This window comes from Notechis scutatus, chromosome 1 (assembly GCF_049901735.1).
Source record: "Notechis scutatus isolate UNSWTSFEM ecotype Mainland chromosome 1, rNotScu1.2, whole genome shotgun sequence".
Lineage (NCBI taxonomy): Eukaryota > Metazoa > Chordata > Lepidosauria > Squamata > Elapidae > Notechis > Notechis scutatus.
In genome coordinates this window covers 186759000-186903178 of record NC_142009.1, presented here as the reverse complement: position 1 = coordinate 186903178, position 144179 = coordinate 186759000, and the positions used below count along the sequence as shown (strand labels likewise).

Genomic DNA, 144179 nt, shown 5'->3' with positions numbered 1-144179 from the left:
TGTGCTGGAAGTGGCATGCAGAGCCATTTCTGCCAGCATGCAAGAGGTCACCCGGAAGGGCCCAACTGTGCATACACACGCGCCCCCCACCAGCCAACTGATTGTTGGGTATCTGCTGCGCATGTGCAGGGGGAAATGCACGTGTGGGAGATGCGCATGCATGCACATGGGTGGGGCATGGGGGGGTTGCTTGCACATGTGCAGAGGGGCGCAGGGGGTCACGCATGCATGCGCAGGGGCAGGGGGTCACACAGGACTACTTATAATAATCACAGAAACAGAATTCCACCGCTCTTCAACCTACTACTAGCCATGAGTTCAAGATCTTACCCACTGATTTTCATTTGCTTCTTTGAAAAGCTGTCCAAGGGGTTGACTGGATCAGAGTTAAGTCTAATATCCTTTGGGTCCAAGGAAAGTGCTGCCTTCTGGTGCCTGAGCATCATCCAGAGTGGCAGAGGCACTGGAGATGCCATCTTCCTGATCTTCACCATTCTGGATAACCCACATTTTTTCCCTGGCACAACGTGAATGCTTTAGGATTGTGCCCTGAGCCCAGTGAGCCACACAAGAAAGCTTCAATGAGCATTTTAGTAAGCAAGATGCTTAATTGGTGAAGAGGTAATGGAAGGTGAGGGCTTTCGCCATCCCTAACTATAATTGATCTGGGGCGGATCTAAAATCATACTATGCTGATTGTTGAACAAAAGATAAGTCGGATTTCTTCAGCTTTTTCACTGGGCTGGGATTCTTATTCCTCAGCCTGATCATCCAAGGGGAATGAAGGTGTGCAAGTAATTAACTTTCAAGTCCCCCTTTTCCCCCCTGAAAGACAGACTTTCCAAATTTGTGGCCCAGATAAATGGTTTGTGCTATATGGAAGGTCAAAGAATTAGGATCCTTTCTGCCTTAAAAGGCGATGGGCTTTTTGTGTGACTATTACAAACCAGAGAAATTTAACAGTCACAAATTAAAGGATGTTGAAGGGAAACATCGTAGTAATTTTATTTGTGTCTTTTATCTCTAATAGCTGTAAAGGCCTGGAATGAAGTCTAAAAAAAGGAGTTCAATTATATGAACTCATCAAGCATTAGATTTCTTATCTGGTTTCTAAAGTGCTTCATACATCGTTCTTTATTGCGCTGCAAATTGGCACTCTTAAATTATATTTGGGTTTCTCTGCACTGTTGATGCAAATTTTAACTCCTGTCTTGAAGTAGGGACATCCTTGTAAAGTTGGAAAAGAACAAGGAAACAATTAATATTTTTTGTGTGTCATGACTGGGAATTAGAATGAGAACTCTTTTTGTACTGAGTATTTGGAAATTGATCGGCCCCACCCATTGAATTCCTAGAGGTGTGTCTACTGGGAGCTTTGCCTGAGATTGGCCAGCTCCAATTTCATAGGCAAAACTTTTGGCTGTTCTGGAAGGAGCAGAACTAATATATGAATGTAAAACCTCAGAAATAAGCACCGATTCCGTTCAGTTACTAGTTTGCTGCATATACTGTATACTGACACCACTAAAATCTGCAAATTACTATTTAGACAAATTAAATTGCGTGTCCAATCTTGGCAACTTGACTGGTCAATTTTGAGTATTTGTTTCATGACGAGCCCAGTCACACAGAAAACTATATTCAGAAGAGTATTTTCTTGTTGCAATGAAAATGTGGTGCCAGTTGACTTCACTGGATTAATCATATCTTTTTCTTTTCTTTCTTTCTTTTTATCCCTTTAGTCCCTGCAGTTTTCTTGGCAAGATTTCAGAAATGGTTTCCCATTGCCTAATTTCTTACCTTTTATTTATCCTTATCCTTTATTTCACATTTTAGTGTTGTGTACTTTCCTGGATGGATTGTGACACATTAATTTCATGTTCATGTTTTGTTGTTTTGGATTCTTGACTATCTTTTTATCATATTGCAAATTCAATTCCTCTAAAAAAATCTGATGTGACAAAAAATATACCAAAATCAAATTTTCATGTGCATTGGTATGCATATTTTCCATCGTAGGTCAATTTTTGTTTGGTTTGTACCTTTCCTAGAGCGGTCTAAAGCAAGCACTTTTGTCTTGGTGCATTGTTCCCCCAAATATATGCAATTTTGTGCAGCTTTCTTAATTTGTGCAAGTTTATTATTTTCAGCTGTTCACCAAATTTCAAAATCCTGTAAGATACAAATATATTGCTGTCCACCACAAGGTGGACAATTTCATTGCTTTCTTATTCTCAAGCCCATAAGCAGAAAGAGGATGATTATGAAACTTGGTCTGAGGTTCTGTTGACAATCATGATTTTTTACTATAAAGCAGTGCTTACAAAAAGAGAAGACTCTTGTCCTGTTTGAATGGCAAGGCTCTTAAAATAAGACATATTTATTTACTAAGCCAAAAGAGTTAATAATTAAGTGGCTCATCATAAACCTAACAACCCCATAAATAGCCTGTAGAGAAAAAAAATTACAACTGCTATATTTTTCTTATATAAAGATCTTATTATAAACAAGGGATTCTTAAGAAAAATATACGATGAGATTAAGCAGACACAGGGTTGATGTAACCCTGATGAAAACAAATACATCACACACTCAAGTTATTATCTCTATTGAGACGAAAAATTCCTTTAATATTAATAATCTTACATTGCTTATTAATATTCATTCTTTTTAACCATTTTAGTCATCTATTTCAGCCCAATCAGCCAGGTGTAATTCGGTGATCAGAGAAAATTGTCTTCTGTCTTGTGAAATAAGCTAAGCGTCAATGAGCAACTGTTCACATCAGCAGACAAACAATCTATTTCCCTTAATAAGAAATCTGCACTTCGGAGTTTCTCTTCCTGTATGACTTCAGTGGCTTAATGGTGATTCAATCTATTAGGAGCTGGAAGCTACTTCTCTAAACAGCAGATTTGAATGAAAAATGGGCAGCCCACACTGCCAAATCTCTTGTGGCAAAATGATGCCATTTTAATCAGTGTTATTGTTTATATCTAGACAGAGGCTTTTAATCTGTGGTTCTATCTTCTAATTATAATGAAAGGATAAGGAATGATGGACAGAGAGGGAGTATAACTGCTGAGTCAGTTTTTCTCCAGTATCTATCTATCCAACTGAACAAGCCAAAGAGCCAGCAACAATAATTTCAGCCCCCAAATTTACTCAGATTTTCCACAAGGCTTCTCTTATGGAAACAAAGCAAACTCTGTTCCAGAATTCTAAAGAAAAATTTTACTTCCTTGTTGTGTCTATGTAGATATATGTGTTATCCTCCTGATTATGTTAGCTTCATAATTATTCTGACTTTAGGACAGATTAAACTTTTTAAAGATCAAAAATTACACATTACTCAACCTGTTATTATGAAACTTCAACTTCAGAATCATGTATACACTCCTATATATTGGCCTCTGAATTTTTGGGTACTTAACATGCATCAAAAGTATTATTTTATCATTCATTGTTGCAAAAAAAAAATCATAATATAATTAGAGAGTAATCGTACAGCTACCAGAAGGAATGGGTCTGTGGAAGAGGAAACCCTATTTTCTAAGTCTCTAGGATTTCCCACCTTGTAGTCTTCAACTTGTATTTTTGAAAAATTGTTTTTCTATTGCTAAGGTTTTTCTTTCTTGCAAAGCAGGCAGCCAATGATTGTTGCAATAAAGGTGGTTCTTTCTCCTCAGAATTATGTTTCTTTCTTAGTGGTACCCACTACAGGGAAACTTTCTATCACCTCAGTGAGGAAGTTACCAGAGAGTGATGCCTTTATTTTCTACTTAATTACATTAAGTAATTAAACAATATTTATTTATTTACAGAATGTCTATAATGTCCCAATCTAATTATTCTGGGTGGTACAGAGAAAATCTCAACCCTGAAATCCAAAGTGTCATAAAAAAAGGTATCTAAAAGCCAGGTAAGTAGAACCAAATGTATTTGCAGGGCAGAGCATTCCTATTTTCCACCATATAAGGGCTTGTATGGAGAAAGTCTGACTTCTGTCAATTTCTGTCACTTCAGGTGGGGACAGGACCTTATTCATGTTATCACTTTATGAACTGATTGGACAAAGTGATTCTATATAATTCAGTACGAGTAGCGTTTTACAGGTAAAAACTAGCACTTGAATTGGGCAACCAGATATTACTCTGTAATGATATATTTATTAAAGTCACTAACCAGCTTTTATTTATATATATTTTATTTACATATATATGTTTGTGTAGTATATATATAATCACACACACACACACACACACATATAATATTTTATCAACAAGAATAAAATGCAAAACAAAGGAAACAGAAAAACATATATTCAACAGTAACAAAAACAAAAAATATGTACAAACCAGGGAAAAAAGTAGCCCAAACATCAAATAAATCTAATATTAAAAATAATATCCATCCGGGCTGGATGCTGGAAAAAAATCCAATAAATTATTTTCCCCTTACCTAATGGGTCTATATATAATTATTAACTTCCTCATCCTTATTTAATGAGAAAAATATACAAATAAATGCAACCAGCTTTTTATATTATTTTTGTGAAAAGGAACACTTAAGTGCTCAACTTCAGATATGCAAACATTTTGGCCCTTTACTTCTTTTGAGAATTCCTGTCCAAAAGATCCCACATCTCGTCCTTTCTAAGCTTACTGTAAAGGGATTTCCTGAAATATAATATGCATGTGATGTTCCAATTTCCCTTTTTGTGGTGCAAAACCATGAATTCAGGATGAGATGATCCCTTCCTCCCCTTCTCCAAGTTGCCACTGCTTTTATCTTTTCACCCAACTTTTCACTATTGGTTAGAATCAGATGCAGGAGAGACAAACGCCAAGTCTGTTCTCCAGGCTTCCAGACATTGAAAACAGTCAGCAAATCCACTGAGATTGTGTCACTATCTCAGCCAAATTAGTTTCTCAACAGATTCAGAAGTCTGAAATGTAATCCAGTAACTAAATTCTCCCAGTAACTAAATTCTCCCATGTTCTTCCTACCTAAAAGTTTTATGATTTAGTCCAAGAAAGCGTTATCTAAGTCTTCTCCTGGCTTAGCACCTCCACAGCAATATCTTTGTTATTCTTCCTTGCCTCTGTTCTTGCCCAAATGCTTTTAACTGAATCCTTGAAGCAACGGTGGGCTGCAAATTTTTTTAAGAACCGGTTCTCTGCCCTAATGACTGGCTGGCTGGGCGTGGCTGGGTGGTCATGTGACTGAGTAGGTGTGGCCAACTCAATGTCACTCGCCGCATCTGGCCTCGTCTCCCAGCCTCAACAAGATACAATCTCTATTTATTTACTGCTACTGAACATCACTTAAGGGTGGCAAGGAAAACCACAAAACAGAGCAAAACCCACTTAAATCTTGCTTAGCAATAGAAATTTTGGCTCAGTTGTGGCTCAGAATGTAAGATAAGGAGCCTACTTTGCCCACATCTTTGGGATGACTTTCAAAGATGTTTCAAGAAACATTTCGAGATGAAAGATTTTAGGCACGGGTGGAATCTGAACGAGGGTAGCGCTCCCGGCGAGAAGGCCCTTCGGTCGCTTCTCATGCATGGAGTTGGATGCTACCCAGCTGCCTTGAGAGCGAGGGGGAATAAAGAGGCCACCCAGCGGGCCGAATGCTCACTCAGTCGTTTGCTTTGCTGTCCTGCCTCTGCTCTTGCAAGCTGCCTTTTCTCTTCCCAGCTCCCACCAAAGGAAAAGAGCTCAACTCTCCCAGTTCCAGTCACTCGGCAAGCTGAAGCCGGGTGACGGAGGGGAGACCTTAAAGGGACAGCAGCTGCCTTGCGAGCAGATTCACTGCGAAAAAGGGAGGCAGGAAAAGTTCAGCCAAGTCTTCTCCTTCTAGGCTTTAAATGTACACACAGAGCAAACACTCATAGACTTCACAGCGCCGGAGGGACTAGTCCATGAGCTTCTTTCAATTCTTGGGCAAGTTTTGGATTCACTGTCCCAGCAGGCCATAAAGACCTCAGACAAATAACTCCATGATCCCACCTGCTTGTAAGCCTCATCCCTTGCTGTTGCCCTCCTCGGCCAGCTGGGGAGAGGCCGTGTCTTCCGGGAGCAGGGAAGGCAGCGCTCTGGCAGGCTGGAGAACTACAGGGAGGGAGCAGGGCAGCCGACAGCATTCAGAAAATTGTACACACCCTGAGGCAGCCCTTCAGCCGAGTGCCTTACCTTTGTGGGCAGCCGCTGGGCTGTGTGGCCGGCGTGGTAGGCTGTGGTGAAGGCACAAGTGGGTGAGGCATGGAGATCAGCTGGGCTGTGGGGAATGTGTGGTTTGGGCAAGTGAAGCGAGTGAAGGAGCCAGAAAGCAGCTAGGCTGCAGGCATGACTCTAGCCATCGGCCAAGGCAGGCGAGGCAAAAATAAGGAGTGACTGGGAGGGGAGGGTCCAGCCAGTGGTGGCATTTTCCAGATCTCCAAACTCTGCATAATCTTAACTACCTGAACTGGCAACAGCCCACCTCTGCCTTGTAGTCAGACCCTAGACCTCAATACATGTTCCATTTCCTTCACATGTAATGCCACTTATCTCCACCTTGGTATGATACATTCCCTTTTAATGTCATATCCTTCCAGTCTTAAAGATAAAGTTATCTGATGTCTCTTTTTCTAGTAGGTAGGTATCATATAGGACCGTGATAGCAAACCTATGGCACGCATGCTGGAAGTGGCACACAGAGCCATTTTTCCAGGCACGCCAGCTGTCGCCCGTTGCTCTTCCGGTTTCTGACGCACATGCACGCACAAAGACCAGCTGGCCGGCAAGTGTATGTGTGTTAAAAACCAGCCAGCCACTTGATCTTCCAGTTTATAACACACATGCATGCGTGAAGACCAGCTGGCCGGCGTATGCATGTGCATTAGAAACCGGCTGGCCGACTGGTCTTTGCGCAAACATGTGTGTTAGAAACCAGAAGACCAGGTGGCCAGCGTGCATGTGAGCACAGGGAGCTGCTCTTCTAGTTTCCAGGTATGCACATGCGCGTGCACACACGTTTCGGCACTAGGTGCCAAAAAGGTTAAACACCACTGATATTATAGGAATACAGGCAGGAATGATGAATATAAACATACGGAGAAATTCATCTGATATCAATGACAGGTTTTAGAAGAGAAGGGTAGGGAAAATGAGAAAATGCAAGACAATGCTCAACCCTATTAATAAACATGGCACGTGTCAAATGAAAGAAAGTGCATAGGTTTCTTTTAATATAGTATACAAAAAATTAAAACATATCAATCAACTAAACATATAAAATCTAGCTGCTGCAAAGTTGGTGATACTCACAGAGGTGGGATTCTACCAGTTCGCACCTATTCGCTAGAACCGGTTGTTAACATTCTAAGCAGTTCGGAGAACTAGTTGTTAGAAGAAATTACTGGCCTAATCCTGTAAGGAAGGCAGAAAGGAAACATTCTGGTGTTGCTTACAGAAACTGCCTCTCCGTTAACCCTTATTACATTCTTGGCAGAACTAGACTTCCTGTCTCAGGAACGTCTGTGGAGTTTTTTCCCCCTCCTTTGCTGGTACTTTGCTTATGTGGAGTGACCATTCAAAGTTACAATGGCACTGAAAAAAGTGACATGACCATTTTTTACACTTATGACTGTTGCAGCATCCCCACAGTCATGAGAGGCCAGGCGAGGAGATGCGTGCCTCGATGTGAGTGATATTGAGTTGGCCACGCCCGGCCAATAACATGACCACCAAGCCATGTCCACCCAATCACATGACCACCAAGCCACACCCACCACCTAAGCCACACCCACAGAGCCGGTTGTTAAAAATTTGAATCCCACCCCTAGATATACATCACTAATCTTGCATGCTCCATCTGTTTTTTTCAAAAGGGAGAGGGATGGAGGGGAAAGGAGGAGGGAAAAGATATATTAGAACTGCAACAGATACATGTGTTTTCCTTCCCTATGTACCTTTGAGAAGTTAGTAGGTGAGCCCTTTTCAATCTGAAATGTGCAAGTTATGTTAAGAACAAGAAAGGCACTTCATGGTGACTAAAAACACACACAAAGAGGATGGGGGAAAGATGATAGTGGATAGAGAGAAGGGAGGAATGCATAATTCTGTGTTTTTTCTCCTTTTCTTCCTTTATTCTTTTCTTCTTACTTCCTATTTTTTGTTCATTTTATTGTATTGGGAGGAGAGAGAAAGATCCAGACGTCTGCATTTCTTTACTTCCAGACACAATAACATTGGCAACAAGGCAGCTTAGGTAAATATGAACTCTATCATGGAATCATGTCAGTTGCTCAATAATTCTATGCTTAATCATTAGCACACCCTATAATGTCACTGGAACCCTTCTCCAGTCAAAGTGGGGTGGATTAGCATCCTAACAGATGAGAGGACAATGCCAGGTCAGGCCAGAGCTCCGAGGTCATATTGGATTTAAGGAGGAGTTGTTTGGCAATGAAAGTGCAGTGATCTCAAGAGAGCAGCCTTCAACGGGAAATGAAATTTTCCCCTGTTTATAAATATGCATTGCTTGACTCCCCACCACTAGCCTCAAAGTTATTATGTTTTGACAGCGGTCTTGGCTCCCAGGAGTCACTGGAGTTATTTAAAAAGACAGATTTCCTCTTGAAAATGTCTGCAGTAGCGTGGTTTTTCCGCTTTTTGTAACATTTACAATTAAAAATTAAAACCTCAACTTTTCATGGGGATGATTTAAATATTTAATTCTAAGCTATCAAAGCTCTCAAATTACTGGTTGTTGTTTTTTTAACAAATATAATAATAATATTGCTGGATAATTGGGTGCTAATTGAAAGGAGGCAGCCAATTTTCTTTTCAACGGGGTTGACAACTTGCATCTTCAGAATAAAGCAAAATTGCTGGTTGCTCCAGAATTTCTTTTGAAGTCCTTCTTTCCCTTTTGAAGTTAATATTTCTGGATTTCAAAAATCAGGATTGGTTGGAAATATGCAAGTGAGCTGAAACATGAAAATGGAAACAGATGCTGTCTGGGGAAACTGTGGTCTTTAGCTAAATTCTACAAAGAAAAAATACTGATGTACCAGTCTATTGGCTTTTTCATAATCTTTACAAGAGAGGTAAAAAAAAAGTCACGGATTATGGATCATCTTTAGACCCTTAGAACATACAAGTGAGGCTAACTAACAGTCCACCCCTTCCTGAGAAATCTCAAAGAGTCTGCCCATCAATTATCTGTAGGCTACAGGGAAGAACCACTGAGGAAAATCACCAGGAGGTATAGTAAACAAGTCTAAGAAGGACATTATTATAGGTCTCAGAGGCTTGTGCAGCAGCGTTCAGATATGAGGTACCAACATGGAGAACTTGAAGTTCCAATATGAGGTGACACTAATGGCATTGTTATATTACTGAAACCCATTGAGATTGTAATGATTAAAATACAGTACATATCTGACAAAAGTAAAAGAGGTACATTATACATAAAGAATGACTACCGCTTTGTAGAAAATGCTGATGACAGTGTCCACTAGATTAAGGAAAAAAGAAATAATAATGACACTATTATCTTGCATACCATAAAGCATTTAACTATGCAGAAGATACAGTATTGATGGCCAACTTATCCAGAAATCATACACTATCATTTCAAATACCTTATAGTTACCTGGGAGTCACAACGTTTATTAATTAATAAACTTCATATCAATTAATAGGAACTCTTGAGTTTCATTTTAGTACGATACCTGAATGTTGTTGCCCAATCTTCTTTCTGATGTAGTTCTCAAACATTTCATAGCTCTCATCACTGAAATATTTTATTTCTGTCAGCGAGTATCAACTGTACTGACAAATCTCATTTATCAACTATAGTGAAACCAAGTGAAGCCTAAAGATTTTTTCAAGAATTGGGAGCATGGTTTTAATAAGAAAAAAGAGACTCTATTAGACCCACCACCACCATCATCACCACCTTAAAATTAAATCAATACAGCCTAACAATGTCATTTCCCAATGAGTAATAATATAAAAGTGCTAAACCACATGTCCTTGAGATATGGTTTTGCAACATGATCAAGACAAGTGTATAGGATTCGTTTTCTCCAGATAATAATGTGTATTTAAGACAGCCACTAAGAGATGTCAATGCTAATTTAGTATATCTGATCCATTACATGCAATTAACTTTTCCTTCTTGACAACCTCGTCTATTATGTTTGCAGCATTTGTTCAAAATCTGATTTGCAAACATTTTTAACTCCTTTCTGATATAATATTAAAAATTAAATTGCATCCAAGATAGCTGATGTTTTAGATGTATGTTATACAAACACATGTGTGTATACAGACACGTATACCTTTACATATCCTATGGTTTAATAATAAATATTTCAGGGATTCCTGAGCGATACAATTTCTCCTGAAAATAAATTCCAGGTAAGAATAAGAATCAACTTACTTCCTACAATGCAAGACTTTTGCAGAGTTAAGTCCTATGCATGAATTCTTGGATGGAAGAATCAGCTTATTTCTGGTTTAAATTAATTTTCCATGTATCTACCCATAACTACATATTATTGTATTAATGTGACTTTTTTTAAAAAAATTACACATTTGGGTGTAAATAATGCTTTAAATATAATTCCTGTTGCACCATCCCTTATAGTCAGCAACGACTAGAGGAGTAAATTCCACAGGGCCTCCTTTACCTTTGCCCAAGTATACTTTTAAAATATATTTATTGGAATGCTCTTCCCCTAGCATTCTTGCACTGACAAAAATGACAGCTTTTCTCTAGCTACCAATCACAACAACATCAACATGGTTGCTTTAGAATATTTTTTAACGTAAGAGGCAGTAAAACAAATATTGAAATGCTGTGATCAGTTAAAGGGGACTTTGCAATGAACAACTGTCATTGCTATCTGTCATTTTCTCCTTTAAAACGTTTGATTAGAATGAGGTGTGTTATACAAAAAAGGCAGCTGGGTATATTGTTAAGGCATCAGGCTGAATACCAGGAGTCCATGAATTCTAGTTCCGCCTTAGGTCAACGCCAACTAGTGATCTCGAGCCAGTCACTTTCTCTCAGTCCTAGGAAAAAGACAATGGCAAACCACTTCTGAAAAATATTATCAAGAAAACTGCAGGAGCTAATCCAGACAGTCGTCAAGTGTCGTAACTGACTTGAAGGAATCCACAAAATATATACATATACAGTATACAAAATTCAGTGCATTGAAGAGAAGACTAAACTTAAATCACATTTAAATAAAAAAATCAATAAGACAAGTTGTGTGAACCTTGTCTAGGAACAAAAATCATATTAGGGCTATGCTTTTGCACTGAAAAAAATGAGGGAAAGTCAAACATTAGTGGAATCAGATTAAACTGCTCTGACTATTACTAGTCATCTCCCTAGTCATCTTGGGATTGTCTTTTCAGGCAAAAGATTAGCTGTCATTTACTTCATGAAAACAGATCTACTAAATCAGATTGACCTCATCCTAATCCGGCATCTTGTTTTTCACAAATAATATGCCTTTGGGATGCTCACAAATTAGAGATGTTGACATACTTCTCTCCTGCTGTGATTTTCCCTACACCTTGTATTTAAAGAAGTGCTACTCTGCCCCACCAAAAAACCTGATCAGAATTCAGAGAAGATGTTGTTCTGTTATTCTGCTAACAGATAACAAAAACTCTTCACCTGCTCACAACTGACTTGCTGAAAACATGATGAGACTTGACTAATTAATTATGAGTTGCATATCTTTACACACAAACATCTTGGAGTCCACAATTCAAAGGAAGGCTACGTCAAAAGAAATTCTAATTATAGTATGATTGGTTAACTACCTACAGATATCACGCTGAATTAAATATGCTGCCTTAGGAAAGTGTGACGTTTTTGCTTTGTTTTATTCATTTTAATCCCTGAATTTCAACTGTGGACTCATTACAATGTGAATTTCAGATTGTTCAGCAAATAATTGATCTTATAGCCATAAAATCCTGAACCAATGTATATATTATCCATCCTATAAGGTTCTACTGATGTGTCTAGGCTTCAAAAACCAGGGCACAGAACAATAAGAAAATAATTAAAAAAGAAAACAAACTTTACCACAATTTTGGCATACTGAGAATGAAATTAATTTTGCACAAAAGAAGCCCAATTATTGACCCTTGTAACATTGCTGCCCTGCAAGATGCATTGGCTGCCATTCTGTTTACGAGTGCAATTCAAGGTGTTGGCGTTTGTATTGGAATACATTGTTGGAATGTATGTTATGGAACAACTACAGCAGTATTCAGCCAGTAGATGGCAGTGTTTGTAAATTTGTGTCTATCTGTTCTGAGGAGAGTTTCCTGTTATCAGTTAAGCAAAAAAGGCAAATGGTGATTGTGCACATATAACATATAGTTTTTAATCTTTAATTGTTGTAAGCTTACCTTGAGGTACGATAAACGCCCTATACATTTTTATAAATAAATTGTAAAGAAAAAAATGCTGTTCTTTGAAGAAGACAAAAATGGGTCAACTAAAAGCAGATCAATAATAGATCAGTAAAAGAACCCACTGAACCTAATTGCCATCTTGGGGATTTTATCTTGGGGATTTTACCAGGAAAGTAATTGTGGGTTTTTTTTCTCTGCCAGGATAGTGGCTCTGTGGCAATTCTGTGTCCTGTGATCCACAGCTAGGTCAGCCTTCTCCAAACTGATACGCTTCAGATATATTAGATTACAGCATTAGACGGCCGGGAATTATAGAAGCTGTCATCCACCATTTCCTGAGTACATTTTATAGAAGGCTTTTTAAGGGATAGTTAAGGAATCATGTGCTGATTATGTCTGCCTTCTATGGTTCCTGAACTAGGCTTCTGAATTATCTTTTCTGCACAGGGAGACTACATGAGATGAAGCTAATGTTATCTGAATTTCCATATAATGGCAGGCTTGTCATTCCACAATCTGAAGTTCACACTCCCAAGAAAAAGAAAAGTTAACTTTCTAATTCCTATGGAATTCTGTCCAGTACAAGCCAGATAAAAGGGAGTAGAGATCTGAAACTAAATTACCACACATTTTTACTAGATGTCATGTCTAGAGAAAGGAAAGCCCATTTCTGATCAAAAAGGAACATATGTATAGGATATAAAATGGGAGTGTAGGAGGCATTTTGGACAGTTGTTGTCATTCACCAAGAACTATTACAGATTCAATTGCATGCACTCTTATCTCCATGATTGGTAATGAGTCTTAAATCAACTTTGCTCTGAATTCTATTTAATGCAAATATAAAACCTAAAGTGGTTTGCATGTTCATATTTCTTCTGAACTCTCTCCTGTATTAACCAAAATTATCATGCCAAAAGCACAAATGAATTAAGTATACTTTGTAGCATCCATTTCTATGATTACTCAGATATAACTGCCCAGACTTCAAATATACATTGTAAAATTCCCATATAGCACATTCCTGTACTTATCTGTATATAAGTAGGTCTTTGTTTAATGGGCATTAAAACCCTTTTCTAAAGTCTCTTCACAACAGAAGTTGGCAGGAGGATCTGGAAACAGTGGGATTTGTAGGGGTGAAAATTACTCATATTTTTTTAAGTACCTAAAAAGAATTTGTCTAGAACAGGGGTGTCTAGAACTCGTGTTGTCACGGTGGCGTTACATGACATATCAGGATTTTTTTCTCCTTTGCTAAACTGGGCATGGGTGTGGCCAGCGCGTGACACATCCAGCCCACAGGCTGCAAGTTTGACAGTCCTGGTCTAGAAGAAACAGTAGAACAATTGATACTAAAGCCAAATAATTTTATTGTCAGTATTATTTTAAACTGAAAAAAGAAGATATGAGTCAATACATATTTTGAGTATTTTCTAAGCAATAAGCAAATCTTTAACATTCTTCAGATCAATTGTTCTATGACAATAAATTGAAGGGTTATTCCATCAGTGCATTCTTTATTTCAGAAGTGGCTAATGATCTACATATTCCAACTCTGAGTTCTAACAAGGGTAACATTTTTGGTTCACAATTCTGCATAGTCTTGAAATCAATAAAAATTAAGGAGGCTTCATGATGTATTGGATTGCATCTTTTATCCTATTAAAAAAGAGGTGAGAATCTTCCATTTACCCATTGGTTCTAGATCAAAGCTGCTGTGTATTGAATTGTTATTGTTGCTGGTTGCTTACGTTTGCCTATGATCTAGTATTGCGGCTCGATTATCAAGGGCTACTTGAATATGTTGCAATTCTTACTGATTCACTGGAGTGACTTTTAAAAGTTGCTCTAAAACACAGGTATCAAACTCTATCACGTCACTTGCCTTTGCGGAGCCGGGGTGGGTGTGGCCTGCGTATGATGTATCTAGCCCATGGGCCACCAGTTTGACAGGCCTGCTCTAAAGTGAGCAATAGAAAAATCTATTCCCGGTGTCTTTTGTTTGATTAGTAGCAAAGATACAGCCAAAGCCCTTATTGTGTCATCTATACATACCAAAAAAATATTTCATATCATTATGATTCTATAAGGCAACAGGATAGAAGGGGAGCTTCCTCACAGGCAGTTCCTCAGGCATAAAGCAGTATGAGCAGAATTCAATCACATTATAAATCTAAACAGTTATAATGGTCACATTCTGTAGTATTTCCTGCCCCTGGTGACAAACTTTTATTACTTAAAAGTTACAGATATCCACAACAGGGTGAAAATCTCTCTGTTTTAGAAGTCTTGTCTCTATCCCAGGTAGATGTGATTTGAGTCCTTTGTGGAGAATGTATATTTTCTGGCTCCTATGAAATAAATGTACAGCTAAATGAGGAGGAGAGATTTTAACCTATGTTCAGAGTATTGCAGCAAATTCAGTGCCAAAAAAGTAAACACAGATGGCTGAAGCTCCATTTAACTTCTTTATAAACACATGAAGTAAATTTTACAATACCAGTTGTAGATTTCTCCAACATGGAGCAAACTCAAAAAGAAACAGACATGTTACAGGTTCAGAGCAGAACAGCAACTCAGGAGCTCAGAAACAGACATCGGTTTCACTTTAGTTCAGCAGGCAAGCAAGCAAGCTAGTTTCTCTTTCACTTTAGAGCCGAGCACAGAACAGAGATAAACCACTCCCAGATTTCCTCTAAGTTTTAGCCCTCAATTCAGCTCTCATTGGCTGACCTTGTTACTAAACTCTATTCCAGTTCATGAATATACTCTGACAACCTATCCAACATAACCTTGGCTAGCAAGACTCTCATATCCCACCCAGTTTCTGGAATCCAAACACAGGAGCTGAACTATGAGCCATTTTCAGCCAATACACAACTGTGTCGTGCCCTAGTGACACAAGCCTTACTCAAGTCTAGGATAGGATTATTGTAATTTATATGGCCACTTGTTCAGCAATCATCAAAATTATGACAGTGCTGAATAAGTGTATTTACTAAAGGTTCCTTGAAGTTCTAGCTGCCCCAGCATTCCTGCAATCATGTGATCACAATCTGAGGGCTTGGCAATCAGCTTGCATTTACAATAGTTGTAAGTGTCCCACAATTACAGGATTGCTACTTGTGATCTTCCCTGCCAGCTTACGCCAAAGTTAATGCAAAAGTTGGCAGGGGAGGTTACAATTTGCTCCAGTAAGTTGTGTGGACCCTCTCCCATCCATATGCAGCCACTTACCTGCCTGCCAGCCTACTTACAAGCAACCTGGGAGTCGCTTAATCCTCCCTTAATGACAACAATGGTAAGTTGCCAACATTGCTGTCACTAAATGATGAGAACATGTGACATTGTGCTTTATGACTCTGTTGCTTAGCGATGGAAATCGAGGTCCCAATTAACTTTGTTAACTGAGGATTATCTTTATCTGCATGGGTGGGATAAACTTAATAATCTCTCCAAAATGAACCTAATCTAAATCCCCTTGAAAATCCTTAGTCATACAAAGACCTGCATTAGGAAGGCTCACTTTTCAAAGTCAAAATTTGTTATTGGCTAAAAAGTCTTATCTATCTGAGACAAATAATTTTTCTACTGTTGGTGCCAAATTGGGTCTGGATGGATTTTGCAATTAGCTCTCATCCTATGGTTTTATCTCTTCTATAACATTTTATCCTTTTTTATGTTTATACGGAAGGATATCTGTTTTATAAGCTATATGACAAAATGTATATCATCTGATACACTCCAGCCAATTGGTTGTCATTTTACAATTCTCCCTTGTGGTCAGAGGTGATGCACAATTCAATCCTTGCCTCGGGTTCTTAGGTTACTTTTTCAAAGCCCATAAGAAGGGACCTAGACTCAACAATCCTGCAAAATGGCCCCATGTGACAGCTGCTTCATTGCCTCCCAAGTCATCACAGGATACAGTAAGTAGTGCAACTTTTGATTCCCTCCTGAATATAGCCCTCTGTCTTTAAGGAAGGAAAGCTGCCAATGATCAGGCATTGTCAAAAAAAAAAAAAAATGGGACAAGATTCCTTGTATGACAGCCTTTAAATCCGCTTAATCCTCCTTCAGACCATCATCTAGCTAAATAAATCCAATGCCCAAGCAAGAGAAACCAGTTACGGTATTTATCTCACCAAGAAACCTAAGTGATGCTACAGAAAAATGTGTGACTCTCTTGCATCAGTCTAAAAAGGCACAATAAAATCAGGCTCATTGATTTTTAATTAAGGGGCTTTCCCTTTGCAATTAGTAAGGCCTGTGCCTGCATTGCAATCAAAGCAAGTCTTAAAACTTGCAGTGGACTGTAACAAATGATTTTGGCAACCAGCAAAGGCCTTCTAGAGGTCTTTCCCATGAATCAAACATCATCAGATGGCATGATTGTTCAAGAACACAGTTTCAAACTGTTATGATCCTTAAATAAAATAAAATATCAAAATGCTTCTCTTGTATGACTTTGGGTGATATGTGTTATTATTTGTATTTTTGAGACTGTCACTGACACCAAGATACCTACTAACCTTGGGGCTAAGCAAGGATTCAAACTCATCAGTTTCCTGTTTTAAACCAATACTAAAAGAATGCATCACAATGATTGGGGTGATACATTAATCATGATTAACAGGCTTTGGATCAGTGGTGGGATTCAAAAATGTTTACGACCTGTTCTGTGGGCATGGCTTGGTGGGCGTGGCAGGGGAAGGATAATGTAAAATCTCCAGTCAGAGGTGGTATTTGCTGGTAAACAGTAAATAAATCAAGGTTTGTTAATGCAAAAAAGTACTGTTTAAAACATGGTTTTGTAGTTGCTTTACTGATTACCACAAAGCCACTACCTCTATTGCTGCCCTGTATCACACATACTTTTGAAAGACTGTAAGTCACATTCAAAATGTTGCATTTTATCTTGTTTAACTACCTAAGACTCTCCAGCTTCCTTAATTTAAAAAGTGCTTTATTTCTTCTTAATGTGTTTCACCTAAGGGGGTCAAATGTGAGGAATAGCCAGATTTTATATCTTCATCAATACTCATGTTGATTTGTGTCTTTCTTTATCCCAGGAGACCTGGAAAAGCATCACATACATATTGAATAATCCTAGCACTTTACAGGGTTTAATTTGAATATTTGCAGTTTTTCCCCACACTTCTTCTTGGGAATATAACTAAATGCAGATTCAGAATTTGAACATCATCCATTCCCATCTTATTTGTTTTATCACCCAAAAGCTATCATCAAGGTTTATAGACACCACCAGAAAGCCTTGAATGCAACAACTTAAAGTCCCATCAAATATTACCACTGAATAAAAATGGATAATGTGACAAAAGACTGAAATCATTACGTATAAGGGAAATAATCCACCATATTGAGTAAATGTTAAATCAAATGAAATCAGATTAATTTTTAATCCTGAACCTACCCACTTCTGAAAAAATCATCCCCATTGTTCAAAGTCTGACGTGGCTCTTTAAGCACCAGCAGTCTGATAAAGCAACCTGGAAGACTTTCAACAACAGCTGGGCTTTTATTGGACCTAATAAAGAAAGATCCATTTCTTTAATTTGTATGGTTATAATACTGTTGTCCAGATTGACATTTTCCTCATCAGATTTTTTTTTCTTTTTATACAGTTGAAAACCTTTTATTGTTGATGTCTCTAAAAGGAAATTCTTACCATCCTATTCATGAACTGGGGGAGGGCAGATATATATTTCCATATACATACATTTCCATGTGTGTGTGTGTGTATAAAACCATTCCTAGTCACCATTTAGCTGTATAGAAGCAAAGGGTGTTTTATATTGGAAATGATGACCACCAAGTGACTTAATTGCTGAAAGATCAAATCCAAATGATTTCTAACTAACCAATGGCATATAACAAGTTTTGTCCCAAAAATATTTACTAAAGCCCCACTATCCAGATATACAGAAGGTATCTTGATTTATTAGATCACTAGATGGATCAAGTGCTTCAAGTTCTTAGCTCTATCATCATTCGTATTTAGTCAGGGAAACCGTGAACCAACTTTTTGATCCATCCGGTGCAAATCCACCCATCTATTTCAAGCAGCTCAGGAAGAAAACCTAGACTGGACACATTGGTCACATTAGTCATGGTTTAATCATCTTTTCATGAACAAGTCACAATGGGACCAGTTTGCACAACAGACTAAGCCATAAACCATGGCTTATAAAAGATAGTGCCTGGATTTATACAATTGCCTAAGCCAAACCAACCAGCCAACCAACCACATAATGCTTTAATGTGAAATTAGGTTTAAATTTGGAACATTTTGCTTTGCCTGATTATGTGAGAAACCAGATTCCTAGTGCTGAGAAGTCTCAGTCCTATTGCCCAGCGCTTCCAGTCATTTGCTTCCCTTTCAGGTTGGGGTCTAAACATGCTAAGAGCACAATCTCATGTACATCCAGGGGTGGGATTCTACCAGTTCGCACCTATTCGCTAGAACCAGTTGTTAACATTCTAAGCAGTTCGGAGAACTGCTTGTTAGAAGAAATTACTGGTCTAATCCTGTAAGGAAGGCAGGAAGGAAACATTCTGGTGTTGCTTACAGAAACTGCCTCTCCGTTAACCCTTATTACATTCTTGGCAGGACTAGACTTCCTGTCTCAGGAACATCTCTGGAGGTTTTTTCCCCTCCTTTGCTGGTACTTTGCTTGTGTGGAATGACCATTCAAAGTTACAATGGCACTGAAAAAAATGACTTATGACCATTTTTCACACTTACGAGTGTTGCAGCATCCCCAGTCATGAGAGGCCAGGCGAGGAGATGCATGCCTCGATGTGAGTGATATTGAGTTGGCCACACCCAGCCAATAACATGACCACCAAGCCACATCCACCCGGTCACATGACCACCAAGCCATGCCCACCAAGTAAGCCACACCCACAGAACCGGTTGTTAAAAAATTTGAATCCCACCCCTGTGTACATCTATATGAAATTTAAGACCATCTCAGTTAATGGGCTTTGAATCCAATTTGAAAGTCCTAAGTAAAGGTGTTTAGTTTTGTTCTGCTGTTTTCCTTGTACAGTAAAGTCAGGGGATTTAAATCTCAACAGCAGCAAACTAATAATAAAATGCAGAGCAGAGATGAGCCATTCTGTAGCACAAAGAGTACAACTTCTGGTGCATGTTCTTCTAATGGTCTTCCCTTCCCTGCGGTTGTATTGCTTACAGTCAGGGTATTAGTCACCCTAAATTTATTGCAGATTTTTAATAGGCCTTAAGGGTGAGTATTACCCATCAACTGCATTGATCTATTGAGCTTGTGTCTTCAGCTTCTAAGGGTCAAAAGAAAGATCTTTGGCGTTTTTTTCCAGTCCTTAGCAAAGGCAATGTTTGTGAGAGCAAAGGAGGATTGATAAGGAAACTCAAAGCTACAGCTAACGGCGTCACCTTGTGGCCGCAAAATTCTCTTCAAAAGCCTACATCACAAATGGCTTCTGGGTTTGTGTATCACATTCAAGAATGAGGAAACAAATATCTAATCATTCCTTGGTATAAAGCCTCCAAAATCACCTGAAATAAGGATCCAGAAGCCATTGGGTAATTGTGCCATGTGGCTCATAAATTAAGTGCTCCTGTAAAAGATCTTTTAGTACTCCCAACTAGAGGAAAGCACATAAAAGATGCCGACATGGAAATAATATCAGGACAACTTCCCTGCTTATGAACCATGAAGGCTCTTAAACAGTTTTCAATCTTTTCTTGTAATGTTACCACATCCATAAAATATTGTATTTTATTATTGCAATTTACAGGCATCTTAGACTGTTTACTGCTCCACATGCAGTTTAAGCAGTTGGGGCAAGACTCTGGATTGTTATGCTTCTACTTTTCACATCCTTGGTTTGCTAGAAAATGTCATCGCTCAAATGATCTATCTCCTGAAATAAAACCATCTAGTTGGACGCCATGTGGAAGTTGAGCAAGAAACAATGCAAGTGGTGAGTGTCACTAAATTATACAGGCTGATGAAAACCAAAGCAAACTTTGAAGAGCTCCAAAGGAATTTTTCCATAACAGCTTAATATGCAATACAATGATACATTCATGGCAAGGAAATAATGTGAACATAGAAAGAAAGAAATGTGTAACATACAGTATATTGGCTGTGCACATGCAACATCCTTACCCATGATAAATAAAATGTATTTTACTCAATCCATTTTTTTTATGTTCACTTGTCATAATGAATCACAAAGAATGGGATGGATTCTTCTAACACACCAAAATGTGGCCAAATGTGATTCAGTATATTGCTTTAACACAACCTCCCTTTATTTGGTCAAAACTAGCAGTGATGAAAAAGACATTGTGGTTGATATCATGGGATCAAAATATTAACTCAAGGTACTTCTCCTGAACGAACCTGTATGATCCCAAGCTGCTTTTTTTTGTCCAACATCTGAACCAATTTATCTGAACCCCAAACCATCATGAATCTGGCTTTCAGGTAGAAATACTGATGCTCAATGCCATTCTTCCATTGCCAGGAACTTTTCTCTTCTTGTGTCCCAATTCTTCAATCTCCCTTGAGGGGCATGAATGCTGTAGCTTTATCACTACAATTTTATTCACTTTTAAACTGATCAAAACGTAAGAAAGGCTCCTTGGTAGTTTTACAGCCTCCAGCCCCCCAATAACACTGTGCAAAGTTTTTATAAATCACCAACGTAGCATGAATTAAAAATATGGAGATGACAATGCAGTGCCTACGTGTTCTGTTGGTCAGCTGAATGGAGCCTTAATTGCTTTGTTTTATTATAGTTGTTACGTTGTTATTAATTTCTTTTATTCAGGAACTCAAATCAGCTCACCCCCCAAAAATATCCTTTCATTTTATCCCCACATCAACAATTTTGTGAGGTGAATGGGGACAATAAACCCAAAATCACTGTGACTTTCAATGGATGAGAGTGTCTTTGAACTTGGCTATGTGGCTAGCGCCACATTGTTATTGCAATAATGTTTTGAGTGAATTTGATCATGTGTTGTCTTCAGTGTTCATGTGTTCTCTTCAGGATTTGAAGAGTGAAAACGGTGGTGGCATGGAGGTGTCCTCAATGTTATGTAAGGAGAGAGGAAACAACTTCCATTTTGAACCTAAGATGTGGCCTTGGGAGGGATGACTACATTAACATACCAGAGATTCTTTCCTCTGTTCTACTTCCATTCCAGGGCAGAGGCTTCCTACTACTATAATCTAAGATCTTTCACTCATCCGTCCAGTGAAACAAAAGGATGATTCATTGTCTTTTGTTCAGGAAAACTCTTCAGGACTGCTTTGTTTGTTCTTACCCAAACTCCAAACTCAACTAGCATATTTAGGAGATAGGAGTGCTTACATTCATCTAGCACATGGGTGTCAAACTTGCAACTTCACATTGTTGTCACGTGATGTATCATGACTTTTTTTGCCCTTTGCTAAACTAGGGGTGGACGTGGCCAACGCGCGAAGCATCTTTCCCGCGGACTGAGTTTGACACCGCTTATCTAGAGCAGGGGTGTCAAACTCGTGGTGTCACGGCGTCATCATGTATCATGGCTTCTTTTCCCTTTGCTAAACCAGGGTGGGCGTCGCCAGTACGTGATGCTTCTAGCCCACAGGCCACAAGTTTGACACCCGGAATCTAGAGGCTAGACTAAATTTGTCTGACCACTAACTCCTTCTCATGAGAGCCTTTTTTCATAACCACTAAGTCACAGGATTAGCGAAAATTGAGAAATCATTCAGACAATTCACAAATTACCTTAAAATACTTTTTAAAAGCATATATAAAGAAAATGTGGACTAAATTCATTTGGAATGCTACTCTATGATGGCTTAAGAACTGCTTTATAAATAGCTTAGCAATATGAGAAGAAGTGGTACAATATAGACAGAAGGCTCCCAATTCGTTCTCATATATTACAATACTCTATATGACCACATTTTAGTGCTGCAAATTCTGGATTAAGATTAAAAATCCCAAAGCAACACTGAGCACATCAAGACTGGGAAAAGCTTCTAAATCTCAGGACTATCAAGTGAGATATTTATAATTCTGACAAAATTCAGACTATATAAAAAGAGTACAAGTAATCCTTGCCTTACCACCACAACTGAGCCCAAATTTTCTGTTGCTAAGTGAGACATTAGTTGATTGCTGCATTTTATGACCTTTCTTGCCACAGTTGTTAGGTGAATCATTGCAGTTGTTAAGTTAGTAACACAGTTGTGAAATGAATCTGGCTTCCCCATTGACTTTGCTGATCGGAAGAACACAAAAGGTGAACACATGATCCCAGGACACTGCAACCATCATGAGTCAGTTGCCAAGTGTCTGAATTTTGATAATGTGACCCAGCGGATACTACAATGGTCATAAGTGTGACAAACAGTCATAAGTCACTTTTTTAATGCCATTGTACCTTCGAACGAACACTAAATGAACTGTTGTAAGATAAGAACTACTTATCTTTTCTGTTCCTATTCTTTTATATCCAGGAATTAATAATGTTGGACCCTAGCTTGCTTTGGCATAAGTGGTCTATATTGATTGGGACTGTATAAAAGTATTTGTGATGACCCAGAGTGTATCAAAAATATAACAAAAACCAAAACGTAAATAAAGTCCTTTAATGCCTTCAACTTGGCTTCACTGTTTAATTGTTCACAGTTAAAGATTAAACTATTTTCAAAATAACATTCCAAACAAAAGAAATACAGTTCAAATTCAAAGAGCAGATAACGAAGCAAAAACCAAAAACAAACCACACTGAAGAAAGTTTCACGACAGATTAGGATAAATAATTACAAACTTCAGGAAGATAACCAGGTACAGTCCATTGGAAGAATGCCAACCAAGACAAACCTCATCCAGGACTAAAATACTAATTTGTCTCCAGCGTTTGTTAGCACACAGGTCCAAACTCTTATGCGGATCTCACACCTGCAACCCATGAAGAGGATCATAGCCCTCTCCTCCCGAGTAGACCATGTTTTTCCCTGATCCTCTCTCTCCCTGCGTGCCCTAGGATGGATAGGGGATGGGCCTGGGTCCTCCTCTGACTGCTCAGCCGGCTTTCCCCAGCCTCCTCTACCACCTCTGGAGCCACACTTCCACTCCGTTGGCTGTTCCTCCTCTCCCTCAGAGTCAGTCTCCACCAGGGGCATGACAGTATTGTTTGAAACCCTGAAGGCGTACTTCATGATTTCAATATGCTTTGGGAAGAGCCGTGGAGGCCTGCCTTTGCAAACACATTTTTAATAAACTTTCTTTGTTTGTACATCAGAGTGGTCTGTCGAATTAGTGAGTATACAATAAGATTTGGGACGTTTTTAAATCTCACACTGGTATTACTTTATTAACGTCAATGAGACTTAAAACAGGTTAAAAAGAAGCTTGATTAGGTGGTGAATTGGAGTGCTAGTTGTTTAGCGTGCACTTTCTTAATTGTACATTCTATCATGTGCTGTTGTCTGCCAGCTTTTTTCCTGGTGTCCACTTGTAGTTAGATTCAAAATATTGCCGTGCAGTATTCACAAATACAAAAAGCACAAGAATATCAGAAATGGTATCTCGATCTCATTTTACCTAGTAAAGCAGACTTACAATATAAATAAATCACAATGAATGAGCAATAAACAAATTACACACACGCACACAAACGCACACACATGCAATTTCCTTGCCTGGTTCTGTATATAAATCAGAAACTTAGCAAATATAATTAATGTCACTTATGTGATTGCTTTAAAACAAACAACATCAATTATTTCATATCTACCTCTACATCTACAAGTTTTATTAGAAAAGATCATGTAAATTTAAAGAGAATATGCAGTTTTTGTCATAATCCAAAATCTGTTTTAATATTCAAGTTTAAAAGCAATGGAAATAATTAAAATCTGAAAAAATAATACATTTAAAAAGTATTAGAAGTATTTAAAAGTTTAAGGATACACAATCCAGTTTATACTTTGAATCCAACAAGTAACAACTCTTCCTCATTTGTGCTATAACCGCAATTGTGAACAACCGTTAATAATGTTGAAACATCCATTATAATAACATTGCAGAGTTACTGAACTAGTTTTATTAAGGTAAATTTATTGTAATGGTAGAAATTAATATCACTCTTATTTTTACCACAGTCTGGCTTTATTGAATGCCATGGGGCATATTAATCAGTAAAGCCAAATAGAGCATGAAATAAAAGTATAAATTAACCTGTAACATGAATGAAAAAATAGGGATTAATAAATATGAAATAAATAACACTTTAATGATAATCAACAGTCTGATTTTACCAAGGCCAGAGTGCAATAATGCAGAAAACAACCACTGATATTTATTTCAAGTTTAAAGCCATGACTCAAATATAGTATAATCAATACCATACAATTCAAAATTACACTGGAATCATACTAAACTTTCAAGTATAAGGCTAATTTAAATAAATAAGCTCTATAACTTGAACAAATACAAATTATAGAATTGTCTTGTCCTCTGCAGAAAACTAATTACATTAAAAAACTTTTTCCATGCTATTGCAAACAACATGATCTGGAGATAGATTACATTAGATTAGATGATAGATAAGATAGGATAGGATAGGATAGGATTGGATCGGATCAGATAATACACTGCTGATGGAGAAGACTTTGCATCCTGCAGTCCTGTTAACCCATGGACATTTCTATGGTCCTGATAGCATTGCTCAGAAGTTCTCATCATCCATAAAACCTAACAAAAGTATTGAGGTAGAGCTTGGGGACAGATTAAACCAAATTAAAACTCTTCTATTGCATGCTCCCTAAATAAGGTCCATTACACCAGCCAAGAGATGATGGTGCATCTTAAGGGAGCTAGTTCATTTTGTTTTGTTTTGTGATTACTGTCTTTACCTGGCAGTCATTATATAAATTAGTCAGTCATCCCTGTGGCAACCATATTGTGAGTATACCCATCGTGTGCTTTCATTCAGTGGTCCCCAACCCCAGGGCTGCGGTCCACTACTGGCCCTTGAGCCATTCAGAACTGGGCCACGGAAGCGGCAGGTGAGGTGTGCGCATCCTCACTTGTGTGAGCAGTGGGCGGGCAGGCCCGCCACTCATGCAAATGGAGCCGTGTACATACGCTCACCTGCCGCTTGTACAGAAACATCCCCTCTCCCTCCCCTGCCAGTCTGCAAAGCCAGAAAGGTTGGGGAATTTCTGCTTTAATTATTCCAAATGTGCTTTCATCTCCAAATACCTATACCTTATAGAATCATAGGGCTGGAAGGGACTATGGAGATCTTCTAGTGCAACCTTCTGCCCAAGGTAGGAATCCTTATACCATGCTAGACAAATGGTTGTCTAATCTTTTCTTGAAACTTCTAGTGATGGGAACACCCACAACTCCTGGAGGGCAGGCTATTCCATTTATTAACAGTTCTCACCTGGAACAGATGGAACACACATCTCAAGGAAAGTACAAAACATTAGTAAAAAACCAAATTCTACCCATCCTCAAACAGTTGCCTGTGGCAGTGAATCAGCAGAGATCAAAAGATGGTGAAAGATCCACAAAAAAACACCCCTTGAGGTGTTACAATAAAACCTCAATTTCACAGCTCCTGCAATTAGCAGACTCTGTTTGGATGCAACAGACTAAATTTCTATTTTGCCTAGCAAAATAAACAAGTCTAGGTGAGGCAAACCAAATTAATATAATCTTAATTTTATGACATCTTGGCAATTTAGGTCATGTTGTTTAATCATAGATGAAACAGATCACAGGTGACACATTGAAAGTGCCATATTTAATAGACAAAGATACTTCCTCCTCTTAATTGTTAAAGGGAGGTTTTGTTGTATCACTATGCTGTAATTTCAGGCAAGTCTGTCCGACATAGCTACAGATTCTTTCCAAGAAATGTTTGTCTGAGGTCATCTTGGCCATCATCTTAGCATTTGCATTGCCTTGGGATTTGTGCTCCTGCTATTTATCTATTGCAGTGTTTCTTAACCTTCAACACTTTAAGATGGGTGGACTTCAACTCCCAGAATTCCCTAGCCAGCATAGAGCTGAAGTCCATCCAACCTTAAAGTGTTTAAGGTTGAGAAACATTGATCTATTGGGTTATATCAGGGGTCTCCAAACTTGGCAACTTTAAGACTTGTGGACTTCAATACTCAGAATTCTGGGAATTGAAGTCCACAAGTCTTAAAGTTGCCAAGTTTGGAGACCTCTGGGTTATATCTTGTTGTAATTGCTGGTTTGAATAAGATTTTAGTTTGACTTAGTTGTTTTTTAATACATATCATTGTTTCTTCTTACTTTGAGAGCTTTATTGGTGTGTTTTTTTTGTTGTTTTTTTTTGAGGCTGCCATGTTTTAAGTTTTGGGAGTGTCAAATGACTCTTCTTGGAAGTTGCTTTTATTTCTAACATTTGCCTTAAATGCTGTTCTTCTTAGAACTTGTCCCTCTTGGTTGCAGGTCCACTTTTTTTACAATGAGCTGTCTGGTCACAAAGGGAAGGAAGAATCAGTACATGATGTAATGAGGGGTTTTGTTTCAAGCCATCTTGTTACAGTGCCTGATGATGATTAAGGCTGAGGGGGGAGTGAATGGCCCGACAACACCCATGTGAGATAAAGACTAGAAACTGTTTTTTCTGTTTTTAGCCCAGCACTGTAACCATCATTATACTATGCTGATTCTCAAAAAAATCAAAGCCCTTCAATATAAGGCCTCAATAAATTGAAAATAAAAGAATACAAATGTTTTTGTTACAAAATAAATGCAATAAAATGTTATGATAAAAAATACTTTAAAAAACAACCCAAAGACGCCAAATAAAAAAATTAAAAAGGCCTGGTATATGAATAATTACAGTACTATCAAACCATCACCACCACCCAAAAAAAAACCTTTACATAAATGAAGTTAAAGACTGTGATCCTTTGACCCAAACTTGCAAGCTATAGGATAATCTATGAGCTCCCCCTTCTGGATTTCTTGAAAAAAAATAAGAGGCAAACTAAAATCTTAGCCTCACTTTGGCCACTGTTGAAACATGTACTGTACTGTTTCAAAATGCTTTAAAAAATATACCTAAAATGCTGTCCCTGAACCATCTTTTAAAACAGTATTAAACTGAACTGCAATTTTTATTCAGGATACTTCCAAAGATGCCATAACCACACTCCCATTTAATGCTGATGTGTCTGCCAGTTTGCACAAGCAAGGTTATGTTATGTCTGCCTTTCTAAATATACCCTAGATGCCAGGCAGCCAGTTAAAGATCTGAGCAAATGTAATGATGCTGAACAGGAGTAAGTATTCACATTTAGTCAAATGAAGTCCCAGTCTTCTTTGATGATGTTCCCAAGGAATTCTGTCAGCTAATGAGCCCCGCCATCTGCAGCTATTTCCTAACAGATGTGAGTAAGCCACCATCCTGCGTCAGATCTTGTGATGAAAAGCTCAATGGGCAAAGCTTTTGCAAAGAGAAGAAAGCAAAGATATTGGTTACTGTACTGTTGGATATCTGTTGGCTTTCTTAGAAACGCTCTTCCTGCTTTGACTGAAGGTTGTATTGCAGGGGTCCCCAAACTTGGCAACTTTAAGACTTGTGGACTTCAACTCCCAGAATTCTTCAGCCAGGGAGTTGAAGTCCACAAGTCTTAAAGTTACCAAGTTTGGAGGCCTCTGTTGTATTGAAACAGAAATCATTTGGAGAGCTGGGTGGCTCCAACCCTGTTAGGCTTTGAAGGCCTAGCTATTGATGTGATTTTGTGATTTGGATGTATCATTTACCTCGGGCATCATGGGTTATTGTTTTTAACTGTTGGGTTTTAATCTCTGTACCCTGACCAGAGTTACTTCCGTGAAATGGGCATCCATATAGGTTATCTAAATATATTAAGATTATTAATGAGCTACTCATTGAATCACATAAATGTCAAAAGATGGCCACAGATTTCAGCTACACTCACTGAAAAGGCTTACTGAACCAAGTGAAAGGACAGAAGACCAGAAAGGAGATTTTACTCAGATATATAGAGCAGTTATTGTTCTGTGAAATGGATACAGTTCTAACAGCAAAAGGTTTTTGTAAACATAGGAGCTCTATGAACTAGAGGTACTCACAAAGCAATCCCATTAATAATCAAATGCAAATTTTCTATCTTGTTTCAGACCTGCCCCCTTAATAATGTTTTCTGAGGTAAGTAATCTTAAAATCGTAAATAGCTTTAGAAAAAAATAAAAGGCTGGATATATTTTTTTCTTTATGAAGTGCTTACTTCCATATAAATATGTGTCAAGTGTGCCATCATATAAACTTGGATTATATGAATTTGGGGAATGGGGAGTTAGTTACATGGCCTTTGGACTAAACCTCACATTCCATAAATGTAGTAAGAATATATTATATACCTCATCAACCATTTTAACACCAGGTCTTCTCCTTCCTCTTGTCCCCAGTCCATACTGAAGCAGCTTAAAGTCACTGTTAGTTGTTTCAGTTTTAAATACTGATTTTCTTCTCCTGCCACACTTTTGCGGTATAGATGCAATACAGTGTGCTTCGTTGGCAATGTAATTTCAGGCCATTCTTGAGTACTAATTGCGTGTTGCACCAAAAAAATTAAAAACCCGATATAAACCAGGAAAGAGAGCTATGTCCTATGTGTTGTTGATGCATCACTATTTAAAGACTATTCCCTGTTTCTGGCATGAAAGGTTTTTATGTAATCATACTTTTTACTATTTTCATTTACTTTGATTGAGTGGGCATTCTTTTGCCTAGTCCAGGCAATCCAGTTTAGTATATCGCTTTAAAGCTAGAAACTGGGCGGTCATGAATTCAGTCCTACCTTAGGCATAAAGCCAACTGGGTGACTTGGAGCCAGTCACTCTCTCTCAGCCCTGAGAAGGAGGCAATGGCAAACTACTTCTGAAACCTTGCCAAGAAATCTGCAAGGACCTGTCCAGGCAGTCACCAGAGGTCAACATTGACTTGAAAGCATTAAAAAAAAATCTGGTTCCAGATTTTGTATCTGTGGGTTAATTCTGGGCGCTCTGGCCAGAAGAACAGGATCACTGCCATCCTAGGCAGAATAGGTCAAAAATGGAGCTTGATTATCATTAATCCCCTTGTGCCAATTCTCCAAATCTATGTCCTATCAGTTAGACTATTTCTGGATACAGGTTGAGCAGTTCCAGAAGAGTGTTACCCTTCTGTTCAGAAAGAGACTGATGGATGGTGCTCAGATGGAAAACATCTTCACACCTGATGCCTGACACCTGTTAGTCTGGCAAATTGACTGATGGCTGTCTAACTATGCCATCCCAAATACATGCCCATATTTTCCCAGTCTGAATGAGGTTGTATGATTGGCTGTTGTATTCCTGGATGCTGGGGGAAGATGATGAACCTGGGAGAGTCACCCATTTGTTTGCCCCACATTAAAACAGCAGGAAAGCATCATTGCAGGTTTCATTACTATGACAGAATAAGACTCAACATACAAGGCAGCCAGTATATGATGCCGGTTTACAGTAGTTTTTCTCCTGGCTCAAGGATCGGTGGAGAACACTTTAAGGTGAAGGATTGGTACCACTTTATAAAGCCTTAGTAAGGCCACTCCTGGAATACTGCATTCAGTTTTGATCACTACATTACCAAAAAAGATGTTGAGACTTTGGAAAAAGTGCAAAGAAGAGAAATTAAGATGATTAAAGACCTGGAGACTAAAACATGTGAAGAATGGTTGCAGGATTTGGGTTTGGTTAGTCTAGAGAAAAGAAGGACTGGGGGGACATGATAGCAGTATTTCAGTATTTGAGAGACTTCCACAAAGAGAAGAGGGGGTCAAATTATTCTACAAAGCACCAGAGGGCAAGACAAGAAACAATGATGGGAAACTAATCAAAGAGAGAAGCAACCTGAATTGAGGAGAAATTTCTTAACAATGAGGACAATTAACTCGTGGAACAGCTTGCCTTCAGAAGTTGTGAACTCTTCATCACTGGAGGTTTTTAGGAAAAGACTGGACAGTCACTTGTCTGAAATGGTATAGGGTCTCCTGCTTGAGCAGGGGCTGGACTAGAAGACCTCCAAGGTTCCTTCCAGCTCTACTCTGTTTGATAGCTATCCTTTTTAATTGGCATGCCAGGGATCAAGCTTAAAATGTGAAGAGTGCAGCTCCCCCCAGTGGGTGAAGCTGGAAGCAAACAATTAATACAACTTGCATATAAGGGTAAATAAAATTTCACATATACAGCATATATTCAGTCATATTCCTGCACTTTCCTCCTCATTGGACCACACCGGCTCTGCTTAAGTGCTGGTGACTGTCACTAATCCTCATTTATCTTCACAAAATGTTATTGGAAGTGCTTCTATCTGGGGTGCCTTTATTCACAGCGGCTGACCTTCATAGGTACATGTGACATTTAAAGAAAAGTTGGACTTTATTGCCTTCCCAATACTTTGGGCTATAAATTATTTGCAAGTATTAGTAATAACTGATTCCTACCTGTTAGTAATAGAGTATAAACAGCTCTCATTATTTAACAAACAGAATGCCTTTAGCCCCTAGCTTTATTTATTACTACCCTAAGATCTCTACAGCAGTTCAAAGATCAAGTAAGGCTGGTCGAACTTGAAAAGATGACCCATCAATGATTCTTTGTATAAACAAAATACTTGCTGTGTAATATACAGATATTTTTTTGCTAAGGACTGAATAAACAAACATAAACAGAAGAATTTTTTTTCCCTCTGAAACACAGGATCCTTATTTTTAGTCACCATAGTACCATTTTTATGTCAGTGCAGATCTCTCAATTTTATTAGCCATTTCACAGCCTCTTTATGTTCACAAATGAATCAGCTGAAGAAATAAGACAGCTATGCTCTTACTGACTTTTTAAAGGGAAAAAAAATGTTAAAAATTACTGCATTTTTTTAAAAAAAACTGCAGTATGATGTGCTTACTGTAGGCAAATAAGTAGCAAGCAAGGTCTATAGTTGTAAATACTGAAATGAAGAGAGATGGCTGATAAAAGGTCTGACATGAGCCAATCTTTCCATAAATACAGTGATAACATTACAATTCCATATAAATAATATATAATTAAATCCTATTACAGAGGAGACTGCTGCCAGATTTTACTTTATTTCCCTGTTGCCACTGCACTGTTGGTACAGTGATGGGATAACGGACGAATAAAATATGTTGACGCAGATAAAATTATATTACGTACCCTTACAGAAATATCAGCCCAGTGGTGGAAGCAATCAATTTCATCTCTTTGCCACTAGCCGGCACCATCGCTTTAAAAATGTCATTCAAACAGCTATCTCATTTGGGGATTCCTAATTAGGATTGAAAGCCAGCAACAGTCTGGGCACATAAGCTCTTTTTTGTTGACTGCAACAAAAACAGTCAATAGAAACAGGTCCAATGATCTGAGTTGGGGCTCAAGGGGAGAGAACAGATAAATATAATTTTACAAATTATATAAAACTAAATAAGATGTATTACTTAGCTTTGCTTGCTGTTATAGATTCACACTGGACCTATGCAATTATCCAAATTCAAAGGGTATAATGCAGCCGCTCAGGTAACCTGGGGTGGCAACTGTCCTGGAAAATTCAGAACACAATACTGAGAAAGAATTGTGTACATTGCACATGGAATGGCTGCTATACAAGACAGAGGGATCCCCAAAGATGGGAAAGCAAAGATTTAGGCTACAAGGCAGGAAATCCTAGGGATCTGATTGGCTGCCCAGTTTGGGGAAACTAGGCAGATCCTTGTCCTTGTAGCTGGGGTGGGTTCTGATGTTAGACCGAACAGCCCTTTCAGGAGGGTCAACAGAGCTGCGGGAAATCCATTGTATAGGAAAAGGAATGTTGAGGCTATCAGCTGACAGAAGACAGAAGGTTGGGCTTCTCAGCTTGTTACTTTGGTACGGCTCCATATGAGGGCTGCCTTGGGCTGTAATCTGAGCTGACAGGTTTGGTTAGATGGGATTGAAGTCCATGTCCGGGGTAGGGAAGGTCAATTTGGGCCTGATTGGGTTAGGCAAAGTGAGGCACTGGATGTGACTCTAATGGTGTCCAAAACAGGAAGGAAAAAGCTACAATTTCCATTTTGTTTGCTAGATTTATTTTCTCCGCTATAACAGTTCTGAAAACACTGTGCTATATCTTCAGTGAATGCGTTTGTCTTCAGGTACTGGTAGGTTTTTTGGAGAAAAATATACATTTGATTTAAAGGTGTTGATTTAAAGGTCCTGACAGGTGTTCTGAACATGCCTTCATGTGCTCAAAAACCCATTCTGTCACTTGAATCTGGATATCTGAAAAGATCTAACACAGGCAATGAACATTTCATGTTGCCTGGAAGTGAAACGTTTTCCTCTTGTAGATTGTGCTTTGCTAATGGCCACCAGTCCTTTTTATACTCTAGTACTGAGTGGGATAGTTATCCCAAAAGACAAGTTGGATTTATCATTGTTTATTTGACAACATATGCTGTATGAACCCATCATTGTAGTTTATGGCTTTCGAAAGACAGCTATATGTGACTAATTCAATAACAATTTATTAATCCAACCCTGATTTAGCACAACATGTCAGACAGGTCACCCTGTTGCTACCCTCCCCGTTCATCCTCAATACATTTAGCACTCAATTCCAGTTTACATATGCTGGAATAGATCCAGTTTGCACATGATTTGTATAAGCCATGCTTTGCTTGTCGTATGTTGAATAAACTATACTTGGTTGGATTTGCAAAACATAAGCTGTAAACAGCAGCTGGATTTATAAAAAATCACTAAGAAAATATCTGACACTGGGGCTGATTGAATGATGTTGGACTTATTTTTAGCATTCTTTGCTCTTCTGGCAAGGACTGTTTACATAGCCCCAGTGTGAGCAAGGATTACAATTCAGTTTCAGATACTATGTATTTTACATGTAAAACATGTCCTCAGTTACCAAAAATGCTGGGGAAAAGTTGTAACTGAGACCTTAAAGGGCATTCATCATTTGTACAGTCTTGGGTATAAAAATCTGGGCAACCCCTGGATTATGGTAAAAGGATACAGAAAAAAGATAATTATGTAATGCTAATAAGAGTCATCTGGATCTTTGCAGTCCATTGGTTAGCCCTAATATTTGGAGAAAAGCAAGGATAGACACATTTTCCGAGCTTGGTGTTTGTGAACAGGTAGTATGTACATTCACAAAATTGCCATCACAGAAGACCTACTGGTTCATGAAATATCTGCTACATTGGGCAGGACCAGGCCCCAATTCTTATTTACTAAATAGAAGACAAAATAATTCCATAGGAAGCTTTCTATCATTCTACCATTTCTATCAATCATTCCTTTGTAAAAATGAATGAAAGAATGGTGCTTTGCCCTGCGATATGCCCGGCCTCTTAATTTTACATTTATTTTTAGTCAAGTGGGAGAACTTGGTCAACATCAAGAAAGTTATATATAAGGATATGCTGATATCTGTGGGCCTCATGTTGCCTTATTCCTGCAGTAGAGAGTACTGGACTGGATAAATTCATGCACCAAATCCATCTATAATATAGGAATGGTGCTCAGCTCTCTGTCATGGTTCTGTCAGAGCCATTCATTGGACTAGACCAAGGGTCACCAATCCTTTGGACCTCAGGGATCATCAAACTCATAATTTTAAATCCTGCGGACCAGAGACCCTGGAAAAATCCCCAAAAAGGTCTGCAGGAAAATTCCCCACTCCGTTTTCCTACCAATCAATCATTTATTTGGGATCATACGATACCATCTCCAGCTCCATTCTCAGAGGGAGGGAGGGAGGGAGGGAGGGAGGGAGGGACAGACAGACAGACTGACTGACTTTTGGCTTCATGCAAGGAGAGCAGCAGAAGTCTTTCTTTCTTTCTCTCTCATTTCTCTGCCAGAAATGAGTCTTTGTGAGACTTGTCATGCCAGTGCAGCCTCTTGAAGCAGGATGTCTTGCAGGGTCCCAAAGACTCATTTCTGGCGGAGTTTGGGGGAAGAGAAAGAAAGACTTTTGCTGCTTTCCTTGCATGCAGCCAAAAGCAGAAGAAGCGGAAAGAAGCAGCCCAGTGGACAGGCAAGGCGCAAGGGGCAAGTGAAGCAAGTTCCCCCCACTGCGCCCTTTCCCCCCTCCCCTCACTACCTCGTGTTGTTCACAATGCAAGCGACGCAAGCCTTGTGTTCCCGCAAGCCATATGGCGGTGCAGGCTTGTGTTCCTGCGCAGCCTGGATTAATCGCTTGGGGGGGTGCTTTGGGGGTGACATTTCTCTGCAGACCACCAAAATTTTCTCACGGACCACCAGTGGTCCCCGGCCCACTGATTGGCGACCACTGGACTAGACTGTAGGTTAAAACATTTTTAAGCTCACCTTTTAATTAAAAAAATAGCTTTATTTCCTGTCTGGCTTTTATTTATTTGCTGCATTGAGAATGACTGGTGCTAACTGCTGTCTGTTTATGCTTGGCATAATTCAGATTCCAAGCAACATACCGATTTTATTTCCAAGAGAAACCACTCATTTAATTGCATGACAAGTTTTATGAGCCATGCCTCAGGCTGCATTTATACAGGGAGTACCTTGGTATTCAGGAGACAGGAACTTTCCCAAAGCCAAAATAAGCTTCCTGGAGAATTCAAATGCTGATTTTTCATAGATTTTGTATTCATTTTGGTGAATATTTATTTATATTATCTCTCAATACTGGGTAGTCTGAAGATGAGGGTTCAAAAAGAAATCACTTCTATTCTATGGGTTCACTTTCCTTTTCATACTTAAAATAGATTTTAATTCTAAAGCTGATTAAATGAATAATGAACCACATATATTTCTAGCTGTATAGAGACTGGCTAATTATTATTAATCCAATTTTGAAATCAATATATGATTTAATGGGGCAAGTTGTTATGTACAAATGATCTTCCATCTCCTACTTGTAACCTTCACAAGTTCTACCTGAATGAGTTGCGGAGTAGCTTCCTAGTGTTTGAAGTTAATCACTGACCAGATAAAGCAAAATTCAGATAACAAAAACAAGCTCAGCTTAAAGGGATATTTTAAACACTAAAAAAAAATTGGGGTGTGTGGGGAAGGTCCAAGAAAATTTGTTGGTACAACTGAACAGTCAGTAGCATTGCTTTTTCTCAGATAATATATTGATCAATGGCACTGAAATTTACTTTATAATCCCTTTCTACATACCCGTAAAATCCATGGTTAAAAAGTTCAGTCTCCTGTTTAACTTCAGCTTCATTAATTTCACTATCATTGACTTGATAGTGCTTGAAGCAGCTTAAGCTAAAGCAAAAACTAGAGTGACCAGGGGTGGGATAGAATTGCTGTTGCTTATTTTCTAATTTAATTGAAGTGTAGTGTCTTAATTTGACCCAAAAAAGTTGCATGTTTTTTAAGGGGGGGACAAACCCTATGACTTTTAATCACTATCCCAACCAAGCAGCTGCAGCCTGCATCTTTTTCATCCTTTGTACAAGATGTTGGGCTGGCATGCAAGGGAGCACTAACTTCTCTACTGTTAGCCACAAGCTTCCTCTGGACACTGAAAAAGAGCAGCCATTTTTTTTCAGACTCAAATTATGGTAAAAAGGATAAATTAGGAATAAGAGTGTCTTGGCCCCCAAATCCCAGTTTAAGCCCAGACAAAACTGAGTTGTGCCATCCTATCAGGAGATGGTATCAGGTGGGAGCTGATACCCCAAATGAAAAAGATCAAGTTGCCCCCTTCTGCCTTATCATGTTGTGTAAACCAGTGGTGGGATTCAAAATTTTTTTACTACCAGTTCTGTGGGCGTGGCTTGGTGGGCGTGGCAGGGGAAGGATACTGTAAAATCTCCAGTCAGAGGTAGGATTTGCTGGTTCTCCGAACGACTCAAAATTTCCACTACCAGTTTTCCAGAACTGGTCAGAACCTGCTAAACACCATCTCTGATGTAAATCCTATTTCATTTAACAGCACTAATAGCTGCAGGGCTACTTGGTTTTCAAATTCCAAGGAGTTGTTATATATTTCATTGAAGTAGTAAAATCACAAAAGGAAGAGGGTTGGAAATTTAAAACGTGGGAGACGACAGAAACATGACTATGATTATCACACAGAGATTGTGGTTTTGTTAATTTGCAGCATCAGTTCTTGCCAGTGGCATAATAAAGGTAAAATTAAAGGCAAGGGTTGTAAGATTGCTTACAGCAGGTAACTAGCACAACAAAAGAGGGGAAAAAATGATAACTCTAGTACAGAACCCAGACTGCTAACTTTCATTACCAAGGGAAAACAAAAAGCAGTTTTAAATATCAAATGTACTTAATTAGGGAATCTAGACTAGAAATATACAATATGTCTCCTAATGTTGAATTACAATTTCAGGCAAGCTTCACCGCTGGCCTCACGTGCATAGGGCTTCTGGGAGTTAAAGCTCAACAACATCTGGAGGGTCACAAATTATCCACCCCGCAACTCTTACTCATTATTCCAGATGAGAAGGAATCTCAGAATTCACTGAAAGCCACTTGCCTGGTCTTTGCTGAAAGAGAAGTGATCTTTACTGAAAACAAACAAAAAATTAACCTAGCGACAACAACTCTTACAGTTTTAACTAACATAGCAACACAGGCAGAGGAGCCAGTTGTGAACAAAAGAATGAGGGTGACAATAATGCACCGTGTATCCAGTTTTATCATGCCATTTTTTGATGTACTATATTTTTTTGTTGTAGAAAATGCCAAGTATTAGGAGAAACTGATAATTGTGCACAAAAAAGAAAACTCTAGCATGTTCTCAAAGCATGTTACAGTTGAAATAGATTTCTTTCTGAGGAAAGGAAGACTGTTCAGTGGGGATAACATTCCTATTATGGAGCATAAATAAATAATACATGGCTGTTTCTTTAACCATTTAATCTTAAACTCAAGCACAGCTATTAGGACCTTGGGTATTATAACTTTAAAAAATTATACTCCTCAGCATGATGTTACTGAACTATTTTAGCCATTTTACACCTTATATAATTGTGTCAGCTAGAGATTAGATCATGACAGATCTACAGTTATTTTACTCATGAAGCTTTCTACAATTTAGGATTAGTATGAATGGAAAACTAACTCTTCTGTTTTTCACAGTTCTATAACATGCCAAAATGCAGTAACTTAAACCTTGTGGAGTGGAAAAAGTGTTATGAATAAAAAATGACATAAAGATGTTCTAGCTGTCATACATAATATGCACATGTAATCCCTGATTGATTCCACTCTTCCCTTCTAGGGTTAATGACTGTTTGAGAGAGCCATTACTCACAACTAAATTCTGTTCAAAGTCAAAAAAGTAATTACTAACTAGCCACAGGACATAAATATATATATAAATGGTGAGATATACTATATTTTAATTTCAATTATTGAATTTATTTCTATTTGTTTTAGACATGCAGTATTCTATGTCATGTTTATGTTACTCTGTGAAAATAAGAGTTTGATTTACATAATTAGCAAGTGAACTAAATTAAACCACCAGATCAAAATGAGAAATTGAGATATTTGGTTTTTTTAAGTAACTTCTCATATGATAGCGATATTATAAATAGGATACTACTTTGATTCTTCTATACTACTAATATACATCTTGAGTATATGAAGTATAATCTGAGAAAACTCTGAAGCAATAATTCCATAGAATTCCTGCTCTGAGCAGTTCGTGATCCAAAAAATTAATACAATGGTATGTTCAGATCTCAGTAAAGAGAATTCATGAGAGGAAAAATACAAAGGTAATTCAAAATCAAGTTCTATATGAGGATCTTCAAAAGATATGTCTGCTCAAAAATGCATCTTACTTGCTCACTTTTCCACATTAGCTTTTCAAGTGAGACAGGTGAAGAAAAAAAAGCAATAGAAAATTTACCAGATGAACAGCAGAGCTGCCTCCTCATTCAGTAAGTAAAAACAGAGAAGAGACAAGTAGTAGTAGCCCTTAGTTTCTAAGGAATGGAGAAATTTTAATAATAGATGCAGGACGAGCTTTGAGTGCTCATCATTAGAAAACCACCCTATATTTCCCTCCAAAGGAAATGTGGATCTGCAAACATCTTGTTACAATATTTCCTCTGCATTGAAAATTGAGCTAATTAATTTCTGCTGTGAATTAACTCAGCTCCCAAAGCACAAGAGGAATGTTTAAATTAACATTATTTACATAAATTATATGGTTGCCATTTTAACCAAAGAACTTTAGGCACCTAGCAAATAAAAAATAGCATTAAAAACAATATAAAATAAAACAAAGTCAATAATACAATAATCAAGTCATCACACAAATAACTTAGTCTTTACCCTTGGGTGTAGAAAAACTCTAACAATGATTCCTCCAATTATATATATACACACATAGTGTATATATTGAGTATAGTGAATATTGTTTGCCCCATTCAAGGGTGCACTGCTATTGCAATCACAGAGCCCAATATGGGCAGTGGTTCACTACTAAACTGCTATTTATAACAAATAAAACCTGAAACTGTCAGTGCTTTACTTTTATCTATTAATTTCCAAATTAATCTATTAATTTGGTTAGTTTTGGTTATATCAGTGATAGGCTTCCTACTATCCTTTACTAATCCTATAGCCCAAACTATTTGGAGCACAATGAATTGTCTATGTACAGATTGGATCTATTTAAAGATATGTACCGTATATGCCGGCGTATAAGACGACCCGGCGTATAAGACGACCCCCCAACATTTCCACTCAAAATATAGTTTGTTATATACTCGCCCCTCTTCCGCACGCCTTCCACTTTTGCACTTTTTTTTTTTTGAGGCACTTTTGTCTACCGTGGAAACGAATCCCGTGAAGCTGAAAGGAGCAGCCAGCCTTCTCCCAGCTCCCAAGGAAGCGAGGCTCGCACCGCCGGGCTCCGCTGAGGTATCCGGCTGGGGCTGTCAGGAGTTGTTACCGCTGGCGCGGCTCCAGTCCGCGTTGCCTCGGGAAGGAAAGGCAAAAGAGCCGCGGCGGCGCTTTGCAATGGCAGCAGCGGCTCCTGGTTTTGCCTTTCCCTTCCCGAGGAGCAAGCGGGACTGGAGCCGCGGAGCCGCACCAGCGGTAACAACTCCTGACAGCCCCAGCCGGATACCTCAGCGGAGCTCGGCGTGCGAGCCTCGCTTCCTTGGGAGCTGGAGAAGGCTGGCTGCTCCTTCGGCTTCACAGGATTCGTTCCACGGTGCCAAAGTGCCTCAGCCGCGGCAGCCGCAGTGCTTCCCAATTACTATTTGCCGGCGTATAAGACGACCCGGCATATAAGACGACCCCCCCAATTGGAGGCATCTTTTTCAGGGCAAAAAAGTCGTCTTATACGCCGGCAAATACGGTAATTGTAAAGATATTTTAGAATGTAAAAGTCTTATTGCTATCTGATTGCTGAATTATAAATATATTTTAACTGAAATATACTTTATAATTTTAACAAAACATAGAAAATTATTGACACAAAAGAAACACTTTTTCTATTCTTTTTTTTATCCATGCACATTAATATATGCTTTTATCTCAAAAGATGACTATTCCTCTGTAATGTATTTCTAATCTGAAGGGTATTTGTTTCATGAAATCATGTGCATATGAATTAATCACACAGATATTCTATTTTATGCATGGTACAGTTGACCTTAACTTAATTTTTTGTTTGTGTAAACTGCTTATATTCTTCTTTTTGTTAGCATAAGAGTATGATTAATCATATGTTCTACGAAAACAAGACTTCAAATCATGGGTGTCCTAAAGGCAAGAAATGTCATCAACTTATATATTGCCAGAAATATTTGTAGTATTCAGCACTTTTCTATAGTGCCTGTTGCAATGTGACCTATGATTAAGCATTTGGATGTACATTACTGTACTGAAAAGAAACACAAATGTATCAGTGATAAACCAATGAATTTATCCTTTAGTATATTCATCAGTTCTTGGACTGTTATCAGTTCTGTATTTAATGAATTTAGTTTTGGCAAATGATCACTTTCATTAATCCTGCCAAGATATTTTGTCTTATGCTTAAAATGTGCTTATCACTCTCCCAAAAAGGCACCTCATTTATGGGAAGCCATGTCACACATTAAAGGCAATCAGTCAACAAGAGAAAACTTGCATTTGTGTGAAGTGAAAACAGATTGTTAGACAGAACATGTGAGACAGTATTAGCTTCCAAATCCACTAGCATTAAGAACTGATTCTTGAGATTTTACATCTAATGTTCTGAGGGAGGGAATTATAGCCATCATATAAAAAAACACCATCATATAGAAACAGCATGTTGTTGTTGTTTTAAAAAAAACAAATATTAGTCTCCTGGAAATTTAAAAGTGCTGTTAATGAGTGGTTCCAGAATATGGGAATTAAGAAATGTGCTTGTTCTAGTTGAGGCTACAAATCATTTCAAGGGAGCAAAAATATAATTTGGGGGTGCTTCTATACTATTATCAGAGATCCAGATAAGACAGAATTCTGAGTTTGAGAGTGAGAATATATGTTTTCTTAACATTGATAAAGAAGAGCAGATGAACATTCTTTTGTATTTCCTAAAGGCTAACTAGCTACACCTTAAATAAAGTAAAAAGATCAAGGGTATCAAGCAAGACCTACTTAAATGTACTCATAAGATGATTACACTCTTGTCCAGTTTATCAGGTTCTGTAACTTTTTCTTTGCAATAAACTGACCAAAAGTTTTGTGCAATAATCTAGTTCCCTTAATTATTGTTAGGAGGCTTAACAAGTTATTTCTGGGGTCAGTTTCACTGATATACCAACTGCAACATCATCTTTTTCTAAATAGGATAATAGCTAGTAAATGTACACACCGGTGTCTCCCTATTTAGGTAATTCCAAAGCTTTATGTGGAACTACTCTTTACTGCAGAAGCAGCATCCACTAAGAACACAGGGACCAGGCAAGATACCTGATTACAGGTATGTTCACATTGCATTAAGGAGTAACTGAGCTACTTTTAAATCACTTTTGGAAGACAAAACCCTAAACAATTTTACACCAGATCATCCTCCCCAATATAGAGCCTGCTATTTGAATCAATAATCATAGCATATTTTGAAAACACATTGCCCAGAGCCCCTGCAAATTTAACAATCTACATTCTCTATAACAGGGCTGTCAAACTCAAAGCCTATGGGCCAGATGCATCACGTGCTGGCCACACCCATGCTCCGTTTAATGAAGAGGAAAAAAGTTGTGATACATCACGACGCGAGTTTGACATCCTTCTCTATAGCATTGTTTCTCAACCCTAGCAACCTTAAGATGTATAGACTTCAACTCAATGGTAACTGGGGAATCCTGGGAGTTGCTAGGGTTAAAACTTTCTGAAGGCTCTTAAAATCAGTATTATTGCCAAGTACTCACAAAGCATAGTTTTTCCAAGTCTGGAACTATGTCTGATATTTTGAATTAGGGCCATATCCTGGAATTGTCCTCGTGTCTCAATCTATACATAAAGTTGCTTAACCATAGCTATCATGACACTTATATGGATCCCATTTCAGCCAATGGCGGTAAGGCTCAGATATCAAGCAGAGGTTATTTTTGGCAGTTATGCAAAACATTCAAAGGAAATGTTTCAAAAAAGTGTGCTAGCACAAAAAAAGTACACTTCCTCAAATATTAATGCAGCCATATTCTTTGAAAGGCTTATTTGAAAATCTCCTTTTTGCCTTTGGAATAACTATCAAAACGAAGCCTGAGGTGAGTTATGTACTAACAGGCAGGATACCACCATACATGCAGTCTTTAAAATGTTTCCTTGGAGCAACACTTTTATTACTTTCTACCACACACATACACATCACTTTTCACTGCAATTAAGCTTCAAAACAGCCAGCTGACATCAAGTCTACAAGAAAGCTTACTTGCAGAGGAAGTCAATTTTTCAAGCGGAAGCCAAACAAAACAAGCTATTCCAATTAGCAATCGCTTATATCCAATCCTCTTTCCTCAATTAGTTATTAAAATTATCTTGTCAACTGTGTGTCCTTTTTTTAGGATTAAGAATCAGGGAAGGCAATTCCTTGATAAAAAATGTGGAGGAATCTGGATGGGGAAATCTGAGAAAGCCTGAGGTTACACGCCATCTATAAATTCTATAGAGACAGTTGTTAAATTGATATTTTCTCTGCAAGCATTATCATTTTCTTCTCAGTTTGGCAATTCTGAATATATAGACTTTTGGCTAAGCAGGCCATAAACTAGCAGTGATTCATCCCACTGGATTACCTATCATAAATCACATTGTCTCACTAAAAGGTTATGATTTCAGGTCTAATTTGCTTCTGCTAAATTCTAAGAATTAAGTTGTCTTTTATCATGATTCCTTATTTATTGTTTAATAAATATGCTGAGGAAATTGCTTGTCTTAAAGGAAAAAAGGTGTGAGATTTTTTTTTCTGTGTTTAGAAGCCTTTGAAAAAGAAAATTCAGATCAACACATAATCAAATCCAGCTGCAGAGTACTGACTCTTATTGGTTGAAACACAGGCTAGGGCTTTTGCAGGGAGCCACTCCCACATAGACCTGCATTGCAGTCATGGGTTTTTTTTTAATCCTGCTCATCAGTGGCGACAGACAGAAAGGACACATATCTCCTAAATTTTGATGTTTAAAATCAGATATTATCAAAAGTTTACATCTTATTTGTAAGTATGGTAAAACGTATTTTCCCCACTATAAATCTCTTCATGGAAATTAAAGGGATTACAAAGGGACATACATACTTAAGTGAAATCAGCAGTCACTAACATTGACTAAAATACAACACATGAAATTTGTTATCCTTAAATACACTATGAACAATCTCCCAGTGCAAGTATTTCCTCTGATAGACATATATTTTATGGACCAGCCTAGACATTTACAGTTGTAATAAAAAAAAATTACCAGTCACAAGACAAAAACATACAGAAACATGCATTCCTGCATTATATAATTTTGCTGATGTGAGTAGGGATAAATAAAATTATTGAAACATTAATATCTTCTGACCTTCTTCCTTTTATTTACATCTTTAAAAATATCTATATCTGTATCTATCTATCTATCTATATATATATATGGAACAGGTTCTTCATTATACAGTAATTCTATATATTATTAAAGCCTCCTGCAATACATTCTTTTATAGGGATGTCATCCTTGTGAAAAAATATACAAAGACACATTATCCATGCAGCTGTTATTGCATGGGATAGAATTCATCTGCTAGTAAATGAACTGCAGAGATATAAAACTCAAGATACAAAAACAGAAATCTAATCACTGTAGTTCTAAGCACACAGCAGATATTCATAACTATATAATTGACATATTTAAATGCTTGTGCTGGATTATCTAATAAAATATGTAGTATGATATTCAAAAATATCAATTTTGTAAAAGAAATACTAAAAATCTGGATTGTTCCCATGCATGGTTACAATAAAATAATCTAAAACAATCTAGCTCTGAAAAACAAGGAAGATAATCTAAGTCTGAAAAACTAATACTTGCTCATCTGAATACACTCTTTTAAGGCAGCATTAAATGTCAAATAACAGTTTTAGAGATGCATTCGTAAAAATCAATTCTTTATAATTGAAAGAGAAAACTGCAAAATAACTCCCAAGCAGTTGGCCATCTTGGCATCACTAGAAAACATCTCCACATATACCCTTCATAGATTTTATTCCCAAGATTAACAATTTGTTGTTATATATTTAAGAAAATTTTAGAAAGAGAAATGCAGGGTATCATACTGGTATAATTTTCCAACATACATTTTAATAAAGCTTATTTTCAAGAATACCTTTTTCCAGTCTGAGATTTCTAGATAAAACAAATAGGGAGGGATGTGTGTGTGTGTGTGTGTGTGTGTGTGTGTGTGTGTGTGTGTGTGTGTGTGTGTACCTATGAAGGTGAAGCAAAGATATACTAGTGCTACCTTAATTTTTCACCATGTAATTTATTTGGTTTTAAAAATTCTTGCTTGCCCAGCTAAATGGCAGCACTTAAGGCAAACTTGACTGATCCTGAAAAGCTCAACAAGGTCAAATTTGGTATTTGAATAGGAAATCAACAAGAAATACTTGGGCTATAAGTTCAAACTAGAAGTCAAAAATAATTTTGAAAGAAAGACATGGCAAACCACCTGTGTATTGATTCCAAACTATGTCCATGAAATCACCAGAAGTCAGGTCTGTCTCAAAGGGAACTTTTTTCCATGTCTCAAGTAGGTTTAACTATGTTATTAAACTGGCACCCTGAAGATGTTCTCACTATTATCAACATTTGAGCAGTTTTCTATAAATCCTATTATATATTTGTGTACAGTTAAGTACATGTATTTAATGTCTCATCAAATCATTTCTGCATATATTATCTGCGTCTTTACTTTCGAGAAATCTAATAGTACAAACCACTAATTCAGAAATTTTTTGATAATGGTTCCATTTCAACTAAAAAGCAAAACACTGTTTACTTGTGTTGTAAATTTGTTTATAAGAATGTAGAATTTATATGATTTGGTTAATATTAATTTAAATACTTCAACTGTAGATCAGGAAAATCAAAACTGTAATCCTAACACCAAATTATCATCTTTCCTCTGGACAACTGAATGAGATAAACGTTTGTTTGAATTTCACTGAGCATATAATGAAACTGTACATAAACAAACTGAGGAACCCAATCCACCGCCCTATGCCTCTGAAGAAAAGCTTTCTGGCAAGGTCTTAGCCGTTGTTCCCGAGAGATTTTGCTCTTCTCCTCGGGCGGTGGGGGGGAGCGTCTTTTTTTCTGCTGGGGACAACAATGTTGGCTCCTCCGCCTCAGCTTTAAGGGAGCGCAGCCGAGAAGAAATGGCGCCTTTCTCAGGCAGTCCAGCAATAACAGAAACCGGCGAAAGGGTCGAAAAGCCGAAGACTGCCACTTGGCAGAAAAACTGAGATTTATTTATCTAGCCTACGAAACTCCAACTGAAGCTGATTTATCAACTAAAGAGGCTGAGAGAGACTCTATTGTATTTCCTTTTGAGGGTCTCTTCTGTGAAAGGATGGTGGGGAAAGCCGGGAGGATGGGTATCTATCTATGAAACCAATCTGAACCGAACGTTTATTTCGAATTCGGTCAGCGGGGTCGACCGATTTGAACAGTTAACGGCTTCTTCTGTGAGCGTCTCGTGGGGGGGGGGGGGAAGCAACACGCGCCATCGAAGTGCCTGCAAGCCAAACGGAACTCAGCTCCATGCGGCGGATCCCAAGATGGAGATTGTGAGCGAGCAAAATGGAAGGACCGTCTTTTCCCCCGGTATTTTTTCTTAGGACGGCGAAAGCACAGCCCAGAAAGGACCAATGAACAAACCAGTCCAGAAAGGGGGCAAGCGAACAACCAAGCTGCATTTTAGACAAAGCAGCCGGGTTCCCAATCACCTATTCCCTCCCTTCTTCGCCGTCCTTTTTCAACCCGGCGCTGCCCGGATGCATTGGACTGGCTACAATAACTCCGAAGAACCCTCAAGGGCGGCGAGATCACGTGGGACATATACTCCACTATATCAGGAAAGCGCGCACCAGTTCGGGAAAAGTTACCCAATACTGATACACGCTTTCTCGACAAGCGAGGAAGCACTGCTTCCCGCCCAAAGGGAAGCGCAGATTAGCTGTTTAGAGAAGCAAACACAGCTCCGCCGTTATGGCCCCTTCAGCCCAGCGTTGTTCGCTCCGAGCACGAGATGAGCAAGCGTAAACGCGCGCCCCTGGCGCGCGCACATACACACGCCTCCTTCAAACAGCCGATCTCGCGCTGGCGGCTCGGGCCGTTCTTTCCTACGCATTCCACCTCGATGGTTTAAGGCGGCGCAACGAGGTGACTGACAGCCCCGCGCACCAAGCGCGTGGTCTAGAATTTTCCTCCCAGGTTCTACCGTTGCGCTCCTTCGTGGCAATCCTCTCCTCTTTTTCAGGTAGTTAATGACACGAAGCACCTCATTCTTCCCCGCATCTCTCCCGCCGGCACAACTTGTAAAATACCGTACTGTACAGTAGTTCGTATCAAAACAAAAATTTGAAAAGGGTCCGTTCCGCCCCTCCTCCCCCCCGTTTCCTTGCCGTCGAGCCCGCCTTCCTCTCTCACGTGCCCTAGTTTCCTCTGACCCGCTCCTCCCACCCTCTTCCTCTCGACTCCATATTGAGGCTGAAGGAGGCAAAATCCAGTCACAAAATGGAGGTAACGATGCTCGGCGTCGCGCGGGAACAGCGGCGGGCCATGGGCTTTGGCAGCAGCGGACCCCGGAGATGGCTAGGCGCGGCAGACGAAGCAACGAGCAGGGAGGCCAGGCGGGGAGGAGTGGGCTCTTGACCGGCTCTCGAGCTGGCTCGGTTCTTTGCTTTCCCTCCCCCCCCCCCCAAGCTTAGCCACACGACGTCTCCGAAATGGCGCAACGGGCTGGAGGGGGTGGGTGAGGAGGCTTGGAGCGGGAAAGGCGGCTGCTTCGGCCGCCATTGTGACCCCCGCGCGGGGGAGAGAGGCTCAACTCCAGCGAGAGCAGCCGCAATAGAGCCGGGAGTGGGGAGGAGAGAGAATAGTCAGCGTGGCACGTTAGGTAAATCCCAGGCAGCCGGCCCAGTTTTCCTTGGAAGGGACGAGAAGGTTAACGGAGGATACAGCGCGCGCAATAGAGACGCGCGCGCACGCAGATCCCGGCGCCGCCGACTCGTAATTGTGCTTTGGTTACCCTTAGGAAAATGCTCCCTTTTTTCCAACGGTGTGTGTTGTATTTTGCAATCCAGGAGCAAATCCCATTGAGTAGGATCCCCAAATATGAATTGTTGAACGCTGCTTCTGTGAACCTGGTCTTTGAGAAATAGTAGTAAATATTGCACCGTTAAGGTTTTTTGCCTGTGACGTCTACTACACCACCCGCACTGGAGTTATATTATATGTACGTCGCCAGCTCACCGCAAAAAATAATAATAGCATAAGTTCTACGGTTAATTTTCTGTTTAATTTTCTGATAGCAGTTGAATGGCTTCGATAGGAAAGCCATTGGGGGTTTTGATAATTCGTAAAAGTGGTGTTGGATCACTTAATACTTCTGTTTGGAATCAGTATTTTTTTCTGCTTGAAGTTATGACTGAATTTTGCTGGTTCAGATAACCACCATATCTTCTATCTCAGGTTTAATGAATCTTTAGATTCTTGATTGACTAGCATTCAAACCTAAGTTCTGTAATTACATTAAAGTGAATAATTCTGTTATGTCTTTGAGTCCTCTTCACACTTGTAAGTATCACAGGGTGTGTGTATAAGATTGCACAGTGTGGAATAGATTAACTTTCTGGACCCTTTATTTCTGAATTATTTAATTTATCATACTGTGAGATATAAGACGCCGAATAAATTTATACTCACAGTATGAAGACAAGTCTGGTGCACAATTTCAAAGGTTTATTGAAGAAAATAAAAGGCAGTTGCAAGCGGGGCCTCCAAGACCCTTCCCAAGTGGATTGAGTACAAGGAGAGCAAACTTCCATATTCAAACAATATATTTATACCATTGCACAGAACACACCACGCCTAAGAGGCCCTCCCTACACCCCCTTACTTTCCACATTCTAAGATGAGCTAAACCAGAGGCTTAAGGGTCAACATGACATTGTTTTCTGTGCCTCCCTCTTGTTTCACTACTGGGCTTCACCTTGAGATGTCCCTTATCTACTTGTTGCCAAGCCCTGGGCAGATCTTCCTGTTTTCCAAGAAGATTGTAACAATGCATCATGTACTTGTCACTGAACACATTTTAGGGTGGGGGTTTTTATATGTAACAGAAAGAGTAAAGAGGAATCTTCCAGCTTAACCATACTTAAACTACGTAAAATCCTATTATAAAAGAGTAACTTGTAATACTTTTCTATCAATACCATAGTCACAATTTTAAACTTTTTTTTGCCTCTGCCACATAAATTGCCAAACTATTCAGTTTTTAGGAAATCATTAACCTATGCACATCTAAATTGCAGGAGGAACAGACAGCTATGATTGTATGTCACCAACTTATTTGGAAAAATGTGCCACTCAGTTGAGTTCCAAGTAGCCTGAAGTATATTGATTGAACTTAAAACACTTGGTTCTGTGGGGGGGAATTATAATTTGGGGCATAAAATGTTGAAATTATGTTTTGATTGTGAAATAATTCAACTAGAGAACAGTGTGAAATGATTCAACTAGAGAACAGTCTTGTTCAAAAGGAACTCAAGGTTATAAGATTACTTTAGTATTATATTTTTAATGCTGAAGATCAGTTATCCCAAGGGTCCATCTAGCTGCTTCTTTCTGTGGGACTCTGCTGGGGCTTGCTATTGTGTGTTGTTTCTAGGCTTGCATTCTCTATCTTTGCTTTTCCAAATTGTAATTTGGAAATGTGTCAGCAGCTGATGCTTCTGTGTCACCTATAGTTTTGAAAAAAAAACAGAAGGGGTATTGTATTTCTTGTTTGATTTTTCTTTTTTTCTGGCCTTGTAGAAGGGAGAGTTTTCTATTTGTATTAGCCCACAGTTTTAAAATTCCATCTACCTATTTTTAAGTGGGCAGGTATACTATGAATGCAAAAAGATGCAAAGATTGTCCAAGTTCTGTCCCATTTTAATCTTTTTATTTCAAAAAAAGTTTTGTATGCATTTCAGAATCTTGGTAAGAAAAGAGATGAAAGAAAGTATACAAAAGTATATTGAAACCCAATAATATTTTTAATTGGAAAGGGTGTGGGGTTTTTTTGTGATAATCTATACCAGCCTCAATTCTACTTGTAATTCAATTACTTCAGGATTGTAAGCAATTCTTTTAGCTGAATGCAATTTTATCCATTTTAAATTCAGCTCTCTCAAATCTGCAATCTTGGGATAATGTGTTTACTGTACAGTTTTATAACCCTTCCCAGATAATAGAAATATCTCTGACGAACATCAGAAACATTCAAACTTGGTTAAAAGAATGATATGAGGTAGGACAGCTCTACGAAATACCAGAAAAAATGTTCAAACCTCTGAAGGCAAGGAGTTCCAAAGGACAGAGATTGTAACAAAGAGGACTTGCCATCTTGACCTTATCTCAGTGGTGACTCAGTAGTTTAAAGGCAGTATTGCAGGCTAATTTTGCTGACTGCCCACTGCCAGCAGTTCAAGTCTCGCAAGGTTGACTCAGTCTTCCATCATTCCGAGGTCGGTAAAATGAGAACCCAGATTGTTGGGGGCAATATGCTGACTCTAAACCATTTTGAGAGGGCTGTAAAGCACTGTGAAGTGGTATATAAATCTTATTGCTATTGCTATCTCCATCACTTCACATAGAGTGAAGGCTTTTTTTGAGATATTCTTACCCAATTGTTAGGTTCACCTTTCTCAAGGCAATACCTAATAACTTTGGTACAGTGGAAGTGCTGTTTTTAAATGTGAAACATGTTTAATGATTTGTTAGTACTTAATTATTTTGGCCATAGTGAAATATTAGTGCCCAATTACAGCTGCATTTAAGTGGTGCATTTTTAATTAATATATGTCTGAGCAAGGTCTTGAGTACTTACATGCACAAGCTTGATTTAAGACATTCTGAAGGAAAACAGTGAGAAGCCTGTTTTCCAAATGCTCAAGATAGTAGCTTTCAAAGCATTTGCTATAGCAAAAGCCTTTAAGTATTAATAACAACCCCTCCCAGATCTAAAGATAAACAGCCAAGAGGAATATCCAGGGAATAGGGTGTTTATAAACTGAGTACATTGGAAATGGTATTGATTCTCTCTCCCCTACTGGGATTTGCTTCTTTAGTCCATATGATGAATGCAAATAAATATAGTATCTATTTAGAAACAATTTTAATCGATTCTTACTGCATAGTTTTGAATACAATTTAATTGGCTAGCAGTTCATTTTGCTATCCTTATAGCATATCATGATGAACATGCTTGTTTTTCTCAATTCATACTCTGTTTTTATTTTAAAAAAATACATTACATGGGTTGATAATAGAAACCTATCCTTTTTTAACTTATTTACTTACTCTCTCATACAGTAACATTACTTACGCTAAAGTGGCTCCAATATATTGTCCATTGAAAATTAAGGCCCCTTTATTTGGTATGAGAGTAAGGAGAAAACTCACAGGAACTCCTACTACTTGTTACCTAGGTTAAAAGGAGCAACTGAGTCAGAACACACTCCCAAAATGGCGTGTAAAGAGGAGAGAGAGGCTGAAGATTACAAGAGAAGGGGAAGAAGATCCTCACAGGTGGAATATTTTTATGATTTTAGCTTTTTTTTTTTTTACTTGAGTTAACTGAAGTCAGTTTTTGCTTGCTGCTGCTTTGATAGGTCTGTGTGGCTCAGATTTCATATTGCACTACTCTGTTCTGCTTCACTTTTGAAAATACATTATTCCTTTTCCCAGTATAAAGGTTTACAGTAAGTGCACTATTATGTGCATAATTCTATAAATTTGTGTTACTGTAAAAGGAATAATTTGAAAACTAATATCTAAATAAATCTTAAAATTGTAGTTAAATTATCAAAGTCCAAAACCAGGCAATTATTGGTGGTTCTGTCTGCTTGAATGGGCATGTCTAGTTGACTAAAATCCATGTTGCATTGAGGAGGTACAGGTAGTCCCCAACTTACAACAGTTCATTTGATGAACGTTCAAAGCTACAAAGGTACTGAAAAAGTAACTTATGACCATTTTCACAGTTTTGATTGTTTCAGCATCCCCATGATCATGTGATCAGAATTCAAATGCTTGGCAAATTGACATATATTTATGATGGTTGCAGTGTTCTGGGGTCATGGTGATCACCTTTTGCAACATTTGACAAGCAGTTAATGGAGAAGGCAAATTCACTTAACAACCATGGTGGGAAGAAATGTGGCAAAAAAGGTCGTAAAATGTGGGAAAACTCACTTAAATGTTTCGCTTAGCAACAAATTTGGGGTTCAGTTGTGATCGTAAGTCGAGGACTACCTGTATTGCTGCTTTTTGAACAGTATTGTTCCATTAAAAACTAGAACATTGAGAATTGAAAATTTACATTATTTAAAAAAAGAACATTGTATCTGTTTCATGTAGTAAAAAAACTGAATCCAGACTCAAGAGTTGCATCATTCAAAATTAGGTATAGATACAGTTATTAATTGATAGATAAGCTTCACTTGAATAAATACCCAAATATTTGGGTTATGTAATATTTACATATGTTCAGCAGTTAAGCTGTTTTTGAGAACTATGGCCATCTGTTGAAAATTAACTATAGAAATTATAATTATTAACAATATTTAAGTAAATACTTCAACATATTAGAAGTAATCAATATATGCTTTAAATAATAGAACTTTAAACTCCTATAATTGAAAAATTCCTCCTTGTATTCATTACGATTTCTAACTTACAGTTATAAGGAACTGCAAGAGCTTGCTATTGTCCACAGACAGATGGCTTGTAATAACCTGCATAAATGTATCTTAGGGAGAATTAGAATGATACAGTGGTAGTTCTTGAAAAAAGTTTAACGGTCCAGACTTAACTTTTAGTTTATTTAGTGGAACCTTTATTTCCTCTGTAGCGTTGAACTGAATAGAGATTATAGAAACAGAGAAAACTGATGGCAGAAAAAGACCTAGTGGTCTATGGCCTTTTCCATCTCTTAAAAAAGAGATTGTTGGGACTAGCAATTTTGTAAGAAGAGGCTTTAGAATTAAGAGTTATGGAGACTTTACTGCTTTACAATAGGTGATATGTTCTTGTTTTTTTGTCAGGGAAAGATTAAAGTGTACCAGCAGTATTCCACTCATAATAAATACAATTATCCAAAGGGGAAGTATAGGCTAACTGTTTTGTCATTATGGCCATTGATTACAATTTCCATTTGAAAACACCATAGGAGATCAGAATAAACATTTCAGCTAGGTTATTAAGGCCAATCACAATTTAATATTTACTTTCCATTATTCAGATACTAATCAAAACTCCCTTGAAGTCAGCTGTTGCTATAAAATTCAAATAGTTTTACAACTCAAATGCAGGTATTCTTTTTCCTATTCCGTGTGCCTTTATCATTATTAGACACACCCTACTTGATTCACTGACAAAATGACTGTCAGTTAAATAACTTTCTCCTTTCTTTGCAATCTTGGGATTTGACTTTAGCCTTTTAAAATGTGTTGTTGCTGAGGCAGAAAAAAAAATGATGTGTTTGTTTTGAGAATCACCAGTTAATCTGATTAATTCAAAAATGTATAACTTCTAATAAATGCAAATTAAATTTAATGATACCAAATTTATGTTCCTCTTTGTGAATTGTTTCAAATGAAGAGTTGCTAAACAGGAAAGTGACAATGTTAATATGAAAAATCGAGATATTTTTAGTCACTCCATTCCCTGGATTTATCAGTTTGTAACTAGTGATATGTTTGGAAAGAAAATGTATTGAACTCTGCACACATTCTCTTCAAGTTCTGTTGTTCCATTCTGCCCACATGAGACTGTTTTCAGAAATAAGGATCCATAACTGTTCACCTGCTCTGAATTCTAATAGTCTAGAATTTGGAGCATATCCAGAAGTTCTGGATAATGGAAACAAGATTTTCAAATTGAGAGATTGGACTAGGAAACAGCAAGAAGAGGGAATAATTTGATTCTTTCTGTTTTCTAGTGATATCTAGAAAAGAAGACCAGATTCTTTGAACACTCAACCTAGTATTTAAAGAAGTATGGCCCCCAATCCTTTTGGCAGCCTGGCACTGGCTAGTTGCCCTCAAATAAAAGGATGTGAGCTATCTCTTTTAGACTTAGACAGACAGACAGACAGACACACACACACACACACACACACACACAGAGAGAGAGAGAGAGAGAGAGAGAGAGAGAGAGAGAAACTTCCCTCTATGGCTGGTTGGTTGCCATCCATCCATATAAATTAATACAGAAGATTTAAGTCAGTGATGGTGAACCTTTTGGGCTTGACATGTCAAAAATTCAAAAAATGTGCCTCTACTGACATGGTCTCCATTCACGAACAAAAGAAATAATTCTGTATCTCTCCCCTATCTAGGCTGCCCTGAAGAGAAGTACTTGGCAGCACCGAGACTAGGCCTGAAGTAGAAGCCCATGTCTTGTCTTGAATCCTTGCACCACTGCTGTCACTTAAAAAAGCTGCCATACCCCATTCCCCTAAGCATCACAAACTTTGGAGAATGTGTGATTGCCCCATGGCCCAACACCCTCCAAGAATTGCCATGCACCATTTACTTTTAGGCGTGCTTTCTTTCTGTTGACAGGCCCTTGCAGCCTATCCAAGGCTGCTCCAGGTTGCATAACACCTTGATTTGTGAAGCAGCTTCATAGAATGCTCTTCCACTGCCTCCAAAAACCGTTTGAAAGCATGCTTGTTTTTGCATGATTTTTATAGGCTGTGGAGGCTGCACAAGAGCATATTTCATTCTTACGTGTCCTCTGCGGTCTCTGAAAATTGTATGAGAATAGATTATGTTTTCAAGAATAGTTCTCATCTGTTGGTGAACATTAGTGTGTCACCCAAAACAATCTGGCATGTCACCTTTGACATATATGTCATAGATTCTCCGTCTCTGATCTAAGTACTGTAGTTTGTTTTTTTCAGTCCAGGGCATTGCGTCCAAAGTTGGCACCAATCACTCGATTCTAGACCAAGAAAAGCATGTGGAGCACAAATATTTTACTCTGTGCATGGGTTGTCTAGAAGCTCAAAATCATATGGCAATAGTGAAATTTTCTTTGGAACTATTTTTCCTGTGTTTCCGTTTCATCTTGCTTTCTGTCCTATCAGCCTACCTGGCAGTTCCAGTTTTGGTTCTTTGTGTCATCAGCAGACAGATAGATTACTAAGTGACTTGGAAAGATGGCTCAGAAGCAGAAAGTGCACAAGCGGGTACTGCAGGGGAGAAGTGAAGGTGTGGCTGGCACTCCTTTTCCACTTTTTCCTCCCTTGCAGAGTCTCTACGCTCCTCCACAGCATGGCTTGTGCAAAAGCTGTCTTTGCTTTTCTCCACAATTTGTTCAACATTGATTTTTCTGCAGTGGCACAGCTACTTGGTGCTGTGGGGGAGACTCAGTGCTCACCCTGTGCAGGACAAGTGAGCTCTGCAGAAGAGAAGATGGGGGGAGGGGTGTCGGAATGCTCGTGGCTCAAAAATCTGGGACAAATGCACACATTGGGACAGGAATAAAAGCTGAAACAGCATCTGATGTGTGAGCCATGATGGGCCTTACAGAAGAAGTCTGCAGGCCATAAATGTGAGAGCCCTGGATTAGTATGACTAGAATCCAATAGCTTTTAACTTTGTTAGAATATTTTGAACAAAATAGTATGAACTGTACAAAAGAAAAACAAAAACTGGAATTGTGCTAAATTTTGTTTAAAAGATGGTTAATTTTTTTAAAATATGGTTCTTTTAATCATATGTAGATAGAATGTAATGAAATTCTAACAGTAATAGCCCTTTCCATGGAATGAATGTGTGTGTGTGTGTGCGCGCGCGTGCACACACACACACAGACGAACACAATACACAAGCCTGAGGATGGCAGATGAGATTCTGCCGAAACGTTGCTACAACTTTAAAAGCACAACTATAATGACGTGGGAAAATACCCGAACATTTTCATAAATCATATAGATTTCAATTGGACAATTAGAGCAGTTATGAATAGAATTGCAGCCTCAGATTATAGCTATATGCCTACATGTTAGAAAATAAGTACATAAATACATTTGTATCATACTGAAGCATATAGCTATAGAAGTGGTAAGTTATTTAATTGCAAACTGTAGACAAACTACTTAAGTGAATTTCTGAGCAGCAGTATGAATCTAGTGCAGATACTGAAAATTTTCTTCTTTCAGGGTCATGATCCTAAAGAACCAGAACAATTGAGAAAACTGTTTATTGGTGGCTTGAGCTTTGAAACAACAGACGACAGCCTAAGAGACCACTTCGAAAAATGGGGCGCACTCACAGATTGTGTGGTGAGAAATTATAACATTTGTATGTCTTTGCATTTGGGATAAACTCTGCTCTACTCAATTAGAGAATTAGATTTAAACAAAAAATGTTTCAATCAGCATTCTCTGTATTATATATTTCTTGAAGGTGATGAGAGACCCACAGACAAAACGCTCTCGAGGCTTTGGTTTTGTGACCTATTCTTGTGTGGAAGAAGTAGATGCTGCAATGGCAGCTCGACCACATAAAGTTGACGGCCGTGTGGTAGAGCCAAAGAGAGCAGTTTCTAGAGAAGTAAGTAATTGTTTAAAATGTTACACAAATGCTTGCTTGCTTCTAAATGTGTTTTTCAAATATTGAACTAATATAAAAGTTTGAAATACTAATTTTAACTTAAAATTTCATAGGATTCTGTGAAACCAGGTGCTCATTTAACAGTAAAGAAAATATTCGTTGGTGGAATTAAAGAAGATACAGAAGAATATAATTTAAGAGATTATTTTGAAAAATATGGCAAAATTGAAACCATTGAAGTAATGGAAGACAGGCAGAGTGGAAAGAAAAGAGGTTTTGCCTTTGTGACATTTGATGATCATGATACAGTAGACAAAATTGTTGGTATGTAGTATTTTGTCTTTGTGGTAACTTCTGTTTGATAAATATTGATGTATACTGTGTTTTAATAAACAAAACTTTTATCGTAGGAATAATATAAGATATTCCAATGTTTTAAAAGATTATACTTTGTAGCCCCAAATTCAATTCTTGACTTTTTTTTCTTCTGTGTATTTACATCAGTTTCTCCAATTTCAAATATCTGATAGTTGTTTATTCACAAGCACATGTTTGACTCCATCATTTTCATTACCCAGAGCTTTCTTGAATTTTTCCACTATGCTTAAATGCCTGCCTGGGAGGCAGTATGATAACATTTTTCATAAAGTACAATATTTTCAATTTGCTTGTTTGCTGTTATTGGTGCACAGAAGTCCAGTAGCCACCTTTTGTAGCTGGATGAATTTCCCAAACAAATTGAACAGCTTAACTAATAACTTTAGCAGAATATCAAAATCTCAAAAAAACCTCGCTCCAAAGGAAATATATACTTCCAGCAGGGGAATGGTTTGGAGAGATTCCAGCTCAAAGGGTGATTAGTGATTACACAAAAGCAGGTTCAGGTCAAAACTCTAATTGCAGTTTTAATTTATTTATTTTTAATACCTTTATTATATTAAATACCAATAAAATACAAACTAATGTGAAAGAAAAAAGGAAGAGGATAAAAGAGTAAAGTTTAAAAGTAACAAAAAAGCAAATATCGATGGACCAGAAATCATAGCATCCTCACTATAATTTAATATAATTAGGTCATTACTGAGGAAAGCACCAAAAGAAACTGATAGAAAAATTGTTTGACAAACTAGATATTCCCTAAGGCCAAGAACTCTTAGCTCTGTTGCAACAAGGCTTCCCAATCTAATAGCTTCCTACTTGTACAAACAGAATTTTACCTGCATTCTATACTCATTCAATTGAGTTGGACTGATTGGAAAGCACCAGCCTCTGGTACCTTGTCATGTTTTGCTTGCTTGCTACTTCAATCATTTGACTCTAAGAAGCTCTTTTACTTCCCTTTAAAATTCTCTGGGTCCACATATTCTAGAAGAAAAAAGGAGGAGGCAAGCTGATTGAAAATTCTGCTTTTTTCTACTGGGGTTGAAAGGCAAACCAAGCCAGAATAGAGGTCAAAACAATTTAACTCAATTTAAAGTTAGAGATAAAAGTCTGAATAAATTACTTTGCAAGTGTTTGTGGATGCCCTTGAAAATGAAGAGGTTTCATACTTTTAATTTTATGTGGGTAAGAGAATCCGTATGGGTTCTTTATATTTCTGTTTTTTGATTTTGGTATATTTTACAATTTTTTTTGCATAAATCATTATTGAGCAGAATGCATATTTTCATAGCAATAATTAATTTCAAATTTTATTTTAGTTCAGAAATATCACACTATAAATGGACATAACTGTGAAGTGAAGAAAGCTCTCTCCAAGCAAGAAATGCAGACTGCAACTGCACAAAGAAGTGAGTCTTAGTAGGAGTCCAAAATAGAGCAAGTATGCTACCTATCGAACACCATTAGACATTCACTATATTGTTTTTATTTAAGGTCGTGGGAGTAGTTCAAGCAACTTCATGGGTCGTGGAAACTTTGGAGGCAGTGGTGGAAGTTACAACAGAGGTGGAAGTTTTGGTAGTAGAGGTACATGTTAGTTCTCCCCAGTGTCCTTCCAAGATATTGTTTTACATTATTGGTTGTTAACTTGTTCATAACATAATACTTTTGTCCTGCTTTAGGAAGCTACGGTAGTGGAGGTGGTGGCAGCAGTAGAGGAAGCTTTGGCAGTGGCGATGGATATAATGGCTTTGGTGATGGTAAGCATGGTAGTACAAATACAACTTGCATAATACTTGAGCTATATTACTTTCAGTAGCTTGACAGCCACACCTGGTTGCACTGGTGTCAAAAAGATTTCAATTCGAAAGGTGGCTTGGTGAGGACCAGATTGGGGAAAGTTTTTAAGGGATAACATTTTTCTTTATACTTCCTTTATAAAACCACTCCTGTCCCTGGTATGAAAAAGGGTAAGAAGTTATATTTATCATTAAAGGAAACAGAAGTATAATAGGACACAGCTTTTAGTGACTATGGAATATCTTGACATAGAAACGGTTGAGATATAAAGAAAATCTGTGTACTGAATAATTAGATGATTTAAGTCAGGTATTATTAGCTTAACCCAGTAATTTCAATGGAGCACAGTGTCATTGCTTTCAAAGCAAGTACTAAAATATGACCTAATGTCTTCCTGTGGAATATTGCTTATATTCTTCAAACTAGATACCTCCATTTGTGTGGAAAAACAGTTCTGATCTCAAAGGCATATGTGGTTAATAATCAGGAATGATGCATGCAACAAACCAAAACATCTGAAAGATACATTGGCAGAAGGTTGATTGACTTCTATCTTTTTATTTACAACCAATTTTTGTTACATTTAATTCAAGGTGGAAACTATGGTGGTAGCCCTGGATATGGTAGTCGAGGTGGTTATGGTGGTAGCCCAAGCTATGGAAATCCAGGTGGTGGATATGGCGGAGGAGGTGGAGGCTATGATGGTTATAATGAAGGAGGAAGCTTTGGAGGTGAGAAGCCTTGAATTGCATTAGAATTATAAATATTTATAATACAAATTTAATAAAATATTAGCGTGATTGTTAAAAAGTTCAATAAGATTAAATTTTTATCTGTCACTTTAAAACATGTAGGTTATATTTAAAAAAATGTTATGCAATGTAAACTTGTTCTCAAAGTACTCTTCCAATACTGTGAAATCACATTGAAATTTTTTTTGAAGGATTCAGGGGGTATGTATCAGTGCATGCTGTCATCTATGTTAGATTGGAAGTTTAATTTTCAACAGCTCCCATGCTAGCTGCTAGGGATATGACATTGATTTTTCTAACCTGTATCTGTTTTATAAGGAGTTTGTTTTGTTAATTTTTCTGTAGCATTCTATTTTTTTTTAAAGATGTAGAGGGCATAGAGATTGGCCTTAAAGGACAGAAAGAAGAGCCACTATTAGGCAGCAGTCAGATAAGCACCAGGGCCAGAAAACTAATTTGAAAAAACATTTTACACAAGTCCCTCCCTAGCTCATAAAGTGAAGAAGAGGGAAGCACATTCAGACATGCAGAATTCTTTTGCTATAGCTTTACAATAAAGGTAGTACTGACTGACCTTCATGGCATTGGTTTCTTAGTCTGGTCTACATGTAGGATTAACACTAGGTAAATGTCACATTCTTTGTGAAACTTTCCCCAGTACTATTTATATAGCAATAGCACTTAGACTTTTTTTTAATATTTTATTTTTTATAAACAAAAATACAAATCTCTATTCACGTTAACAGTGTTCATGTTGTTATTAATACATACATCTTCTTTTATACATAAACATCATCTCTTATTTCTATCCTCCACCCATTTGTACCACCTATCTCAAACCGCGTAATAGTCCAAATCATCTTTGCCTCTTAATTCCATTGTGAATTTATCCAGTTCCGCACAATCCATTATTTTTTGTGTCAAGATGGTATCTTTTCCTTCTTCCATCCCTGTGCGAAGGCTATTCTTGCCACAGTTATGATATGTATAATGATGCATTGGATGACCTTGCTCAGTTTTCCCTTAATCCTAATAAAAATATTTCCGGTTTGAGTTCTAATTTGTGATCTGTAATTTCTAATAATCATCTTTGTACCCTCATCCAATATATTTTTAACCTCTGGACACTGCCACCACATATGTTCCTTCTTTATATTTACACTTCCAACATTCTGCTTTTGTGTTTGGATACATTTTGGCCAGTCTTGCTGGGGCTAGGTGCCACCTACAAAACATTTTATATTGATTTTCTTTAAATGCTGTTGACAATGTCAATTAACAGTTATCAGCTCACATTTTTCCCAATCCTCTAAATTTATATTATGCCCTATATTTTTTGCCCAGGCAATCATTGATCCCTTTACTATTGTATTGTAAGGACTTACAACAACTGGACCAAATTTTGACAGGCAAGGAGATAAAATTTATAACAAGAATGTATAACTATTTGTTGGAAGTGGAATTAGAGCACTTAGACTTATATACCACCCCATAGTTCTTTACACCACTCTCTGGGTGGTTTACAATGTCATCATATTGCTTCCAACAAACTCTTCTCGTTTTACCAACCTTGGAAGGATGGAAGGCTGAGTCAACCTCGAGCCTCATCAGGATTGAACTTCAATCTGTGGGCAGAGTTTGCCTGCAGTACTGCATTCTAACCACTGCACCATATATGAAATATTTGGATTGATTGCTGGCCCACAGTTTCAAGGATAAATTTTCCGATCAGCGTATATTTCTAGAAAGAGCAAACTGAATGTGTTGATTTAAAAGATAATGAACAAATGGGATTATCAAATTTATGCATCAGTATGAGAACTAAAACTTGGAACTAATTTAAACTTCCTTTACCTAGAAGAAGGATGACTCTATATTTAAATAATATTGGGAATTACAGGGCATCATGAAAAAATTACGGGACACTAGGGGCACTTTGAACTGAGAAAGTTCAGCTATCTGGAGAGGCTGGAATAGATTGCTTTTTTTTTCCTTATTGAAAAAACATTAAATTGAAAACACTTAAATTGAAGCAGGAGGAGATGAATGGTGTTTCTTCCTCCCAGTGTTCCTCAGGCTTGTTTCTCACAGGTTATCGTACCAAAGTTACTAGCTGGAATCAAGTATTGTTTGTTTCTTATCAGTGGAGAAAAGAACAGAAACAATGAGTTCATGACTTCCATTTTTTTTAGCTAAAAACTGCATAAGTTTTTATGTTTTACAACTCACATTGTTCATCGAAATTTCATAAAGTACCTTCCGTAAGTCCATAAAATGTGTACATTGCATATTCAATTGTATGCAATAGTGCTTCATTTATTTAATCGAATGAAGTACTTTTCTAAATTACTTCAAATTATATAACAGACTTGAACATAAAATTAAATTTCTGTTTTAGGCAACTATGGTGGCAGTGGAAGCTACAATGATTTTGGCAACTACAGTGGACAGCAGGCCTCAAGTTATGGACCCATGAAAGGAAGTGGCAGTTTCAGTGGCAGAAGTTCAGGCAGTCCCTATGGTGGTAAATGCAACATTTAAATATATGCAGCTGGCTAGTATCTTTCAACAAGAACTTGAATATAAACAGTTATACTCCATTTGTAGGTAGCTATGGATCAGGTGGAGGAAGTGGTGGCTATGGTGGAAGAAGATTCTAAAAACTAGTGGGATAATGGTATGTATGCTACAAATAAGTGTTTTTAATTAAGCTTACAACATTTCTTTGAGAGTAATCTTTTTTTTTTATCCTGTATTCAACAGGCTACAGTTCTTAGCAGGAGAAAGCGAGGAGTTGTCAGGAAAGCTGCAGGTTACTTTGAGACAGTCGTCCCAAATGAATTAGAGGAACTGTAAAATCTGCCACAGAAGGAGCGATGAACCATAGTCAGAAAAGTTACTGCAGCTTAAACAGGAAACCCTTCTTAAGGACTGTTAATAGCCACAGTTTGCAAAGAGTGCAGCTATTGATTTAATGCAATGTAGTGTTTAGATGTACATTCCTGACTTTTTTTAATTTGTTGTTGTAGCTTTGTCTTTTCTTCATAAAATCAGGTATATTGCCCTGTAAATTTGTGGTAGTGGTACCAGGCATTAAAAATAATTAAGGAACATTTAATTTTTTTCAATACTTGTGTAGTTCAGTTTTTTCTTACCGAAACTTCTTTAAACAAAGAAATGTAGTTTTAGGGTATATTCTTGCTAGGAAAAAAAAAATCAGTGCATTATAATCTGTATTAATTTAAAACAATAGAAATGCTGAACGTTTTAAGTACTCTTAATTTTTTTCTGCATATGTAACCAAATGACATGAGTTGCACATGCATAGGGAGAGGAAAGATGTTTGCATTAAAGCTTGTTTAGCTGTATAATTAGGACTGAGTCATTTAAACCAATGCTTGTGAATGATAAAAGCTTTACTTTCAAATGAGAATTCCAGATATTTCTGGGTTGTGCATATCATAATTTGTAGCATTTGTTTTTAGTTTAAACCTTCTAAGTAAATAAGCATTGACAAGATCTTTTAAAGTTTATTCAGTTTGCCTCCCACTTCGCTGATATATAAAGGAGCTACAAGAAACATTGGCAGAACAGGTTTCTGCCTTTTATAATTGTTGAGACTCAATTTCCCTCAAATTGCAAACAGATTAAATGCACACATATAATTAAATTAAAACTTTGAATCTAATAGCGTGGGTCTGTTACTTAGCTTACAGTTCTACAGTTTCATATGTATATTTATATATATATATCTGGCCTAAAAATATAGGTTCATCTATTAAGGTGCCTAAATTCTACTGTGTATAATTCTGTATGCCCCTTTCTATCTGATGCTAATTTGCAGCATAGAAACAATCCCTCTGAGTTCGTTGGAATAAGTATAATTTTTCTGAGCATGAATGCATCAAGATGTTTCACACACTTTCTAATGCCCTGATAATAGGTCTTGAAGGTAAAGTGAAAGAAATAGGAGCTAATTTGGTAGAACCTATTGTTGCTAATGAGGGTCCTATGGCTACAGTTAAATACAGACTGTTCGTTGGAATGATTTGATAAAAATTATTAAAGTCACACTCTTGACTAAGTTGTTTACTCCTTCACTTACCTAGGTTTATTTACAGCCCTGTTCCCTAATAATTTGCTATCCTTCTTAATCTGATCAGACTTCTTTTTGAACTATTGCCAGAGCAGTGCTTTCTGTCAGTACACATCCAGAAGAGTAGGGCACAGTGAGTAGAAGAAATTCAGACATTTTTCACCTTCTTTCTGTAGGCCAATGAGTTTAAGATAAACTTAATTCCAGTGTAGGAATTGATTGCTGAACAAATTGCTCAAGAATCAGACATGAACTCGTCATTGGGTATAGAATGCATTGGTTAATATTTACTTTAAAATAAAAAAGTATAAAAGGAAACATGGTGGCACGGTAGTTAGAATGCAGTATTGCAGGCTAACTGCTGAGAGCCAGCAGTTCGATCCTTTCGGGCTCAAAGTTGACTTAGCCTTCCATCCTTCCAAGGTTGGTAAATGAGAAGCCAGATTGTTGGGGATTATATGCTCACATTTGTAAACTGCTCAAAGAGTGTTGTAAAGCAGTAGTCACCAACCTTTCCAGCTTGCTGGCCCGGGAAAGGGGCATGTGAGTGGCAGGTGTACGCATGCACAACTCCATTTGTGCAAGTGGCGGGTGCACACACCCTCCTCTCATGCAAATGGAGCTTTGTGCACAAGCAGTGGGTGCTTGCGCACAAAGTTCAACTTGTGAGTAGCAGGCATTTGGACTAGCCCGTGAAGCTCCACTCATGCAAGCAGAAGGTGCTTGTATGCGAAGCTCCATTTGTGCAAACAGCTTTACGTATGAGTGCAAATGTCCTCCACTTGCGTGAGTGGAGCTTCTCACATGAGCACAAATGCCCTCCACTTGCACGAATGGAGCTTTGCACGCGAATACATCCTTGCTCAACATGCACGAGTGTAGCTTTATGCGCGTGCACTTGCCCATCTCCTGTGGCTCAGTTTTGAACAGGCTGCGGCCCAATACTGGGAGTTGGGGACCTCTGCTACAAAGCACTATGGGATGTTATATAAGTCTTAAGTGCTATTACTATATGTGAACCCAACTCGAGAGTATCTGTCCCCCAAAGATCTACAGTATCGTATGACTAAATGTGGGAATGTTGATATCTTCTATCTCCAAGAAAGTGTCTGCATACCAGTAGTCAAAGCTTGTTGAAAGGGATTCAGCTGTTACTGTAGTGTTCTCATGTACATTCCTTATTTTTTAAATTTATATGCCATCTCCCCATAGGCTATCTCGGGGGGGGGGGGGGCTTACATTAGTACATATATGTGCATTTCCTGCAAAGGTAGATCAGACTCATCCCTTCTAAGTCTGTCACTGAATCCAGCAACATAATGAGTAATTGGTTAAGACATTCAATCTGTTTTTAATGGTGATGGAATGACTCTTGATGTTATATAGAGAAAACAATACCAGCGTGTTAATCTTTTGTAAAAATGTGAAACTTGTAAGGTAATCAGTGACTTAGACCTAGATCTCTCTGAATTCTGACAAGTAAAAGGAGTGGACAGTGAATAACCGGCATTAAAGATATCTTAGTCGAAATGAGGATCAAACGAGATTCAGACAGGACTGCAGCGCCCGAGTCAGCAAATTAAAGAAGGACAAGGCAGCAAGAGCTTCAACTTCCAGACAAGAGAAGGCATAAATATACTATGCTGATAGTGAGCAGCTTCCCCAAATAGTTAAATCTGCCTGTCAGTGATGAAATAACGAAGAAAGTCTAGGAGTTCTTCACCAATTGGAAGCTCCCCAGGTCATAGCTATTTGAGTTGGCCTACAGTGGTAGGTCTCCTAGCATTTAGACCTGAAAGGGGAGTAAGACTAGGTAAGGTTTGTTTCTAACACTTTTCATGAATTAAAAAATAATTCCTCTCTGAACATGGTAAGAAAGATCTGTTTGACTTGCAGATTGTTGAAGAAACCTCTGTGACCAGAGGTGGATATCTTACTGGAAAACTTGCTTGGTAAGAATGTGTACAACACTGATGTTTCTTTTATTGTATTCTGAGCTCTGAAAATTAGAGTTTTGGAGAAAACAACAAACTGGGAAAATGTGAAATATATTGAATATTTATTACTGTATTCAAATCAATGTGGATGGGCTTATTAAATCATCTAATTGGCATTTAGGTCTAAAATTCTACCATCCACGGTACTTCAGACAGCTGTTATAGAGGTGAGTGGCTTAACAATTAGACCTTGCTGGAGATGAAGCTTAACTTAGGATTTTGAAGTTTTGGAGACCATATCTAGGTGGGGTGGGGGGTGGGGGTCAAATATCCACCAATTAATGAGAAGTAACATTTTTAAAAAATTCTGTCTTCAGCTAAATTCGTGACTTGTGAATGGCTCAAAAAATTATAGTGGTCTCCAGTAGGGTTCGGCATCTTCTATACAGTAGGTGTTAGTTATAATAGACAATTTGCACGCAACATCAAGTATCAACATGAATGAAATGGGAGAGAGGGTAAGAACTACTCTGAGCTTGAAACAAAACATTTTCAATACGTTGAGATTTTTTTTCCCTGATGAAACACCACCTTTTTTAGCATAGGAAAAATGGGCACTCTTTGAATCAAGCTTTATTACCCTGCTTGCCTAGAACAAAAAGTTAACTAGCAGAATATGGAAATCAATGGAACAAATTATTTTATTTTACTTTTGGGAACTCTTAAGAACAGTGGTTGGTTGCTTTTTGCTGTTTGCATGCTCCTGGCATATAGTTTCTTAATGTTGTTACCAAAATATGTCGGGCATCATTGTATTGTGGAAGGATAATTTCCCAGTGATTTTGGTAAGAAAGGTATATGATACATTACAGATCATTGAACATACCCAATTACGTACATAGGCAAATAAAAAAAGCACTTTTCATACAACTGAAAATCCTGATTTTATGTGTGATTTTTCAGTTAGAAAAGTAGCCAATAATAAAGCATTGCTGGATTCCTATTGGTAATGTTTCTAATTACCAAATTGCAGGCAAGAAAATCAGTAACATTCTCACCTGGAATACTTGATGTGCCCTCTAAATTAATTTTCAGGTAACAAATTTTTAAAATGAGTTTTTTGGGGGGGCGGGGGGTTAAGAATTTTTTAAAAATTCATTCTGTAAACCTTAATTGTGTAATCTAATACTGAAATTAATTTGCCTTATTCTGTTGTTATTCTGCATGTAAAAGAGTAGGATTATGATTCCAGATTGTCGGCTTGTCAGCATCTCAGTTTAACTCACGATTTATGAATTTATGAGCAGTTTATCATTTCTGTACCTATCTATAGTAGCATCAAATGTACAAATTGTTATGTTATAGTAAATAGGAACTGTGGCTAATTGAAACTGAATATTAGATAATATTTATGGATTGTGTCTTGCTATTCTAGGACTATGAGTGGCAAAGAGCACCTATGCTCCCTTTTTGTCTTATGAAAACAGGGTTGAGGCTAAAAATGGGGAATCTCAGCAATCCCCAGCAAGATGGAAATGGGGTGAGTGCATGTGTTTCTCTGTGCCTCACATTTTACTAAAAGAGTATCTGAATCTTGTATGTGCTCAGCTAAATATTTCCCCCAAACAAGACTGAGATCAACCGTGTTTGGTGATGGGCTTTAGATACATTATGGTACTAGAACGGTGCCAGCATTAGGGATCTTGTGGACCTCAATCAACTATTAGCAAAGTTAAGATATTCAATAGGTTACCATACTTAATGTGCTAAATTGTTTGCTTTTATCTTCTGCTCTGCAGGATGACTAATCCTGAAGAAACATTCGTCTGTTTCCATAAATTGACATTTTTGATTCTTCAATGGAACATGCATACAACTGATAGCTATGAGAGCAAAAATTGAAGCATGTAATAAACAAATGCTTGTAATAAAACACAGTTAATCATGATAGTTGATGAATTTCAATTCTAGTTCTGGACCATCATTTATTTCTGTATTAAGCAACTGAGTTGCATGATTTCTTCTAAATTGTTACGACACAAACTTGAAGCCACTTAGAGATGTTGGATTCACATTGGTCATTTAGTTCCACATGAAACAACAGGTTCTGTGCAAATGTTTGGCTCTAGCCTAGGAGATACCTCTCAGAGCTTAAGGACACATCCTGCTAGAACAAAACTTGAGGGCATGTTTACAGGAACAAGCACACTCACACATTTCTGACTGATGTGGATTAGTAATTTATGTTGATATGTCATTGTCCTATGAATTATCTGAGAATGAAAAATACTAAGATTTGTATCACTATTTTCCAATGTTGTTTAATTCGGAAACATGAGTAATTTTACAATGGCATATTTTCAATTTCACTGTAAAACAGTAAGCGGATGGTTTGTAGGCAAGGGAACAAAACAGTGCCCTACCCAGGCTTTTTTTCTTATGCAAGTCTAAAAAGAAAAGCATGAGATATAAAAAGCTGAAGACCCTGAACCACATCACTGACTTCCTTAAAACTACAGTGAAAACCCATGAGGATTATAATCATTTCAGTGCTATTTCAAATAAGGTAATATGTTTCTTCTACCACATAAAAGTGTGGTATCTTGTTCAATAAAGTTCACAAAAATGCTAATTTTTCTTAATGGTAGAAATGTAAAACAGTACTAGATTTAAGATGTTTTTAAAAAGCCACCAAAAGTCAAAAATGGTGGGAAAACAGGAACACTTGGGTAGGTTGATTAGAAGATACTATATGACAAGGAGAGGGAAGCCTTCAGTGCTGTGGATCTCATTCTAAAGCCCTGGTTCTGTTCCATTTCAGTGTGAAGTCACTCGAGCCTGAACTGGCAACATTAAATTTTGCTCTGGAACAACTTTCATCTTGATGCCACTTCCAAAATCAGAGTAACATGGTCTCCAGTATTGGTTGGAGATGAAATCCAAGTTCAAATCTTTCAAGCATAAAACCTGGTGGATGACCAATGTTACCTATCCCCTTTACACTGGACTGAATTTCATTACAGAAAAACAATATTTTCAGCAAATCTGGTAAAGGGATTTGAGGTCAACGAATAAAATATTTCTATGGTTTTTTTAGAATTTCCAACAAAGGGAGGGGGAGCAATGCAGCAGCTTGCAAACAAACTGCATTCCATAAATGTTTTCAAAGATAGTAACAATGTGACTGAAGCTTCTGCCATGCTAAATTCTAAGGAGGGCATGACTGTTGGCTATAGATGTGTCCTACTGGAGAATATGAATTACAATACACCCAGGGGGTGGGGGGAAACCAGGGTCAAGGGTGACAATTATGTAGCTTGGAGTTGGCTACACTCAGGCAGTGCCGGACAGTTTAACTCCCAATAAATCATTTTTAAGTTTTGGAAGTATGGCTCGAGACACATGATTTACATGGGGGTAACTGCCAGAATCCTGACAGTTTTTTTTTTAACTTGATGCAATTCTATATAGAGTCTTGAAATAAGAGTTTTGGCTGCAATTCCAGATGCTGATTATTCCCTTTAAACCCTTTCTAGTCTGGCATATCTACAGTACCTGCTCAGCACAGAACCACTGAAAGGGGAAGTTTCAAGTTTACATACAACAGGATGCACAAGGAGGGACTAGAAATGAACTGCTTAGCTCTCCCACAATTTGCCCTCAAAGTCAGAATGGCTCCCATCCTTATTAATATTTAGGTGGGCCATTAAAATGCTTGGAAAGAAAAGGGAAAGGGATGACCAGCAGCAAGGATGAAGGACAGTCACCAGGAGTTGCTGTTAGAAGATCTGAAAGACTGGGCTAGGAGCAGATTGTCATGGAAACCTATGTGGTTGCTGAATCAACACCCAACTTGAAGGCACATACTCATTTAAGATATTTTTATGTAGATCCTTTGGGGATAAATGTTATATATCAGACTAAAGTACTATCCAGTGCTCCTTTCAAGAGACAGCTGGTCATTTCTTTAAAAAAAAGTTTCCTGAAAACTACCTAGTATCTTTTTCTTAGTTTTCTTCTGAAATATAGAATGGCTACATTCTTAAACTTTAAATTGCAAACATACTTAAAAGAATAGAATTGAATAACAATCCTACTAGCTGCTCTATAAACTCCAACTTTGCATGGGTACTAGTCTTAAATCTTAATTGTGCAATTGTTTGCCTAGTGCATCCAAACTGCAAAATTATTAATACGACCAATGGGGTTATTTAACAAAACAATGAAAGGAACCTTGGAGGTCTTCCAGTCCTCAAGCAGGCGACCCTATACCATTTCAGACAAGTGGTTGTCCAATCTTTTCTTAAAAAACTAAAATTTAGGATGCCAAAGATCCCCCACTCGCCAATAAAGCCTTGTTCAATCTGGCTTTGGAGACTTTTAATGCATTTCAAGTCAAATATATGAAAATATAAGAGCTACAAAAAAGTGAGGATAATAAAAGCTTAGATTCACAAGAAGCTGTGTTCTACATCCAGTGAATCGCTCTCCCATTCAACCACATTGAGTCACATAGTTGTACAGCTTTGGCTGAAACAAAATCATACTTTGCATAACAATTTACTAAATCGTCAAAAGAAAAAAATGCAACCACTTTAAAAGTACAAAACGCTAAACCTTCCAATGATCAGGTTCCTGAAGCCCCATTAATTTTAACGAAAACGTTAAGCATGTGCTTAATGTTCCTCCTCTTAAGCTATTCTTCAAAGTGCTTGTCTTTGGGTTGGGTTGTGTCCTATTGCTGTATTATACATATCAGTTTACACTACATTCAAGCTGCTATATTAAAGTAAATACACTTGTAAGCTAAAAAAATCATTTGTATTTATAAAATGATGTACCTTAAGACATAAAGTTAATTTTGTAAATACGTAGGATTAGCAGATAAATCACACTTGATGCTTATTTGAATAAAGCCAACTATAGAAATGGTATATAAATAAGACATCTTGAAATATTTACACAAACACAAAAACTACTGAAGTGGCTGTTATATAACAGGAAGAACTAGTGTATTTTGGAAGTATTAACCATGTGCATACATTTTGTTTTACGCTAATGATTTAGTGCATTCATACATTTGACTAAAGAAACATGTCACTTGAGAAAGGACAACATTGGGTTCCATGATACTTATCAATAGAAAATAGCAATGTAAAAATATTCATGGATTATTAATTTTTTTTGTCTCCTTGATCTTCAGAACTTAGTCTCTAGCTTCTTGCTCTTAGGCACAAGGAAAATGCTCCCATCTCTGGTTTGCTGCAGTGAGTAATCATTAGGGGAGTATGGCTTGCCATCTTCATCTCGAAGCATGCTGAAGACTTCAAGGTACAGGGTGCTCAGCTGCTTTTTCAGCAGCTGCAGGCTTTTGTCATTCTCCACCTTCTCTTTCAGGAGCTTCTCTTTCTCATCCTTCAGGTAATCCAGATCATGCTCCAACTCAGTAATATTTTCCAGTTTCCTTTTACGGCAGTTCTGAGCAGCTACTTTGTTCTTGCCTCGCCTTCGTATGTCACGAATCAGACTGAGCTGAGCCTCGTTGAACTGCTGCTTGGACATCATTTCATTGAAGTCATCCACAGGGAGGTTAATGATTTTTTCAACAGGAAAAGGGATCTTCAGAGCTTTTGCTCTCAGCTCATCTCTAGTGAGATAAGCTTCTTCTTGGTTGAAAGACTTATCTTTCATAAATGGAGCTTCAACGTGACCAGGATTGGCAGGCAATTCTCTCTGAGGTGTACTAGTAAGCAGTAAGTCAGGCTTTGGAGTGCCTTGCTCCAGAGATGGAGAGGCAGGAGCCTGCAGGTGAAATGAATGAATCGAGGCATTGCTCGGTGACACAATTCCAGGGGCACAATCGATCTCCTCCATTTCTGAATCACTGCATCCAAAGCCTGCATCCTGACAGACCGAAGAAGACTCAACAGAATGAGCTGGGGAGGTTATATTGGGACTTGCATTCAGTGAAATACCAGAGTCGGAATCATTATACTCTGGGGCATTTCCTACAAGATCCTGCTTAAAAGCTTTGCACTGAGCAAAATCCGAAAGATCAATCGGTTCGCTTAAAAAGCCAGCAATTGCCTGATCCACAAAATGAGATGGTGGGGTAGCCACTCTGGGATTCATCTTCACATCAATAAAGGAATAGAAATCCTCACAGAAATCAGTGCTACGTTGACTAGAATCTTCTGGCAACCCTATGCTGGAATAGGGATCCTCCAAAGGTTTCAGGAAGTCTTGACTGCCATTAACAACTTCTTTCTCCATGACAGATAATGAACTGTAGAAGTTAAAGTCATCGGTTGCCTCTGAAGTGGTATTGACGGCAAATAGGTTTGATGTTACATCGGCAAGGCTGTCATTTTGTATATTAAGACACTGTAGAAAGAAAGATTCAAAAAAATGTTCAGCAATAACACTTACATGCTAGTCTTACATATTTCCATTGTAGAGTTATACTGGGGGGTTTTCTGGTCTGAAAGCCACACTAGAATTTTTAGCAGCATGCTTTCATGCAGCATAGCAACTAAGCTTTGGTTTAATTCAATTTAAATGTAATTCAGAGCAGTCGTATGATTCCTTTCCATCTGTTTTAACATTTTTTCCCTTCTGTCACATGAAAAATGACAACTAGGAGAGGACAACTCTGAGGAGGATGATCTCCCTGTGTTTTACATATTAGCAGTTTCTAAGTAGGTGAAGCATATGTGAAGCTAGGGAGGCAGTATTTATGGGTAATCTTGTGCCACACACACATGGACACTAGTTTTTACTGTCACCTTTTTACATACTATGAGACTATGGATAGACAAATATCATGCAAAAGAAATAAAGGAGAGAGATGCAAGTAATTAGTAGGCCCCTTTCACCACTGACAATTTCAAAAAGGTAATGTGAATATTGAGAAAGGGATGAAATGCATTAGAACCTTGAAACTACATCGATCAACCTTTCAGTCATTCAACTCGTATTTGAACTCACTCAACAAATTTACTTAAATGTAAGAGTTTGCATAAGCCTATGCTGTTCCTCATAACTGGAACTGAACCATTCCCTTTGTGGGACTGAGTGGACTTTGAAAAGTGATGTGACTTTTCAGGGCAAATAACTAGACCTACCCAGCTTCTTTCTTCGAGAATGAACTTCTGTTTGAGAAATTTCTGCATACAGAGTAAAATAATTAGCCTTTTGCTTATAAATTCCTGCTCCTGTGACTATTGTTACTCTAGATTTACAAAGTATCATTTTTTTTATAAAACAGTATCCATGATATATGAAATTTTGGGGGCTTTTAATGTCTCTGATGAGCTTGCAAGTAATTAGATTTCTGGAGTACCAAGTTTAACCAACTATTTTGTTTATTTTTAAGAAAAAGCAGGCTTACTCTTCCTGTGCAATTATGGATAAAACTGATATGGGTAAGATTTTTTCAACCCACCCCCCCAATTATCAAAGAGATATTAAATAGCAAACTTTCTGGCAATCTCTCAGTATCATCAAGGTTGACTTAGCCTTCCATCCTTCCAGGGTGGGTAAAATAGGGAGCCAGATTGTTGTGGGCAATATGCTGATTCTGTAAACCAATTAGAGAGGGCTGTGAAGCCCTGTAAAGTGTATATAAGTCTAGGTGCTATTACTGTACTGTAAGTGGTATATCCAAAAGAATAACCAAGTAGCCTTTCAATACATTTTCAAGCAAACTAGCTATAGGATTATAATGCACATTAGGGCTTAATTCTATTTGAAAATTGCAAATGCAATTACTGTACAGTTTATAATACACATTCTCTCTAGAAAATGCTATTTAATTCGCACTACAATTAAATCTTCTTGGTTATAAGTTAAGTATTTCATAGCTATTAGATCAGTGCCAACTGGTTACTTGGTGAAGTTTCTAACTCTTTTTCTTCCATTGAATTATCCTACACAAAGCGATGTGGGAGAGAATTGACCAAGAAGACAAAAATGCTAACATTGATTTTTCGTTTTAGTAAAATATCTGTCCAAAATACATGGTCAAACATTGACAGCAAATATTACCTGCAGTTCTGGAATAGACAGGAGTTCTTCCCACACTTGTTCTATATCTTGTGTGTTTTCCACTTTTGTATCTAATAATTCTGGAATCGTAGATTGAAGTACAGGTGAGTCAAGCTGCTGCATGTGGTTAGATTCCAAAAAGACCTGGTTGGCAGCCATTTCCAAAGGCGCCACTTGTTGAAATTCAGCTGGGGAAATCTAGAATATATGAAATATGAATATTGATATACCTATGCTTGGAACCTTAAACATTAGCATAAAAAGATGCATATCATAAAATCTGTGACTCACAATATTAAGAGAAATGTAGAAACAAGAGATGCAGTTCAGTCCATAAAGACTGTTAAAGTGGTGAATATTTACCTCACTCTCGTCTACAAATGAAAATGTTTCTGCTAAAATCTGCATGCAATCATCAAACAGATCATCTGCATCTTCTTTGGAAATATGAACATTCTGTGTAAAAAGGACAGAAGGTTACGATTGTGTTAAATGCAGATTCATTGAAGACACCCACAGCAACTACAGTGAAAGAAACTAGAAAGAGGGAATACAGGGTTCTAATCATAGGTGGTATTCAGCAGGTTCTGACCAGTTCTGGAGAACCGGTAGCGGAAATTTTGAGTAGTTCGGAGAACCAGCAAATCCCACCTCTGACTGGCCCCATCCCCATCTACTCTCTGCCTCCCGAGTCCCAGCTGATCAGCTGGGTCTTCTTTTGTTGCCCTGCACAGGAGAACGGAGCTGGAAAGCAGGTTAGTGGGGTGGGGAGGGAATGGGGATTTTGCAGTAACCTTCTCCCAGGACTGGGGAGGGAATGGAGGTTTAACAGTATCCTAACCCTGGAGTAGATGGAGATTTAACAGTATCCTTCCCCTGCCATGCCCACCAAGCCACGCCCACAGAACTGGTAGTAAAAAAAGTTTGAATCCCACCACTGGTTCCAATCAATAAAAACAAAAGGAGTTATATGTTTACAGCTATACCTGTGAATAATTGTTGGATATGGCAGAATTTCCAGATTCAACAACTTGAGCTGGTTCGATAGGAACAAATTCCCCGGTTTCCTCATCCAGCCGCAACTCAGCAAGAAAGGCCTTTTCTTGCTCTTTCTGAAGCTGCTCTTGTCTCTCACTTTCGAGCTTTTTCTGCTTCTCAAGTTCATATTCTTTCTTCCTTTGGCTGAAATCAAAAACTTCACGCCTTGCTCCAAGATCTATGTCTTGTCTCCAGAGAATGTCAATCAGAGACACATCCTATATGCAAGAGAGACAGAAAATAAAGGACATCAGGGCTGTCTGCATTTTAAATGTACTATTCAAAAAGAGTGGCCATTATATCCCATAATAAAAACATTCAGTAAGTATTTGATTACAAAACATGGAAATGTACCAATAAGAATAGTTACTTGTTAAAAGAAAACATTACTTGCACTAATTCTGAGCACTATTTGAAGCTAATGTAAAATATATGTACTGTAAGCACTTACCTGAAAACAATCCTATCAATTATTTGTGAATAAACATGCACTGGAGTTGACTGCAGGCCTGTAGTCTTAAATGTGTTTATTGCATATTAGTAAATGTGAATAGGACTGAATTGTCTATGTCCGTGATGGCAAACCTATGGCATGCGTGCCATATGTGGCACACAGAGCCATTTGTGCTGGCACATGAGCCGCAGGCAAACTTACCTCACTGCACATGTGCGTGCCTCACAGCTAATTTTTGGGTAGTTTGAGGCCTTTTTCGGCCTCCCAAAGGCTTGAGGAAGGCTTCTGCAGGCTTCTACAAGCTTTGTAGGTCGAAATCTAGCCCCGTTTTGTCACTTCCGGTATTTTTGGAAAAAACAGGAAGTGATGAAACGGGGCTAGATTTTGGCCTACAAAGCTTGTAGAAGTCTGCAGAAGACTTCCTCAAGCCTTTGGGAGGCCAAAAAAGGCCTCAAACCGCCCAAAAATCAGCTGTGAGGCGCACTGCAGGTAAGGGGGTGACGTGGGGGGGGATTGTCCACGCATGCGTAGGGGACGTGGGGGGGGCGCATATTGCCTTCTGGGTGCTGGCACGCGAGAGCGAGCATGCCAGCGCACACACAATTTTTGGCACAGGAGCCCAAAAAGGTTAGCCACCACTAGTCTATGTCATAAATAAGTATATCAGAGTCGAAAAAATATTCAAAAGCATGCACCAGCAACCATTAATAAGTACCTCAACACAGAATTACATAACGTTACATAGCAGAGGTCCCCAACCTCCAGTCCATGAACTGGTACCGGGCTACAGCGTGCCAGAAACCGGTCTGTGCAAACAAGTGAAGCCCCATCCATGGGATGCAGGCAGCATGCAAAACCATGCCACCTCCAGTCCACAGAAAAACCTCTCTTCACAGAACCGGTCCCTGGTGTCCAAAAGATTGGGAGCCACCATTATATACTGTATAATGTTCCAGAAACTTTTAATAAAATGGGAATGCTACTAATCTTGCCATATTTTTCTAAATGTCAGTGATTTTTCAAGATTGCCAAAACCACAGCTATGTAATACATTTTTGATATTGCTCATTACTATTGATAGGAATTACTGTATATGTCTACTGTTATTCACCACTTGTTACATGAATAGATAACTATTCTTTCCTTTAAAAAGATATTCAATATTTAGAAATCAACTTGATTAAGTTAATTCCAGTTTCTTCATTACTATTTTGTCTTAATAAAGGAATTGGCCAGCCAAGGATATTGAATACTTATAAATTAAGGCAGTGGTGGTGAACCTATGGCACGTGTGCCACAGATAGCATGCAAAATCCTCTCTGTGGGTACGTGTGGCATTGTCCCAGCTCAGCTCTGCCATGCATGCACCCGCGCCTCTCGCCAGCCAGCTGGTCTTTGGATCTCTGCCACGTGTGGGAGAGGGGCAGGGTGCATGCGGGGGATGTGCATGTGCATGTAGGGGGCACACGTGTGGGGAGTGCGCATGCGCAGGAGCGCACACATGTTGCATTTTGGGGGGGTGCCCACGCTTTGGGCACTCGGTGCCAAAAAGGTTCGCCATCACTGGATTAAGGCAAATCTCCCTTTAAGGCACAGGTTTCAAACTCGTGGTGTTACGTTGCCATCAAGCGACATTTCGTGACGCTTTTTCCATTCGTGAAGCTGGGGTGGGTGTGGCTTGCACATGACGCATCTGCCCATGGGCCGCTAGTTTGACACCCCTGCTTTAAGGATACTTCAAAAAGTTACAACAGTAAAGGATACCAGATATTGCAAGCTCAGTTATTTTATAAAAAATAAATCTAGGGAAAAATCCAGGAGAATTATTCTGCTAGGTCACAACAATATTTTATTGTTCAGCCATAAATTCATACTCTAATATCAAATCTTTGAATAAAGCCTTCATTGCAAAATAACTAAAAAGAAACTTAACTCATATGTTCTTATCATCCCTTATACCAGGGGTATCAAACTCAATTTCATTGAGGGCCTCATCAGGGTTGTGTTTGACCTCGGGGGGCCAGGTGGGCATGGCCAGCTCAACATCACTCATGTTGAGGACACCTGTGGTGGCCCAGATGGGGCTGGGGTGATTCATTGTCTCCAGCTTTGTTTTCGTCTGTGACGGCCTCCTGCAGCCCTCTGCCAATGAAAACGGAGCTCCATTTTCGCTGGCAGAGGCACCATGGGCCAGTCCTTCGCTGTTTCCAGGGCGACCCCACAGGCCAGATCTAAGCACCCAATGGGACGGGTGCAACCCACAGGCTTATAGTTTGACACTACTGCCTTAGATTTACCTCAATCAGAAGTACTGCACATATTTTCACACAGCTCCAATTGCACTGCTTTTTTCAACAAGGAGGTTGTTTTATATGTAATATTTATATTCTGACCACATATATATTGCTCTAAGATATGGATCCCTGAAAGCTGTTCATTTTTTATAGGGTTCAACTAGGGGTTGGAATAGAAAACCTTCCAACTTTATTATTCTATGTTCAAAGATAATTATCTCCTTCTAGGCAATACAACTGGTACTCAGATAATACATGTGGTATATCCTCAATCTCTGGTAAACCACAAATAAATATACAGTAGGTAGTGAACTCAATTAAACCTTTCAGATTAACCACTGTATCTAACTGTTGCAATCTTGCATAGATAAACATCCATCTAAGATACTTGGGCTTTTTGTAATTGAATATTTTTCAGTTTGAAAATTATATTTGTAGTGGGTCATCCATTTAAGCATTTCAGCCTTGCTGAGAGTAGCCACTGTATCTCTCTGAGTTTCTATGCCAGAGATTCCTTGTACAATAATTTTCTTAACTTATTACCCAGGTACTGCTATACAAGAAGCAGGAAGCCCACAGCTCCTAATGTAATGTGTAACTTATACTATCCAGGAGGATTCTAATTGAAGTGTAGTCTGTCCTATCAACTACAATTTTGGGAATCTATCGTTTTTTATTTAGAAATTATTTTCTACCAATAAAGATGATCCCCCCCCCCCCAATTTCTTATTCATACAAAGACCTATTCCATTTCTCAAATTTCTTTTTTTTAAATAAACTTTGAATTTTATTATATTAAAAACATAAAAAATATATAATAACAGCTGTTTGTGGTGCTTATTGTGTAACAATCATTTGTGCGATATTTACAAATATTAATTTGTGCATAATTATATTCTTATCTTATCTATATTCTATATTTAATAATTCCTTATCCTTAGTCTGTCTCCGATCTATCCAGTTACACCATTGTTCCCATACTTTATAAAATATTGAAGATTCCTTATCTTTTAAACTCAGCGTTAATTTATCCATTTCAGCACAATTCATAACTTTTGGTATAACCAGGTGTTCCTCTACAGGTGTATATGGCTGTTTCCAACACTGGGCAAAGGCAATCCTGGCAGCAGTCAGCATGTGTAATAATAAGTATTTTGTACTCTTTACATATTTTTTTGAAGATCCCCAATAGGAAGAGTTCTGGTTCTAGGTCTAGTTGTTCATTGGTGATTTCCTGTAGCCAATTTTGAATTTTGAGCCAGTATTTTTGAGCCTCTGGGCAAGACCACCACATATGATAATATGTTCCCTTTTTTTTTTTTTTTTTACATTTCCAACATACGGAACTCATTTTAGGGTACATTTTCGCTAATCTCGAAGGGGGTAAGTGCCACCTATAGAACATTTTATATGCATTTTCTTTGTATGTTACTGATTTTGTTAATTTGTGGTTTCTATTCCATACAGTCTCCCACTCTGATAACTTTATGTTATGACCAATATTTTGACCCCATGTGATCATGCATCCTTTCACTACTTCTTCTAATTCTACTTCTAGGAGATACTTGTAAATTTTGGTAATATTTTTTTTATCTGGGCCTAATAAAATTTTGTCTAATTGTTGAGGTTTCAAGTATATTCCATACTCCTTTACATCCTTTTTATATCAACTTTGTATTTGAAGATAAGCCCACCAGTCTACTCGTAGCCCTTGTTCTTGGAGCTCTTGTATTGTTTTTAAATTTCCATTTGTATCCAATAAGTCTTTATATTTTAACATTTTGTTCAGGTCTAAATTATTTGGGTGGATCATCGCTTTCATTGTAGATAGCCAAATTGGGATTTTTATATATTGTTTCTTTTTAACCTTGATCCAATTATATATCAATGAATCTCTAATCAGATGCCTGTGGAAATAATTTTTGTTTAGTAGGTCCTATATCCCAATAAAGGCATGCCATCCCCTCTGAAGGTCATGATCTTCTATAGCTAATATTCTTTTGTTCTTTAAATTAATCCAATCTTTTAGCCAAACTAATGTTGCTGCACTATAATATAATTCCCAATTTGGCAATCCAAAGCCCACTCTGCTCTTCATATCTTGTAGTAATTTCATTTTTATTCTGGGTTTTTTACCCTGCCAGATAAATTTTGCTGTCATTTTATTAAGATTATCGAAAAAGGTTTTTTCTAATTTAACTGGAATAGTTTGAAATAAATAAAGAAATTTTGGTAATATAGACATTTTTATGGCTGCTATTCTTCCTAATAATGACAGTTGCATTTTCATCCATAATTCCAAATCTTTTTTTGTTTGTTGTAATAGCTTATTATAATTATTCTCCTTTATCGCCTTACAGTGTGCTGTCAGCCATATTCCCAAATATTTATTTTTTTCTTGTTGTTTGGAGTCCGAGCACCCTTTCTAATTTTGTTATTTGTAGATCTGTTAAGTTTTTTTACTAAAAGTTTCATTTTCTGTCTATTAATTTTCAATCCTGCCACCGCTCCATATCTTTCTAGTTCCTTAATTAATATTTGTCCTTTTTCTATTGGATCTTCCATAATAAAAGCCATATCGTCTGCAAAAGCTTGCAGTTTATATTCTTCATTTTTAATTTTCAATCCTTTTATTTCAGGATTTTGTCTCGCTCTTTCTAATAGTATTTCTAATGATAATATGAAGAGCAAAGGGGACAACAGACAGCCTTGTCAGACTCCTTTTTCTATATTTATAGTTTGGGTATTCTCTCCATTTATTATGATATTTGCTTTTTATACTGAATAAATTGCTGTTATAATCTTCTCAAATTTGGTGCTGAAATTCATACATAAATTTGCTGAATCATAAATTGCCAATTAAGATTGTCGAAAGCCTTTTGAGCATCCAAAAAAACAAGAGCTACCTGCTTCCCTGGATGGGCTTCATAATATTCCAAACTATCCATTATTATTCTTAAATTGTTCCTAATTTGTCTATTTGGGAGAAATCCGTTTTGGTCTGCATGTATGTAATCGTTCAGAATTTTCTTTAATCTAGTAGCAATAATAGTAGTAAATATTTTATAATCTACATTCAACAAAGAAATTGGTCTATAGTTTTGTATCATTCTGGCATCTGAATCCCCCTTCGGGATTAGCAAAATTAATGATTCTCTCCACGTGTCTGGCATTTTAGCAGATAATAATATCTCATTATATAAATCCACCATTATTGGTCCCACTTGTTCTTCTATTGCTCTATAAAATTCTGCTGGGAAGCCATCAGGGCCTGGGGTTTTAATACTATTCTGGGTTCTAATTGCTTGTTTTAATTCTGTCATAGATATGACCTTTATCAAAAATTCTTTCATCTCATCGTTAATTTCTCGAATTCTTTTTTCTCTTAGATATTCCCTTATCTGATCTTTACCTACTCTCTCTTTCTTATACAGATTCTCAAAATATTTATGTGCAATCTCTTATTTATTCTCTATTGTATGTTGATAATTTCCACTTTCATCTTGTAGTTGGTAGATGGTTCTTTTCTCTTTCTCTTTTTTAAGCTTATAAGAGAGCCATCTGCCAGGCTTATTTGCTTGTTCAAAATATATTTGCTTGGTTGCTTTCAAGTTGCTAATCAATTCTTCCTATTCCATTAAACTGAGTTTATGTTTATAGAGAATCAATTGTTCTTGTATTTTAACGTTTTGTGGGGCATCCTGTAATTCGGATTCTAGTTTCTTAATTGTTTGGTATAAATTGTTGTGTTGAGCATGTTTTTCTTTATTTTTTTGTGCAGTGTAAGATATTATAATTCCCCGTATAATGGCTTTCATAGCATCCCATAAATTTTGGATAGTTGTGTCTGTTATTGTTTTCTTTAAAATAGAAAGTTAATTCTTCCTGAAGTTTCTTTATAAATTCCTCATCCTTTAATAGTTGAGAATTCTAAAGTCCACCTTCTTGATTTTTTCTTACCTTTCCAATTGATTCTAAGAGGGCTGTGGTCTGCCCAAGAGTTCGGTATAATTTCTGCTTCTGTCACATCTTCTACTAGATCTCCACTCATCCATGCCATATCAGTGTGTGACCATGAGTGGTGGGGATTTGAGTAGAAAGTGAATTGTCTCTTATCTGGATTTAATTTTCTCCATACATCTATTAAATTTGAATTCTTTAATCATTTCTACACAAATTTTAGGTAATTCTCTCTTCTTTTTTTCCCCTTCCCTTCTTATTCCTCCCATTATCATCTTTTTGATGATCTGCTACAGCATTAAAATCCCCTATAATGCAAATATTTTTCCTTTCCAGTTCAATGATTTTGGCATATAAAGCCTTATAGAATTCTTTTTGATTGGCATTAGGGGCGTAAATTACCACCAATAGGATTTTTTTGAATTTATCTGTATTTCTATTGCTAGAACTCTTCCTTTGGGGTCTGCAAATATTAATGTTGCTTTTATCTCTTCTTTAATGTAAACTATTCCATTCTTTTTTTCGTTATCTGCAGAAGCCATAAACGCTGTCCCTAATTTGGAGCAAACTAAATATTTTTCCTGTGTTTTTAAAATGTGTGTTTCCTGTAAACAAACAATATCTGCATTTTGTTGTATCAACTTTGCCAGAATCCTTTGTCTTTTTATTTTTGAGTTTAAGCCATTTATATTAATGGATAAGAGTTTCACCTCTTTTTCCATAGTTCTAGTTGTATATATTTCTTTATCTCCTAATCGCACTATTTTTTTCTCTTTACGTTACTTCTGTTAATCTAAAATCTTCTCTTTCTTGTTGTTACTGGATGTTTTTTCTTACTTCTTGTTTTTTCTTCTTTATTTTTGATTAGTCTTATTCTTCTTGAAAGTTTAAGTCTAATTATTTCTCGGTCTTTGCCTTGTAGTTACTCCAAGTTCTACTTGTGGTTGATACTGTGCCTTGCTTTCTTCTTTTTCTTCTTGTTGTTGCTGGTTGTTTTTCAAGTTTTCTGGGGTCTTCTGTCCCTTCTTCTGGGGTCTTCTGGTCTTCTTGAGATTCCGGTTCTAATTCGTCTTTGCTGGTCTGCTCTTCAGAGCCTACCAGTCTTTCATAGAAATCTTGGGCTTTTTCAAAAGAGTCTACTTTAATTTTTCTTTCCCCCCAAGTAATTAACATCCCTTCCGGGACAAGCCATTTAAACATAATACCTTTTCGATTTAATTGAGCCGCCAGGGATTTGTAATCTCGGCTTGCTTCTCTAACCCTTCTTGGGATTTGTTTAAGAACTGAGATTTCTTTGTCCTTATACTTGATTGTTTCATCTCTCAATATTTTATATATAATGTCCTGGACCTTTCTTCTTGCAAAACGTACATGCACTTTGTTAGGTATAACATTGATACCAAATATGGTTTGGGTGAATAAATATATAAAACTTAGATATCATGGTTTAAGTGCTTATCACTTTAAGCACAATGCAGCAGGCAATTAGCCGATTAAGGGTGCGGTTAGAAGTTACAATATAAGGAAGCATTAGAAGCTGTGAACTGGCTGTAACTGTGAGCTGGCTGTAACTGTGTGCTGCTGCGACTAACTGTGATTACTGACTGTGAGTGCCTGTGACTGAACTGTTATTGTTTGCTACTGTTTGCTGAATATCCAGCGTTTGTTTCTCTGGAGAGTGAAACCGGAGGAGGAGAAGATATCTTTATCGGCTGATAAAGATATTGCAAGGACTCTTAACTTGGACTATACTAGTGAGTCTTACTGGATGGAAATACTGTGAATGAATTAATGGACTGAATGACAATGCTTAAACTCTAACTGGATTAAAAACTATTTAAACTACAAACAAGGTTTGTGTTCAGTGTGTGTATACTCTGGGGCCCTTCCGCTCTTCTTTGGCTGCCTGGCTTGACTACTGCTGCAATACTCTGCTAGGGGTTAATCCCCAAAACCCTAACATTGGTTATGGGCCCAGCAGCATAGTCTAACTAACTAGGATATAGCAGAGAGAGTTGGTGTGAGTTGCACATTACTGTAAAAACAAACTGTTTTAATTAGTTTAAAATAGTCAAAATATCTGAAGAGTAATGGCACAAGTAAATTTGTCACAACTGTCCATGATATCCAGGCTGGATGGAACAAACTATGTTTCATGGTCAATGAAATGTAGTTTACTTCTACGCAGAGAAGGTTTGTGGGACATTATAGCAAACCCACCAGATGTGAGTAGCTGGGATCCTGCTGATGATGATGATAAAGAAAAGTTACAAGACTTTAAACTGAAAAATGAGCAGGCTTTATGCATCATAGGACTGACTCTCTGTGATCAGCAGCTTGTCCATATTCGTGGAGAAGAAAATGCTGCAAACTGCTGGGAGAACCTCAGGAAGATTTATGTTCGGGACAGTGTAGGAGCACATATAAATCTTACACGGAAGCTTTTTCGAACGCATCTTCAGAGGAATGGAGATATGTTAGTTCATTTAAACTGTATGAAGAGCATTTTTCAAGATTTGCAAGAAAAAGAGCTTATATTTAATGAACTGCAACAAGTCTACATAATATTATCTTCATTAGATCAAAGCTATGATGACTATGTGACTTCGTTGGAAGTATTGCCAAAAGAAAGCCTCTCATTAACCGAGATTACAGGCAGGCTACTAGAAGAAGCCAGAAGAAGGCGTGAGCGTGATGAGCTGAGAGAAGATAAGAAAGAAGAGAAATTATCTTCAAAGCTTGAAAGAAACCAGCAAAGCAAAGTAAAGCACCTGGAAGAAGAGAATTTATCTTCAACGGCATACACAATTAAAAAAGTGTTTTAATTGTGGAGGCAGAGGACATTTGGCAAGATTCTGCAAAAAGAGAAAAAGCCAGAATGTAAAAAAGCCAAAGAAAGCATTTGAACTAGCCACGTTTAGCAACTCTGATGTGAAGAATAATTTATGGGTGGTTGACAGTGGCGCATCCCACTGCATCACAAGAGATAAGACAAAATTTATAAAAATGTCTAAAAGCTCTCAACATATATCTCTTGCTAATGGCTGGAACCTGAAAGCGAAAGGTCAAGGTTTTGCACGTTGTCCGTATATAAACCAGGATATAAAAATGTTGTATGTACCGCAACTAAAGTTTAATTTGCTTTCAGTAAGGGTATTAGATAAATTAGGTTATGTAATTACTTTTAAAGATAATAATTGCATAATTGAAAAAGATAACAAAAGGGTAACTGCAGCTTTAAATGGAACATTATATGTCTTAGATAATAGTAAGAAAGGGGAGGCACAAACTGTATTTAATAATATAAAGCCTCATGATGAATGTATCCATTTATTGCATAGGCGTTTGGGGCATGTAAATTTTAAAATGCTAAAACGTACAGTTGAGTTATCTGAAGGAATAAGGTTAAAACCTTGTGATAAATATTTGCGTTGTAATGTTTGCTGTGAAGATAAGAGCAAGGTATTGCCTGCAAATAGGCTAAATGGTTTCAAAACAAAAGAACCTTTAGAAGTAGTATTTGCAGACATAATAGGTCCAAAGAAACCCAGTATGGGGGTGCTAGATATATACTGAGCATTATGGACCATTATTCTAGATATGGGTTTTGCTATTTAATGAAAAGCAAAACTGAAACATATCAACATTTTTTCAATTGGCTTAGGTTTGCTGAAAGAAAGTCTAAACGGCAACTGATAACCCTGGTGACAGATAATGGTACGGAATTTATTAATAACAAATTCCAGAACAGACTTAAGGTAGCTGGAATAGAGCATAAGAAGTCTGCTCCATACAGGCCAGAACATAATGCTTTTATTGAAAGAAGAGGCCAAACACTACAGGCAATGGTTAGAACAATGTTAAATGATTCTGGGTTACCTGATTCTTTGTGGGGGGAGGCTACAATGTGTGCTAATAACATATTGAACAACGTTGTTAATACAACAACAGGTGAAATACCATTTACCAGATGGCATGGCAGGAAACCTGACCTAAGTTACCTGCACACATTTGGTGCACCAGCATGGGTGCATATTCCTGCACAACTCAGAAAAAAAGGGCAACATAGAGCTAAAAGATTTTTCTTCGTTGGTTATCAGGCAAACCATAGGGCATATAGATTTTGGGAGAAAGGCACATCTAAAGTGTTATGTAGTGCTAGTGCCCAATTTCTAGAACATGAAGGATGGGAGAAATTAGAACAGGATGTCAATAAAGATGTAATTATTGAATCCTATAGAAATCCCATTAGTTATCCCTGTAACTTTAAAAATAAAGTAAAGAGACAAATACAGGATGAAATAGTGCCCATAAAGGAAGAAACAGATTCAATAGCTGAACAGGATGAGGAAGATGAACAGGTAGAAGTTCAACAAAGTCCTCCTGTAAGCCCTGTAATTCCCAGAAGAACTACACGTGTATCTAGACCGCCTGATAGGTACCAGGCTAACACAGTGTGCCAGATTAATCAAGTTCCTAATTCTGTTGAAGAAATTAAAAAGTATCCTAATAAGGAAAAAGAAAAATGGTATGCAGCAATGAATAAGGAACTGAATTCATTAAGAGATATGAAGGTGTATGAAAATGCCAAATTACCTGTAGGAAAGAAATCCATTGGCTGCAAATGGATATTTAAGGTAAAAATAGATAAAGATGGTAATTTAATCCATAAGGCAAGGTTAGTAGCCCAAGGTTTTAGGCAGAATGCTAATGACTATGATGAGGTGTTTGCACCTAGTCTTAAGGCAGCAACCTTGAGGGCAGCTTTAGTGTGGGCAGCTAGTAAAAACTATATAGTTAACCATTTAGATGTGGAAACTGCTTACTTGCACGCCCATTAAAACATATTATTTATATGAAAAAACCTGTTGGTATTAAAAGTGAAAATAAGGATAATAATGATTGTTGGTTGTTAAAGAAAAGCCTCTATGGTCTAAAACAATCAGGCTATGAATGGAACCAGTATATTGTAAAGGAACTAGACAATATAGGATTTAAAGCTGGTTTAGCCGATCCATGTCTGTTTAAGAGGGAGACAAATGGGAAAGTATCATTATTATTACTATTCACAGATGACATTGCATTGATAACTGAAACTAATGATGAAGCAAATAAAATAATAGCATCATTAGGAAAGAGAATAAAGATCAAGCAATTAGGGGAGATAAAGAAGTATCTCGGTTTGAATATAAAGAAAACACGGAAAGGTTATAAGATATCTCAGGAAGATAAGATAAGCAAATTGCTAAAAGATTACAAGATGGAGCTTTGTAAGCCAGCTAAGACTCCAATGAGTCAGGAGTTTAGCAACACTGATGATCAAAGCCCGGAGTTTGATAAGGTGATTTATCAATCTTTAATTGGTAGTTTGAGTTATATTAGTAATTGGTCTAGACCAGATATATCGTACTGCATGAATCAGTTGGCTAGATTCAATTCTGCACCATGTGAAAGACACTGGAATGCAGCTAAGAGGATATTAAGATATCTTAAAAAGACAATGAATTATTCATTGTATTTAGAACCAAAGGGTGATTTAATTTTGTGTGCTTATGCAGATGCTAGCTTTGCATCAGAAAGAGACACTAGAAAGTCGACTTCAGGAACAGCCATAATGCTGGGTAATACATTAATAGGCTGGAAGTCAATAAGACAACAGCATATAAGTTTGTCTACTATGGAGGCAGAATTCTCCTGTTTATCATTGTTATGTACAGAATTAATAATGTATAAACAAATGTTAATTGATATAGGTATAACTGTAGATTATCCTATAATTATACATGAAGATAATCAGGCAGCAATTCAAATGGCCACAAATATTGGAGTAAAAACAAGGAGCAAGCATACAGATCTAAGATACCTAAACGTGAGACAATCTGTAAGAAGTAAGATGATTCAGCTAGAGTACTGTATGTCGGAGGACAATTTAGCTGATAATTTTACTAAAGCCCAAGGTGCCAGTAAGCACCAGGAGAGTTGTGAAAAATATGGGATAAGATTGTAAAGGAATTATATATTTATTTCACCCAAAAGGGGAGTATGTTAGGTATAACATTGATACCAAATATGGTTTGGGTGAATAAATATATAAAACTTAGATATCATGGTTTAAGTGCTTATCACTTTAAGCACAATGCAGCAGGCAATTAGCCGATTAAGGGTGCGGTTAGAAGTTACAATATAAGGAAGCATTAGAAGCTGGAAAGCTTGCTGGCTGTAACTGTGAGCTGGCTGTAACTGTGTGCTGCTGCGACTAACTGTGATTACTGACTGTGAGTGCCTGTGACTGAACTGTTATTGTTTGCTACTGTTTGCTGAATATCCAGCGTTTGTTTCTCTGGAGAGTGAAACCGGAGGAGGAGAAGATATCTTTATCGGCTGATAAAGATATTGCAAGGACTCTTAACTTGGACTATACTAGTGAGTCTTACTGGATGGAAATACTGTGAATGACTTAATGGACTGAATGACAATGCTTAAACTCTAACTGGATTAAAAACTATTTAAACTACAAACAGTGTTTGTGTTCAGTGTGTGTATACTCTGGGGCCCTTCCGCTCTCCTTTGGCTGCCTGGCTTGACTACTGCTGCAATACTTTTCTAGGGGTTAATCCTCAAACCCTAACACACTTCTCTTGGGCATTTGTGTCGTCTTGCATAATTAGTACTTACTCTATAGACTTCATCCAACTCTTTCAGAATCTCATCTTTGTCTCTTTCCAGTACCTCCACCAAGATTTCCGCCATCACCTGATCTAAGTCGTCTTCTTTTGATTCCACTATATTTTGGAAACTTAGATATGTTGCAGCCTTGTCCATTTCTAAATACACCAGGGAATCATCCATTTCCTTACTCAAAGTCTTCAAATGTTCATCCACTCTTTCCAATTTTTTTTCAGTTTGTTCTGTCCTTTTCTCTACTTTTTTTATTATCAATTCGTTTTTCTCCAATGCTTGCTGTAATGTTCCAATTTTTTCATTTACTTTAGAAATATCTGCTTTCATTTCTGCTTTTCATTTCCCCATCTCTTCTTTTAGTTCATTTATATCTGCTCTCGTCTCTGTATGATTTTTGAGCATTATTTCTTGTAGCTTTGACATTGAACCTTGTAGACTAAGCAGTGTTGAATGGATATTGGCATTTGTAATAGAAGGCTGTTTCTCCAATGTTAATGATTCCTCAATTGTCTTCTGTGACATTGGTGAGGGTATTGCCATCGGAGTTGTTAATGTCATCTTCTTTCCAGCTTTGAGCGTTGTAGTAGTTATGGAAGTCATTTCTCCTAAAATTTGTTTCTGTTTTTGTATTATATTGATTACGTTGTCCCAGATTAACATTCACTGTTAAGTAATATATTGTAAAATTAACCAATAAGCTAAATTCACCTATAAACTAATTAACTAATTTGTCTGTCTATCTCTTAATTTCCTAAATTCTTTAATATATTCAACAAACCTGTAAATGCAAATACTATCCAATATAATCTCAAATTAAAGTTCTAAATTAAATATATGCATATGTAACATCTACGCTTATTTCTCAATATTATGAAATCCAAGTAATAGTAATGATAGATACCTTCTCCTATCTCTCTAATTATATACAAATCTTGTCTATTGTATATTCTATACCGTTCCACATATGTATAAAGATATATATCTATATATATAATGAGACAATATTATATTATAGTATTATAAAGACTTCATCAACGCACATAGAAAATTTTAGAAATAGATTAACCTGAAAAAGTCAATTGATTTTTTAAAGTAATAAGCAAGATATATTCAAATATTAATATGTAGTTAATCAGTTATAACTATAAATGTAGTAAATATTATAAATATTAAATGATTATTGTTATCAATATCAATGTTACTTAACAAGTTGCTGATAAATCAGCTAGGTCCGGCAGAATACCTCACAATTACACTCATCAAATGTATCTCCTTCTTCAGTCAATACATAAGTAGAGGATAATAAAATATAGAATAGTTGATCCAAATATCCAAAATTAAAGAAAGGGGAGAGTCTTAAATTAATTATCCAGCTCTCCGTCTCTGAAGCTAGATGATTTCACTTCCTCACGTTCAGGCAAAAAAAAAGAATTGCTGAATAACATTTATGGCTTCCTAATATCTCAACACACTCAGCAGTACACAGTCCTCCTTCCGTCTTGGGTTTCAAGCAAATAATTTTTCCAAAATTCTCCACTAAAGTACTCCCCCAGCCAGCATTCCCCGTTCCACGTCCAGAGAGACTTAAATCAGTTAGTGACATCATCTATAACCACAAGTCTTTAATCTACTTCAAAGGTTCAAGTCTTCTCCCGGTCTCAAAAGTAGCCAGTCCAATCCTTCCAAGCAAAAAATAATCCAAAAGTACCCCAAAAACCTCCGTGAGTCAAACTTTTTTCTCCAACTGGCAACAATATAGCAAACCTCTCTGATCTGAGCCTCCTTCTCCTCTAGGTCATTACTGTTAATCTTCACTTCCTCATCTCAAGCCCTTTCACTTTCAGACACTTTCGCATCTCCTCTTCTTCACCGCTTCTTCCCAGGCTCCAATCAGCTTGTTGCTTCTCAACAAATCTCTTCACCAATCAATAATCGAACACTGTCACAGGATCTCTGCACAAACCTCTTCTTTAGCCGCCACAGGCTGTCACTCTCTTCCTTTCGCGGGTGACAGTTCAGATTATGGGATCACCATTACAAGCCGGCGATCTCTTGCTGGATAGGCTCTGCAGGGTTTCTCTTCATTGTGATGAGGGGCTGCGCCCCATCTCACCGCAGCCTGAGTCTCCTGACACCGGCACGGTTCTCTATGGGAACCGTGCACCCCGAGGGGTCGCGCCAAACAGCAAAAAGGATTTAGAAGGACCGGAGACGGGCTTCTACACCTCTGTTCGTCCTCACTTCATCACCGGAAGTTTCCCGATTAATCTCAATCCATTTCTCAAATTTCTAAATGTTATATAAACATCATAATCTACAGTCTTGAAAATAGAAATGACCAAATGACCAAATATTTAATAACTGCATTTTTGAATCTCAAAATTTAATCAAAACTGAATATCCCATACTCTAGTAATAAAATGTCTCAACTTAAAAAAAATAACTTGTTTTTATATAAATTTATGGGATGGATAAACATCACCAATGAATTCTATAAATGCCTGAACTTCAACCTTATATTCACACAAAGCATTCCATAACACAAATCTCACTTTATCATACATTTTCTCTAAATTAAAGGACATACAATAAATTTTCTTTCTCACACAGACATTTCACAGTGACCAAGGGCAAAAATCTGGTGTGCACATTCCCTACTCAGGATACAGCTACTGCAGAGTCATGGATCAAAACATATCACCCCCCAAAGCAATTAATCCAGGCTGCGCGGAAACACAAGGCCTGTGTCGCTTGCATTGTGAACAACATGAAGTAGTAAGGGGAGAGGGAGAACTTGTCCCACTCGCCCAACGTGCCTGGCCTGGCCACCGGGCTGCTTCTTTCTGCTTCTGTCTTCTTCTGCTTTTGGCTGCACACAAGGAAAGCAGCCAAAATCTGCCGGAATAAGTCTTTGGGACCCTGCAAGGCATCTTGCTCCAAGAGGCTGCGCAGGCACCACAAGTCTCACATAGACTTGTGTTAGGAATATAAGTCACCTAACAGGTATTTGGGTTAGAAATATATAAACCAGGATAAACATTTTAATACTATATCTTTAAGAAAATGCAAAACTGTAGTTGGGCGTGGTTTTTTCAAACAGCCATAAGATGGAGCCAGAAACCTGGGTTGTTTAGTCTTAGTCTCAGAAGAAAGTGTGTCTGAGTGAGTATCTCTGTTTCCTTCTGTTGGAAAGTATTGCCGTTGCTCCATTTCTTCTAATTGACTGATATTACTGGATTTAATGTAAGTCTGATACTGAACTGTTTTTGACACTGGAATTTGATATTTGGATTATCCCTGGATGAAAACCTGACTGATTTTACCTGTGAATGACTTTTGGATTGCTTATTTTGGACTTTGCTTAAAACCTTTCTGGAAGTAAAAACCTACATTTACTGTACAGTGTATGTGTGCTCTGTGTGTATTATTCCAACACTACTCTCAAATACGTCTCCCTGTATGCGCTCATTCTCCTAACAGGGAATTACCTCTACAACTCATTTCTGGCGGAGTTTGGGAGAGAGGAAGAAAGACTTCTGCTGCTTCTGCTGCTTTCCTTGCATGAAGCCAAAAGTCTCTCTCTCTCTCTCCCCCTGAGAACAGAGCTGGAGACAGTATCCTGCGATCCCAAATAAAGAATGATTGATTGGTAGAAAAATGGAGTGGGGAATTTTCCTGCAGACTTTTTTTGGGCATTTTTCCCAGGGTCTCTGGTCCGCAGGATTTAAAATTATGAGTTTGGTGGTCCCCGAGGTCCAAAAGAGTGCCCTAATCTATACCTGTGGCGCCCCCTGATCTATACCTCTGATGGTGAACCCATGCCACGCGTGCTGGAAGTGGCATGCAGAGCCATTTCCCCTGGCATGCGAGAGCTTGCCTGGAAGAGCCCCACTGCACATGCGTGCATGCCACCACCACCTGACAGCTGATTGTTGGCTATCTGGCATCCATGCGCGGGGGAGGGCTGCGCAGGAGGTGCATGCAGAGATGTGCGGCGTGCGGAGGGATTGCTCACGCATGCACAAATGGATGGCACACAGGAGTGATCGCATGCGCATGCACAGAGCACGGTGTGTGGCAAAGGGAATTGCATGCGCATGCACAGGCACGCAGTGCGCAAGGATAATTGTGCATGCATGCGCAGATGAGCAAGGGGAATCGCACATGCATGTGCAGGCTCACGGCAAGGGGATCGCGCATGCAGATGCGCTGCAAGGGGATCATGTGTGCAGGCACAGAGGGTGGGGGGCAGCACGCACTGCCTTCTGGGTGCTGGCACACGAGCACGAGTGCATGCACAATTATCAGCCCGGAATCCGAAAAAGGTTTGCCACCACTGGTCTATACCTCCCTGCTTTCATTCACCCAAACAATCTAGATCAGTGGTTCCCCAACTTTTTCAGTCCACCGTCCCCTTGGTGCTACAAACTCATCTTCAGTCCCCCCACCCAGGGGTGGGATTCAAATTTCTGTGGGTGTGACCTAATATGAGGGCGTGGCTTGGTGGTCACATGACTGGGTGGGCGTGGTTTGGTGACTGGCAAACCAAATACAAGTGGTCCTCACTTAATGGCTGGTTGTTTAGCAAGTGTTCTAATTTATGACTGGCCTCCCCAGAGCTACTTAACCCGTTTTTGGAGTTTTGACAGCCATGCACACACATACACACACACTCCCTTCCAACCTTGCTGGAGCAGATCATTGGACTAGAATCGGCAAAGCATCTCTGATTAGATTCTAGTAGTGAATAGAATCTAATCAGAGATGCTTTGCTGATTACCGTTGATTTGTTTTATTTGTATTTCTTTATTTTATGTTGCTGAATTGCATTGACATGTGTGTCCCTTCTTGTGCACAGCCCAGAAGCTTTTGTGATTCTTTGCAGCAAAAATTACTGACCTCTGGCTTTGCTCTACTTTTCAAACGTGCTGGCACTGCCACGTTCTAGGTGCCGGCCCCGCAGATCCACCCCATTGAGCCCACTGAACCGGAGGGACCTGCCCAAGCAAGTCTGAGCGGAGCAGTGCACCAAGTCAATGGGGTGAGCCTGAGAGAGGGAAAGAGAGAGAGAAAGAGAGAAGGAAGAAAAGAAAGAGAAAAGGGAAAGAAAGAAAAAGGGACAAAGAAAGATGGGGGATGGATGGGACAGAAAGAAAAAGAAATAAAGAATGAGGGGGAGAGGGAGGAGAAAGGGGATATATCTATTCTAGTCCAATCACCTGCTCCAGTAAGGTTAGAAGGGAGTGTGTGTATGTGTGTTCTCCTTGTAATTTACTTGTACATTTTGGTTTTGCCTTCTTCAGAATTGGCACTATAATTCATTGGGTAAAAGTAATTTTTTAGGGTGGAGGTCTGGTCCAATGGATCCTGTTTAAAGCCTCAACAAAATTTGAGAGCTTCCTGATAGTCTTGACCATGTTTCATCCACAAAACCTTTAATAGAAACCAAAGATGTTTCAATGTGCTGGCAAAGATGTTTCAATGTGGAAAAGGGCCTCAGTCTAAACTAGGCCTCATTTCAATCTGATGCATCAGGTCTCTCTCTCTCTCTCTCACTCTCACTCTCTCACTCCCCCCACCTCTCTCTCCCTCCCTCCCACCCTCCCAGACTGGCTTTGCTCTACTTTCCTGATATGCCTGTGGAGCTGGCGCCTCAAACATGGATGGATGGATAGAGACAGAGACAGAGAGACAGATAGGTAGGTAGGTAGGTAGGTAGATAGATATATTGATAGGTAGGTAGGTAGGTAGGTAGGTAGATATATTGATAGGTAGGTAGGCAGGCAGGCAGGCAAGCAGGCAGGCAAGCAGGCAGGAAGACAGACAGACAAACCGACCATTGGATGGATGGATGGATGGATGGATGGATGGATGGATGGATGGATGGATAGATATATTGGTAGGTAGGTAGGTAGGTAGATATATTAGGTAGGTAGGTAGGTAGGTAGGTAGGTAGATGGATGGATGGATGGATGGATGGATGGATGGATGGATGGATAGTTAGGTAGATAGATAGGTAGGTAGATAGGTAGGTAGATTGATAGATGGATGTATGTATGTATGTATGTATGTATGGATGGATGTATGGATGTATGGATGGGTAGGTAGGTAGACAGACAGACAGAAAGACAGACAGATAGACAGACCTTTTGGATGGATGGATGGACGGACAGACAGACAGATAGATTGGTAGATAGGTAGGAAGGTTTTGACCACATGCCCAATATCCAGGATCCTGCTCAACCAAGCCCACCCCTCTTTGTAGTTGCCATGCCTGACAGCAAGTTCACAGGCTGCCCCTCCCACCAGGGATCAGCCTCCCAAGCGTCCCCCCCCCCCGGGCACTCATGTCATAGAGGGCAGTGCTGTTCCCTGCTTCCTGGAGCCAGTACAGGGCAGGGTTGAGGAAGCCCAGGGCAGGCAGCAGTGCAGCATTGGAAAAGTAGAGCAAAGCCGTGCCACAGCCACTGTGTTCGAGGCGCCGCCCCCGCAGGCACATCGGGAAACATTGACTTCGGAGCCGGTGCCTCAATGGGTGAAACTGCAGGGCTGGCCGGCGCCTCGAATGCCCCCCTGCCGCCTTTTAGCACCCCTCTGCCGGCCCCCTTGGGGACACTAAGAGGTGGCAGGGGGCAGTACATTGAACGGGGCCACAACGGCACATAATGTGCCACCGCTTCCGCATTGGAGGCGCCAGCTCCGGAGCGTTATGACAGTGGGTGAACCTGCAGGGCCGGCGCCTCGAACGCCCCCCTGCTGCCTCTTAGTGTCTCCAAGAGGCCCAGCAGAGGGGCGCTAAGAGGCAGCAGGGGGGCGACGCAGCCACGGCAGCACGTAATGTGCCACTGCTTCCGCATTGAAGGCGCTGGCTCCGGAGCAGTGCTAGTCAATGGGTGAACCTGCAGGGCCGGCACCTCGAACGCCCCCCTGTTGCCTCTTAGTGCACCCCTGCCGGCCCCCTTGCCTCTTAGCACCCTCCTAAGGCTTCCCACCGCCCACTTTGGGAACCACTAATCTAGATCATATCTATTCATACTATCCTTTCATATCCCATACTATCCTTTCATGTATATCAACCCTATAAGTTTCAATCACTTTTTAATCTTTTATCAGCATTCTTTGTCTTAGTTTCAGACATTAAAAATATTTTTTCTTTTTTTCCAGGCACTTTATTTTTTTATCTTTCCTGCATGTTACAATCCTAATTATGCAATGGTCACAAAATGGACCCCTGAATATTTACTTTCTTTGCCCATCAGGGCTTGGGCACTTCAATATTTCATACAATGCTTTTATAAGAAAGGGAAAGGTTTGTCTAGGTTACCAGCCTTATAATTATCAGGGAATTCTGCTAGTCAACTTAGTTGACTAGGTTACCAGCCTTAGATGAATATGCAGAATTCCCTGATAATTATAAGGACAATGGCTAGTACAGCACCTTTGGATCAGTTGTTGTTTTCCCTTTCAAAATAATTAATGTGTCACTCTAAATATATTATTTACTACAAATATAAATGATTTTAAAAACCTAAACACATTAGTTGCATTAAACTAAATGATTTTAAAAACCTAAGCTTGTTAGTTACAAGTTGATATTAACGCTAAAATAAGGAGCAAAGTGATAATGGTACATACACTTGTGCCACATGTCTTTTTCTTCTTCTTCAAATAATGACTTATTACATCCTTAAAACAGTTCAGTGGGCTACCATGTGATTTGTTCTTTAATAGATCTTTTATTCTGTTGTTTTTAGTTTTTCAAGTTGTCATATTGCATCAGAACATATAACTGCTTGGGCAAATCCAAGAAAAGGAAATATCCAAAGAAACGGCTTTAAAAAGGATTCAAAATCTATGAAACATAGTGCTTTAGCTTAGGGTGCCCTAAACAAATAGGGTTTTTTTCCCTGTTAACTTGGGTGCACTGTAGATATTCCAACCATCTGACCAGTACAATCACGTTGCATTAATTCTGACAAAAATCCCTAATTTTTCTGTTAAACAACTATAAAGTTATGTATTGTGAACTGAATTCAGAGCCTGAAATCATCCTTACAATCAGAGTACAAGTATCACTGGACTCATGCATAATACCTTTTCTTTTCTATGATTTTACTTTCTAAAACAAGAAGAGTACTACATGAGAAGAGTACTCTGCTCGCAACAGAATACCCTACACCACCAGGCTTGAGATTTTGGGCTTGGACAACCTAGAACTACGCCGCCTACAGTTGAACTTAAATGTAGTACACAAAATTATCTGCTACAATGTCCTACCAGTCAATGACTACTTCAGCTTCAACTGCAACAATACAAGAGCACACAACAGATACAAACTCAATGTAAACCACTTCAAACTTGATTGCAGAAAGTAAGACTTCAGCAACAGAGTGGTCAATGCCTGGAATGCACTACCTGACTCTGTTGTTACATCCTCAAACTCCCACTCCTTTAACCTTAAACTATCCACTATCGACCTCACCCCATTCCTAAGAGGTCTGTAAGGGGCGTGCATAAGTACACCATCCTGCCTCCAGTCCCTGTCCTATTGTCCCCATTTATTCGTACCTATTGCCTGTATTCATACTCATGTTTATTTTTATACCTATTATCTTGTAAGCGATTGACAAATCAAATGAAATAAATAAATAAAACAAATCGACATAATACATCACACCTCAGTTTACATATTAACAGTAGCCTTGTGGGGACATGTTGAAGAAAAATGATTGGATCTGAATGTTACTGTCTTCCAAACTATTATTTTAACCAGAAATCTATACAGGAGGGGGGAGGGGGGAGAAGGAGGAGGATAGAAAAATGAAGCATTTTTTTCTTGACATCACAGTTTTATTTAGCTAAGGCTTGAATCAACAATGATCATGTCTAGGCTTGTCCTATTGCAAACCAAAAATTCCCTTCAATTTCAATAGAGATTTCGATCTATTGGATGTTTCCAGCAATGCTGGAGGTAGCAAAAAGGGTTGTTGTTTTTTCATGCTCTCTCCTTCCCTCCTTTTTCAGAAGATTGCCTAATCTTTTTCACAGTACTTTTAATGGTGCAGCAGGCTGCAAGGAAAAGAAAGAATTATAGGGAATAAGCACATCTCATTCTTCTTTCATTGTGGATAATATCTACTCACAGCTAGCTAGTATTCAACTAAAAGAAAATTCTTGACATGCCAACCTATCTACAAGACAAAAAGCTGGGCCAGCTTATCTACAAAACAAAAGACCTTCACCCGCAGGACATAATAGGATTAACCTTCTACCCATCTCACCACATGGCACCTGGGAAGATTGCATCACCCAGCAAGATTCAACCAAGCCTATGACTCAAGACAACCTACAAAGTTACCCCTACATGTCCCCTTGGTAGTCTGACAATTTTGAAGCATGTTCAAAACCCAAGAGAGGGTATGTCTGTCTGTCTGTCTGTCTGTCTCTCTCTCTCTCTCTCACACACACACACACACACACACACACACACTCATGTGCTCAATTGCCCAGGACCTCAAACCATGTGGTCCTGTCCACCATTAAACCATCTTTCTAAATAGCCTCCACGTTTCTAGTGTCTTTCTCCCCATTTGGAACTGAACCCAGATGGACATTTCTCCCAACACTACTATTCAGCAGTTTCAAGTCATGAAGAAAAAAATTCTCACTCCTAATTTCTCAAGCAATAAAGGACACTTCCAATTAAATTATCTCTGTTTAAGAACTGTATTTTACTCTGTCCATATTTTAAAAATCATTTTGCACATGATAGCCCTTATATGTGGAAAAAACATCTGCTGCCAAACAAATCATTCAAGTTACTATTTTATCATGTTTATGTATGTTTAGGAATCTAATTTACACTAAGAAAAATATCTGGTCAGACGGCCTTTTTTTTTCGGCCAAGAGAATTGCCTTTATTATGTGTAAGAATTGAGAATGATAGTCAATGATAGTCAAAGTCTTGTGACATCTATCACATTTAAGTGCCAGAACCATAAAAGCCTAGGCCAAGTGAACACAAAAATGAATGGTTTGGTTAGAATATTCCTACAGTGTGTTATTAAAATACACCTTACAGATGAATTCTAGAAGTTGTGATGAACCTCCAGAAACAATTCATGTATCCTTGAAAGTAGACACATTTTGGTTACTACACAATTTGCTTGTCAAAACGGAAGCAAAATACACCCATATTCATATGACTTAAACATATGGAAAGTCCCTTCCTTGTACACACACAAAATCCTTAAACCAGTAATACCTTCTCTTCTTCTCTGTTTATTTTTCATCCATTCAAGCTGAAATATCTATAGCGTTTATCTTTTATAGCACACTGCCCATGGATCTCTTGGAACGCATCTTTGGATAAAAACAGCTATCTTCAAAGCAGCAGCAGCCACTGCACAAATAAGTAATCAAAGCTAACTTATTCAATTATGAAAACATATTGACAACAAAGTTCTTATCCACTGTTTTCATTCTTTTCTTTTTAAATTGTCAACCAAGCTGTAATTTGAGGGTGTTATGTACAACTATTATATATCTCATATATCTCTGCTAGAAAAAAAAAATTACCTAAGTGCTGCTTTAGTGTTCATTTAAGTACATGCTAAGAGAATAAACATTAGTGTTTTGATATTATCTTCAGGAGGCAAGGTAGGTGCAGTGGTGATGCTGGGAGACCCAATTACATTCAGTACTGTGGGATCCTTGGTGCTCTCTGAGCATGGTAGTTTTCTTGCAGATGTTTCATTAGCAAACTAGGTAACGCCATTAGTGTGTATATTCAGCATTGTCAGCTTCATTAAGATCTTCATTATTTATATGTATTTAATTGATTTAATAATAAAAAAATATTGATTCAATAAAAGCTGAATTCGGGAAGTGTTCCAAGTAGAGAAAGAAATCATATCTCTATAACCTTCCCTATGCAGCTGTGTACTGAGTATGAATTACAGTTCAAAACTGCAAGTTAGTTTTGGTTGGTCAAAATATTTATAACTATCCTTAATTATATATAATTTATACAAAATATTAGATATTGAAACAAATCCATAGAATCCTACCAACATCAGAAGCAAAAGGGCCACCAAGAATATTATTAGTGGGGGATCCAATCTAGCCCTTTCCCCATATTTATATCTAGCTTTCCATGTCCTGGTTCAGTTCTTTAAAAACCTGCAGAACTAGAAAGACCAGAGGCAAGAATTGGACCAAAAAAGTTGCAATCTACATCTCCTGACAACTCTTATCTCTCTGTGACTACATGCAGTGACCAGTTCAACGAGGCACTTCCCATCAATTCTTGTGGTTGACTACTAACAAGTGGGCTCAGGGAAGAAGCACTGGATTGCACAATCCACAGTTATTCTTGGAAAAGGCTACTACTACCCACACTCAACTCTGCTCAACTCTAGCTTCTCACATGGGTTAAAAACAGCAATCAACCACAGGGATTGGGTAACTTGCCAATGTCAGGTGGTCTTAATCCGGGGGAAAACCCCTGTTACAACTAACAAAGGAAAACCAGAGGAACTTGAGAGTGTGGGCTTCCTCTTATTTAAATTAACGGGGGAACAATCCCATGTCAGAAAAGTCAGTTTCTTATCTCCAAAAGGCAGAAGAGATAGAGCAAGAATGTCATACTTCAACTAGATTTTTTTAAAAAAAATCCATTAATTTCTAATAAACTTTCTTTTCCATGAACTGCATTTCCAACAGGGTGGGAAGCACAAATGACTGTTGTCTGTCTCTTCTTTTTTGTTAAACTGGTCAACTACATACACAATATAGGCAATATTTCCAGAAATAATTAAGTCTGTTTTTAATGCTGCTAACCAATATTTATATGAAAACTTTTCTGTGGATTCCCCAATTTTCCCCCATTCTGCTCATTCTACGTATGGGTGGAACTGTTTGTGCACATGTGTGAAATTGTGAAATCATTTCAAGCTTCAAACTGTTCTAAACTTTTTAAATCTCTCTCTCTCTCTCTCTCTCTCTCTCTCTCTCTCGCACGCACACAGAATTAGATTCTTTTGGAATGGAATGTGGCAGTTGGGGCCAAAATAAAGTTTAACTAGGATATTAACCTATATCTACTTTTCACTTGGACTGCTATTCTAACCCAACCTATAAAGTTAATAATTGTAGCAACCAATTTCTGCTTAGAACTGTGCAACACTAAGATCTTATCTACACACTCCCCTCCTACACTTTCTTGACCAAATACTAACTCAACGTGAAAGCAGTCCTGAATGCAAGACCATCTCTTAAAAAACATCAGAAAAAAAGGCTATCATGCTATACCTCGACAATTGAGCCCCAAATTTTTGTTGCTAAGCAAAACATTTGTTAAGTGAATTTTGTCCCATTTTATGACCTTTCTTGCCACAGTTGTTAAGTGAATCACTGCAACTGTTAAGCCAGTAAGGCCGTTGTTAAGTGAATCTGGCTTCCCCATTGACTTTGCTTGTCAGAAGGTTGAAAAAGGTGATCATCCGACTCCGGGACATTGCAACTGTCATAAATATGAACCAGTTGCCAAAGCGCCTGAATTTTGATCACATGACCATGGGGATGATGCAATTAAATGTGAAAAAACAGTCATAAGCCACTTTTTTCAGGGCTGCTGTAACTTCGGTCACTAAATGAACCGATGTAAGTCAAGGACAACGTATCCTGTTTCTCCAACAATACGGACTTCCCCAATAGGAAGTCCCAGCATGTTTTATAGGCATAAAATGAAATTAAGCCCCTCCCCCCCAAATTAAGACCTATATTAAAACATGCGAAATGGGGGGAATGGTGGGGGGGCTTGCCGTTAGGAAGTACTTTTGTTGAACACCCGCATATGGTGCTGCCTGCGTTGACCCTGATACTAAGTGCCTCACCAACGCCGAGGTCAACATCCAAGCCGTCGCCGCCCGCCCGCCCAAAGATGCAAGGGGGGGGAATTAAGTCACCCCTGAAAAGACGGCCTAGCCATTTTTTCGGGGCTCAAAAAAAAAAATAAGACCCGGCCTTATTATATGAGAAACACGGTATGTATAAAAGCACATACAAAACATTTCCAAGATTCTCTACTTTGTCATTTGACAACCTTGCTCTTCAAGAACCAGTCCCACAAACGAATAGCTCGAGCTGGGCCGCGAGCGCTCAAAGGAGTGGGGCTGAAAGTGCCCGTGCAACAGAGTGACACACACGCACATACCAGCTAGCTAATCACACAGACCCGAGGCCAATAGGCCCAGTAGTGGTCTGCAGCCCACAGGTTGGGGACCCCTGGTCTAGAGGGCAAGAAGGGTGGAGCACCTCCAAGTCTCCACAAGTACAGCAGCTCTCTATTTCAGGAACTCACCCTCTCCAAGTAGAGACTGACAAACAAAAAATGGAAGGACCAGCACATTCAACCTCTTTCCCAGAGGTGGGTATTCAGCAGGTTCTGACCAGTTCTGGAGAACTGATAGTGGAAATTTTGAGTAGTTTGGAGAACCGGCAAATCCCACCTCTGACTGGCCCCGCCCCCATCTACTCTCTGCCTCCCGAGTTCCAGCTGATCGGCTGGGTCTTCTTTTGTTGCCCTGCACAGGAGAATGGAGCTGGAAAGCAGGTTAGTGGGTGGGGAGAGAATGCGATTTTGCAGTAACCTTCCCCTGCCATGCCCACCAAGCCATGCCCACAGAACCAGTAGTAAAAAAAACAACAACGAATCCCACCACTGCTCTTTCCCCTCTGAAACTCCAACAGCAGCATATCGCCTTTCTTTCCAGACACTTGTTTACATGATTGGATCTCCTGACCACTCCCTAACTTTCAACACCAACCTCCCTGTCTTGGTGGGTAATTACTAGATAAGAAAACTTCTTCCTTCTGGGTAAATATGAAATCTTCTGGGTTCACACATGCTACCTAGCCATAGTTTTTGACATAGCCTAACATGTTGCCTGAACCCACCTTTGGAGTTTATGGACTAATGTGCTCTGTGGACCAAGCAAGGCAGCAGAGTTAAACAAGCAAACCATAGTCCAATGTGCAAACGAAAGACGCGGGGAAGGTTGCATAATAGGAAATGCCCAAGGGAAAATGTCTTCACTCTCTCCTCACCAGCGGCTTCTTCCACTCTTGCATCTGAAAGCCAGTGGGTGGAGAGCAAACTGGGCTAGAAATCTGTGGGACGGAAAGGAATTAAGAAGTCCCTTATACTGCTGCTGCTGCTGCTGCTGCTGCTGCCTTATTCCAAATCACCCTGTCCTCACAATAGTTGAGGGTTTACTTGCAAAAGTTTATTCCGGGGCACTTCTTTGTGTGGGTTTATAATTCAGCATTTTTTTTAAAAAATCTCCAATCTCGCCATGTTGCCTTCATGTTCATTCCCCACATTAAGACTAGCCCACATTGGCCTTCCAGCAGATAAATTCAAAGTGCAGAGAACTCCACAGGCTCACCCAGTGGAAACCCCAAAATATAAACCACACTGAATACACAACATTCTGTTATCTTCCTTTTGTAACAGAATGGGACATTATCTGCAATCGCTGGCGCTGTGTAAGTAGTCCTCTTTAAACAACTGCAACTGGGACCAGCAACACAGTTATTAAGTGAAACAGTTGCCAAATGAAATCACAACTGTGCTCACAATCTTCTTTCTTCACTTTCATTTGATTTACAGCTTTATGCGGAGATCATAAATGCAAGGATTAGTCACGAGGTTATTTTTTTGTCACTGTTGTAAGTCGGAAAGTTTCTGTACGAATCAGTAACTATATGAGGATTACCTGTACAGTTGAAGAAAGTTGCAATTAAGACCTTTCTGATGGAAAAGGGAATAATTTTCTCCAATAATTTGACATGTGAATAATCAGGAATGTTCCCAATCTCTTTTTTTGTTCTCTTTTTCTTTCTTTTTTCCTTTCATTTCCTTTCTCTTTTTTTCTTTCTTTCCTTCTTTCTTTCTTTTTCTTTCTTTTCTTTCCTCTCTCTATCCTCTCGTCCTCTCCACTCCTCTTTCTCCCTTCTTCTCCCATTCTTTTTCTCTACATTTTCCCTCCCTATACCTTCGGCATTTTGTCTATGAATAAGAGAGCCACATTAAAAGCAAGAGGGGTGCTCTCAATATTTTGAGAACTGACACGACAGCAACATTCAGTTTCTGCCCTACAACAATAATTACTTTGTGACTGGACCCATTATATCATCTTACATTACCTAAATTACATCCAGTTTTCTTTTGCTAAATAAAAGCAAATCTAAGTGATTGATCTTAGAAGTGATTGATACTTGAATATTTTATGTTATATATACATATTTTTATATGAAAAAAGATTTTAATTATACAAAATTCATTTTAAAAAAATATACTCCTTTAATGAACAAGAAAAAATTTCATTTCCTCTTTTCTGTTTGTTTTCTGATAACAAAAGTTGCTGTATTAGGCAAAATAATATCTTCAATGCAAAAGTCAGTTCAAAATACTTATAGGCTACAATTGCAACCTTTTACTCTTGGTAACCAGCATACACCTCTCTTCTAGAGCCGTATTTGAAAAGGCACATTCCAAAAACAAAGCTGCCTTGGGGAAAAAGAAATGATTGCACAACTCTCGATAATGTTCTGGTATTCAGAACACAAAGTTTGCACGCTAAAGAACAGAAAAGGGCCATTTTAGGGAAGCCACGACTAACAACGGTCACTTTTAAAATCCAGAATTGTGTTGTTATAAAAACTTCTGGCCATTCATTAAATCATACCCACAGAATCAAGGGATGTATGAGTTGGAAGGGATTTATAGGCCATCTGGTCAAGTTATTGCTCAGTGGAGGAACACACTACAGGTAGCGCTCATTTACAGACCACAACTGGGACCAGCAACTTGGTCACTAAGTGACACAATGGTGAATTGAAATATAAGATGCCCGTGACTAAATTCTGCATGGTCATAACCCTATTTTTCAGCATTGTCCTTACTTTATATGGTCACAGAACGAACAATCTGTAAGTGAGGATATCTATATTTTCTCAGAGAGGTTGACATCCCAATCTACTTTGGAAACCTCCAGCTTTTTCTCATCTAAGTGTTATGTTATATAGCCACCCAAAATCACTTCTTGTGAGATGAGCAGCTTTGTCATTTTCAAAAATAAAATAAAGCAAAATAAACTGTTCCACTGTTTACCATTCTTATCCTTAAGAAATTCCTCCTAATATTCCGCTTGACTCTTCTTTCTCCTAATCTGTTAATCCATATTTTGCTCTTAGTTTCAACAAAGAACAGATTAATCTCCTCTTACATCTAGCAGCTTTTTAGTTAGAATATAGAATAACAGAACTGGAAGGGAACTTGGAGGTCTTCTAGACCAACCTCCTGCTCAGGCAGGAAACCCTCTACCATTTCAGACAAATAGTTGTCCAATCTCTTCTTTAAAATGACCAGTGCTGGAGCATCTACAACTTCTGGAGGCAAGTTGTTCCACTGATTCATTGTTCTAATTGTCTTAGTTCTATGTTGCTTCTTTCCTTGATTTGTTTCCATTCATCGCTTCTTGTCCTGTCCTCTGGTGCTTTGGAGCAGGGGTTGCCAACCTTTTGGACCTCAGGGACCACCAAACTCATAATTTTAAATCCCGCGGACGAGAGACCCTGGGAAAATCCCCAAAAAAGTCTGCAGGAAAATTCCCCACCCCATTTTCCTACCGATCGATTATTCTTTATTTGGGATCGCAGGGTACTGTCTCCAGGTCTGTTCTCAGGGGCAGAGAGAGAGAGAGAGACTTTTGGCTTCATGCAAGGAAAGCAGCAGAAGCAGCAGAAGTCTTTCTTTCTTTCCCCCAAACTCTGCCAGAAATGAATCTTTGTGAGACTTGTTGAGCCAGCGCAGTCTCTTGGAACAGGATGCCTTGCAGGGTCCCAAAGACTCATTTCTGGCAGACTTTGGAGGAGAGAAAGAAAGACTTTTGCTGCTTTCCTTGCATGCAGCCAAAAGCAGAAGAAAGAAGCAGCAGAAAAAAGTAGCCCAGTGACCAGGCCAGGCGCGTGAGATGTGTGGGGCAAATTCCCCCCTCTACCCTTTCCCGCCTCCCCTCACTACCTCGTGTTGTTCGCAATGCAAGAGATGCAAGACTTGTGTTCCCATGGGCTATGTGGGCAGCACAGCCTTGTGTTCCCGCATAGCCTGGATTAATTGCTTTGGGGGTGACATTTCTCTGCAGACCACCAAAATTTTCTCGCGGACGACCACTGCTTTGGAGAATAGGTTGACTCCCTCTTCTTTGTGGTAACCCCTGAGATATTGGAACACTGTTATCATGTCACCCCTAATCCTTCTTTTCATTAAACTAGACATACCCAATTCCTGCAACCGTTCTTTATGTTTTAGCCTCCAGTCCCATAATCTTATTCCTCTTCTCTGCACTCTTTCTAGAGTCTCAACATCTTTTTTACATCATGGAAACCAAACCTGGATGCAGTATTCCAAAAGTGGTCTTTCCAAGGCATAACAAAATGGTACTAACGCTTGACATGACCTTAATTCTATTAAAGCAGCCTAGAACAGTATTCGCTTTTTTGGCAGCTTCAGCACACTGCTGGCTCATATTTGATTGTCCACTAGGACTCCCAAGATCCCTCTCATAGTAACTACTACTGGTTTTGAGCCAGGTACCACCTTCCTATACTATACCTGTGACTACCTGTTAATTGTACACTGCAACTTGTCTTCCCTACACCTTCTCTTATGCGAGTTCCTTTAGTTATTTCTCACAGAGTTGGTTTCCAAACCACTTTCGAACTACTCTCTTTCAAAGTGCAATGCCTTGAACTACAGTATATCAAGCGTGTTTTAACCCCACAGAGTTCTTTGCATCGTTTACATTCTGCCATCTGGGCACAATGTTTCAGTTACTAAAGCTCAATTTTGTAGTTGCTATATCCTACTGAGGTAATTTCAAATTGTGATTTTTGTCCTCTATCAGCCAATATCCTAGTTTATTCTCTAAAACAAGGGTCTTCAAACTTGGCAAGTTTAAGACTTGTGGACTTCAACTCCCAGAATTCCTGAGCTAACATGACTGGAGGAGGAATTCTGGGAGTTGAAGTCGACAAGTCTTAAAGCTGCCAAGTTTGAAGACCCCTGCTTAAAGTATTAGCTAATAACTAGTTTAATGTCAACAGTCTATTTGATAAGCTTCATTTTTATTCAATAATCTGGATAATTTCTAAATATGTCAACTCACAATTCAATATTTTAGCTCCTAGATGATGCACAGTACGTCTGTTTATAAAGTCTTTTGGGGGTAGTTATCCAACCAGATGAAAATTCCCCAGATCAAAACAATGTTTACTTCACATTTATCCATTATACCCACAAAAGTTAACAGGGAAAACTCTGTCACATGTTTTACTATGTTCAAGTTATACTACCTCCACTGCATTCCCTTTGTCCACCAAGTTAGTCATTCTATCATAGGAAGAGATTAGTCTTAATATTGGTGGTATTTTCTCCCTGTTTGTAGACATGCTGCTTGATCATCTGTTCTAGCACCTTGTTCAGCATCGTTTTTAAATCATTTGTAGTTCTGGATCCCCCCTTTCCTTTTTTGGTATTGGGATTGTGTTTACTCTTCTCCAATCTTCTGACATTTCACTACTTCTCCAGATCTGTTCACAGATGGTGGGAAAAGCAGAATAAGAGAAACTGCAGGTTGGGAGAACATTTTACACCCCTTTTTCAAATTTGTAGTGCTCTACCTTAGCCATAATTTTTAGATGTTATGATTTTGCTGTTTGCAAATGTAATTAGTCTATTGTCAAAGGTTATTCAACAAACCATGATTGATACAATTTAGTATAATGTATCTGATCAATTCTATCCTTCTCAGTGGATATGTTCAGCCAAAACCAAAAAACCTTTTTCGGTACAGCGTAACGTGTGTATGTAGCTACTATAGTTTGTCACAGCAGTAATATTCTGCTCACCCAGTATATAATCCTGTTTTCAGGGCCAAAATTTATGCTATTTCTTTTCTCTATACAGGAAATTTTCCACAATTTTATTTACCCTACGAGACCAATGTAACACTGTGATACAATCAAATTGTTTTTCAGTCTTAAGCCCCCCAGTCATAAGTCTATTTCTGCTCTGCACAAAACATCTATACCATCCTATACAAACTGGGCATAACTTGTTTTTTATGCCTTCAAGTCAATGTTGACTCCTGGCAACTGCCTAACTTTCATAGGAGTCCAAAAATGAGCATATAAGTCTACATATATCAGCTTGTCTTGGCCTACAGGATCAACTTAATGTCAGAATCTTCTGTTCTATAAAATTGCCACACAAAGAAAAGCCTCTCCTTTTGTATTTGTTATATAACATGTATCCACAGCATGGATAAAATAATGGCTCTCAAAACTGCAAGGGCCTCATCACAAATTAATCAGGCAAGTTACTTGCCTTGTGTAGTTTACAACAAGTACAAGCTTAAAAAGGTGTGTTCTTTCCCACAAAGCTGACTTTTTGTGATGTCACGGATACGCATCCAACGTGGGATTGGTAACAATGCAGAAATAGTTTTCAGTTTTTCCAATTTCCCCATCCAACATGCAAAGCTGTGGTGTAGGTTCTACTTCTAGCAAGACCAAATTTCTGAGCTACACAAGATTTGCTAGCACAAAAAGGGCAACCTGTAAACACCACTGGTGGGTACTATTCTTGAATTGAGGCAAGCAGGAGCAACTACTGAGATCTTAAATTTCATTGAAAACCTTGATATGCCTCAGCAAAACTGACCATTTTTGCTACATGTCTTTTCCCAGTCAATCCAATATTACAAACCATAACCATTCCGTAGCAAGGACCACATTCATCTAAATACATCATGGCTACTGCTACCTTTCTCTGGGCATAAAATTAATTTAGTGTTCTTGTGAAATAGCAAAGCTGTGCTACAAATGTCTTATGACATTGTAAATTATCTCTCTTTATTTATCACCATACTTGGCTTCCCATGTAGAACAATTGAGAGTGGCAATCTTTGTACTTAGAGGTAAGTAGATAATTAACAATACCATAAAACTGAAGGTCCAGAAGGCCAAGTCTTAACAGACCAGATGCACAATGGTGTGGTGAGGGAAAAACCTCAAGAGAATTTTATTACAATCTGTGTTTCCATACTACTCTTTAAAGTGATAGACCAAATTTTTTTTTATCTATGTAAATCAGTGGTGGGATTCAAATTTTTCTACTACCGGTTCTGTGGGCGTGGCTTGGTGGGCATGGCAGGGGAAGAAGACTGTGAAATCTCCAGTCAGAGGTGGTATTTGCCAGTTCTCCAAACTACTCAAAATTTCTGCTACCGGTTCTCCAGAACTGGTCAGAACCTGCTGAATACCACCTCTAATGTAGATGATACAACAGTGACTGGTCTCATTCGAGACAACAACGAATCTGCATGCAGACGGGAGGTTGTACAACTTGCCTCGTGGTGTGTCTGGAAACGAACACACTCAAAACCGTAGAAATGGTGGTAGACTTTAAGAGAAACCGTCCCATACTACCACCTCTTACAATACTAGACAATATAGTATCAGCAGTAGAGACCTTCAAATTTCTTGGTTCTATCATATCACAAGACCTAAAATGGACACCTAACATTAAAAACGTCATCAAACAAAGAATCTTTCTTTCTGCACCGACTCAGAAAGCTCAAACTGGAGCTGCTGATCCAGTTCTACAGAGGAATGATTAAGTCTGTCATCTGTACCTCTATAACTGTCTGGTTTGGTTCTGCAACCCAACAAGACAGACATAGACTCCAGAGGATAATTAGGATTACAGAAAAAACAATTACTACCCACCTGCGTTCAATCGAGGACCTGTATACTGCACGAGTCAAAAAGAGGGCTGTGAAAATATTTATAGACCCCCCATATCCCGGACATAAACTGTTTCAACTCCTTCCCTCAAAACGACGCTATAGAGCACTGCACACCAGAACAACTAGACACAAGGACAGTTTTTTCCCGAAAGCCATCACTCTGCTAAACAAATAATTCCCTCAACACTGTCCAACTATTTACAAAGTCTGCACTACTATTACTATAATCTTCTCATCACTCCATCCCCTCCCACTTGTGACTGTATGACTGTAACTTTGTTGCTTGTATCCTTATGATCGATATTGACTGTTTCCTAGTATGATTTGATTGCTTATTGTACCCTATGACTATCATTAAGTGTTTTTCCTTATGATTCTTGACTCTTGACGAATGTATCTTTTCCTTTATATATACTGAGAGTATTTGCACTAAGACAAATTTCTTGTGTGTCCAATCACACTTGGCCAATAAAGAATTCTATTCTTTTTTTTTTTAATGTAAAAGTACAGAACAACAGAATAAGAGTTGAAAGGGACTTTGGAGGTCTTCTAATGATCTAATCCAAGCCCCTGCTCAGGCAGGAAAACCTACACCATTTACATGTACATCAGCTTTGTATTCAAGCTTTTTTCTATTTTATGGTAATTTCACACACATGGTGCTCTGAATCCTTCAAATTAAATTCATTATAATTTAATCAACCACAAGAATTCATATGGAAAACCTCCTTTAAACATGCACATACATAATCCAGGACAAAAATATCACCAGGATTTGGGCCAGACCTTTTTTTCTCTCCCCCCACCCCTTTCTGCTCTTTGAAGGACTTTGAAATTGCAAATTGTCTAAAGATATTTAGCTCAAGCCTGGGCTAAATCTTACTATAACATTGCTTGTTCCCATTCTTGAGAATACAGGAAATAGAAAACACTATCTTATCCTTTGAAAAATATCTCAACCTAAGGAAATAAGAATGATGTAAATAAAATCCTTCTGTTCTTTCCTGAGAATTATAAACTTATTTGCAGTTTGTTTGATTATATTATATATATTATATTCCGTTTTAGACTTAATACTACAAAGGTCGTCTTTAAGCACAAGTTTAACAGACATGTTCCATACTGCATGCAAATTTTTAAGACTATGATTATTGAGGACAAACAAGTAATTGGCATTTCTGAATATGTATTCGTAAGAAAGAGAATCTCAAAATTTAAGGCAAAATTTCTCAAGGCTTATGGGTTTTTTAAAACAATGGTTCCACTTATTTGTATGTTTGATGCTTGACAACTGGCATGAAACACACTGAGGCTCTTTTAAGGGTTCAAAAGTCAGATCTGTGGTGATTTAAGGAAAGTTCATTTTCACTGGGGCACCTGTGTTTATAAAATGCCTTCCCCAGGTAAGCAAGTTAGCAACACTTTCATCATTTTGATGAGAAAATACAGGTAGCCCTCAACTTGCAACAGTTCATTTAGTGACTGTTCAAAGTTACAACTACATTGAAAATAGTGACTTATGACTGTTTTTCACAGTTACAACCTATGTAGCATGCTCAGGGTCATGTGATCAAACTTCAGAGGCTCGGCAACTGGCTCATACTTATGACTGTTGCTGCATCCCAAAGTCACGTGATCTCCTTTTGCAACCTTCTGACAAGCAAAATCAATCAAAAAATCGGATTCACTCAACAAGCAGGTTACTAATTTATCTATTGCAGTGATTCACTTAACTGTGGCAAGAAAGGTTGTAAAATGGGGCAAAGCTCACTTAAATGTCTGACTGAACAACAAAAAGATTGGGCTCAATTGTGATCGTAAGTCAAGGACTAGCTGTAATACCATTTACTTCTCCAAGATTTAGTATTTGATGTTGCAGCATTTTAACTTCAGAATCTGTGGCTAGAAAAAAAAGGGAGAAGTTGACTTTTGCTAATTCTTCATCCTCCTTGTTGGAAGTTTCCAAAATACTGAAAACAGCAAAATCAGCCTGCAGTGGGAGGTGGTAAGATAAGGTGGCAACCGCAACAACAAACTTTTCTTCTGAGCTTCTTCTGATGAAGAAACTCTCATGGATCTCATCTGAACAGAAGACACCCCTTTGAAAGAAGTACATGTCTGGAATCCGTGGATTTTTTAACTAAAATTTTATAATATTTTGATTGAATTTTGAAGTATGTTTTTGCTTTTTCATAAGGCTCATCTCTACTGATTTTATTTTAGATTAGTTTATCACAAATCATTTGCATAAACCCTTTTATGTTAAATACCCAAAACCTTTACTTCTTATTTCTGACATTAGCATTAACATTCCTCTTTCGGGGGACAAGTTACATAATAGGATTTATGTTTGAGTAAACATGTCATGGATGATAATAATGTAAAACTTATTTTATTGGGGGGAAAAGCAGAGTATACTTTTTATTATGTTAAAACTAACCACGTCAGTATTTGAAATAAATGTTTTGGATGTTTGTTCACATAGGGCAATGCAGCACATCTATATTTCAAGTAAATTCTGACGTGAGAAAATACAACTTTAAATCCTTTTCTAGCCTTTAGTGTCTAGACCAGTGGTCGCCAACCGGTGGGCCGTGAGAAAATTTTGGTGGTCCTCAGAGAAATGTCACCCACAAAGCAATTAATCCAGGCTGCGCAGGAACACAAGGCTGTGACACCCACATGGCCCACGGGAACACAAAGCTTGCATCACTTGCATTGCGAACAACAAAAAGTAGTGAGGGGAGGGGGGAAAGGGCGCCCCACTCGCCCCACGTGCCTCGCTTGGCCACCGGGCTGCTTCTTTCCACTTCTTTCTTCTTCTGCTTTTGGCTGCATGCAAAGAAAGCAGCAAAAATCTTTCTTTCTCTCCCCCAAAGTCCACCAGAAATGAGTCTTTGGGACCCTGCAAGGTATCCTACTCCAAGAGGCTGCACTGGCAAAGACTCATTTCTAGCGAAGTTTGGGGGAGAAAAAGAAAGACTTGTGCTGCTTCCGCTGCTTTCCTTGCATGAAGTCAAAAGTCTCTCTCTCTCCCCCCCCCCCCTCGAGAATGGAGCTGGAGATGATAAAGAATGATCGATCAGTAGGAAAATGGGGTGGGAAATTTTCCTGCAGACTTTTTGGGGAGTTTTCAGGGTTTCTGTCTGCAGAGACCCTGGGAAAATCCCCAAAAAAGTCTGCAGGAAAATTCCCCATCCCGTTTTCCTACCAATTGAGAGAGGGAGAGAGAGATAAAACCACACCACCAGCCCTCCTAGGTTAGATTGGATCTCTCTCTCTCTCTCTCCCCCTGAGAACGAGCTGAAAAGGTTAAGAATGTGGCTGCCTTGGAGGGGGTGGGGTGTGTGAGGGACCTGTGTTTGTGTGTGTGTGTGTGTGTGTGAGAGAGAGAGAGAGAGAGAGAGAGAGAGAGAGAGAGAGAGAGAAAAAACATCACAACCAGCCCTCCAAAGTTAGATTGGATATTTCTCTCTTCCCCCCACAAACGGAGATGAAAAGCAGGTTAGGAATGTGGCTGCCTTGGAAGGGAGGGAGGGATGGAGGGAGAGAATATCATGCCAGCCCTCCTAGGTTAGATTGGATCTCTCTCTCTCCCCCCCCCCCACCAACCTTAGCAAGCCACCAGCATTCAAAATTAATATTAGTGGTCTGCAAGATTTAAAATTATGAATTTGGTGGTCCCTGAGGTCCAAAAGGTTGGTGACCCCTGGACTAGACAGTATATACCTGGTTCCTGACCCATTTCACAATGGCAAAATAAACTTTTATGTAGTCTTTACAAAATGCCTGCTTTTTTCCTCTTTTATGGTAATTTCATGCATAGGATCCTCCAAATTAAATTATCATTTAATACACCACAATCATTCATATGGAAAACACATACATAACCCAAGATGGGGGGGAAAAGTCACCAGGATTTGGGCCGCAACAAACCTATTTTTCCTCTCATTCTCTCTCACCCTTTCTGCTCTTTGAAGGACTTTGACATTGCAAATTGCTTAAAGATATTTAGCCCAAGCCCTGTTTTTATCATCTTTTACCAAACAGTTCCAGATGGGGGGTGAGGGGGAGAGAAGAAACCTCAGAGCTGAAACTATGTAGGAAGACCTCTACTAGCCTGCACTTTGTCACAGGGTGGCTATCAGAAGCTTCAATACGTTCATTATGTAACACGAAAGAGGAATTTACAATAAGACTTTTTCCACGCTGTATTAACCCAGGAGTTGGGACTCTTTGAGGTGCAAGGGCCAGCGATGTGGGAGAACGGTAGCCGTCGGTAGCGCCCAGCCTTCCACGAGCGCGCCAAAAGTCACCATACAACAAGCCGTGCATTGGTATCCATCACAATACGGAAGACGCCGCATTTGTATAAGTTGTGTAAAGTAAAACTCTCAAACGAACTCTTGCTTTGCGTCAAGCTTCCTGGAACCGCAGCCAACCTTGCCCTCAAACCTTCAACCTCTGCAGTTATTTGGAGGCAGGGCGGGTGGGTGGTAACTTGTCTGTTAAACTTGTGCTTAAAGACGACCTTTGTAGTATTAAGTCTAAAATGGAATATAATATATATAATATAATCAAACAAACTGCAAATAAGTATATAATTCTCAGGAAAGAACAGAAGGATTTTATTTACATCATTCTTATTTCCCTAGGTTGAGATATTTTTAAAAGGATAAGATAGTGTTTTCTATTTCCTGTATTCTCAAGAATGGGAACAAGCAATGTTATAGTAAGATTTAGCCCAGGCTTGAGCTAAATATCTTTAGACAATTTGCAATTTCAAAGTCCTTCAAAGAGCAGAAAGGGGTGCAGGGAGAGAAAAAAAGGTCTGGCCCAAATCCTGGTGATATTTTTGTCCTGGATTATGTATGTGCATGTTTAAAGGAGGTTTTCCATATGAATTCTTGTGGTTGATTAAATTATAATGAATTTAATTTGAAGGATTCAGAGCACCATGTGTGTGAAATCACCATGCCCCCTCTTAAAAATCCCAATTGCAGGCATCGCTTCCAAAGGAAGGACTGGAGGAGGGACAAAACGTATTAAAATAACTTCCCGTCGGGGACCCGCCGCTTCATCCACAGCAGCTGTGGGGGGCTTCATCACTTGCAGGTTTTTAAGAAGAGACTGGACGGCCACTTGACTGAAATATGGTACTATATAGGGTCTCCTGCTTTGAGCAAGGGGGGTTGGACTAGAAGACCTCCAAGTCTTGTAGCCCTTCCAGCTCTATTCTATTTTACAGTCACGCCCCCTGCGCAGCCCTAGGCCTTTCCCACTCCTTCAACTCGCCCCCCCCCTCCCCGGCCGACCAGACCAGCAGAGGCGCCGATGAGTCAGCGCGGTGCAACGTGATTGTTACATCACGACAGGAGGGCGGGGCTAGGCTGAAGCCAGAGAGTCCAGCGTTAGCTGCCGGGGAGGGGGGGGTGGAAGCGGGAAGAGTGGGCGGCGCTTCTTCCGCTTAACGCGACCTCCGGGTCCAACTTAGAGAAGTAAATTCTCTGTAAAGTCTCTCCCCCCCAAAAAAACACCCCACTCCCGCTCTTTGGAATGCTCCGCTGGGGAAATGCCCGCCTCGACCACGACCCCTCTGCTTGCTCTCTCTAGGGTCCCCTGCCGGCCCGCGGGGTAGCTGGATCTCACCTGCGGCATCTCGACTTCCATGGGGAACCGGCGCCGGCCACGGCAGCCAGGCAGCCAGCAGCAACGTCTTAAAACTCCCCGTTCCCAGACGACAGCTAGTCGGCCGCCGCCCACTGAACTTCACCGCGCCCAGCCAGCCAGCCGCTTTCTCGGCCCTCCGTTCTTCCTACGTCCCAGACTGCCGGGAAACCGCCGGCTGCCCCGCCCCGCTCCGCTCCTCCAGAACCCACTGGCTGGCCTCGAGAGGAGGAAGGCGGCTTAGGAAGGAGCCCCTCCTCCTTGGCGGAGCCCAGATCGCCGGAGCAGGCTTGCGGGGGTGCACGGAAGCCCCGCCGATTCGCCCTGTCTCTCCCGCCGGTGGGTTATTTGGGTGCCAGCCGGAGCCCCTCAGGCCCTTGTGGCAAACTTGGACACCCCTGAGGAGGCGGGACAGGCCCGCGGAAGCGGCAGGAGCTGTTCCTTGCAGGGCAAAGCTAATCTAGGTCTCAAGAAACAGCTTGGAAGGTGTGATGGGTGGGATTGAAACCGCCCAGAAGGCCCAGGGAGAAGTCAGCGGTTGCTGTTTGCAGCTGCTTTTCTTGATTCCTCTCCTAAAGGAGCAGAGGGGCAACTCTTGTGGGGGGGGGGAATCTTGCCCTTTTTTTAGGCTTCCAGTGGAGGAGGCAGCTGGGTCTTGCCCACATGCCTTGTCACTTGCCCCACCACCACCACAGAGGTGAAAGCCAATTATGAAGAGAAATGAGTTCTTCTCTGATCTAACATTAACTTGGCTGCTTTCGGACTGAAGGGAGTGGAGGCCTGAAAGAGGCACCACTGCAAGAGCAAATTGAGTTGTCCACAAGAAAAGGCCAGCCCAGGACCTGCTGGTGGCCTCTCTTGGACAGCTGATAGGACTTACCTTTGCCTGGATGAGCCACTAGACTGGAGCTTCTGAAAGAGCCCGAGAAAGCAGATATTTGCATCTCAAGGAGGGGCCATACAAATTGTATCTCCATGTTCCTTAAAGCTGGAAGGAGCTATTTTTAAAACAACAACAACCACCTTTTGAAATGATAAGTTTCGGAAGTAAACAACTGAAGCAATGGTGTTCATTTTCCAGACCTTCATATGGCTCGTTCTTTGTAAAGAGCTAGATAGGGTAGGTGAGAGCCAGTTTGGTGCAGGTACCAGTCTAGAAACTAGAGAATTATAGTCCCATCTTAGGTATGAATAGATAGAAATCGATAAATAGAATTCTTTATTGGCCAAGTGTGATTGGACATACAAGGAATTTGTCTTGGTGCAAATGAAGCCAGCTAGGTGACCTTGGGCCACTCACTCACTCTCAGCCCTAGAAAGCAAGTTATGGCAACCACTTCTAAAACCTTACCAAGCAAAGTGCAGGGATTGGCCAGGCAGTCATGAGGGGTCAACACAAGAAGGTACCCAAAAAAGAGGCAGGGGGTGGGGGGAATAAACCTATTCTCAAGGAGATGTCAATAAATCTTTTCATATTGTTTTAATGTGCCCATAGTTGGTTGAAAGATGAGCAGTTATAAATAATTCACAAATATTGTTTTAAATGCTTTTTTAAAATAAGTTATTTTTTTAACTTGAACATACCATCTTCCATTAAACTGTGTCATCGGGTACAAATGTCTCTGTGCTATTATAATCAAAATTTACAATATTCATTACATTGATAATAATTCTCTAATCTTAGAATTCTTTATTCTTTATTGGCCAAATGTGATTGGACACACAAGGAATTTGTCTTGGTGCAAATGCTTTCAGTGTACATAAAAGAAAAGATACATTCATCAAGAATCATCAGGTACAACACAACAATAGTCATAAGGTACAATAAGCAATCAAATCATACTAGGAAACAGTCAATATAAATTGTAAGGATAATTACAATAATCAGCATTATAATTCTATTCATTTATCTCTCCTAACGTATCTTTTAATGAAAATATATTAGGTATAGTAATCTTAATAATAATATTGTTTATGTCTTTATCTTAACATATATTTCACTAATCTCCATTTATTTCTCACTTCTGTTTTTATTCTCCAACCATCCATAACATAGCTCCCATGTCATATAATATTCAGTTTGCTCTTTCTCCTTTATAGCAAGCTGCACATTTCTGCACATTCTAATATTTTCCTAATCACAATTTTAAATGCTTTTGTGGTTTTTAGATAGTGTTTTTATGATGGTGTAAGCTGACCATAGTCGCATGACAATGAGATAAACAACATAAATGTAATAAATAGATATTCCACATTAATACATAACCAGTCTGCAAATCAACAAGTTTCCCTCAACACAGTAAACCCAAACTAAATAAGCCATTTATACAAGCTATGAGAATCATAGTCTGTCTCATTGGGACATGAACCAGCATAATATAGCAAGTCAGAATGCTAGTCTAGGATGTAGGAGACTGAAGTTCAAAACTGAAATCAGTCCTGAAGCTCAATGATTAATTCCAGCACGGTTATTAGCTTTCAAGATTATAACACACAGTTCCAGTGCTGGGGGTGAGCAGAAGAGGAAAGGATGGGTTAATGTACTCTGCCTTCCTCAGTGGAAAGTAGGGATAAAGTATTATAAATAGCTAGAATAATGTACTGGTTTCGTAAGAACTTATCACAACGTGTATAAACAGAAAATTTGAAGAATATTGTGGTATGCAAACAAGATTTATAATCTTTATTGCCATGGCAGTGATGTGTATAAAAGATGAATCACTTGCAGGAGGGAAAAACAATATTTGCGAGATTTTTTAATGTAATGTCAAATCATTCTGAGGCCTCCAGCCTGCTTGCCAGCCACAGCATACAAACATTAGTAAATTAGTATGCAATACAAGGTGTACTAAAAGTCAGGTCGCACAGACACTTTGTTACATAAATCAAATAGTCAAGTTGGTTGGCATTCTCTTCTAAGCACTTCCTTACTCGTTTGACCTTTGAACATTCTCAAGGATCGGAATATTTTCTCCAATGTTTACAAATTCTAATATGATGGTATTCTTTAGATCTAAATGTCTATGGAGATTCTTTAGTCATCCAGGTCATGGTTGCCCCAAAGGTGCTTTTTCAAGAGGCAACTGGAGTTTCTGGTTTTTCTTTGAAGATTTTCCCTTCTCATTCAAGAAGGTTCTTCAATTCTGACTGGCTGGTGGGGAATGGAAGGATTTATATTCCTTGCAGACAGCTGGTCATTTCCATTCTTTTAGAGAGGCCACTTGGAGGTTTGTCCTCAGAGTCACCTCAGTAGTGCAAATAGGTGTGGAGCCTTGGAATTGCTGAAAGGACTGTGTTGTAGATCTGTGCTTTCTGCAGGATGTTTTCTGCCCTGTGTCTCTTCACTTGTTGAACACAGGTGCAGGCTCTTGGGGATGAATCTGGTCTCCTTTAGATCAGGGGTCACCAACCTTTTGGACCTCAGGGACCACCAAACTCATAATTTTAAATCCCAGGGACCACTAACCGGTTCTAAGGGCGTGGCCTAATTTGTGGGTGTGGCTTGGTCATGTGACTGGCTGGGCATGGCTTGTATGTAAATATAAATATTTATATAAATATTGAATTTTTTATAAAAAAAGAGCAACTTTTACCCAAAATCAGGCAAAGCAGGCAGGCAGATTAAGTTGCTCACAGAATCACAGATTCATTCAGAAATCTATCTGCCATCAGCTAGCTCAGTCTATTACATAAAATTTGCTTGCAAGCAAACTCACAAAACTCACAACACACCAAGTATGTAAATATTGAATTTTTTATTTAAAGCAACTTTTACCCAAAATCAGGCAAAGCAGGCAGGCAGATTGAGTTGCTCACACAATCATTCAGTGATCGATCTATCTGCCATTGGCTAGCTCAGTCTGTCACATAAAATTTGCTTGCCATGAGTCAGCACTGAATAATAGAACCTTCAGTCCTAAGGGAGGTTCGGCTGTGCTTAAAAGCAGAGCCGAAGATCTAAAGACTAGCTAGAAAGCAAGACATCCAACCATTTCTTGCTTCCTAGCTAATCTAAATCTCCCGGCACAGCAGAACAGATGATGGTTGGAAAAAGGAAAAAATAGCAGTTTAGCAGGCAAGTTTGCCGGGTAAGGAGTGAGTGGGCGGAGAGGGTTCCCATGGGCCATGTGGGCGGCACAGCCTTGTGTTTCTGTGCAGCCTGGATTAATTGCTTTGTGGGGGGTTGCTCTGGGGGTAAGATTTCTCGTGGCCCACCAAAATTTTCTCGCGGCCCACCAGTTGACAACTGCTGCTTTAGATCATCTATTGGCAGATGAAGCTTTCCTTTCTGTAGCATATGTTATAATAAGTTATACATTATATGACAATGCTGCTTAAACCAGTAAACATCTTGGTGTGAAATAATGTTTAGGACACTTCACAAATCAAATAGATTTTAATGGGGCAAAAGACAACAATAGAAACTTAAAAGCCAATCTACTTGGCATTTTAAGGCCATACAGTTGGCATTATATCAAAGCTTTGGGTACATAACATGTTGGTGATATGTTATCATTCCCTAATCATCTGCGTGTTTAAGGAATAATGTGGCTTTATGTGAGAGGAAACACTGTCTTGGAATCCATGGGAACAGGAATAAATTAGTTTGGTAACAGCAATTGGTAGTGGGATAAATTGGGGGTGGGAACACATGCATTGTTTTTCTAGTCTCTTATGTTGCAGCTTTTTCAAAACCAACATTTACTTATAGCAAGAGAGGCCACCTAATGCAGGCCTTTTAATTTCATTTGCTTTTTTTTTTTGTTAAATGTCCTGAAAATTTAGACTGAGTGAACCCACAGACGTGTGCACATGGTGAAATATCACGCAACAATTCACCCAATTGGATTGTTGACAATATCTTTGCAATGCAGCCAGAGGCTGGTGGAGTAACAGCACAATAAATGTGGATTGAATTGCAAATTGGTTACTTTTATACAATGACCATTGCCAACAGCCACCTGTCCAAACAAAATCCAGATCCTCTCAAGAGGCATTATCAGTTTGCTAATAGAGATTAAATTAGCCCAGAGGCTCAGAGAGAGGAGGTATGGAGCAACATCTTTCTGATAAACAGTTTAGCAAAAACATGGAAAGCTTTCATCATATCAGGGCATTCCTTTGTGTGTGGGTACCATGTTTTGACCAAGTATAGGCTTACTAACATTCCCTAAAAGATTAAGAATTGGTAAGTAAGAGTACCTATCAGGGATGGAGAATCTATGGCCTTCTGATATTACTGAATACAATTCCTACCAGTCCCAGGCAGTGTGACCCAAACTAACAGGTGCTTAGAAATCTAGTTCAGCAATATCTGGAGGGCCATGAGGGGGGTCCGATTCTTATGCATAATTAGCATAATGCTCATCACTGTGTAATTAGCACAAAGCTAATGCCCAAGAAACAAGTTTGTTTTTCATTTAAGACATTTGATAACTTGCATTATCAGTTTAGTCTGTAACTGGAAGAAGTGGCTGGTCTATGATTCATTGCTCCATAGTTCTATTCTCAGAGGCAAGAAAAGGAACAGCTATTTGTCTGTTGTTCAGGTAGCCTCTGGAACCTGCCTAAGCTTATCCAACTTATTTTAATAAGCAGTTATATCCTAGTTAGAATGGCAACAGCAACTCTCATTTGCCTTTTACATAAAAACGGAAATAGAATAATTTGGGAGTCTCGTACTCCAGGAATTCCATATATAGGGTGTAAGCCTGTTTTACCTGTTCAATAGCTTCTCCAAACTCTGTGGCAATACCTTGATTTCAGATATAGAGTTGTTTGTCCTCAGGTTATGCAGTTGAATATTGAAAAACAAATCCTGGATTCAGTGGAAGATTGGGCAAACAGGAAAGGCCCTAGACAAATTCCCTACTACTAGGTGGAAAGTGAGACTTCCAGGAAGCAGAATTCAGGACCCTGGCTTACACCCTACACCTTTTCTCCAGGACATTATCTTTAATAATGATTCTCCTGAAGTGTGTAGTTAACAGTTGGGTCCATAGGATCCTTACAGTAATTCTTCAATTATCTATTCAGATAGTACTTACATGTATGGTATTCAGCTTTGTTCGGGTATTTTCCCATGTCATTATAGTTGTGCATTTAAAGTTGTAGCAATGTTTCGGCAGAATCTCATCTGCCATCCTCAGGCTTCTGTATTGTGTTCGTCTGTGAGTCAGACTTTCACAGCCGTTTCTGTTTTAAATTTGGGGCTAGCCTACTGCTGTGCCAGAATGGTTTTTTCTTCATCCTGATTACTTGGGAGTCTTGGTCTGTGTTTATTGGTCGTGGAGTTTGCTGTGTTCTGCTTATTGGTGTTTCTAATATCTTCTGTCTGTTTTGTGACTTTTTTTGTCTTGATTGGCTGGCAACATTGTGTTTCCTGTATTGGAGGCGTTTAGTGTGGCTTGGCTCCAAGTAAATGGACGGCTATCATTTATTAGGAAGCTAGGTTTCATCTGGGTGCCTGATTGGGGTGTGTTTGAGCTGGAGACATCAGGGGGGATCTGTTTGTGCCCAGGTGTTTGCCTGGCTTGTGGTGTGGAGTTTTTTTTGTTTCTGAGTGCAGGCTTCCAAATAATTGACAGTCTGGTGGAATCATCTCTTCTATTCATGCTTTCAGGTCTTTTTTCAATCTCTATGGCTTCTCTGATAATTCTGTGGCTGGGGTTTTCTATAGTGGCTAGGGTATTGGTGCCATTGAAGTCAATGCTATGACCTGTTGCTTTCATGTGTTGGACTAGTGAGGAAGTGTGTTCCAGCTTTTTTACTGCATTTCTGTTTTAAATTTAAAATTTCTGTTTTCTTTACTCCGAGAAGCACAAAGCCAAAGACACAAGCCTGAAGATGACGAATGAGATTTCGTTGAAACGTCGCCAAGATGCTTCCAATTGTACGCAGGAGAAAACCCGAATAACCAAAGATCTATATTGATCTTTGGTTATTCGGGTTTTCTCCCACGTAAAATTGGATTTATCTAGGCGACGTTTCGATGAAGTCTCATTCATCATCTTCAGGCTTGTGTCTTTGGCTTTATGCTTCTCGGAGTAATGTGAGCTTGCAGCTGCTTCTTCCTTTTAACTGCTAGTGGGGGTGTCACTTGATTGGGTGGGGGCTTGGCTGTGTTCTGATTGGGTTTGGCTGTGTTCTGATTGGTTGGGGGGTTGGCTGTGTTCTGATTGGCTGGGGGTGTGTTCTGTTCAGGTGGGGGCTTGGTTGTGCTCAGGTTAGTCTTAGTTGCCGGGGGATTTGAGCTGGTGAGCGGTGATCCTGTTGTTTGGCTTCGCGTTCATGGTCGTGCCACATCTTCATGGTGGCCGTCCGTTCGCTTCATGTATGGGTTGGAGGGGTTTGAAGCGGGTAGTGATGCAGCTGCGGTATGGCTTCTGGTCCGTGGTCATGTCTCATCTTCTGTGTGAGTGTGAGTCTGCTTTCTATGTGGAAGTGTGGTGGTAGCATCTTGTGTGGTCCTCCTGGGTCTGGGTCTGGTGTCATTCTTCATGTTCGGTACTCGTTTGTTAATGAGGGCGGGTTTCCAAACGGCTGGTAGGCGGGAGGTATCATCTCGTTTATTCATGCTGTGTGGGCGTTTTTCTATCTCTATGGCTTCTCTGATTATTCAGAGAAGACACAAGCCTGAAGATGATGAATGAGACTTCATCGAAACGTCACCCAGATACTTCCAATTTTATGTGGGAGAAAACCTGAATAACCAAAGATCCACATACAAATACCCGCGAAACCTCAGAAAACAAATATATATATATACAGAAGCCTGATGATGGCAGATGAGATTCTGCTGAAACGTTGCTACAACTTTAAAAGAACAACTACAATGACGTGGGAAAATACCCGAACAAAGCCGAATGCCATATACACATACATACATACATACATACACATACACACACACACACACACACACACACATATACATATACATATACATATACATATACATATACATATACATACATACATACATACATACATACATACATACATACATACATACATATGATGACTATGACTCCCACTGAAGGCATAAAAGTCAACTGGGTGATCTTGGGCCTGTTGTTATCTCTCAGCCCTAGGAAGGAGACAATGGCAAACCACTTCTGAAAACTCTACTTCTTTTCACAAAGGAATCACAGCTTCTGTCACCACTTTCAGTGACTTGCCCAGGCAGTGTCCAAGAATTGGACATGATTGAACAGAAGACAAAAAAAAAATTGGGATTCAACCTCAAGGAATCAAAATGACAAGGAACTGGTTGTGACAGGCTGTGATTCCATTGCAGAAAGAAGTATAATAGACAATGATAAGTACCGATATGGAGACATTGGAGATAATAGAAGAATAGAGAAACAGCTGCTCTGAATTTCAACAAAGATGAACAACCTATTAGAATAGCCTGCCCCATATGGCAGAGGCTTTGGGGATTTTCCTGATAATTTGTAGGTTAGTTCTGTCCATTCTTAGTTACTCTCTAGTATGTGGAGGCACTTGGACATGTGACGCGACACCTAGAAAAATACAGAATACTTCACTTAATCCTCCAAGGAAAGATTAACGGCAAACAAGATCCAGGCAGAAGAAGATCATCATGCCTTCAATATCTAAGAGACTGGTTTGGACAAAACTCAACAGCACTTTTTCGTGTGACTGTTGATAAAAATAGGATCGCCAACATCCACTGACGGATATGGCACAAGAAGAAAAATATGGAGGCAACTATAGCGTTGGACAAGGTTACCTGGTGGCCTTTCTCCATCTGCCCATCACATGCAGCTTCACTTTGCAAGAAGATGAAGCAACTGAAAAGATACCTAGACAGCCATCATATAAAACCAAAAGTGGACCCCTGATACAAGTCAGGTCTGAGCCTACTTTGGCAATAACAATAGCAAAGCTTTAACACTCTCCCATGTCTATGCTCTCCTACTGGAGGCCCTTTTCTGAGTGGCTTAGACTGGTGAGGCAAAATACCCATGGTTTCTTGTAGGTAAAATAGCTTGTATTTCTTTTGCTGTGGCATGTCCAAGTGAGGTAAGCAGGCAAACATCTTGCATTATGATCTGGAGGCTTTTGAGCTTGTGGAATCTGAGGAAGCAGAAAAGGGTTTAGTACATTTTTATGCCAAAGCATTCATATGCCCCCCCCAATTCAAATAAGATGACCCTGGGTGACATACAAGAAAGTAAACAACAGAGGTGGCAGGGGGGCGGGGGGAGAAAGCTATATCTCATTAAAGTAACCCAAATGTGCAAAATGCTGAACTAACACAATTGATTAAAATAACCAGTAGGGTTTTTCCCCTTCAAAGACCTTTGAAATGTCTTAACTGCCTTTCTAAAGACCCTCAGGGTCAGGGCCCATTGTATATAGTCAGGTCTTTAGTATGAGCTCTGCCACAGGTAGGCTTCATCATTGTCTTGCTGGGTGCCAGAATGGGGCATGGATGGCTAGATTCAGATGGTTAGTATTCTTTTGAGAGACGTTCATCCTTCCCCGAAGAGAGTAGCTTTTGATCCACTTGTGCTTAATAACTTTCAGTGTGGTGTTGGGATATATAGGGATTACCTTACACAACATTATCTTCATCCAGTCTGATCATCAGAAAGGCTCTATTGGGGTTCCTGGCCCCTAGGAATGGGACATGACAGTCAGTGGCGGGATTCAAAAATGTTTACTAGCTGTTCTGTGGGTGTGGCTTGGTGGGCGTGGCATGGGTTGGTGGGTATGGCAGGGGAAGGATACTGTAAAATCCCCATTCCCACCCCACTCCAGGGGAAGGTTACCACCAGTTCTCTGAAGTACTCAAAATTTCCGCTGCCGGTTCTCCAGAACTGGTCAGAACCTGCTGAATACCACCTCTGATGACAATGTTTTCTTGTAATATTCTGGGCTTGACTCTTTTGTTTAAAAAGACCTGGAAAACTTCTTCGGGCCTTAGCATATAATATGATTTTTACCTTATATAATATGATAATAATAATATAATATGATTTCTTACCTTAATGACTATTGTATGTTCTTTGTGTTACACTATTTCTTTTTCTGTTTTTGCTTTGGACCACCAATGCCTGGGAACTGGAACAATATACACATATAAAAAAGAATAAGTACAGGTAGTTCTTGATTTACAACAGTTCATTTAGTGACCATTCAAAGTTATAACAGTCCTGAAAAAAGTGACTTACTTTTCACACTTATGGTTGTATCTTCCTGGTCACCTGATCAAAATTCAGATACTTGGCAACTGATTCATATTTAATGACGGTCACAGCACCTTTTCTGTAATTTCTGGCAAGCAAAGTCAATAAGGAAGCCAGATTCACGGTTAGTAACCGTAATTCACTTAATAACTGTGGCAAGAAAGGTTGTAAAATGGGGGAAAACTCATTTAACAACATAAATTTTGGGCTAAAAATTTTGTGGTCATAAGTCAAGGACTACCTGTATTGCTAGGGGAAGCAATTATAATTATACCCCACTTCATCAGCAGACTGCTGTGTGAAGCATCCTCTATCTCAAGGGTTTCCAACCTTGGCAACTTTAAGACTTGTGGACTTCAACTCCCAGAATTCTGTCTTAAAGTTAAAGTCTTAAAGTTGCCAAGGTTGGAGACCATTGCTCTATCTTGAATCCACTTTGGAAATCATTTTCAGAGTAGTGTGTTCCCTGATGCTCAAATTCATTAACCCTCCAGCCAAAGCTTGATTGTAATGAAAATTCCATCAAATGTTCTCTATGTCAGTGATCCCCAACCTTTTTTACGCCGCGGCCTGGTATCCCCAACCTTTTTTATGGCGCGGCCCGGTACCGACATCAGCTGGGCGCCGCCATCTTTTTTTGATGAAAAAGTCCTTCCGGTGAGCTCACCAGAAGCACTTTTTCATCAAAAAAAGATGGCAGTGCCCAGCGCTTCGTGAGCTTTTCCGGTAGAAATGGCTTTCTACCCGGAAGAGCTCACAGAGGCGCCGCCATCTTTTGATGAAAAGTGCTTCCGGTGAGCTTTCTACCCGGAAAAGTTCACCGGAAGCACTTTTTCATCAAAACAAGATGGCGGCGCCCAGCAAGCCAGCGCCCGGTAGGACTTGTTCCACGGACGGGACCGGTCCGCGGACCGGTGGTTGGGGACCCCTGCTCTATGTAACAAATACGCTCATCATGACTGCTTGGGATTACCTGAGCAAATGATTCAATACCTAGAATCATCCAATGAATTTCCATATCTCTGCAAATCATGCAGACCCAAACTGGATCTGTTTGAAAGAGTTGATACCATAGAAACACGAATAACATCCCTTGACACCATAGTAGCATCCCTGGACACTTTAAAAGAAAGATTATCCAACCTTGAAAAAAAAGACACAATGCAAAAACCTGAACATCCAATAGCTACAAACCACATCTCAACCCAACAACCACAACCCAATCCACAAAAAAACATAAATCAGACAAATAATGATATCCCAATCCTCATCAGAGAAGCTGTTGAGCGCGAACGGAAACGTCCAAACGCCATCTTATTTGGTCTAGAGGACATCAATGACAATGATGACATCAACTATCCGAAACATCATCAGTGATTATCAAGCATCAACCATCTCCCCTGATGAAATACTTGACATTTCCCACATTGGCTGAGAGCTCAAAAAGAGAGACGGCTCTGTGGCCCCACGCTTCTGCAGGGTCATTTGCAAAAATGAATCAAGCAAACGTAAATTCATTTATACTGTAAATTCACTTGCCAAAAGCAACACCAACCATAAGAACCTCCGTTCTCGCCCTGACCTAACCATACAGCAACGTGCCTGCTATTGTTTACTCCACACAGAACTCAAAAACCATCTAGACAATGGAGAAAAGGAGCTGTACATTGACTACCATGCTGACTGTATCAAAAGTAAGTCACACAACCCGCAACTCAGCTTTAACCTTCAACCACAGCCCTACTTCAACCAATCCACCATCACCCAAGACTAGGCACGCACGCCCCTAACTTCTTCAATTCCAACTACAGCCGGCCTTAAATGCAAGCTACTCAATGCAAGAAGCCTTGTGAATAAAATACCTGAATTTCTCCTCTTACTAAATATGGCTAAATTCGACATCATATTTGTCTGTGAAACATGGCTCAACGCATCTCTCCCTGACTCCATTACCACAGTAAGAGACTATCATGTTTACCGATCAGATCATGAAATTCATAGAGGAGGTGGTGTTGCTATCTTCTATAAAATGTCCTTACATCTAAAAAACATCCAAGTTACCCAGGAGCTTGCTCTTCCTGAGACCATCATCTGTGAACTATCCTTAAATATCACATTTCGATTCTTACTATGTTACAGAGCACCTGATTATGACATCGAACATGTAAACAAGTTAAATTTACTACTAACATGGGCAACATCCTGCCCACATGCTTTTATCTATCTTGGTGACTTCAATCTACCGCATATTGACTGGACCCTAAACGAATGTACAACTGAATCCATACACGCAACCTTCTACAATGCTGTTACAAAAATGGGACTAGAACAACTAGTAACCAACAATACTAGACTAAACAACTGCCTCGATCTCATCTTCTGCAATAGTTTGAATTTAATTTACAGAATACAAACTAAAGAACCCTTTTCCAACAGTGACCACAATATGATTGACTTTTATCTCAACATATGCCCACACAAAAATCATCACAATGATGTAATCCCCAATTATAACTTCAAAAAAGGCAACTATGATCTTATAGACAATGATCTCTCATCCCTTGACTGGCAATCTCTATTCACTGGATGCAATACTGTTGAAGACCATTACAACATATTTTTACTTGAAGTCAAAAGAGTCATCAAACTATATGTACCAACAACAACTCTCAAAACAAAACAAAAAAAAACAGATTACCCATAACAATAAGGAAACTTCAATCCAAAAAGAGATCACTCTGGCGGAAAAACAAATCTGGTCACATTGCCAATTTCAAAAGCCGATACAAAAATTTATGCCACCAGATAAAGACTGAATGCACCAATTATCACATTAAACAAGAGGAAAACCTTCTATGCACCAATTCTACCCGTGCTTTTTACAATTTTGTAAACAACAAACTAAAAGACTCAAGGTCCATCCCGCCCCTGAAAGGACCTAATGGTAAAGACTGCAACGACGACACCATTAAAGCCAACATCTTTAGTACATTCTTTGGCTCAGTATTTGTAAACAGCAATGGATCGTGCCCAGTATTTCCTAGCCGAACCACAGAAAACTACAATGATCTAATACATATCGATTTTACAGAAGACAATGTTGAAAAAGCATTATGCAATCTTAAATCGTCTCTATCTATTGGACAGGACGGAATATGTGCCTATTTCTTAAAAAAGCTATCCACTGCCATAGCCGGACCTCTAAGCATAATCTTTCAGGACCAGCTCCTTGCCTAACCTATGGTCACAAGCCACGGTCATCCCCATCTTCAAAAAGGGAGACCCCAGCCTAGTTGAAAATTACAGACCAATCTCTTTATGCTGCATCACCTGTAAAGTCATGGAATCAATTATTAACCAATCCATTATCCTCCACTTAGAGACAAACAACCTACTCTCCAATATACAATTTGGTTTCAGAAAAAAACTATCCTGTAATCTGCAGCTCTTATACTGCAAAAACATATGGACTACACAACTCGATCAGGGAAAAACAATAGACGCAATCTACATAGACTTCTGTAAAGCCTTTGATTCAGTGGTACACAACAAACTACTCCTAAAACTAAAATCTTATGGTATCTCTGGACACCTGCATAACTGGATAGAAGCATTCCTGTCAAACAGACAACAAATGGTCAAATGGGAGTGTCCTATCAAATTCTGTACCTGTCAATAGTGGTGTCCCCCAAGGCACTGTTCTAGGACCAACTCTCTTCATACTCTACATAAATGACCTCTGTGATCATATTAAGAGCAACTGCGTTCTCTTTGCTGATGATGTAAAGCTGTTCAATACCACAGACAATACTGCTACCCTTCAAAAAGACCTTGACTATGTATCAGAATGGTCAAACAAATGGCCACTTCAAATCTCAACAAATAAATGCTCTGTCTTACATATTGGCAAAAAAAAATCAGAAAATAAAATACAAGCTGAATAGTCAAGACTTTGTTGAAGCTCTGTAAAGGACCTTGGAATACTCATCTCTAATGATCTAAGTGCTAGAGCCTATTGTAACTACATAGCCAAAAAGGCATTAAGAGTTGTTAATCTAATCCTACGTAGCTTTTTCTCTGGTAATATCACACTACTAACTAGAGCATGCAAAACATTTGCTAGACCAATACTCGAATACAGCTCATCAGTCTGGGACCCACATTACGTATCTGATATTAGCACAGTTGAGAAAGTCCAGAAATATTTCACAAGAAGAGTCCTCCACTCCTCTACTCGTTGTCAAATACCTTATGCCACCAGACTTGCAATTCTAGACCTTATGCCACCAGACTTGCAATTCTTATGCCGTCTTGGGTCTGATCTAAGTATGGTATATAAAATCACACATTGCAATGACTTACCTGTCAATGAATACTTCAGCTTCAGCCATAACAACACAAGAGCACACAATAGATATAAACTCAAGGTTAATCGAACTTGAGTGTAGGAAATATGACTTCAGCAACAGAGTGGTCAATGTCTGGAATACTCTACCTGACTCTGGTTTCTTCTCCAAACCCCAAAATCCTTAACCTAAGACTGTCTACTATTGACCTCACCCCTTTCCTAAGAGGTCTGTAGGGGGCGTGCATAAGCGCACCAACATGCCTACCATCCCTGTCCTATTGTTTCTTTTATTTTTCTTGTATGTACCCATTTCATGTATTCATAACTATGTATATACTTATACCTATTCTTTTGTAAGCGATTGACAAATCAAATCAAATAATTAATTAATTAATTAATTAATCAATCAATCAATTAATTAATTAATTGTAGTTCCCACCTGGCAGCAGAGCCCATGGTCAGTGGCAATAAACATCATAGTTCAAGGACATCCACAGAGTGAGCTAGTTTAAAATACATGTAATACTTGTTTTTCAAGTTGTTGAACCACAAGAAATGTAACATTTCTTCATTTTTTCCTGCTTAGGAGAAACAAGCATGAAAAAGTTAACATTGAAAACAGAAGAAATGAATTTCCGCATTTTACTAAAGCAAAATTAGATATTCCAGTTCTACAGCAAAAAAAATTTTCAAGGGGAAATCCAGGAGGAACCAAGATGCCGAATCCACATTTTGACACTTGTAATATTGTTTAAGTAATTTCAGTTTCTGGTGTTAAAAGTATTCTCCCTATCAATACTGCCATAGGCATCTTTGCCCACAGTGGGGAGTGAGGAAATATCACTGTGCAAACTCTGCACTATGTACTCTACCTGCACAAACACAAAAGGGCAAAGCTTGCATTGTGATGTCACAGCACGTATATTGCCATTTTGCCATCATCAAAGTTAGGAATGGATGCCCATGCTTCTGATCTGTTTTTTGTGTGTTTGTGTGTGTGTGTGTGTATAATTGTATATAATTGTATATAGGTGTGTATGCATATACATACACCAACACACACATACATATCTATACATATACACACTTCTATGAATAAATGTGTGAATAAATGTGTATAGAAATATATAACATGTACATGAGTGGCATGGTGGCCTTGAGGTGGAGCTCTCACCTCATAACTCATATCTCTCTCTCTGGGTGCAAAAAGAAAATGTCTGCTGGGAGCTACACTCAGCTCCATTGAATCATACCTCATGGCTAAGATGCTGAGCTTGTCGATCAGAAAGGTCGGCAGTTCAGCAGTTCGAATCCCTAGCGTTGCATAATGGAGTGAGTTCCCATTACTTGTCCCAGCTTCTGCCAACCTAGCAGTTTGAAAGCATGTAAAAATGCAAGTAGAAAAATAGGGACCACTTTGGTGGGAAGGTAACAGCGTTCCGTGTGCCTTCAGCATTTAGTCATGCCAGCCCCATGACCATGGAGACATCTTCAGACAGTGCTGGCTCTTTGGCCTTGTAACAGAGATGAGCACCACCCCCTAGAGCCGGAAATGACTAGCACATATGTGCGAGGGGAACCTTTACCTTAGTTTAATGTGTGTGTGTGTGTGTGTGTGTATGAATTTTTAATCGATTGAATTTTTGAATTGAATTTTTAATCGATTTCATAGATTACAGAAAGCAAAATATATTCCTTTACTGAGGCAAACTTATCTAATGTTAATTTCCAAACATAAACCAGTTTACTTCACATTATGGCTGATTAGAGTACCAGCTAAAAGGCTGTTTTTACTGTTTCCGCATCTTTTTCCCCTAAATTTTCATCTTCTTGGTCCTCATCTCTCTTACCTCTTGGGTACAAACTAAGCTGTAGCTCGGGAATAAGCAGCTTAGATGGCGGCTGCGTTCAGCCAAACCCACTGCAGCTGTTTTTCAAGATAAGAAAAAAAGACTTATGAAACTCCAGTCAAAGTAGGAACCAGTTGAATATGACAAACAAAATAGCCTACCTCATTTGCATAGTGAAAAAAAATCCATTTATGAACTAAGGCCATAAAACAAATGTTTTTGCTTGAAGTTTGTGTTGAAAGGTATCAAAATGCTTTCTTTCGAGGATTCGATTTTCCCGCTGGGAGAGCTCCGGCGCAAGGATAAGGACAACTGCTTGAAAGCTGGATCTTTTTATTTTTCAGGAAGGCAGGGGACAGCGAGAAGTCTGCATTCCTGGGCTAGCTAGCTTGTTATGGTAAGTCCCTGGTTTTTTATACCCTTTTCTCCCTTTGTAAGTTGATTTTGTGTGAATGTTTGTATTTGTGCTTAATGTTTCAAATCCTGTTTGAGTTTGTCTTTATTCCCGCCGGAGGGCAAACTCGCATGGGTGCGGAAGGCAAACTCCGCGTGGGTGGCTAGATTGTATTATTGGTTTTCTCTAATCTCTTTTAGCTTTAAGATAGTTTTTCATATTTGTTCTGTGGCAATCTCCTGTCCGTCCCTTTTGTAATTTATATTTTGTGTCTGTTGTCTGTTTGTTTTGCTTATTTGGTATGTCCTGTGTTTGTAAGGGCTTTCTAAATTATCTTTTTGTTTCCTTTTCTTATTTATCTAGTTTTCTTAATTACTTAGGCTTTTGTCTATAGGGATTCTTTAATACCTTTTTTATTTGATTCCTTTTCCTATGTAAGTTTGTTTTATGGCTGACCTGATGTTCCCCTTGGGCTTTTCCTGTTTTTGTGACCCTACTGTCTTCGTGAAGTTCCCTTTCCACAATCCTTCATTTTTATTTATTTTTTAGAGGGCGGTCTCTGATTGAGTGTCTGGGTATACTTGGTATTCGTGATCAATCTGGATCATCATCATGGCCGCCTGTCTCCCCTTCTATTTTCTCTTCTGAGAGGGATACAGGCCTTTAGGCAGCTAAGGCAGGGTGGTATGCATCGACAGAAGCAACACATGAGGGCTCCAAAGACGCAAATAGTGACTATGGTTGTTGTAAGGATTTTGAGCCAATGGAAATCTGGTATCCACGAGAAGAGCCATGAAAAGTCTAGGAATGATTGCTCATGACCAATGTTTTGAGCTAGCTCTTTCAGGTGGTGGATGTCCCTCTCTATGAGTCCTGAGGTTTCGTCTAGGTTGAAGCAACACATCCCATGGAATGTTTCGCAGCCATAATTATGCTTCAAGAGGAGGAAGTCTATTGCTGCCCCATTCTCCAGGGTGGCTTCTCTGACCTCCCTCAGTTCTCTGTTAAGGGCATCCAGGGCATGGGAGGTCGAATTCAAGCCTTTTGCTGGGGTACCTGCTAGGCTATTCAAATTTCTAGAATTTCACACTGCCAATCCAGGTACCCCCACTAGGGATATTGCCAATGAGACATATTCTGCTTTGGTGAGAAGGGAGACTTTGGAGTCACAGTCTGAGTCTAGGGTTTGGAAGGCTCTCCTGTGCCGTCTCTGTAAGGATGGCATAAGCATGATTAACCTTCCCAAGGTGCAAGGGCCGTTGGTGGCATTTGCAGGAAGGTATGAGTAGGCTTTTAAGCCACAAAGGAAAAAACCACCCTGGTGGGAGCTTCAGGTAATTATATGAAAATGATATGGTCTCTGTGTAGTTGCATTTTAGTTCTGTGTTGCTAAGACTGGTGCATTCTGTGACCCTAGGTGTGCTGCACCCAGTGACGTTAAAGCATCTCTCAGAGGTGGTTACTGCAGCAATGTGTAGGGTGTACATGGTGTGGTCTTTGGTTTTTGTAGAGTGGCCCCAGCTAAAAATGCTTTCGTAGGAGTCAGGAAGGTTTCTAAATGTGGTGTAGTTAATGATGTTATGTGGTCTAGTTGCCACTCCCATTAGGCATGTGGTTAAGATGTCCTTGACTGATTTCACTCCTGCTAAGCAAAAGTTAGTGGTGTTGAATATTTCCCTTGCTAAATATTCCCATACGTTTCCTTTCTCTGGGATAAGCTTTGGTTCCAGGAATGCAGTTGCTTGTGTTACAAGTGTTACAATTGTTACAGATAATAATACATAGTATATATTGCATTTCATGTTTCCCATTGCTAGATTCCTTTTCTCCCCCCCCCTTTTTTTTTAGTACAATGTAAAAAAAAGGTAACAATAAAATGTAAAAAAAAAGGTATAGGTCAAGTCTCAAAAATTACCAAAAGGTATGATGGTAGTTAACATTTTAAGATGTTCTGTATTTGTGCCGCTATTTAGAGATCATCCAGATATTTACAGCCAGAATCAGGCAGCCTTGCATAAATCAATCTGCTGCATTTGCAACCCTGTCGGAAAAGTGTCCTGAAGTTACCTGTACTTTAGCAATATTTGAGAATCCTGTTTCCAGAGCCCCCATTTTTGGATTTCTACTAAACAGTACCTCCCAGTGGCTTACAAGGGCAATTGTCCCTGTGCCTCTATATCCTCAATACATAACCGCTCAAGAAAAGTGATTCAATCGGGTTAGCTCTTTACTGACATAATGGAAAGATTGATCAATCAAATGGCAAAGTTTAATTTGTTTAATAACTGAGTTTTATGTCTGTTCTAAATATATGTATTTGGAGATAGAGGGAGGGAGATGGAGGGAGGGAGGGAGAGGGAGAGGGGGAGGAAGGGGTGTGGGGGGGAGAGAGAGAGAAAGTTCTGAGTTTTTCAGATATTCCTGCAATATATGGAATGAAATGTTGCTCCATTTGTTCTCTTCTTTAGCTGATATGGAGATGATTCTGCTGGATCTTTTCCTGGATTTGATGAAAGCCCAGCTGGGATAGCCAACTGAGGACTTCCTTGATATGTTCTAGTTCTTTTTCTTTTCTCTCTTTGTTCGTAGGCAAACCCTGAGTAATTCACACGGAGAGAAAACAACAGACACGAGGTATATTTGCTTTGTTTCTTACCTTCATTCCGGTCTATCTGTCAACCTTATCAATTCAGGAACAGTGTTGGAAATAAGAGTACAGTGGTCCCACAACCTGAAATTCTTGTTGGCTTTTAAATTAAAAAAGGGATCATTCTGTTTAGCTATTGAGATACTATCCCCTTTTCTTTGCAGGGTCATTCCCAGAAATTCCTAAATTATTAACTAGGCCGCTATTATTGATTTTTCTTATCAAACTGCATGCCTCCCCCATAGCAGTTTGTAAAGTACAGTACTATAATGAAAAAGAAAATTTTAAAGTATTTACAAAGTCAAAACAATACTCCAGTCTTGAAGGGAAGAGCAACAAAAGAAGCAACAAGGCAGCAGTGAGTGATTTACTTCTCCACCCAGCAGCAATGAGGAGGGGGAAAATATGAGGCCTGCTGCAAAGTCCCTGGGTCTTGATTGGCCTTGTGACCAGGAGCAAAAAAATGCAGCAAATATATAGGCATCAGAAATTGCCTGTTATAATGATGGTGATGAACGACAGTCACAGGACTAAAAATGGCTTCTGCTCCAGGAGTGATTGAATCCAGATCACACAGCTGCAGAGACCTCTTGTCACAATTTTGAATTCTTATCATAAGTACACATTAGGGAGGCATTTATAACTTCGAACAGTCGTTAAACGGCCATTCAGGAGCTGTGGTGGCACAGTGGGTTAAAATGCAGTATTGCAGGCTAACTCTGCCCACGGCCAGCAGTTCAGCCCTGACCAGCTCAAGGTTGACTCAGGCTTCCATCCTTCCAAGGTCGGAAAATTAGGACCCAGATTGTTGGGGGCAATATGCTGACTCTAAACCATTTAGAAAGTGCTATAAAGCACTATGGAGTGGTATATAAGTCTGCTATTTCTATTGCTATTCATACCTTGAGAATCACCTGTAAACTGGCAGATGGAACATTGCAATGCAAGCCCTAATTCTTCTAAATGTACATGATACATACCAAAGGGTGCAAGGTTTGCATTATAATACTCCTGCCATATTGCCAAGGTTTACCTTGATACCATAGAAGCCACTGCTAGTCATGAGTAAGTAATTTACTTTTCAACTGCACTGGACCAACAAGTGGTTGTTACCACAAATCCCATGCCAGTTGCAAATAAGTAGGAAATATCAGATTAGAGTTTCTCTTAACATATGTTACTATTAAAGTAATAAAAGCAGGATAAAAATCTTATAAATAAATAACCCTCTCTTTGCCTTTCTAATTACTATAGCTGAGAAAAACTAGGTTCAATCCTAACATAAAAAGCGTAAAAGTGTAAAAAAGCAAAGTCTCCCCAAAGCTGATTACAGATTTATTTCCTGAAATGTTAATTGGGACTTTTTGGAGAACTTATTAACTATAAATAGTATCAATTCTACACGAGTTCATTATGCAACCAGGACAACTAGAAAGAGGACTAATTTGAACTTCAATTTACCCTGATTAAATGTGTCCAGAATGCTATGATGGAAAACAGAACAAACAAAACAAAACAAAGAAAATAGAAGAACAAAGGACTTCAGGAACAATGAGTTTTTCTACTACTTGTTTTAGCTTATCGGTTTAGTTACTCGGTTCCAATGCTGAAATCAGTTGGAAATTAAATCAATTTAAGAAAACTGATGACTGGATTTCCAACTATTCTTCAGTTTTGATAATGAAGCTGTCCAGATGTTTCTATCTAAATGGTATTAACCACAGCCCCTACTTACTGGATTTCCTTACTACTTTACATTTTCTATTAATGGCCTGAAGAAAGCAAAAAACAATAGCCTTTCCATAGTGACAATGTATGGTTTCTTATATTCCAATTTCACATTTCTTGGGGGAGGGTGGTAGTGTGTGGGTGTGTGGTTTATGCTGGACACATGAATGTTACATAATTAGGAATAAGTAAAAGTTTCACTTCTTAAAAAAAGCTGTCACAGACCCAATCCAATAGTTGCTCATGGTGCTTAATGAAAAAACACTGATGCAGATTGCAAAAGGCTAGCAAGTACATATGGTAACACCCAAGGACACGTAATATCTCAGGCAATCTTAATCCCATTTGTTTAAATCAAAAGGCCATTGTAATTCAGGTGATTGCCTCAACACCTTATGTGTGTAAGTTTATGTAGAGAAGTTGCATCTCCACCCACTTTAGGCTTACCATAATAAATCAAATAAATCTGTGCTTCAGTAGAAGGGTGTAATGGCCTCCAGTCCAAAATAACTTCTAAAAACTCTCCTACACAGTACATCAGAATTCAAAAATCAGAATTTAGCCAGATTAATTAGTCCTCAAGAATGGCAACAAACCATAGGGATGCTGATCTTTGAGGGAAAATCCCTTCTCATTGTATGGAATAAAGAAACTTGCTATGGGTGTTTAAAGGGAAGCACAAAGATGAGCCTCCTGCAGCTGGCTGCCTCCTCTGGGCAACTGACTCTCAGATTTTCCTCAGTCCGCGTGGCATGTCCGGATCACCTGCCTCCCCCTCAACTCTGTCTCTGCCTGCTGCTTGGATAGGTAATCAATGCATCTGTGCTGCACAGGCTGCTGCTGCTGCCAGACACTGTTGGCCCCCACGCCCTTACTGCCTCTGGTTCTGGTCACCCCTCCCCAGGGCTGATGACAATCCTCACTAGGGCTTATTTTGGGTACGGTTTATATTAGGTGCATGCTTTATTTTCAGGTAGAGCTTATTTTGGGGAAAACATGGTGTGTATGCACATACATACACACACACAAAATGTGTGGGTTGGAGTGTGGGTGTCTGTAGACCTCAACTTCCAATCACAATTAAGCCCCAAATGTATGTTGCTAAATGATAAATTTGTTAAGTGAGTTTTGCCCCATTTTACAACTTTTGTTGCCACATTTGTTAAGTGAACCACTGAAGTTGTTAAATTAGTAACATAGTTGTTAAATGAATCTGGTTTTCTCACTGACTGCCCATCAGAAGGTTGCAAAAAAGGTGATCACATAACCCTGGAACACACTGTACAGTCTCTGGGTGTTGGACTTGGGATAGAAATCTCAGTAAGTTGTGAGGAGTTTCCAGGTTACCACATTAACACATTAACAGCCTCTGAGTCCTCACTTTACCCGTTCATTACATTGACAGGTTATTTGATTACAAGCAGGGCATAAGTGTTGATGGTACGGATCTTGTTCTTCCCATTGAGTTGCTCTTCAAAGCCTGTCTTATCCTTTAGTGGTACTTGCCTTCTCATGTGATTGTGGGATAGCCAGGTACTTGTGGTTGGTCTGTATGTCTGCTATGTGGCCCACTGGTAGTTCGACCCTATCAATCTTAACTACCTTCTACATGGACAAAAAAGGGGACAGGGGAGGGGGAGGGAGGGAGGGAGGGAGAGATCCATTTCTTTGTTAGGTGTTCATTATATAACCCTATCCCTTCCTATCCTTATAAATCATTCTTTTTCCACCACATCCATACACAATTCACACACTGTGTTTTGTTCTTTACATTTCTCGTATATCTCTTTTTCATGATCTCATAAAACCCCATGAAACTATAGTTTGCTTGATCTTTGTCTAAATCCACTCACTTTATCTTCATACTATATATTTGTTTAGCAATTCCATACATTTGTTTAGCAATTCCATATATTTGTTTAGCAATTCCATATATTTGTTTAGTAATTCAGTCTTTAATTCTATATGTCCTTATAATCCAAATACTTCAACATATTTTTTCAGATCTGATCACTCATTTTTGTAAACACAGTATCAAAGTACACAAAGTAATCTCCTTGTTTTATCAGAGTACATAAATTAACCTACTTGTTCTAGTATTTTGATGTAATATACAATTTACAAACTTTCAATCAATTTTCCTTGTTAAATACAATAATCTTGGTCTACATCAGACTTGGGCATTCTATGGCCCAAAGTCCACATCCACCTCTTTGCCTGTCCTTGTCCGGCCCATGGCAGTAGGGACAGGGGTGGCAGTGGAGGTGGGGTGGGGTGGGGACAGCGAAGAGATTTGGCCAGCAGAGAAAGTGGGAGTGATGGCAGTCCTATTGGTTTGGCCTTACACAACAGACCTAGTTTCACATGTGGCCCCTTGGGAAAATTAATTGCCCACCCCACTTACATGTTAATTATTAGACATATACTTGTCATTGCATCATACAATCTTTGTTCAATTCATTGCAAACTATACACTCAGTTTTCAGCCTACAACTCAGCACTACCCTTATACAAAGACATCTGCACATTCCTATTCCCAACAACACACTTCTAATATCAACCTATTTCACATTTCCCTTTATTTAAGTCCACATGCTTCCGTAGTATTCTGAATTGTATTGTGACTCCAACCTCTTTCCAGACTTCATTCAAGTCCGATTTATTTTTCTTTTGTTGGGAGATTAATCTATGGAGTCCTTCATGTAATCTGAGTGTGGTTTCTTGCTTGCAGATGTTTCATTATCCAACTTGATATATCAGTGCCCTGATATATTCTCTTCTATCAGTAGATTAATCTGTTTTGTAATAATATATAGATGCACTTTCTCTTCCTGCAGTTTTTCTACTTGCACTCTGGTTTCTTTCTATTGCTCTTAAATAATAATTTTATTAAACATTACACTTAGAAAGATAACTAATACAAACAAAAAAACAAGAATAGAAAGAAAAATAGAAAATGCGGAAAGGAAGAAAAACAGCAAGAAAAATAGATGAGAAAAATAAGAATATAGTAAAGGAAAGGAAAAGGAATATATAAATAAATGATTACATCATTCATCACAATAAGAATTAACAATTTTATTGATGTCACTTTCTCTTAAAATACAACAAACGGTCTCTTCTTCCCATATCTCATCACTTGTGTACAAACAAATCTTTAAAACCTTGCTGTTCAATCCTGGTCAGCAAAACGACATTAAGGATGATCAAAGATAAGAACATATCTATTTAACTTTGATCAAATAAACCATATTTATATTTCTTCCTTTTACTTTTATATTCGTGATCTTCAATAGCAATAGCACTGACTTATATACCATTCTACTGTGCTTTACAGCACTCTCTGAATGGTTTACAGTGTCAGCATATTGCTTCCAACAATCTGAGTCCACAGTTTACTGACCTCAGAAGGATGGAAAGCTGAGTCAACTTTGAGCCCATCAGGATGGAACTCCAGACTGTGAACAGACTTTGCCTGCTATATTACATTCTAATCAATACACCATTGGGGCCTTTAATCTTTTCCAATACTGTGCTAGAATTTGATTTCTTTCATTTCTAGGTGGGCTGTCTCCTTTATTAGTTTCCATCCATTGTTTCTTGTTCCACCTTTAGATGCTTTGGAGAATAGCTTGACTCCCTCTTCTTTGTGGAAGCCCCTGAGATATTGGAACACCACTATCATGTCACCCCTAGTCCTTCTTTTCTAGACATATCAAATTCCTATAATTGTTCTTCGTATGTTTTAGCCTCCAGTCCCCTAATCATCTTTGTTGCTCTTTTCTGGACTATTTCTAGAGTCTCAACATCTTTTTTATATTATGGTGACCAAAACAAAGTAAAGTTAATGCACTTAGTGATGCTACCACTTCTCACCATTGTTTAATGGGATTTTAATATTATATTATTTTTCAACATACGCTGACAAATAATTTTGATTTTGCAGACTCCTGAGAGGATCTTGGGGGACTCCTAGGGTCTTCAGTCCACACTTTGAAAAACACTGCCCACGGGGATTAAATAATAATTTTCATGAGTCGATTTTCCCAAATTATAATTGTTATATTACTCTGGTTAGTTCACCAAAAGCTCTAACCTCCAAATAACCAGTCAAAAAAGCTTTAATAATGAGAAAATACATTAATTCTTCTTTCCCTTACCTATTTTTTTAAGATGGCAGTCTAAAAAAAGTCTAGTTGTAGATTAATTAGGTCCAAGATTAGATCTTAATTTTGAAGACTTTAGTTTGGAAAGAGTCTGCTAGCAATTGTTATCAGCTGGCAATCCTGTGTAATAATTTTTCAAAATTAAACAGCTGGTGGACCCAAGAAAAATATCAGAATCTCATTAGAAATGCAGCTAGAGTTCAGGAACCTCCTATTTTGTAATGAAAGAACAGGGGGATTGGGTCTATGACAGGATGAGCTGTACTTGTAATAAACTGGACTCAGAGTTAAATCTTTTGTCTGTCTTCCAAAACTATACAAAAGTGTGACACAGATATTCAGAAACTTGACTAGTCTTCACACCAGAGGTGAGACATGATCTCAAAATGCATGACATTATCTGATCATTATGCATGATCAGACAAAATGGAAATTTGTCAGCCCTTTGAGAAAGTCCAGGTCAGGACAGAGAGAGAGACATACCATAAAGTTATCAAAAATGTTAATTTATTATGGTAATGTATAGTTTAATTTATTGTGGTACAATAGGCATAATAAAAGAATCTTGAAAACCTGCCAACATTTCCTTCAACTCTTCTTAATCCAAACAAAACTCAAGCTGGATTATTTGGAATGTCTTTCTCATGCTTTCCCCTTTCTTGGGCTGCCATTTTTCTTCCCTTAGTGGCTCCTACATGCATTCATCAAGATTATTTCCACATTTCTCTAAAGAATCATAGTGCCTCTAGTCTAAATGTTTTCCTGTTTTTAGATCAGTGGTCAAGATCATCAACCCCCAAGGATCAATGGGAGTATCCATTATTGTTGTTGTAATTATTCATAATACTATTAGTTAACATTTATTAAATTATTTTTCATGTAATCAATGTTTGGGGGTGTGTGTACCGATGAACAATCTGAAATTTCGTGAAAGGGTTGATAAGCTGAAGACTTGGAAACCCCTATTTTAGATGAGTTTGGCATGGCAACTAAGAAACCAGAGGATTTGCATAGGGCATTTGGAGGGTGTTTGGACAAACACAGCTGTATCTCATACCTAGTCAATCTCTGAAGCATGGAAGTGACTAGAACACTAGATAAAGTTTCTAAAGCATGGCCTCTGCAGCTCCTTGGGTAGCTGAGAAATTATAGAAGAATTTAGAGAGCATCTTGGGGAAGGTATAAAATGACTGTTAAGGAGGGAATTAGAGAAACATGACACCAACCAGAGATCATAGCAAACACAACACCTTGATTTTGCTTAGTATGAGTTGGGACAGAGAAAATGTGGGTAGGCTTTCAAGACTGATTTCTATTTTGTATTAGGTAAGCCAGGTCAAGAAACAGAAAGCTCAGGGATGTCGGTTGTGCTACTTTATTCTACTTCATGCTATTTCATCACTATACAAGTAGTCTTCAATTTATGGCCACAATTTCCATTCTAAATCATAAGTCAAATTGGACCTGATTTTGTAACAAGTTTAATGTTATAAAGCTAAACAAATCAATCATTAAGTGAATCAAATGGTTGTTAAGCGAATCATGCAACCATTAAGCAAATCCAGTTTCCCCAATGGGTATCTTTTGCTGGAAGTCAGAAAAAAGGAAAGCAAATCCTGATCATGTAACCTCAGGATGTTGCAGCCAGTTGTAAATGCAAACCAGTTGCCAAAAGCCTTAGTTGCGATCACGTGACCCTGAATGGTGTGATGATCTTAATTGCAGATAGAAAATCTTAATCATGCTTGCATCCATAAGAGATAATTGTTATAAAGGCCATGTAAGATTTCAGTTCATCTGCCTGTGTGTATGTTATGTTGCAAAATATCAATGAGAATATGTAAAGGTTGAGACATAATGTGATGTTGCAAATTGTATAAGCCTATTCCACCTATGAGATTTTGTAAAATCGCTTACTATTCACACAGGTTGTTTAGATAATCTAATAAGATTGTCTGTTCTCTTAAATTTGACTCCTACAAAGCTCTTTGGAATGTGATCCACAGAAAAACTGCAGGTGGTTTAAGAGTTGTGGACAAGTCCCATGAACACACCTTCACATATTCACAAAGCAGGCTTAATTTTTTTGAAATTAAATCTGAAGTATTAAACAGTCCTATATAATTAAAGGCTCACTTGCAGCTTATTAAGGTCAAACTATACCTATGACATTAAGTCCCCCAATGTTTTAACTAACTTGTTGTTTCAAACTTGGCAGAAGCTATATTAAACCATTTATTATGAGAGTACTGTTTGTTCTTATACCTGTTATTGCAGTTATACATGTTGCTACTGCTTCCTGCTTTCTCATGTTTTGAAAGATTCTTTGATCTGAACTTCATGTTTTTGAAGCTGAATATTTATTGATTGTTGGTATGATTATAACTGCATAACAAGCTGTGGTGGCACAGTGGTTAGAATGCAATGTGCAGACTAACTCTGCTGACTGCAACAACTTTGCCCCTGACCGGCTCAAGGTTGACTCAGCCTTCCGTCCTTCCGAGATCAGTAAAATTGGGGGCAATATGCTGACAGTTGTAAACTGCTTAGAGAGGGCTACAAAGCACTATGAAGTGGTATATAAGTCAAAGTGCTATTGCTATTGCATTAAGAACCTGTGACACAGTTCATTCCTCACAGCAATTCTGGTTTCCATCCTCCCATTCTATATGTTGGGAAAAATGATAGCATTTTTCTCCTTGCCTCAAAGCATTAGGAAGAGAAGTATTTCAACTCTTCACTCCATCACCATGGATATTGAAGTCTCTTCTGACACTTTCCTATACTCCTGTATTCATTTTTCTTCTGGAACTAACAAAACCTATACAATTTCAGAAACGCCTCAGGGCCTTCTAGACTAGTGCAGGGGTGAAGGGACAAGATTATTTCCTTGGTAATGATGTCATCTTTTATTTCTTCACTTCTATCACGATGATGCCATTTTTCATTCCTCCACCTCTACCACACTGCAGAATCTGTATTCTGTGGGAAAGAGGAAATATGCAATTAATCTGGGTTTCTGGGTTGATGGGTTTTCTGAGAGTATAGCAAATGAAAACCACAAAGGAGAAGGTGTATGTGTATATGCATAGGTATATCATCTGTCTCCTCTCAGGTGCATTCATTATCTATAGAGACTTTTCAATGAACTACATACTGAAATCTGCCTCTCTTGTGCCAGGAACAGACCCTACCAGTATTCCCTTACTTCAAGATAAAAGGGGGTAATAGAATGAAGTGGCACCAGGGCAAGAAAGCTGTCATTTTACTAGGAGGAGCAGTTGTTAAATGAACAGGCAAAATATCTCAGTGGCAGAGGGAGGCATAATAAGGAACTAAATGAGCCATTGAAAAAAGATCCGCTACCATCAAAATAGCAACAAGACTCTTAATACATTGGTACATCCTTTGTAAAGACCAAGGGAATTGTCATGCCTCTGGTAGAGACTGACTCTGAGGAAGAGGAGGAACAGCCGACAGGGAGTAGAAGTGTGGCTCCGGAGGTTGTGGAGGAGGCTGGGGAAGGGCAGAGGCCGGCTGAGCAGTCAGAGGAGGACCCAGGCCCATCCCCTATCCATCCTAGGGCAAGCAGGGTGAAGAGGATAAGGGAGAGATGTGGTCTCCTCAGGAAGAGAGGGCCTTGATCCTCTTCATGGGCTGCAGGTGTGACAACTGAATAAGAGTTTGGACCTGCATACTGGCAAACGCTGGAAACAAATCGTGTAAATATTTCTAGTTTATAGTTCCTCTCTGAGTTTGGCATCCTTCCCAGTGTGTGTTATCTGTGGACATCCTCCAGCCCTTATCTTGCCTGTTTTGTGTTGCTTTTTTCCTTCTTTATGTAACTGTGTGGGAGGTTTTTTTTGTCTTCCATCAAAGATATTCGGAGCTTGGAAGCAAACTGAAGGAATAAAAGGGGCTTCACCTGTTTTCTGTGACTGTATTTGTTTTATATCCCACCCTGGGTCATCACAGGAATTCATCACACAAAGTTTTTGTGAGGGTGGGAGGTGATTTCGCTTCCCATTTTTGAGACTGGGCTTAGTAGTAGATGTACATAAAGAAATGTCATGACAGCATTGCAAAACCTCCCCCTTCAAGAAAGGAAGAATATACAACCAGCCATTTTGGTGCAAGTCTCCATCTCTCAGGAAAAGGAGAAGGGAGGAGGTAAAATGGTTCTTTGAGTGTGATCCATTCTGACTTCCACATGGAGGCCTCTTCCTCCTCCTCCTCCAAAGAAGGGAACAGAAGAAGGTCTTCAAGGTTTCTGGACCAAGAACTGAAGCTAAGAAGTATTGTAAGGCTAGAAATATGCTCACTCATATGATTAAGCATTGGCCAAGTTATGAATAAAAGAGATTGAAGTCAAGATTAGGAAAAAAAATCTGCCTATTTTTGAGTAAAGTTATCACAAGTCTGTAGATATTTTAGGCTAGATTTTATGTTTCACTGAAACCCCTGTGATGTTTCTTCCAGAAGATGGCACCAGTTCTGAATGGCTTCTTTGATGGCCAAAACCAGAATGTACAGGAAGAGGACATTGCTTGAAAACAGGGGTGGGATTCAATTTTTTAAACAACCGGTTCTGTGGTCATGGCTTAGTCGGGTGTGGCTTGGTGGTCATGTGACTGGGTGGGAGTGGCCAACTCGACATCACTCATGTCAAGGGGTGCTTCTTGCCTGGCCTGTCATGACAGTGGGGATGCTGCAATGGTCATAAGTGTGAAAAATGGTCATACGTCACTTTTTTCAGTGCCATTGTAACTTTGAATGGTCACTAAATGAACTATTGTAAGTAAAGGATTACCTGTACAAAAGTACAAAAAGCTTCTTTGCTTGCAAAAAGCTTCCCTAAATACCAATCATTAGATTAAAAATACCTGTAAGCCGGAGTTACAAATCAGACAAGGTGCCAGAGCGCCTTGAAGAATTAAAATAGTTAAAATGCAATGAT

The 144179-nt window shown here is 38.8% G+C and overlaps 2 protein-coding genes and 1 long non-coding RNA gene across 15 annotated transcripts; 1 reads left to right on the top strand and 2 right to left on the bottom strand.

The window, feature by feature from the left end:
* Nucleotides 1-46746: 46746 nt before the first annotated feature.
* On the top strand, nucleotides 46747-66821 carry HNRNPA3 (heterogeneous nuclear ribonucleoprotein A3). 11 transcript variants are annotated; one of them, XR_015746500.1, is made up of 16 exons: nucleotides 46747-46801; nucleotides 50755-50854; nucleotides 55497-55619; nucleotides 55744-55890; nucleotides 56004-56214; nucleotides 57591-57680; nucleotides 57766-57858; nucleotides 57954-58031; nucleotides 58665-58802; nucleotides 61222-61347; nucleotides 61431-61500; nucleotides 64816-64871; nucleotides 65038-65083; nucleotides 65890-65951; nucleotides 66292-66396; nucleotides 66656-66821. XR_015746500.1 is itself a non-coding variant. In XM_087949674.1 (12 exons), exons 2-11 carry the CDS (start codon nucleotides 50792-50794, stop codon nucleotides 61481-61483), a joined length of 1122 nt encoding a protein of 373 aa, XP_087805800.1. In that variant the 5' UTR covers nucleotides 46747-46801; nucleotides 50755-50791; the 3' UTR covers nucleotides 61484-61500; nucleotides 61587-62907. The 11 variants fall into 11 exon arrangements, 3 of the variants coding, with proteins under 3 accessions (XP_087805800.1, XP_087805802.1, XP_087805801.1); XR_015746504.1 differs by lacking the exon at nucleotides 50755-50854; XR_015746499.1 differs by lacking the exon at nucleotides 65038-65083.
* Nucleotides 66822-69844: 3023 nt separating this feature from the next.
* NFE2L2 (NFE2 like bZIP transcription factor 2) lies at nucleotides 69845-114034 on the bottom strand. The gene is made up of 5 exons (XM_026668130.2): nucleotides 113855-114034; nucleotides 73889-74158; nucleotides 73266-73358; nucleotides 72903-73100; nucleotides 69845-71240 (listed from the first exon to the last, which is right to left on the bottom strand). Exons 1-5 carry the CDS (start codon nucleotides 113873-113875, stop codon nucleotides 70056-70058), a joined length of 1767 nt encoding a protein of 588 aa, XP_026523915.1. The 5' UTR covers nucleotides 113876-114034; the 3' UTR covers nucleotides 69845-70055.
* Nucleotides 114035-122053: 8019 nt separating this feature from the next.
* On the bottom strand, nucleotides 122054-133432 carry LOC148133134 (uncharacterized). Of its 3 annotated transcripts, none has more exons than XR_015746498.1 (5): nucleotides 133338-133432; nucleotides 128877-129015; nucleotides 123888-123964; nucleotides 122861-122974; nucleotides 122054-122397 (listed from the first exon to the last, which is right to left on the bottom strand). It is a non-coding gene; the product is annotated as an uncharacterized LOC148133134 (long non-coding RNA). The 3 variants fall into 3 exon arrangements; XR_015746497.1 differs by adding an exon at nucleotides 130288-130364 and having other exon boundaries at nucleotides 122054-122974; nucleotides 133338-133425; XR_015746496.1 differs by having other exon boundaries at nucleotides 122054-122974.
* Between the last annotated feature and the right edge of the window lie 10747 nt (nucleotides 133433-144179).

Coding starts and splice junctions, on each gene's coding strand:
- HNRNPA3 (XM_087949675.1), top strand. Junction 50,855..55,496: donor GGGGAAGAAGATCCTCACAG/GTGGAATATTTT, acceptor TTCTTCTTTCAG/GGTCATGATCCTAAAGAACC. Junction 55,620..55,743: donor GCGCACTCACAGATTGTGTG/GTGAGAAATTAT, acceptor TATTTCTTGAAG/GTGATGAGAGACCCACAGAC.
- NFE2L2 (XM_026668130.2), bottom strand. CDS start 113,875: ATGGAAGTCGAGATGCCGCAG. Junction 73,359..73,888: donor TATCCAACAATTATTCACAG/GTATAGCTGTAA, acceptor CTTTTTACACAG/AATGTTCATATTTCCAAAGA. Junction 73,101..73,265: donor CATTTGTAGACGAGAGTGAG/GTAAATATTCAC, acceptor CATATATTCTAG/ATTTCCCCAGCTGAATTTCA.